Source organism: Aythya fuligula, chromosome 1, assembly GCF_009819795.1.
Source record: "Aythya fuligula isolate bAytFul2 chromosome 1, bAytFul2.pri, whole genome shotgun sequence".
Taxonomy (NCBI): domain Eukaryota; kingdom Metazoa; phylum Chordata; class Aves; order Anseriformes; family Anatidae; genus Aythya; species Aythya fuligula.
In genome coordinates this window covers 50,858,817-51,002,995 of record NC_045559.1, presented here as the reverse complement: position 1 = coordinate 51,002,995, position 144,179 = coordinate 50,858,817, and the positions used below count along the sequence as shown (strand labels likewise).

At 36.4% G+C, this 144,179-nt stretch overlaps 2 protein-coding genes across 2 annotated transcripts; one reads left to right on the top strand and one right to left on the bottom strand.

The window, feature by feature from the left end:
* Window positions 1-57,569: 57,569 nt before the first annotated feature.
* On the bottom strand, window positions 57,570-86,424 carry RASSF9 (Ras association domain family member 9). Its single transcript, XM_032207808.1, has 2 exons — window positions 86,190-86,424; window positions 57,570-60,434 (listed from the first exon to the last, which is right to left on the bottom strand). The coding sequence occupies exons 1-2, from the start codon at window positions 86,234-86,236 to the stop codon at window positions 59,159-59,161; spliced, it is 1,323 nt and encodes a 440-aa protein (XP_032063699.1). The 5' UTR covers window positions 86,237-86,424; the 3' UTR covers window positions 57,570-59,158.
* A 19,771-nt stretch (window positions 86,425-106,195) lies between these two features.
* Window positions 106,196-120,588, top strand: NTS (neurotensin). The gene is made up of 4 exons (XM_032196570.1): window positions 106,196-106,412; window positions 110,425-110,486; window positions 117,278-117,502; window positions 119,408-120,588. The coding sequence occupies exons 1-4, from the start codon at window positions 106,352-106,354 to the stop codon at window positions 119,552-119,554; spliced, it is 495 nt and encodes a 164-aa protein (XP_032052461.1). The 5' UTR covers window positions 106,196-106,351; the 3' UTR covers window positions 119,555-120,588.
* Window positions 120,589-144,179: the final 23,591 nt, after the last annotated feature.

Here is a 144,179-nt window from a genome sequence, read left to right as displayed (position 1 = left end):
AGTCCTGTGAGGAATGGTTGAGGAAACTGGGGTTGTTTAGTCTGGAGAAGATTCAGGGGAGATATTATTGCTCTGTTCAACTATCAGAAAAGAAGTTGTGGGGAGCTGGGGATCGGTCTCTTCTCACAGATAAATAGTGACAGGATGAGAGGGAATGGCCTCAAGTTGTGCCAGGGGTGGTTTATATTGGAAATTAGTAGACATTTATTCTCAGAAAGAGTAGTCAGGCATTGGAACGGGTTGCCCACAGAAGTGGTGGAGTCACTGTCCCGGAGAGGTTTAAGGAGAGGTTGGACCTGATGCTTATGGTTTAGTGTGTAACATCAGTAGTAGAGTGATGGTTAGACCAGATGATCTCAGAGGTCTTTTCCAATTTTCACATTTTCTATGATTCTATGATCAAAACAGAGAGTATAGTGGGGAGTAATATCACCTTTCCAAACACAGGGAAGAGTGAAAGAATTTAAGACTCAGCAAAACTAGAAATTTATGCTGAAATTTTTATTTGAGCATAACACTATATATTGTATTGACTTCATGTTCCTTATTTTTTTATTACTATTATTTTAATAAGGATGATATTTTTTCTCTTACGTAGTACGTTATTTTTGTAATTTATTCCAATTTTAATTTTTATTTATTGTTTCATTGTAAATAAGTAATCTCCTTTATTATTTCTTTCCTATTAACCTCAGTATAACTTTGAAAGTTCTTCAAGACCACCCCAAAAGACAGTTTTGAATAATATTTTATACAACATCTCTTTCTGAAAATATATCTCTGTATATATCACTCACAAAGTTCACCTAACCTTCTTGGATTCAAAATATATACTTCCAACTTCCACTTGAGTAACAAAATTTCTCTCTTCATGTAAATATATACTCCCATTAGCCAACATTAGCATTGTATAATTCTATTTTGTACAGTGTATTTGCACCTTATTACTGGAAAAAAATAAATATAAATAGAATAAAAGTAGGCATTTTCATAAGTTTTTTGAAGAAACTTAAGTTTACCTTAAAATTACCAGTTAGAAAATGTACTTACATTTCTGAAAATATACAAGTAGGGGTGTGTGTGCAGCTGGAGACAGGTAACTTGCTTTCAAGTCATTTTATGTATTTAAGAAGAAAACTTCAGAGTTCTACTCTAGGGCAATACTGTGAAGTTCTGAAGATTCATATTTTTTTCTTGAACATATAAAACATTTATTCTTCCAGTCTTCATTTTAAACAAATCTTGGAAGTATTTCCTACAGTTTTTTTTTTTTTTTTTAAGTGCTGTCAAAATAACTGAGAATAATGGTATGAAACTAAGAAAAAGTAAATATAGGATATAGGCTGAGCAACAGAACAAACGAATGGTGAGGAAATAACCAGAACTCCCAGCTGGGGAAGATAAAGCACTTTGATCTGAGCATCTGAGTAATTTAGAACTCAGAAAATCATTTCAGGGAAATATCTTGCACTGGGCAAAGAATGATGCAGATGAGTATTGGTTGCTTAAATTCTTCTCTGAAGCTGACTTCTTATGGTAGACTATCATTCTACTATCATTCAACTACATTATCATGATAATGTAGTTGGTATCATATAACACCACAGATTCATCTCTGCAACATTTTTACAGAGCTGCTAAGGCAGAGTTTCTAATAGGGCCACAGTCCCACCTGAAAAAAAAAAAAAAAAAAAAAAAAAAGTGACCATTGCTCAAATTGTAAAAGAAATCTATGAATTATTTATATGGGTATGTGGGTTTGGGTAAACTCTTAATATATACATCTATAATAATGAACAATTATCTTATACAATAAATAACATATCTATTGATTATATTATATATATGCTATGTGTATATTGTGGTATATATATTTAATATCACTATAATATTTAAGAATATGGCTAAAGTTAAAATTGTATTATACATCTTTCACATTTTTGTTTTTGTATAGTGATATTACATGTATTTGTTTTTTACTGAAATCATCTGTAATGAAAATGAGCATTCCACACATGTAAATGCACATCAAGCAAGCGTTCAGAAAATTTGTGTGTCATTCAGATATTCTGAAGTCATACTGAACATCAAATTTTTTGAAATTGTTCAGAGCATCTAAGGTTCTGCTTTGGCTATGTATTTTTGAGGATAACACACACACTCATAAATGCACACCACACAGACACACATACTTTGTCTGAACATTTTGTAAATGTTCTTCTATCCATCAAAAAATGGTATAAAGACCAAAACTGAAACTTAATAAAGAGATGAAATCTTTTCGAGAGCAGTTGGGATGTGACTACAGAAATCTGGTGTTCAGCAGTAAGAATTCTGGCAGTTTGCTGCATTGCAGGATTATTTGTTATCTCAGGGATTCTACTTCCTCCAGTGCTCACTACCACCATTTCAGTTTCCTTAATAAGAGCTCCATCTTTCCCTCACTACCGGTAGGCAACTCTCTAGCCAGCTGAAACTGTCAACGAGATCCATGAAACTGAGAAATAAGCCATGGTATAATACAGTTGCCTTTCCAAAATGAAAGCCAAACAAAACAAAACAAAACAAAACAAAACAACAACAACAACTAAATCACTTTCAAACAGAAGAATGTTTGATTGCTTGTGGTTTTGTTTTAATATTGAAGTATTATTTCTTTCTTCCAAGAAGCTATATCAGATTAATAACCACAGCTGTAATGCCTCATGCTAATTCATGCTAATCTTTTCCAGTATTTTTCCCTTGGATAAGTCAGTCAGGACTCCACAACATTCAATAAAATATTATCCAACTGCACAGCAGCAGTAGAAAATTTCCAGAACCTTGACGATACAAGTTTAGTCATCTGACGATCTTTACAAATTTATAATTTTGACTTGAAATATCTAGAACATTGAAGAAAGAAAATATGACAGAAACAAAGAGTAATTTGCAAATGTCATTCTCCTTCACACTCAAAGAATGAAGATGGAAAAAAAAACCATGATTGTGACTCTGAATCCTTTTGGACCCACTGACAATCAGGAATACCAAATATTCCCTCAGTTAAAATAGATCAGTAAGTCATTTCTTCAGGCATCAGTAACAGATAGGAATGGACTAAACTGTGTTCTTATTTACACACTTCTGTGAAATTTAAAATTTTGAATCAATAGATTTTTCTCATGATTCCTGTATTCTCTTGAATATGTTTTTCCACACCATTTCATGCTATGACTTCATAACAGTACTTAACACTGATGAAGAAATAGTTGCTTTAAAGAATAAATCTTGTTCACCTTAATTTTAAAGCCCTTGACTCATTTTTCTAAGAACACCTACAGAATTAGAGGATTATTAATGCAAACCTGTGGTTTAGCCACAGATTTTCATCTCATGCTGATCTCTTTCACACTACTTACTTTAATTTCACATGTATTATTCTCCAATTATTTTAGTATGACTGATTAGTCTTTATAATATGGAGATTGATATACATACAGCAATTTTCCAATATCATTTTACAATTGGATATAGTAAAGTATGACTGTGGCAAAAAAAGTATCTATATTCATCTTTACTTTAAATTCAGCTGAATAATAACAATAATTAATGTTCTTTGGTCTGACAGATTACTAGCTTTTTCACTAAACTGTTCCTGAACATAGTGCTTTCACAAAATATTAATGGGTAATGTGTACAAATGGAAATGAATTAGCAATGCCACGTGTTAGTAGAACTTCAATTCTTTTTATGAATTTTATTTCAATAACATAAAATTTCTATAAACATTAATGTTAAAAAACTAATGTTTCTAATCTCATTCATCTTTTGACTCTATTTGGAAACCAAAAAGGATGCTTTTCTGTCCCTTTGAACTATTCACCGCACAGTAATGCAATATTGAAGAGGGAGCAAACAATTGGAATCAGTGAGGTGTAACCATAGCTATATCTATTCAGTAATGTGGTTCTTGAGTACTCTTTTTTTTTTTTTTTTTTTTTTTTTTTTTTTTTTTTTTTTTACCAGAAAATCTATATAAGATACACTTCCAATGCTTTAGAGCACCATCAGGCTTTCTATACCCTGATGAAATTCTTCAGAACAGTAATATATTTTGCATGGTGGCAACCTATTTCCCTGCTGAGTCTGTTGCACTAAAAGTTAGAAACGTCAAGACAAGAATAAAGGATGCATTTCAGACTAGTCACAATCTCTAAGGCTTTTTTTTCAGAGTCATTGCAGGAGAAAAATGTCTGACTGTCCTGTAGATGTTTTCACAATAAAATTATCTAAAAAACCCTCAAATAGGCAAAGAATAATGACATTTCTCTCAGAACGCTTATGCCTCATTTCAAGGTGGATGATGCATTGACAATGCTGGAAAGAGCAGTGAGAAGGAAATTAAAACCAATCAGAAAACAACAACAAAACAAACAAACAAAACCCCACCACCATTGCCAACAACGAAATAAAAACAGAAAGACCAGTGAGAAGCAAAGAAAAAGGCAGTAGGGATCACTTCAAGTAGATTTCCATAACTTTTCATGTTTGTCCTTGAGATTGTGTGGCTTGCTCTGCACTTTCCAGAATTTTATATCTTATTTCTGAAAGCTGCAGATTATGAGAAGCTGCTCTAATGTCCTTCTTCTTAGGCTATTAGCTTAGACTCCGAGGCTTGTTTGACCTGTTGCTGTTGGATTTTGGAGATGAGTACAATAGGTCAGCATTGTACAGCATGCTGCCTATGGCAGGCACCAGCATGCCATCAGAATGTGTTAAGCTCCAAAGCTATTGTTTCAATATGAAACTCAATTTTCTTGAAGTGACCAGCCAAACAAAATCAAAGTTAACCTACTTCTCTGGCTATTTCTCTATGAAAGATACACAAACTAATTTAACTATATTTAATAAATAGGAAAAATTCAGATCTGATGAATGGAGCAACACTGAAGACTTGATTCATACACACACACCTTCACTCTCTCTCTTTCCATCTGCAGCTACTATGTCTCTGTCCTTTTTACAGTTAGACTTCTTCTAGTTATGTCTAATGTTTGTTGCAACACCTTTTTGAAGAGGCCTTTCATACTAGATGATCCTACCTTGCTATGTCTGTTTGTTTTCGCCTGCACTGCAGAATTTTTTCCTGTCAGAATATACTCGTTTCTCAGAGACAGAGTAGTTTATCCCTATCTCCATGAGTCTCTGCATTGCCCACTCACATCCAGAACACATAATCTGGCATCTGCCTGGCAGCACCATCTTAAACAAAACATTCAGGAAATAGTACATATACCCTGGACTAAGAAGAAATAGATTTAACATTTCTTCTCTCACTTAGTTCACACCCTCCTTTTATCTTACTTGCTGGACCTGGTCTTATGTTGATGACTGACAGCCCTAGGTTCTGGGATAGATTTTCAATATGAAATAACATGACATTGGAAGATTCCTTGTTTACTTGTTTTCTATCCACTTTAGTAATTTATATAACCGATTTTAAAAGTCTGGGAGATGATAGTGTGATTGAGTGGATTTCCAGAGTAAAATAGTTTGAGAGATGAAGACACTGGGCTGTGTGCATCATTGTTGAATGAAATGACATCAACTGTCATTGAAAATCAGCTGTTTAAAAAAAAAGAGTTTAAATTTTTTTTTTTCTATTGAATTTTATCACTTCACTGCAACTGAAACATAAATGAAATTATACTCAGGAATGTTTGACTTCAGGATTTTTGGAGGTTGTAAATGAAGGTGGTTGTTTATTTCAAACATCACTTTGGAATATTTTAAGATATTTATTTATTATTTTTTTAATTCAGAATATTTAAATAATATATGGGCACTTTCCCAAATATCACAGATACCTGCATGCCTCTGATTAGGACTGATTTTTGCCAACTGCTAATACACTTACTATGATATCATATTACCACACAGAAGGAAAAAAAAAAAAAAAAAAAAGAGGAAAAAAGGATTGTCTACAGGAAGTCAAATGTAATACCTAATTAAGACCATATGGAACATATTGTGGAAACAAATTTGGTAAAATACAGGATTTTGTCAAAGCAGAAATATTTTGCAGGCATGCATCTATTCCAACAAAGTTTTAATGAGAAAACTCTAGGTTTGCAACACATCCAGAAAGTGAAGAAGTGATGCTTGCTATTCCAGTATGCTTTCCCAGTATCTCTGCATGTAAACTGACTTCTACCCATGAACACATAGAATGTGACTGACACAAGTATTTGAATATTTTCATATGGATGGACTAGTTGTCTTATGCTGCACATCATAAGAAAAACAATTATTTCAGAGGAATTCAATTAGTTTTAGAAATATTTGCATTGCATCAGTATTTAGATTTCAATTATACCTAAGCATGTTCTTTTGTTTTAAGCACAAAAATATTTTTCCCACTTTAGTTTCAATATGTGTCCCCAGATAGCCTGGCACCTTCCATAATTATTCAGTTAATGACAGTTAATGACAGTTAAATGGATATATTTGTATAATCTGAAGTTGAAAGGCTTTTTTTTTTTTTTTTTTTTAATCTTCTTTTAAATTCAATTGTTATTTTCAGTTTTAATTTAAGCCACATTAGAGGGTATTTTTAAATTATGCTGGAGGAAGAAGCTTATTACAAAACTGGTGCCCTCATGGAAAGCTATGTTTTTATACCTCAAGCAGCTGAACAGTTTGGAATACTTTTACTGCTTTAACTTTCCTGGAAATACTGGAGATTCTGGGTATTAAGTTCAGTTTCTGTTACATTCCATTCCTTTCACTGTAGACAAGTAATTAATTTTCTCCTTGCAGTCTACCCCACTGAAAACATCTAAAAGTAACTTTCACTTCTTGTCTAGTTGTCTTGGAAACTACCACAGGAGAGAACTGGCTCTAATTTTCAACATCTATTTTGCTATTCAGAATTTTCTATTTTAGATAGTTTAGATATCAAGTGATTATTGAACACATAAAAGAATATAAAGTACATACTGACAGGCCAAAAAAGAGTTTATCTAAGGTTCTTTTGCAAGTTTGCTAATGAAAAGAACCTCAGCTCCAAAGGAAGAAATAAAGAATCAAAAGAAAATTTGGTTATGTTAAGTTAAAAAGTGAGTACAATAGTTATATGAATGGGTATGAATTGGAATGTCTGATTTTGATATTTTACGGAGATTTAATTAGTAATGCTAATTAGTTAAATTAAATGAGATTCTCAAGATCAAAATGAGGAAGCTTCATAATCAAATTTTCATTAAAATTTAAGCTTCTGAAAAGTTACAGTCTGGTGTTTCTGTTTAGCATATGTTTGTTCCAATTTAAAAAGCACAAATGTTTGCTTTTGTAAACAAAAATTAAAATATGGTCAAAATTCAAATCAACTAAACTGTTCATTCCCATGTTCTTTGATTACCAAGTGAGGTAGCACAAATTGTAAAATGATGCACAATTTAGCATTTTGCTATCTATTCTAGTGTCTCTGTCTCTTGCCTGTCAGCAAATTTGGCAAGTTTACTAGCACGAAGGATAAATTAGCTACAATGTGTTTTTTTTTTTTCACTTAATTATGCTACAGTTAAAAGTAATTGGTGACTGATATCACTAAAATTAATCTTTTTTTCTTTTTTTTCCTTTTTTTTTCTTTTTTTTTTCAGAAAAGATTGCAAGAAAAAAAAAAAAAAAAAACATTTTTGATCTTTTTAAAGGTTGGGTTACTGAAATGAGAAAAGAAAATGAAAGTTGGAGATGAAGCTGAATGACACCAGTAAATATGTCTGCATTCTTTGACCAGTCTGAATATTTTAAATATTCTGCAAAGCAAAATAGATAAATACAGGAAAGGGTGACAGATGTATATTATGATTACTCTATGAAAAGACAGGAATAGATCTTAAATACCATTATTTTTCCTGACAGTAGAGGTTTTCAAACTTTATCACAGTGACTTAGCTCTTTTTTAATCTTCTTTAAAGAGAGCTTCTGCTCTTTTTATAAACTACAGAATTTCACACCTCTTAAAATCCATTGTGAATTTGGGCAATGCACAGATATTCTTTTGGAGAGCATACAAAGAAATCTACAAACACCTGCAGAATCACCTTCCTGATGACTGAGGTATGGGTAATCCAGCTCATGACATGAAAGAGTAGAGCATGGAAGTGATAGCTATGAAAGTGCTTCAGACATCTTAAGGTAGAACAAAGAACAAATGAGATCAAAAGCAGCAGTCTCATATTCCAAAAGAAACCACCCAGATGCACAGAAAGTACATGCTAGTACCAAACTAGTACAGTAGAATGCAACATTTGAAATCTGTTATTTAACAAAATACATTAGGATATTCAGGATTTAAAATAATAATAATAATTATTATTATTTATTTATTATATATTATTATTTTATTATAATAATAATAATAATAAAATCCGTTTAAATTTATGTTAAATACTTGAATTTTCTTATAAAAGTAAAAGACACATAATGTCAAAAACCATTTCCCTTTGTAGTTTTTAATCAGGACAATCTAATGTTAAACTGTTTTTACATGTATTGTCCTACATATTTACACTGTGCTAACATGAGCAGATGCATAAAAAAGTGACAGTTATTGAAAAAGAGTAGGAATCAAGCACATTCCAAGTCTGGAGCATAAGTGAGTTGTGATCTGACAATACAGATATTTAGCTTTAGGAGAACATTATTTTTTTTTCTTTATAAGAGCAAGAAGTAGAAAAAATTTGAAAAATTGTAAACCCTCTGGTGAACAAGAAAGAGTTTTTTTAAGTTTCTTACATATTTTTCTATAGTTTATCTGGAAATTCACTGACCATGAAAGAAAGATACTCAGTAGCCTTACACAGTACCATTTAATACATCAACAACACATTTTGCAGTATTCCTATCTTAGTTTTAGTGCATTTTGAATCTTAAAATGTTTATTATTTCCATTTGTGTCATTACTCTTGTAAGGAAACTAATTCAAAGTTTGGCCATTTCTGGGGCACTAATAACTATGGAATAATATAGGCAATCATATTCTGCCTACTTAAACTTTCACACTGGCTTTCAGCCATTAGTTTTTTTGTAACCAGGTTACTCTCAGGCTGTGGGGTGTGCCTGCTGCTTCGTGAGACACAGTTGACAGCATAGACTTTAAGAGAGAAGACTTTAAGCTTCCAGGGGAGCTAGTTAGCTGTGTCCCCCAGAAATCTACTCTAGAGATTTTAGGGATCCGTAAGAGCTTGTTGCTTTTCAAGAACCACCTTTTAAAAGCTCAGGAGCAGGCTGAGCACACTGTGCTGCAAGTCAAGCAAGTGAGGTGGAAGACTGGCCTGCCTGAACAGGGAATTCCACCTGGAATGAAGGCAGAAAAAGAAAATATGTGACCTCTGGAAGCAAGGTCTGATTTCACAAGGAGAGTGCAGAGCTGCAGTTTGCATCTGCAGGGAGAAAATGAGAAAAGCCAAAGTCCTAGCAGAATTGACACTGTAGCATCAGACAACAGAATAAATAAAATAAATGTTTTTTCATTTACCTCAGTGGAAAGAGGAGGTCAAAGGAAAACATCAGACTGATTATTGGATTAGATGGTCACCTAAAAAGTACAGAGGAGCAAGTGGAAGTTTTTGTTTGTTTGTTTGTTTGTTTGTTTTTTCCCTCAGTGTTTAATAGTAATGACAGATCTTGGACTATCTGGACCTCAGAGTTGGAGGACCATGACTGGGGAACAGTGACTTTCCACCTGTGGTCAACAAAAGTGTAAGGGAACAGTTGCATCAGATCAAAATTAGTAAGTCCCTGGGTCCAGAACAGATACACCTCAGAGTGCTGAAGGAATTAGTGGATGCTATAGCTAGACACCTCTCAGCAATTTACCAAAACTCATGGAAATCTGTGGAGGTCCCTGCTAACTGGAAACTAGCCAACATTATATCCATGTATGAAAAGGGCATGAGAGAAGACAAGAAAACTATAGAACTACTAGTCTAACCTCTGTCCTTGGAAAAGTAACGGAGAAGATTGTCCTGAAGTTCTCCTTGTTGAGCTTCATAAGGTTACTATCCTTCATAAGTAACATATCACACACACACAGAATTCACACAGAATTTCTAGGTTGGAAGAGACCTCAAGGTCATCGAGTCCAACCTCCAACCTAACGCTAACAGCCCTCCACTAAACCATATCCCTACGCTCTACATCTAAACGTCTTTTGAAGACTTCCAGGGATGGTGACTCCACCACTTCCCTGGGCAGCCTGTTCCAGTGCCTCACAACCCTTTCAGTGAAGAAGTTCTTCCTAACATCTAGCCTAAAACTCCCCTGGCTCAACTTAAACCCATTCCCCCTCGTCCTGTCACCAGGCACGTGGGAGAACAGGCCAACCCCCACCTCGCTACAGCCTCCCTTGAGGTACCTAAAAAGAGCGATAAGGTCGCCCCTGAGCCTCCTCTTCTCCAGGCTGAACAAGCCCAGCTCCCTCAGCCGCTCCTCGTAGGTCTTGTTCTCCAGACCCTCACCAGCTTCGTCGCCCTTCTCTGCACCCGCTCAAGCACCTCGATGTCCTTCTTGTAGCGAGGGGCCCAAAACTGAACACAGTACTCGAGGTGCGGCCTCACCAGAGCTGAGTACAGGGGGACGATCACCTCCCTAGCCCTGCTGGTCACGCTGTTCCTGATACAAGCCAGGATGCCGTTGGCTTTCTTGGAAGTATCCTTCATGAGTAACCTTCATAAGGTTACTTATGAGCTTCATAAGGTTACATTAGGCCATTTCTCCAGCCTGTGCAGGTCCCTGTGGATGATATCAGATATCAGATACTGATATCAGATACTGATATCAGATACTCCTTGCAGTTTTGTACCATACGCAAACTTGCTGAGGGTGCCCTCTGTCCCATGATCTAGACCATTAATGAAGATGTTTACTTTTTAACCCCAGTGTGGACTTCTGGTGTACACTGCTAATTACAGGCTTCTAATTAGACCACAGATCACCACTCTCTGGGCCTGGCCATTCAGCCAGTTTTCAGTCCACTTCACTCTCTGCTCATCCAGCCCATACTTTATAAGCTTGTTTACAAGGTTATGTGAGACAGTGTTGAAAACCTTATCGAAGTCAAGGTAGACAATATCTACTGCTCTCTCCTTGTCTGTCAAGCCAGTCATCTAATTATAGAGGGTCACAAAGTTGGTCAAACATTATATAAGAATATCTCTTAACAAATTCACCACAATTCTCTTTGAAATTATAATGCTTATTTTAAGTCTCAGAAGCTAAAAAAAGGTAGAATAACAAAGAGAACATACCACTCAAGTTTCAAAGATAATGAAACACAACTGTAATATAGAAAACTGAATATATATATATATAATTTTTTATCATTAATTACTGAAAATGAGAGAAAATGTTTTACTGAATTCACTAAAGAAAATATGACTACAGCCTGATTCTGATGTACTTAGAGTTTTCAGATTTGTGAGTTATGTAAGTTCATCACTAACCTCAAGCCATTATATGTCAGGTATTCCAAGTATAGGATTTTCTTTTACTGTTTTCTTAATTCCCTCCCAATGATTCACCAATTGGTCTCCAATGTTCAACCACAAACATATTCTTCCTGCTTGATATAAAAGTAAAATAGTTTTTGTGCACTTTCATGTTTACACTTAAAACAATTGACTTTCTTTTCCCAGATACCATTTCAGGTTTGATCAACAGGATTCCTATCTACAGCACTATAAGTTCAAAGCAGAAATTCAGTATTGGAGAAATGAAGTACAGTTGCCCTGGTAAGATTACAGACAATGGGATGGAAATGGAGAAAAGAGGGGTGCAAAACCAAAAACCTTACAGATGTACTTAATGTTTCTGTGCTACACTGTGCTATACTTCTAAAGTATGGCAGGGTATCCATCTGGTAATTAATTGTCGGATTTAACTTGTAGTGGAGAAATATACATGAATATCAGATTTCTGTTATCAGGGAAGATTTGCATATGAAGCAGAGAAAGATAGTTCTGTTTTGTTTACAGTCTATGATTTATCTGTTTAGCTTTATCACATATCATATATATATTTTTGGAAAATGAGTCAGTCCTTGCAACTGCCCGAAATTCACTCTTTCATTCATTAATTTCAATCCTGTGTATTGTATGTTATCGTAATCAATGTTTTTTCAGCGTACTTTATGTTCCCTTCATTATAATCAAATCAGTAAAGTGACAATCCAGACAACTCCTACTTAGGAGAGTGGTTTTAATTTCTCAAAACTTAAGTAATTAGTAGATGTCTATCTGTGAGGCTGCAGGTATTAATACCTATTCTGTATGTTTAATTATTTTTGATATCGTAAGTAGTGATACTATTTTTTTTTCTGTAATTTCCAAACATGTTCTCTACTTGTTTTCATTACTGTACTTTGTAGCTGTTTTATACATAGGGAAGAAGCATGGCTGAAAACAGTTTTACTGAGAACTTGTAAGAAAGCAGGAAAGCCTGTCTCCAGGTCTTAGGCCAAGATCCCAGCAACTGGGCTACCTCCCCTCCATTCTTGTCACTTATATTTATTAAAAAAAAAAAATCTCAAGATTTAGTGTTTCCAATGAATTCATTAGGTTACCTATTTCCAAATGGTGTTATAATAAATAGTTAGTGTTACTATATGTTGGTGTTTCCTTATTTTAGATTATCAAAGCAATAATACTCAAGTAACCTTTAAAGAGATGAAGTGCGCATGGTACAGCCCCCTCCCCCCACCTCCCCAGACACACACACAGCCATTCTCTCCAGGAAAAACTAAATATTCTTTGCTTGAGACATCTAACTCTGCAAAGGTAGAACTAACTCTTTCTACTTTGGAAAGTAAAACCTTTCCAGAGTGGAACATTTCAGTCCCCGAGACAGCTATTTCCAACGTACTTCAGCTCACCTTGTAATTTAGAGTGTTCATTTCATCTCTTCTAACCACCATTGAAACCTTTCATTAAATGTCTGAAGTTTTGAGGTCAACCATATTTTCTTTAATTTGAACAGCAGCATTGCTATTAGTGGTGATCAATAAAGTCAACAACAGTAAAAATGTTTTGGACTATCACAGAATCACAGAATTTCTAGGTTGGAAGAGACCTCAAGATCATCGAGTCCAACCTCTGACCTAACGCTAACAGTCCTCACTAAACCATATCCCTAAGCTCTACATCTAAACGTCTTTTAAAGACTTCCAGGGATGGTGACTCCACCACTTCCCTGGGCAGCCTGTTCCAATGTCTAACAACCCTTTCGGTAAAGAAGTTCTTCCTAACATCCAACCTAAAACTCCCCTGGTGCAACTTAAGCCCATTCCCCCTCATCGTGTCACCAAGCACGTGGGAGAATAGACCAACCCCCACCTCGCTACAGCCTCCTTTAAGGTATCTGTAAAGAGCGGTAAGGTCACCCCTGAGCCTCCTTTTCTCCAGGCTGAACAAGCCCAGCTCCCTCAGCCGCTCCTCGTAGGACCTGTTCTCCAGGCCCCTCACCAGCTTCGTCGCCCTTCTCTGCACCCGCTCAAGCACCTCGATGTCCTTCTTGTAGCGAGGGGCCCAAAACCGAACACAGTACTTGAGGTGCGGTCTCACCAGAGCTGAGTACAGGGGGACGATCACCTCCCTAGCCCTGCTGGCCACACTGTTTCTTATGCAAGCCAGGATGCTGTTGGCCTTCTTGGCCACCTGAGCACACTGCTGGCTCATATTCAGCCGACTATCAACCATCACTCCCAGGTCCTTCTCTGCCTGGCAGTTTTCCAACCACTCCTCTCCCAGTCTGTAGCTCTGCTTGGGGTTATTGTGCCCCAGGTGCAGGACCCGGCACTTGGCCTTGTTGAACTTCATGCAGTTGGCCTCAGCCCATCGGTGCAGCCTATCCAGATCCTCCTGCAGAGCCTTCCTACCTTCAAACAGATCGACACACACGCATAGCTTGGTGTTGTCTGAAAACTTACTAAGGGTGCAGTCAATGCCCTCGTCCAGATCACTGATGAAGATATTAAAGAGGACCGGCCCCAGCACTGAGCCCTGGGGAACACCACTGGTGACTGTCCTCCAGCTGGACTTGACTCCATTTACCACGACTCTTTGGGCCCGGCTATCCAGCCAGTTTCTAACCCAACGAAGCGTGTGCCAGTACAAGTCAAGAGCAGCCAGTTTCTTGAGGAGAATAAACTTTCTCAACTACTTTCTCAACTCTCTTTATTTAATATCACTTTCCATTGGCGAAGTTTTTTAAAGAGCTTTATAAAGAGTTTTTTAAACATCTTATAGCAGACATCTGTTTCTGTTTATCTGCAAATAATGAAAACCTCCTTCAGCCACAACCAACAAAGTGTTCTAGGGATTTTGTATTTTGACCAATTAAGTCACCTCAAATGTCTTGCTTTACCTTCAGCAAGTACTTCAGGTATTCCCACCAGATATTTTGAGAGATAATTGCTATAAAGAATGTCTGCAGGAAAATTCCAAACTAGATAGGTAGCAGCTGAAGGGAGGATAAAATCAACTCTAAATGCTACTGAAAAGTTCAGCAATAAGGGCTGGAGGCAACAAAATGGAAAATTCTCTACTAACAAGCTAAGTCCTTCATATGAAGAGGGTGAAGAGGGGATATATAAAAGACACAAACCCAAGGCATAAGCAACTGTTTTGTTTGTTTGTTGTTGTTTTTTTTTTTGTTTGTTTGTTTTGTTTTGTTTTGTTTTGTTTTTCATTTCATCTCCTTCACATGGAACACATGGAAATAATAGTACACTTTCCATACCTTTTAGAACTAACATACCAGATTTTCTCTTAGGTTGAAACTGGTCAGTGCTGCAGTTCATCAGCTTTCATGGGCAGATCTGTAATTAAATTATGTCTGATTTCACTCTATCTGCAAATGTGTTCTTAAGTCATAAAATAAGTTAGTCAAAAGCCAGTCAAATTGTATTATCATATGTTTACCGCAGGCTAAAAGGATACCCACAATCAAATGTTTTGACTTGGTTTATGTGTGATAACGTGCATTATTCACACCGAGTTAATAAAAATAAAATATTAAAGCCCCATTTGATGGGTCTGGAAACTACTTTAGGTACCTCTACATATTAAGATTCTACAATATCAGCAGAGCCATTTGCTTCTGACACTCTTAACATGTGGCTGGAAAACTATGGAGAGGAAAAAGGGTCTGGGGGTGTTGCTTGACACTCACATGAACATGAGCCAGCAGTGTGCCTAAGTGGTCAAGGCCAACAGCATCCTGTCTTGTATCAAGAATAGTGTAGCTAGCGGAACCAGGGAAGGGATCTTCCCCCTGTACTCAGCTCTGGTGAGGCCGCACCTCGAGTACTGTATTCAGTTTTGAGCCCCTGACTACAAGAAAGACATCAAGGCCATAGCCATTTCCAGAGAAAGGCTATGAAGCTGGAACACAAGTCTTATAAGGAACAGCTGAGGGAACTGGGGTTGTTTAGTCTGGAGAAGAAAAGGCTCAGGGGAGACCTTATTGCTCTCTCCAACTACCTGAAAGGAAGTTGTGGGGAGCTGGGGGTCAGCCACTTCTTGCAGATAAATAGTGATAGGACAAAAGAGGATGGCCTCAAGTTGCATCAGGGAAGGTTTAGGTTGGAAATTAGGAGAAATTTCTTCTCAGAAAGAGTGGTCAGGCATCAGAATGCGTTGCCCAGGGAAGTGGTAGAGTCACTGTCTCTGGGTGTGTTTAAGGACAGGTTGGATGTGGTACTTAGAGACATGGTTTAGTGTGTAATATTGCTGGTAGGGGGACAGCTGGACTTGATAATCTCTGAGGTCTTTTCCAACCTTAATGATTCTATGATACTATGAAGATGCAAAATCTGAAAGAAAAGAATGAAATCCAGAGTCCCATATTGGAAATTTCACATTTGCATACAGTAAGTGGAAAATCAAGTGCTTTAGAATTAGAATTTCATAATTCTCAGGCCACAAAGAGTGGGCAAAGAAGGAATATAAGTTAGCTTCTTTCAACTGAGATCACCAAAAACCCTTGCATTACTTAAATCTACGTTCGTATACAGGAGTGGTAGAGATGTTTTGAGATGTCTGTTTATTCTCAGAAACATCAGGCTCAAAGTTTGTCTTTCAAAAAATAGTTCTTTATTGCTCTCTCTCAGAAATGAGACTGGCCATTCTTGCTCTTTATTTATTTATTTATTTGTTTATTTATTTATTTTTTCCCAAGGCATTTCAACCCAGTGGCTCAAGGCACAGTGTGCTTAGGCAGTGGGAGATATAGAAGCTATTTTTGGGAATGTTTCTAGCACAAGAAAATATTGTTACTTAGAATAGCCACAGCCTTCCCAGGTGAATGCTCCCAACACAAAAACATACAGCCTGGTGGTAAAGCTACTCCTGAAAAAGGAAGAGGTGTAGCCTTAAAATCCCTCAGTTGAAGGAAGTCATTGAATACTCTCTGTATACCTTATGCAGGTCCTCCAGTCCTCTACAGATACAGCAGTTTTAACAAATAAAACAATATTCTCTGGCTAATGTGGATTATCTAATTAGGCTGAGGCTTTTTACTAGTAATGTTTAAAATAATATGACTACGGCACCACAAAATCTGTGGGTAGGTAAGATACAGGCACCTCACGGTCAGCATTTGGACAGTGAGATGGTGCACCACAAAGCTTGCCACGCCTTACATAGGCATGTAAGGCTGTTCTACTTTCCACCAAAGAGTGACCTATTTAAATAATGAGAAAAGAACATTAGTGTTATTCAGTATTTAAAGTGTTAATCTTAAAAGATATCACAAAGACCTTTCATTAATTTATGAGTCACCACACAGCACTGCCCACTTTATAACTGGTTTGCAAGCATCTTGTTCAAGAAACACAAGCAGCTCCTCCTGTTTTAAATGTCAGTCAAGCAATGTTAACATATGGTCTTTCATAGATAAATCTTCCAACATTATCATGGACACTAGAAATTATTGTTATAGAGATAACTCCCCTTCAGTTTTTATACTCAATTCAAATCTCTTCCACAGCATATTCATCTATCCCAGTTTCTGGCATTAGTTTGATTACATGAATAGCAATTACATAGAACTGTACCAGTTTTTCAGCATGACTAATTTTCTCAAGCAGGCAGAGAGAGACAGCCACACCAACAACACACCCACCATCATTTTGCATAATGTGTACTTTATACTTGCCAATCTGTTCACATATAGGGATTTTTACTTTTTTTCATCTGTTGTAACCAAGAGCTTTAAAAAGAGAACGTTTAAAGAGATAACATAAAAAGTCTGACATAAAGAAAAAGCTGGACAAAATTTAATTCAGCAAACGGTAAGCCCAACTTCCATTATTTCAGAGCTATTGAAACATTAATCAGAAAGGGTGTAGACACTTTACACATTTGTGCATTTCCTGACTATATCCATTTTAAGATATACTGAACCATGTACCATGAGTAAACTAGAGATAGCCTGGAATTTTCACAGGTAATTTTATAATATATCCCACTCCATGAATGCATGAATTTGTTAAGATTTTTTTGTTGGGTGAATTAACACCTGGACTTCGTCAAAATCATCAGTACACATTGCCTGTCTTGTTCTTACAATTCAGCACCAAGCCATAGAAATTATATTCACCAGTTATACGCATCCTCCATTGGAGCAGAAGCTGTGCTGGAACCTGGAGAGATCCACAGAAGAGAAGTGTTGCTTTGTACAACATGCCAAGGAAAAGGTCAGCATCTAATGATTCCAGGTACTTATGATCCCTAAAGGACAGTGATTCCGTGGGACTGCAAAGAGCAGGCAGAGAGTCACAAATGGTTTCTGAAGATCACAGAACTTCTTTGAACTTTCCTCTTTAGCTCTGACTACTTTTATTTCCTCATTAATGGACAGGATCAGAGGGAACCTGGTCAGTATTATAATTAAGTGTATATGAAGTTTAGCTAAGTTTAATTTGGACAGCATTTACTCTACTTCTCATTGCTTGTCCTGGAGTACTAGGAAGATAAATTTACCCACTCATCTTATTTATCATATTCCTGTTGTACCCTTTGCTTCACAGTCAGTAAATTAAATTACAGAAAGAAAAAATCTTTTTGAATTTATCTCAAGCTCAGAAATTTGACATTTATTTAAAGCATTTCCTTTCTTCAGCCAGCCAGCCAGCATTGTTCATAAGAAAACAGTGAAAAAGAGTAAATTATATATTTATATGTATGTATACACTCTGCTGTCCTCTACCTCTGAAACTCTACCAGAGTTGCTGGTCTGTGATCTGATTCCTAGAGAGGAGGGAGAAAGCTGTGCCAAACATGTGAGTGTGTGTCGTTATAATTCAGACCCAAGGCAGATACACTTGCAGCAGTACACTGCTGCCACAAATCTGTGCTTCAGCCAGGTGAGGTCAGGTGTCATTTATTGCCCATTCTCCACTGATGGCAGCTGAGGTTACCTTTCTGGATGTGCAGATTGCATGCGACTTGAAAAATGTAGGAGACATATTCATATTGTTTGAAAGTCAGAACTGGAAACTTACTGAAAGAGGTGACTGAGGTCTCTCTATTTAAGTGCCTATTCCCTTCTGAGCTTTTGTGCTGAACAGAGATAACCATCTGTGCTCAATTGCTACTTATGGTTTTGTAACATCAGCATCTGCTGATAAAGAAAATATGGGAGTCTGTGCCCACAATAACTGAAGCTTCATTTACCACATCAAAACTCACTTCCTAATTGTTCAGTTTTATTTTAGTTGAAGTACAGGTGTTGTCACTCCTTCTGACATCTGAAATTATTTAGAGTAAGATTCACCCATAGAATTTGGTGTTGGCTTTTTTCTTTTTTTATATGATAAATAATAATAATAATAATAATAATAATAATAATAATAATAATAATAATAATAATAATAATAATAATAGATTTTTATACATGGATAAAAAGTAAAAATAAAATGTTCTTTATGTTTCTCAAATAAATTAAAAGAAAAATGTGCTTTCTAAGGGTTGTTTTTCTGTGTAACCAAATGCTCTCAATCTAAAATTATAGTTTTAGATTAAGGGGAAATAAAAGTGAAACCTCCTCAAAGATCATAGAACATATGTCTCTTTTGTGCCAGCTGTAAAAGATTAGCCAAGAATGTCTGCCTGTCTGCTACTGACAATTCTCAACAAATTTTCATGTTGCAGCACATGAAATATTAAATCATAAAAAATCAGTCTTACAATTAGCACAAAGCCACAGACCAGCAGCAAGCACAGTGTGTACCCATACCATTTTTATATGACATATCAATTTGGTGTGGAGTGTTGTATTTCAGATTGTAAAATCCCTGTTAGTTTTGAAGACAACAGTGTGAAAGCTGTGGATGACTTAACATAGGAAGCTGGTATATATTGTTAGTGCCTGAAGTGGGAACTTCTCTATCTCACATCAAGGGAACTTCTGTGCCACTGGAACTGCAGAGTATTTGCGTGGCTGTGGAGAGTGAGGCTGGTGGGCTTGCAAGCTGTAGCTCATATCTAGCTATGACAGACTGGAGATGGTTACATATAGAGCAATTCAGTTGTCTATTGTGCTTACAGGAGCCACAGTAATTGAAATACTACATGAAAAGATCTAAATGGGCTTCTATAAGACTTACCTTGAGCTCCACCTGGTAGGCAACCATCTGCATTTCTTCAGGGTTGAAGTAGTCATCAAACTGTTTTATCTACAGTTGTGCAACATTACCTGGCTGTCTACAAGCAGCTGTACCCCAGCAGGAAGCATACAAAAGTATCTCCAGCCTCTGCACACACAGCACAACTAATCTGAAACTGAGTAAATCTTTAACAGGTAATTGGGTTTATGTAACAAACATTCTAAAAGGAATTACAGATAGATTTTACATAAATAAGAAGCTGAATTTCAAGAAGGAGCTGGAGTTATGACCGAAGACTGTCTCTACAGCAGAGAGGCTTCATTTCTGTTTGACAAAACAAATAAAAACTAAATAAGAATTGAATTACTTTGTGCATAGACACACAGCTTGAGTAAAAAGACTAGAAACCAGTCCCTCTCTGATAAATTAAGTGCAGGCAGTGTTCTGGGATGTCTGAGTTTTCAAGGTCAGTTGCTGGAGTTGTGAGGTAGGGACCCCTTCTGAGTGCTTCAGGAAGTACCAGGTTACTTTTGCCATAGCAAGTAAGCCTTTGTGATGGTTTTGTTCACTTTGGATGTGGACCTTTCCACGAAAGCTGGGAGTCTAAACTGATTCATATTACAATGTTCAGCAGCCTAGAGGGTCTGAAACCTGCCCTTCTTCAAGACATACTGGATCTGAACCATATGCAAAAACCTTTCCTTGCAAGATGATAAGAAGTATTACGAAACCATTAGAAATTAAATGTTGGTTTTACTGTTGCTGGAAACAGGGAGATTGTTTCTTCTCTACATTAAGCAAAAAATTGTTTATGTTTGCATCCTCTGCTTAATACATATCTATATTTGCTAAGTTGTATGAAATCAACAACACCTGTATACTTTTGTTTAACCAAAATACCAAAATGTTCTGTGCTGTTAAAGTGGTAAGTTTGTATTGCAGGTATTATGCAAGTTTGTTCAAGATAAACTTATCACTGATACAATAATTGTTAAAGTTAAAAAATGACAATTTTGAAAATAATCATTGAATGTGACCTGTAATCAGTTTCAGTTTCTGTAACTTAATCCCCCAATAAATTGTTTGGCTTTGAGCATCAATTCAATGACCTAGAAAGGTTCAGAGGTGACACTTGCCAATACTGACTTATGCACAAACACAGACCTAATTCTGACCATCTGGAAATTTTACATTTTAATTTTATGTGTGTTATTACTCTGTATGTGCCTCCAAAATAATTACAGTGTTATGGTATAAACAAATATTTACACTAGACAAAATAAGAAAGAAATGCCAATCAACTCACCTGAAGAAGCAGGAATAAACCTACTTAATTATATGTAACAGTTGTTAAGCAACAAGTCAGGTCAGAGTGTAAGCTTAATTTAATTTTCTTTGATATATATATAACACTACAATGAATGAAATATGTGTATATATATTTGTTCTGTTTTTTTTTTTTGGGGGGGGTTCCTTTTCTAAAGAAGAGGGGAGGGGAGGGGAGAACCTTCAAATATCACCTAGTCCAACTGCCTGACCACTTTAAAGCTAACCAAAAGTTAAAGCGTATTATTGAGGGCATTGTCCAAATGCTGCTTGAATATTGACAGGCATCAGGCATCAACAACCTCTCTAGCCTGTTCCAGTGTTTGACCACTCTTGCACAATGATTTGCTTTCTAGTGCAGTCTGAACGTCCCCTGATGCAGCTTTGTGATGTACCCATGTGTCCTGTCATTGATTACTAGGGAGAAGAGATCAGCACCTTCCTTTCTCTTCCCCCTCCTCAGGAAGAGAAGGCCACCTCTAAGCCTTCTCTTCTCCAGAGTAGACAACCAAAGTGTTCTCAACCTCTTCTCATAGGACAGGCCTTCCATCTCTTTTCCCAGTTTTGTTGCCCTTCTCTGGATGTTTTCATGGACCTTACTATCTTTTCATATTGTGAAAGCAAGAACTGTACACAATATTCAAGGTGAGGTCACAGCAATGCTAAATATAATGGGAGAATTATCTCTTTTGACCAGCTGGTTATACTGTGATTAATGAATCCCAAAATGTAGTTTGTCCTCTTGGCTGCAAATATATAGGCACTTTGCAAAAAGAATGCAAATATGTAGGCACTTTGAGATTTCTGTCTAAGAACGAGTTCAAAGAGAAGATATGAAGTGAAAGAGCTGAAAAGATTAGGTAATTGTAGCAGACTTTTCACCTCCAGATCTTTGTTTCACATTACAAAAAAAAAAAAAAAGTTATTGCAATCTGAAGACTGAAATAAATTTGCTTTAAATTTGCTTTTCTTAGTCCACTTGTTCCAAGTGAACATTTGTCCACATCACACTTATTCTGAACACAGAGGATCAAACTGGCTTTGTTCCTGGACTACCTTTTTATTGCAAGGAAATGTTTCCTCTAGGACAGGATGTGCTTTACATCTATGAATAGAACTCTTCTTTTGAGAGTAATCATTAAATATGATCTCACCAAAAAATGGAAACAGAGGACTGAAGGATTAAAATGAAAGTTCAAAAAGAACAAGACTCCATGTAACTCAGTAACTCAAGATAAATATAAGACTTATAGACAAGGATCTACATGGTTTCAGGAGCATCTATATAAATGGTAGGATTTGGTTAGCTAACAACGAGGACAAAGAAGATCATAGAAACCTCAAGGAGTTTCTGCTATTAAAAATGCCACAGAAGATGGACCTGTCCATGCAATGATACATACAGAACTGCATAAATAATTAGAAACTCTATTACAGTGTTTTCCACCTCCTCAATACCTCCAGCTTGGTTTTCACTGGAAGCTGGCAACATTTTAACTTGATACAACACTCCCACCCCCACCCCCACCCCACACATTTAAGGTCAGTAAAAAGCTGACCAAAAAAAAATATATATATATAAATAAAATGTGTAATTGCTGATTATGTATGGACAGCCAGTCAGAAGAATGTGTTTTACTGATTTCATTCATTAAAAGAACAGGTGGAAACCATGTGCAAGACTGAACTGTTTGGTTTGGTTTAGATGTAGAGCTTAGGGATATGGTTTAGTGGGGACTGTGTTAGGTCAGAGGTTGGACTCGATGATCTTGAGGTCTCTTCCAACCTAGAAAATCTGTGATTCTGTGATTCTGTGAGTATTCTCTTTTTTAAACCTATATTTTCTAACACAAGTTTTATGTTGTAACTTCATGCATCACCTTAAGTGCCAGTGAGGTTTGGTGTTCTGAAAAGATGACTGTGTCCAGACACAAAAGTTATGTATCTAGCTGTAGCATATAGTGGTGTTAAAGGAACACTTTTAAATTACAGTAAGTGGAGGCATAAGCAATGAAATGCAGGAGTTTAAATGTTTGTGAAAGGGTCCTGTCACACAAATAGGAATTTGAATATAAATTAACCAAACAAAAAGTTGTCAGGGTCAGATGCTTCTCACTGACACCAGAAGATCATTGATGAACAGTAGTAGGTGTGTCTGCCATATACAGGACCAAAATACATAGTATATTCAAAATGTAGTACAAGAATCTTTTTATATATGCTTATTTACAAGATCACAACAATAAGGGTTTACTTCCCCCTCTCCACCCCCCCCCCCACACACACTTTGTTGCATGATGAATTATTCCTAGATCATATATATTTGACAAGCATTTTCACAATATATTTGTTTTCTAGCTTACATCAAATGATCTTATCTCTTGTGTTAAGCAAGTGTTTTCAAGTATCTTAAATTGGGCCTGTGGTGAAAGCATGCTAGTTTTAAAATTTCAGGGTATACATATTATTATACCCACACTGGACTGGCCTTTGTCAGAACTTTATTCTGAGACTGTGACCTTATAGAATCATAGAATATCCCGAGTTGGAAGGGACCCATAAGGGTCATCAAGTCCAACTCATAAATACCTTGCACACTTCTCCCCACTATGCCTTCCCTCTGAAATGCAAATGCAACTCTTGTTCCATCAATGCATAGCTGAGACTGTGATGAGTATATCTGACAGCAACCATAAACAGAACTGTATGTAAGGTCAAATATTTTGCTTTAATTTGTGAAGCAGACAACTGATCAATTTTGACTGACTTGCCAAGAGTTCACAAGATTGAACAGTTATCTAAAGGATTCCAGTGCTACAGCTGGTCAGTTCAGACATATTTGAAGTACTTGCAACTCCCCACCCCCCACCCAGCCACACTTAATCCTAGGTATGTTGAGGAAAGATGAAAAAAAGAGAAAGAAATTATTTGTCTGAAGGGAAAGGGGGAAAGGGGAAAGGGGAAAGGGGAAAGGGGAAAGGGGAAAGGGGAAGGGGGAAAGGGGAAAGGGGAAAGGGGAAAGGGGAAAGGGGAAAGGGGAAAGGGAAGGGGAAGGGGACGGGAACAGGGACGGGGAAGGGCAAGGGGAAGGGAAGGGAAGGGAAGGGAAGGGAAGGGAAGGGAAGGGAAGGGAAGGGAAGGGAAGGGAAGGGAAGGGAAGGGAAGGGAAGGGAAGGGAAGGGAAGGGAAGGGAAGGGAAGGGAAGGGAAGGGAAGGGAAGGGAAGGGAAGGGAAGGGAAGGGAAGGGAAGGGAAGGGAAGGGAATAAATCTCAAAATACCATCTGCAGTTGTTCTCAGATAAATTTTCTTTTTCACTTGGGAAAATGGAGAAAAATAAATATGCTGAATTGATGTTGAGGATTGCTAACTATTTAAATTTTGGATCTTAATTTCTAAGAATAGGAACTGTGATCACTATTTCAGCTCAATAGAAATGTTGCTTTGCTTTCAACTTACATGTTATGTTAGGACAAACAGACCCTACTAAGAACTGTTAACAATCAGACCAACTATATAGCATGTATTGTTGTCATGTGATTTTTTAAAGTAAAATTACCATGTAGTAAGTTTCCTTCATGGTAATCGCAAAAGCTCCTGTTTATTTTATTATTGTTATTATATTTTATATGAATACAGGGCTTAGTTTTGTTCCTAGAAACTCTGAGTTCTGACTAGGAAAAAAAATATGAATAATTCTTTATAAATTACTGTTATTTTAGTTACTATAAAGCAAAATACATTAAAACTATCTTTGTCCATATGGTCATTTGGTAATTTATCTTAATTTCACCTATTCACTAAATTGTAAAAAAGTATTTCTCAATTTTTATAATACTTGTCTGTTCACAAACTGATCAGCTCAAATATTTGGCACTTGATTTTGCATAACAATTATTTAATAATTTATTGATTTTGCATAATAATTCATTTACACCATTCAATACACCATTACTTGTATTATAAATTTACATTTGTAATGTTTTAAATAGGAACTTGCTGAATAAACACAATTAGCATAATCATTTATATTTGCAATACTTTAACTTGAGACTCAACTAAAACTTGCACACCAGAGTAAACCAGACTAAAATTTATGGGTTAAAAAGGATTCTTTACAACTCCTTTTATTCATTAAGAAAAAAAAAAAAAAAAAAAAAAAAAAAAAAAAAAAGCATGCTTTTGACAAACATAACCTAAATGGGAGAACTTTTGTCTTTTAACTTACTACTGCAGCTAGGGGAGGAAAGACAACCTTGGGATTGTTGGGGTTTCTTTTCTCTGGGAAATAATTAATTAATTAAATAAATAATAATAAAAAGCCAAAACCATTATTTTCTACTTCACTGTAATATTCTATTTAAGTGTTTAGTTTTTGTTCGATGAAAACACAAAACAGTACTGAAGGTGATTTGCCAAAGTGGCAGATTTTGTTCTAAAAGTTTGATTAAAATTATTTTAGCCATCAGTAGTAGTACAAATATGTCTAAGATAAAAGAATGCATGAAGTTACTGTATTGCTGTACTAATATCTTGCTACACTAGATAATAGAAGATGCATGTTTTAGATATTTTATCAGAAAGGTTTAGATTGGGGTGATCAAATAGTTTAACTCAAAGTGTAACAGCTTCAAACACATTTCAGCATAGGCAGATCTGAGAATTAAGAATGTGTTTACTACATATAATTAAGCAGGTCTTGAGCTTTTTTTATAGTACTTGGCCTAGTTTTCCCCATCTTCTTAATTTCCTCAGAAGTATGGCATGCCCACAAAATATTCTTGTTAAACATTGATACATATCGTCTACAACCACAATATACAGTATACTTTCAAATGAAAATGATGAAAGCAAAATTGTACTTCTCTCTATAATTTGCCTTGGGACACACTTACAGGATTCTGGAATTCAAACTTTATCAGAAAACATTTCAGTGAAGCAGAGAAACAAGCATTAGTATTAACGGTAGCATTTTTGTGTATTGCTATATCACCTCTGCTGATTTCACCAACAAACATAGGCCCACATAAAGAACTGTATAAAAGAAGCACACAGGTGTATCAACATTATGATACTAGGTGCCAATAAGTCTAATAGTTTGACAGACATATAAAAGAGTGAGATCATAAATATCCGGATCCTGAACCATGTTATATGCACAGGAGAAGCACACTGACATGTCCTATAAGAGAAAACTTGGGGCTCTAAGGCTGCCACAGCTCCAAAAAGATGGTTGATGCAGGGCCTTTGGGTATCAAAAGGCCAAGATCCCTTTAGGGAGCTTGCAGTTACCCTGGTTCTTCAATCAATCTGAATTTGGTGTATATATAGGAAATATGAATATAAAAGTGCTTGGATACAGGTATCTTAGAAAATGCTGAAATATTAAATTGTAACAACTAGTGCTTTCCTTTGACTATATTTGTAATAAATTTTCTTGTAATTGATATATATATATAAATATATTTTTTTTAAGTATAACTGTTCAAATATTATGGGGAAATCACCTACAAAGGAGATGGAAGTTAAAACTTTTAATGTTTTTATTCACCATAATTCAATAATGTAACCTGGTAATCTAATTATTGAATCTCACTTTCCTTTTTTTTTTTTTTTTTCCAGTCTAAAGTTCACATTTGCAATCAACAGAAAGAAAAAGCAAATGATACATAAAGAGTACAGTACTGCAGTGTTGAGTGTAAATGAATCAGAGACTCACTCATGTCTGCAGTATTCTCTTGAGTCTAAAGTAAACACCAACAACTCCAAGGTTAAACACTACTTTGACAGCAGGCCTGTTCGACTCTATTCCTCTCCTTTCAAGACACCCATTTTACATCAATTTTCCTTGTACATATAATTCACCAGTGCATTGGACAACTTCTTGCTTCTTGGCTTCCATTTAGCAAATAGATATAAAGACCAAATCAAAAATATCAGTCCCTCTAGTGATTCCCTGAGTGTGAAAAGGAAGACATGGTGACCAAGCTGGAACAGAACTGCAACTTCTTCCTCAAAATCCCACAGTAGACATTTCACAATCTTTTGACTGTGAAAAAATCACTGTGAAGACTTTGAAAATATATTTGCCTCTGCCAGGGATCTTTTTTTAAATAATTGGTCTTTATTTGTCCATTTGTTGGAGAGGAATTCTCTTTGCCTTTCTACAACCCAAGAGAAAGTTATGATCATCATGCAATAGCTATGATCATTGTGCAACAGATCAACAGATTATTTATTTTTTTGGTCTGTCTGGAACATTTAATAATTCAATATTTCTATGACAGTTATAATTAAAGGTGAGAGATAGCCACCAGAATGCTGAAGAGTTTGTATAAATTAAGTAATGTGGACTTCTGAATTGGCATTTCACTTACAGACTCATAGTAAGTATTTGTAAATGTACTAGCAAAGATGTTTAGACTGTGTCTGCTTTGTTTGCAAGGCTTAGTCCAACAGGAACCTTCTGAAACAGCTTTATAATTGGATGAGATGGAAAGGAGAACACATAATTAGTGGAATAAACATATAATTTATAGAACACATAGAATATATCAGAAAACATCATGTAGAAATAATATATCTAACAGCAAAAAGGATCATGGAGTGACAAAGTTTACAAAGTTTTGCCAGATATAACAGAAGGTAAAGTTTTAATTACTTTTAAAGAGTCAGCACACCTATAATCTGGGGAAAAAAAAAAAAAAAAAAGAGGAATCTTACACACCTGAGTTTTAAAGCTTTTATTTTAGTACTTCTCAATAACAGGCTCAACCTATGCTAATCTCATTTTGTTAGTTAAATGCCTCAGGCTTTCACTTAGTCTAAAATTCCAATTAATATAAAATACCACAAGATAGCATCAGGGTGGGAAAAGTTTGGCAAGGATCTAGTTTAACATACAAGCTGCACACAGTAATGAGTCAGTGGCAATCTTACCAGCTAGATAAAACATGTAAAACTGACAGGCAGACAAATGGAAAATGAGTTGTGGATGTCCTCTTTAGTGCAGTATTACAAATTGCTGATTTAGTTCAGAAAATGGCCAAAACACTTTGCAAATCAGAGAAAAACAGTAACTTGCATGGCAATATTTTCAAAAGTGATTGATTTTTAATGCAGATATTGGAAGGATACTTGCGGGTGTCTTCTCTTCTTTCCTTCCTGCCCCTCTTTCTCATATGCATGATCCTCCCTGAACTTCTTAGGTGGAGTCTGGAGGTTGTGGTGAGATTGAGCAGGCCTCTTCAGAAGAAAGTCAACAAGGCAGCAAATGGTTGTGGGAATCTGCAGCTAAAGAGAGGACAGGAAAGCTTCCTCCTGTGTTTCCAGTTTGATTAGAATAATCACAGTGGTTCCTGAAATTGAGTTGCTTCCATAGTCGTTACTCCTACTACTTTCATTCAACAAAGTCCTTATTGTTTGGACTCACTAGTGACCTCCCATTATGAGTCTCTTTCCCCTTTCACAATTTTATACTGCTCTTAGGTACATTCCTGTTGAAGATGCACCATCTCCTTTTATTTCTGGGCTTGCTTATGTTGGCTTCAAAACTTCTTTTGCAGTTGAAGCTACTTCAGCATTGTCAGGTAACATAACAGGATGCTTTCTGTATAAAAATTACTATTTGTTCATCATTTCGGAATCCTATTTAGTTTGCAGGGAAGATGGTAGGTTGCAAGGAAGGCCAGAAGCTCTCTACATAATTTGTGGAGTCATAGACAGAAAGCACAATATTTTCTAAAGAGCTGTAGAAGGCTACAGAATAGCATATCTATAGCCATCTTCACTCTGAAATCAACAGCCAACATTTTCCACTGTATAATAACATGCATAGGCTAGAATTACAGATGTTGTCAAAGTATGACTTCTAGTAAAACAATTTTGGAGAAAATGTCCCACAAGTAACCTGAAAATCTACCTAAACCTTTGAAGAATGATGGGATCTTGAAGTTAGCTGCAGTTACATGTTTAATTCTACAGTAATCTGCACTTGAGATTTCAGCAAAAGTTGTTTGACAAATACAGATAAGCAGGTGAAGAACAGAGACAGAGTCATCCTTTCTGGGTTTTTGTAGCCATCTCTGAGTGGTGATTAAGAATGTTACAGTGCTTAAAGTACCTTTATAAAGAAGATGAGGTTTGTGAAAGTGGCTGCACCATCCACTAATTCCCATCCTAACTGAGAAGTGATCTAGCCTAGTATGTAACTGGAAATGCTTTGATGTGAGAGAAATATCCAAGAGGATTTGGGGTGATTTCATTTATTTATTTGTTTATACCAATGTAAGGCCAGAAAAATAGCTTTTCTTCTTGCTGTAGCTGTTCTCTGTAATGGAAAGAATTTTCAGTTTGAGCATTTGCAGAACTGATTTTTTCCCCATATCATATCCATATCATATAATCTGTTCCCTGTGGAAATAGTGGCAGGGGCTGCTAGGACCAGTTTTCTTTAGCAGCTGTGGCTGCAGGAAAGGTACACCACAACTATGCCTATTGGTCCCTGCTGGAGAAAGGCAGAGCAGTTTCATTATTGTTGTTGTCCAGCAGCGTTGTCTTGCTGGAGCTGAACTATCAGGGAATAAATTTTGGAAAGCTGACAGTTAAAGGAACCTTTCCTTCTGCTGATTACAGATAGCACTAACATGGAGAAGCAAGGCAAGGCAATTGAAAGAGCAGCAGGTTGGCAAAAGGTGCTGACCAACACATAGTCTTATTCTTAAATCATAGCCTGTGTCCCTTTCCTGGAAATCTGTCCTTGTGTGGTGAAACAGGAATCATCATTATAAGAAGTGGACTTGCTTTGGGTCACAGAGCCTAGAATTTTGTGGAAGCTGTGGCCAGGGAAAATTGCTGAAGGATGGCTTACCAAGCATTTTATCAGTCTCAACCTCAGAAAATTATAGTGAAACAAGAATACTAATTTTCATCTATTTCTGCCAGGATTCACATGTTACAATGAGCCCATATTCACATGATATCAACAGATATTAACATGGTATCAGAGAATTGTCCAGATCATGGCATTCCCCAGCAAAAATATTGATTCAACTTGGCATACTGTGAACACACCTGATAAACTGGACAGCTTTTAGCTTTCATATAGGTAACTTTCATTTTAAACTCAAAAATGCCCAGGCCCCGTTTTAGCTATCAGAAGCATGCCACACATCAACCTCCTGATTGAATTGGTTGGAAATTTTTCAAACAGCAAAATACTGTTTTCTCTCTTAGTATTGGAAGTTCAAAACAATGGAGTTATCTGCTCCTGAGGTCATTCATCTGTATTGCAATTTCCTTATCCTCCTGATGGAAAGAAATGGTAAAACACACAAAAGAAAAGATCCAAAAAAACTCTGGAAGGACTACCTTACAAAATGTGAGATTGAGGCCTTTATAGTAGTTCTCGTGAAATGTAAGATTTTTTCAGGCATTGCTTCTTTAGGAGGTGTATTGGGAAATGTTAGGGTGACTTCCATGAACCAGTAGAAAGGGAATTTATTGGTTATAGTACACATCCACATCACCTCTAGGACAACTGCAAAGAATAAATTTTCAACAGTAAAATAGTGTTGATTAAACACTATTCTTTTGTCTGTAATAAACTTTATTATTTTGACTCCAAATGGTTGAATAGCATTCAGCACAAGGTTCCAAATACCAGGCAGTGCCATGCCATCGGGGACCTAGCTTATATTTTATCCTGGTTTTAGCTATCTCAGCTGACTACATAGTTCTGAATTGATTTAAGTAATTCATTTTGCAATTTTTTTTCAAAGGATGAGTTTCACTTCGCCAGCTGCGATAAAACAATCCATTATTTTTTCTTCTGTGTACAATGTCACAGGAATGCTTCCCAGCTTCACTAAACAGTTGTATTTGCATAACTGAAATTTGCAAATGAGGCCTCTTGAGATTTTAATAATAAGAACATGATCTAGAAGTAGATGCCATCACATTTTTTTTAGGTAAAGACATATTATTAGTCACAATTTCAGATAGAACAGGTTTTTTTTGTTGTTGTCGTTTTGTTTTGTTTGTGTTTTTCTGATGACTTTCATGTAGTCTAAAGTCCTTTTAAAAATATATATATAAACTTACTTTCTTATAATTCATTATGAATATCACAAAGAGCTATGAAGCTCTATCACATTTTCTATGACAAGTATACAATCTGAAATTTTCTGTTGATCTATGCTGATCCTGTGTTCTTCATAAATTAAATACAAACTTTTAATTCCCTTCCTCACATCCCAGAGAGGCAATTGAACTGCTATTAAATTGATTGTCTAAGCCTGCAAATTAGGCTTTAGACAAAAGTCTTTGGTTTATTTTCACTGATATGGAAAACAAGAATTATTTAAGAATTCAAAAATTATTTAAGACTTCTATGTCATCTTTACTTCGTGAATAATGAAAAAAATAATGAAAAAAAAAAGTTTAGATTTTAAATTATATTGGAAGTTAATGTCTCAAGAAACATAAAGTAATGAGTATAATCTTTCAAAGATTGTAAAGAAGCACTGCTGTCAGATAGATTTTGTTTGTTAGGGCTTGGTTACTTCTAAATGCTTTATTTTAACTGCATAAATAAAATTTATTTTTAGACAAGGCAAGTCCTGAAGTACTAATCTACCTGCAGTGTAAGTAATTTTTCATTTTCCATGGTATGAAGATGCATCAGACAGTATGAAAAGCTAGTTAGATTAGCTCTAAATTAAGATGAGTCATGTCAAGAGAGGACGTCTTCTGTGTTTACATTCTTGCCTCACAGTGACTTGGCTGAGGAACAAGGGCATGTCATACTGGGAAAGGGAAATATAAAATGTTACGTTGTGTTGTATGCATTTTTCAGTGGCAGCAACAACTGAGAACTTCCTTTTCTGGGGAACCTCCTAAGCAACTACATTGTACTGGTCCTGCAAACGGACCAGCTGCCAAGAAGCTGGCCAGAACATGGTGGCTCTGGACCAGTTGAAATCACACTGAAGAACTATCTGAAAAGAACCCTAGGTAGCCACTCTTTTGAGGCCTGTACAGCCTCCAAGGATGGAAGTCACAACACAGGACTATCCTTTATGCCATGAAATCCCCAAACGAGAATGCCATGTTAGGGGGCACAGTATGCCTCAATATCTGTTTGAGTTTGCTGTACAGATAGGGATGAAGTTCAGGCAATGCCCACATCAAAGAATGAGATCTGGCAGTGTACCTTTCTGGTACTCTTTCTACGACTCAGGCTGACCTTATCACCCCTGTGACTTTATAATCTCCTGATTATCCTGGATGTCAGAGAAAATAACATCTTTAAAAAAATAAAAGTAAATAAAACCTGAGAATTTTGATTAAATTTTCTGCTCCTCAGGAGTTTCTCAACTAGACTATCTCTAAATTCAAAGCTAGCTCAGACTTCTACGTCACTTTCACTTTGAGAAAGCTCTTAGTTTCTGCTGTGTTCTGGAGCAGACTAAGTTTTCACTGGAGCTAAGATTTTCAGAGAAAGCTAGACCTCCTCCCACAATAGTAAAAAGTGAAGGTTTTGTCCCAAGATCAACGATGCAAGGTTGAAACACTAGTATGGCTTGCAAACAAATGGCAAGTCCTGGGGGGTGGGGGTTCAAAATATATTTTAGAAGAAACATATGCTAATCAAGATATGCTCTATAGAGCCGAAACATCACAATTCACAGGGAACTCTATTAGACCCAGTTCTGAGTAGTGTTACAACTCCTGAGAAATCAAATAAAGTAGGTGATTTTTTTATTATTTATTTTTTAATTGCTTTTGCCAAGTTAAGGCCTATGGGCTTCCAGGAATATTTTTTAGTTCTGTTCCTTTCTATTGCTACTTTGCTGTAACAGAAGATAGATTACCATCTAAGAAAAGACCAGCAGTACTCTCCTTTCTGCTTTCAATGGACAGGCAGATCATTAATGCTATACTGCAGACTGCCTATGTCCTGTCTTCTGCAAACTAGACAGGCAACTCATCATCTGAAGGTGACTAGACAGGTATGGTCATAAAATACAACTGAGTGACAAACCCAGAGGATTTAATGGAATAAAATTAGGTGTTAGTTTGCAGATAATTTGGAGTATCATGCATCAAACTCAATAAAATAATGTCTATCATCTCTGAACAATGATGACTAAAAAAAAAAAAGTGTAAAAGTAGAATATTAGGATTCATTTTGTTCAGACTCCATTTCAAAATGATGAATGATTGATAATTTAGTAATGCAACAGCTATCCTATTCCAGTTTATCCATGATAACTTGTGACTGATATATATACATATATATATATTATTTATTAAGAGGATATTTTTAGAAAATGGAAATATAACAGAATGGAAAAACAGACCGAAAATGTTAGCATTCTGCCAAGCTCTGTACAGACTGTGAGTTTTGTCTTGAACACAGAAGCCAAGGGACAAAAGGGGCTGCTGTCAACTTGCATGCTGCATTTAAATCCTAGATCAGCCTCTGTGACAGGAACAAATTCTGAGACACCAAAGCAAATTCACTCCTGGCAAAGTTTCAGAGAACAGCCTCGGGGCACCAGCAATGATTCACGCCTGCACCTGAACTGTGGATAAGGACATGTGAAAGCTATTAAGGAACAGCCGGGAGTAGGGCAAAGTCAACATGACTTCACTGTCAGAGGTGAGACCAAAGTGACTAACTGTCCCTTCCCCATTTACCCTTCAGAGCTCTCTAAGCCTAAACTGAAGCGCATTTATTTTGTCTCCTGGTGTTCTCAGTTGCGCTGCAGCAGAGAGGGTTTGATTTGAATGTGCTTTCCGTGGCAGGAGGTAGGTCGAGCTGGGCCCTGCTGGCTTGCTGGGCCTCAGGCCAGGAGCACCCAGCTCAGGAATGCAAGTGCTGAAGCCTATGCAGCCTCTGGCAACGGGAATTTATCACGTACCCATGGACCATTAATCTCATTAATCCAATTCTCTTTAGCACAAACTGAAGAATTCCTCTGTTCTCAGACAGTAAAATAGCTTTTCTGTACTTGTATTAAGGAATTAACAAGGCCTTCCCCTTTAGAATGATTAGTATACCTTATTTTAACATACCTTATTTTAAGTTTTCACATGGCTACCTCCTCAAATCTATGTGGGCATTTTTCTATGAAAATAGTCTACAACTGGAATCCAAACCAAAATCTATTTGCTAATGCTAGGTACTTCTTTTCCCGTGGTACTCCACATGCTATATGTATTGTATTTTTCAATCTAAATCTAGTTTAGATCATAATTTGTATTTATTCTATTTATTTTTGAAAATGTGGACCATAAAGCTTCTTCTGTGTTTTTTTGTTTGTTTGTTTGTTTTTGTTTTTCCCAACCCAAATAGTGCAGAGTAAAACCTCTCTTGTTCATTTCGCTTACTGAGTGTAGAAAATGAATTTGCACCTCCCATTGCTGTTCACTTGAGAATTATGTTACAGTGTTATACAAATGCTTTATTGTTCAGTTACTCCAAACAATTTCTCACCAGCATTGATATTGACCTGTATTCTATTTCATGAGTCTTTGACATGTTTTGTTCCCACTAGTTTTCACCTGTTATCTTCTCAGTGTCACTTCTTAGTAGTCTGGATTTCAAATGGATTATTTCTCTAGTAACTATGAAAAATAAATATTATATGTTCAACCCACTATAATATGGACCCTGCAATAGTAACATGCTGTGAATATACTAAATTTTCTCTACCCTTTATACTGGTCATTTGTTTAATTTGGAGATACTTTCTATACAACATATTATTAATAAAATATCTATTTAAAATAGTTTTAATTAAATTTTCCTATTTAAAATTAATTTAGGTTATATTGCTAATGAAAGCTAATGACAAAAGCATTTAGCTTACACGCTTACTAAGATTGTAGCACCTAGAAATGATGTTTTCTAGTTCATACTGCATTGAAACTTGAAAAAGAACTTGGATGGGAAACCATAAAACTTGGTGAAATACAACAATATCACAATATGTAAGAGCTTTCTGGTTTGGAAAACTTTTCACAAGAATTGGGGGTAAGCTACAGTTTGTAAGAAGAAAATATATTTAAAAATAAATACTACACAAAATGAAATTAATAAGCACAACTAGTCCACTGGGTATAATTTCTAAACACTCATGTTTGCAGAGGTCAAAATAATTGTAAAACAGGGCAGAATTCAGCTTTTTTTTTTTTTTGGTTGAATTTTATACTGTTATAACAGTACTATTTTCCTTACGACTGCTGAGTGTTTGAAGATTTCTGTGAAGATTTTAGTTGCAATACTGTTGAAAGCAAGTTAGCACCATAAGTTGCAGATAACATAAACTGCTTCCCTGTTTTCCCTGTTTACATGGACAATGAGATAAGGGATGGAGTTTCCTGCTTTAGATTACGTAAAATCCAGTCATTGTTAATCAAAGGAAACTTCTTTCCCTTGTATCTCAGATGAAATCTGATCAAAATGTTTCAGAGAGCCATTAAGGCTGGACACAGGTTTTGTGACAGTCATTTTGGCAGATTTCCTCAGGGACTCCTGGGAATGTTAGTCTTCAAGAAGTGCCTACAAAGGCTGCAGAGCTCAGGGCTGGCTGGGCACCTCCTTGCAGCTCCCCATCCCTGGGCATTTTCCCTGAGCCTCCTCATCTCTCTCTCTCTCTCAAGTAGTAAAATAAAATAGATGCTCTATTAAGAAACTGCATGTTCTACTTCCCATTCTAATACTGGAATGTCACAGGAAGGGTAAAAAACTTCCAGAGTGGTCTGAATATAATCTGACTAACTTTCCAGGAAGTTTTCCACTTGATACAGATGAAAACACAATTCTAAAAACTGTTTTTGTTTTTTTTTGTTTTTTTTTTTTTTTCTTCCTTCCTTCCTTCCTTCCTTCCTGCCTTCCTGCCTTCCTTCCCTCCTGCCTTCTTGCCTGCCTTCTCGCCTTCTTTCCTTCTTTCCTGCAATCAGAACTTAAATTTGTGGCCTGGCCATAACAACTTAGAAAAAAAATATCACATGACACTGGTTTTAAGTAGATACTGCATACTTTATGGAACCACAAAATTTCTATAAATCTCAAATAAGAAATTTTATGTATAAGCAGTATAATTATTCACATCCAATACTACAGTCAAACAAGAAATAATGAGGGTAATTAAAGATATACATATTATGAAAAATATCTGTTAGACTGGGTTGTTTTGGCCAATGAGATAGCTATTGAACAATTTAAATGCATACTACCATTTCCAATTTTATTATAAATAACTTTGCAAGAATTCACTTCATATAGAATTCTGTTTTCATTTTGTAATAGTTTTCTTCCTAATTCAGCTTTTTCTTCATTTTACTGCTCTGTTAGCAAATATGAATTCATGACATTTCATTTAATATATTCCTCTCCCTTTCAACTTCAGAAATTGCACTGCACCAGCAAAATGTAACATGCAGGGCTGGTGAAATACTGTATATATTAACATGAAATAACTTGATTCAAACTAGCAAAATTTCATTGCTGACTTTTATTTATTTTTATTTTTTTAATTAAATGAAAGGATCAGTGGTTTTGTTTATTTATTTTATTTATTTATTTATTTTATTTTTATCTGACACCATATTGGCAGGCTTATAGAACATTAAAAAAAAAATCAATCAAACAAACAAGCAAACAAAACAACAACAACAACAAAACGATTAGAACCTGCAACAGGAAGCAGGACAAGGGATCCACAGAAAGAAAAGAACTCAATTTCTGAAGACAGAATATAAATGTAAATTCTTCACCTTTTCTTATTGAAGAATGTTAAACTTGTTTATTTTTTCCTTGCCTTGCTTTTCTGCCCATGTTATGTCTTCACCATTAAAAATATTTATGTTTTGTTATATACTTGTTCTTCAGTTTCTATTCCTTTTCCTTCCTGAGAAATAACGAAGATCAGTCAGGCTTCCAAAAAGAATTTTGAACCCCTCTCCACATGGTGCATTTTCAGAGTGATATTATTAAAGTAGCTTCCCAATTTACAAACTTAAAGTTTAAAAATATATTAAATCTCAGATAACGGATGGAAACAGGTTCTTTTGTTTGTTTGTTTGTTTGTTTGTTTGTTTGTTTGTTTTTTGGTGAGTCTTTTTCCCCCACCAGAAAGCATCTCCAACAAGGAACATGTTCAAGCACATGTTGAAATCTAAATACATATTGACTTCCCATAGAGAAAATATTGAAAATATTCAGATATATCTGTTTTCTCTAGATTAAAAATTTCAGGAGATGGGCCATAAACACTTGAAAAATTTTACCTTTCACTGATGCCTTAAAAGTCTCAGCTGCATGATTTTGCTGTGATCTGTAAAATTCCCTCGTTTCCTGTGCTCACAAGCAATAAATACTCTATATTTTTATTAGGTTTTAGTGTATGTAGTAATTTAGTGGAAAATTTATATTGTATTAATTTCTCTTTCTAAAGAAAATGCCATTTCTAATTTCTAATTTCTAATAATTTCTATTTTCTCTTTCAGCTGTCTGTATGCATGATGCTGGGCCGACTTTTGTTCATAGAGAAGTGAATTTCAGAACCCTTCTTGGCATCATCCAACTACAGCAGTCCCTCTATTAATGTTTAAGTACGGCAGGCCGAAGGGAAGATGTCTCTCCAGTATGCGTAACAGACCATGTACTCTCTGCTTAATGGCACTGCAATAAAAGTCCTCCAAATTAGGATGACTAGCAAGTGAGATACATTCCTATATGCTTGCATGTGGTTTTATTACGTGTTCTCCTTGCTATGTTGTTAGAATACGACATAATTAAGAATGTTCCACTTGCAAGAGGTATGAGAATTAATCTTCTAGCTTTATTTGTTACTTAGCAGGGCTATCCATAGAAGGTATAAGCCACATTTACATGTATGTTTTCCCTGCATGCTGTACTGCAGAGAAGAACAGCTTCTGTTTTTATTATGAATCACTGAATCAGAAGTCAACATTATCTCTGCAACATAAAAACATAAGGTAGGAGTTCTCTTACTATGAAGAATCATAGAATCATAGACTATCCCAAGTTGTAGAATCATAGACTATCCCGAGTTGGAAGGGACCGATAAGGATCATCAAGTCCAACTCCTGGCACTGCACAGGTCTGCCCAAAAGTTTAGACCATGTGACTAAGTGCACAGGCCAATTGCTTTTTAAATTCAGACAGGCTTGGTGCAGTGACTACGTCCCTGGGCAGCCTGTTCCAGTGTGCAACCACCCTCCTCTTGGTGAAGAACCTCTTCCTGATGTCCAGCCTAAACTTTCCCTGCCTCAGCTTAACACCATTCCCGCAGGTCCTATCACTGGTATTTACAGAGAATAGGTCGCCTGCATCTCCACTCCCCCTCATGAGGAAGTTGTACGCTGCGATGAGGTCCCCCCTCAGCCTCCCCTTCTCCAGGCTGAACAGGCCCAGTGCCCTCAGCTGCTCCTCATACATCTTCCCCTCTAGGCCCTTCACCATCTTCGTCGCCCTCCTCTGGACACTTTCCAACAGTTTAATGTCCTTTTTGTACTGTGGTGCCCAGAACTGCACACAGTACTCGAAGTGAGGCCGCACCAGCACAGAGTAGAGTGGGACAATCGCTTCCCTCAATCGACTAGCAATGCCGTGTTTGATGCACCCCAGGATATGGTTGGCCCTCCTGGCTGCCAGGGCACACTGCTGGCTCATGTTCAACTTGCTGTCAACCACCACCCCCGGATGCCTCTCTGCGGGACTGTTCTCCAGCATCTCGTCACTCAGTCGGTACGTGTAGCCAGGGTGGCCCCGTCCCAGGTGCAGGACCCCGCACTTGCTTTTGTTAAACTTCATGCTGTTGGTGATCACCCAACTCTTCAATCTGCCCAGATCTCTCTGCAAGGCTTTTCCACCCTGAACATAGTCCACAACTCCTCCAAGTTTGGTGTCGTCGGCAAATTTGCTCAGAACACCTTCTAATCCTACATCCAAATCATTTCTAAAAACATTGAAGAGGACTGGCCCTAAAATGGAGCCTTGAGGGACTCCACTAGTGACCATCTGCCAGCCAGATGTGGCCCCGTTTACCACAACCCTTTGAGCCCTGCCTGTCAGCTAATTGCTCACCCATCAGATGATGTTTTGTTAAGTTGTATGCTGGACATTTTGTCCAGTAGGATCCTATGGGAAATTGTGCCAAAAGCCTTGCTGATGTCCAAAAAGATCACATCAGCTGATTTCCTTTGATTGACTAGACAGGTAATCTTATCATAAAAGGAAATCAAATTTGTTGTTCAGGACCTACCCCTCATGAACCCGTGTAGGAAGAGATAGTTGCAGGATCCTGCCAGTGTGTGAAGATAGTGATATCTGGGAAAAATCTTTTAGGCAAAAGAAATGGGTGGAGAGAGAAGTGAGGGAATCACATGAGGATCAGCTTATAGAAGTGAACTGGTATGGCTCTAGGTTATTTGAACTACTCCATTTAATTCTATTGCAGATGCAAATGATGGCTGTAAAATCATCCCCAAAAAAGGCACCACTGTCTCAACAGTGGTAGCACTGTTGGGAACAATTTTGAAAGTTAGCACTTCTGAATTTAATAGGACATTTCCATAGAAGAAACTATAGTCCTGCATATTGTATAACTTTTGGACCTTATGACAAAAGCTACTACACAGCTAGGAAAATATTCTGAATAGAACAGGAGAGCAACTGTGAAAGTGCTGGCAGTGAAAAAACAGATCATGGCCTTTAAACAGAAGGCCAATGTAAAATAAAGAGTCCTTTAAATAAGCAACAAGGAAATTTGTGTATCCTAAAGAAATATGTGAAAACATCAGAAATTATCTGGGCAATTTTATAGAAGGTAAGTGGTGATTCAATTTGTATCCTGATGCCTCAGAATCCAGAATGAGAAAATCAATTCATAATTTGTCTAATGTAAGTAAGTCAATGTAACCTGGAAACAATTTTACTTGGCAGAATGAAATCAACCAACATTGTACTGGGGAGAGTTCTGGAGGGGATTGTGTTCTGATTAATGAGAAACTGAGACACTACAACAAACAGCAAATGATTTGGACCCTATTTTGGTTTTAATTGCACCAATATGAATAAGACTAACCTTACTAATGAGTTTTCAGATGTGTCATAGTTTTGTCTGGGAAAGAGTTAATTTTCTTTGTAGAGGCTCATACAATGCTGTGTTTTGGATTTTTGATGATAACTGGTGATAACACCATCGATATTTTTAGTTGTTACTCAGCAGTGCTTGCACAGAGCCAAGGACTTTTCTGCTTCTTGTGCTGCCCTGTCAGTGAGGAGGCTAGGGGTGCACCAAGAGCTGGGGATGCACCACGAGAGTGGACACAGCCACAACAGCTAGCCCAAACTGACCAAATGAATGTCTTCATGCTCAGCAAAAAAGCTGGGGTAAAGGAGGAAGGAGAGGACACTGAGAGTGATGCCGTTTGTCTTCTCAAGAAACCGATACATGTCATGAGCACTGCTTTCCTGGAGGTGGCTGAACACCTAACTTCTGATGGGAAGTAGCATATGGATTGCTTGATTTGCTTTTGCTTTACCTAGTGAACTGTTTTACTCTCAACCCATGAGTTCTCACACTTTTACCTTTCTGGTAAAAGGTAATATCTGAAATCAACTACATATTCCAAGGTGGAATATTCCCTCATTCCACCTTGGGAGAGTGGGAGAGCACTGTGAGAGAGTGTGGTGCTAAGATGTCTGCTGCATTAAACCACAACAAAATGTAACAGTCAGGTCAGAAACAAGACATTCAAACTTCAAATTCATCTTGGAAGAGATCAGGAGTGAGTAGTAAAAAAAAAGTGACTTTTTTTTACTACTTTTTTTTTTTTTAAATTATGATATTCAGAAAAATCACTGTGGAATTTGGAATGAAAAATAAAGGCAGTTTATCAAACCCAAAGGGCATTGGAGAAAGTGAGTTTCCTAACAGGAAAAAATAAATAAATAAAAAAGTAAAAAAAAAAATAAAAAATAGATAGCATATTTGCTATTTCCATGCCCACATAATTTATTTCTCACAATGACCTTGTTTATGGCATATTAACATACAAACATAAAAAAGTGAAAACTAAGGTACATGTGATTGTAAAGTATTTTTTTCTTCTTTTTATTTTTTATTTTTTTTTTTAACATTAGAAAGTACTAAAACCGCCTAAAGCAATATAGCTCACAGGATGATTTTTTTTTAGGCAAAGATAGCTCAAAATCCATAGACAGCACAGCTAGAGATTTCATCCCTGTCTTAAAAAGAGGGAAATTTTGACTGTTATTTTCTGTGGACTCTGAGTTATAGATTGGAAAATATGGTGTGTACAGAGGGTTGTAGGATTTGAGAGGCTTCACAGTACAAGCTTAAAAAGGACACTCTCCATCTACATAATCCACATGACCCACACAAATCTACCTTTATTTTTGTGAACTCTGAACAGCCTGTGTGTCACAATCGTGCAATGTGTTGCCACCACCTACTTTTTTTCCAGCTTCATCAATTATTTTTTTCATATTTGTTATTTCTGTGAGGTCTTGTATCCTGGCCATATTGCCAACAGCTACTACACTATAAGTTACTCTGTATGAGAATTTCAAAAGCATTATACTCCATAGAAAAGCATGAAAGGGTTCTTCATAGTCTTTGGATTAGAAAATCAAAACAAAAGTAAAGGATCATGTTCCTCTCTCCCATGCTACTTTGAGCATATGCTTAAAATGCTTACAAATTGAAATACCACTACCCAATACAACCACAACAAAGAACAGTGCTCTTAAAAGTGTATTAGAAAGCCATATAGAGTGTTATGTACATAAACAACCACTTTTTCAATTTTCTTTATTTTCCACAAGATTGGAAGTCCAGCACATGTGACCAAAGAGAAATTTCAAAAAGAAATTTCATATATTTCATGGTGTACATTCTTAAAATTGAAGTCAAAGTAGCAAATGCATATAGTATATTCATGTTCATTGTGACTAGAAGTATATTCTCATTTGTAATTGTCATCCAATCCACGAAGCATTTTTAGCATGTGCATGCTTGCTTATTATTACAAAGTTTTAAACATTAATGGTCCCATTGGGACTTTTACCATGGACTTCAAAGGGAACCAGATTAGGATTTATAAAGATTTGGCTAGTACCACTGCTTATTATAAATACTTTCTTTTATGTTACATAAAACTTTGCCAGACTTTAACCATTTAGGGTGGAATTCCATCTGCTTCATAGTTGCCTCAGGCTGAACTCTTCTGGAAAACTCCAAACAAAACAATTCAGCTCTTTTTGAGAGCAAGGACTGACTAGGCAAGAAGTCTAGGATAGGGAAAACAGGAAATGTGAATGGGACTGGGATCATCTGGAAGAGGAAATTTGGCCTGGCATTGGCAGTAGTAATCTAGGACAAGGAAACCTATGACAGAGAATCTAGAGATACATGTTAGAAAAGGACCAAGCTGAGAAACTGGGCATAGGTCATTATGGAGAGGATAGTATGACTAGGACAAGAAGCCATGAGTGGGAAAGATGCAGAACTGGGATATATGGACAATAAATTAGAGAAACTGGAACAGGAGGCTATAATGCTGGAACAGCTTGCACTATTGCAGCATCATCTTCTCTGGAGCTCAGAGCAGAGCCCTTAGCTCTATAACCTCATTGTTCATTCCTCCTGGGGGCAAATAGCCATAAAAGCCACCAGCAAAATTACTCATTTTCCTCTACTGTTTGTCCATGCAGAGGATAAAAATTTACTAATCTTTCCCTTGACTTCATTAGTTTACATAATCATAAATCCTCTCTTTTATTCTATTGTGTTAAATGAGGGATATAAATATTCCAAATTCAATGATCTATACAGGTGTCAATATGAAACCACATCACAGAATTTCAGTTTTCCCCATTTCTTCTTTCAAAAAAAAATCTCACATGCCTTCTGAATTCTCTGATTAAATAGGTATTAATTCACCTGGGGAGTGTCAGATTTAGGGTCAGATCTAAGCAATTGTCCCTTTCTGACTACAATATTCCTGCTGTTCATTAAACACTTCTGTAGAGGAATAGTAGTTACGTATTTAAGAGAGAGAGAGCACTGCTACCACTGTCACTGTAAACAACTGCAAATATTATTTGCAAACCAAAAAGGAGACCTCAGAAAATTAACAGAGAACTGAAATCTGGGATTATAGCCAGAAAATCCTACGTAACTGTGAAAAATATGTGTCTGATTTATATGCTTATGACTTGCATGCTATGTTCCCTCTTAGAGAGTGAAAGGGTCAGGTCAATTCTTCAAGAAGGTAAGAGATTCCTTCTCCCCTTGGGAAAGAGATTATGTACATGTAGGAAAGTCTCACAAAGACTTTTAGAGAAGGACAGAGGAAAAAAAGAAGAGGAATGAGAGCAAGAAACTGGAAACACATGTCACTATAAAGATAAAGGAATGGACAAACATACCTCTAAGACAATGGAAAGAGAAAATCCCTAGGGACAACATGGACTATGTCATTTTTTTTGGATGATTGACTGGCAGCTGGCTAGAACCGGCCTTCAGGGACATGGTGAAAAAGGAAATGTGGCCTTTTTATTTCTGTTCACTTTCTAATTCTATTTTCTTTAAAAAAAAATAAATCTAATTAATAATCAGAGCAAAAATACTTAAGAGGTGGGGTAGCATTGAGGTTTGATTTGGTTGGATGTGTAATATTTCTGTTTACTTCAAAAGCCTTGGGGAGCTCAAAGTAAGCAAAAGATCTAGGCAGAGTTGGCTGAAAGATCAAAGATCCTAATCTGGGGTTAGGACATGATAATGAAATGAACTTTTCAAGGACAACTACTGATTTTGCACTCATTGCTATCTAAACAGTCAGATTCCATAGGAAGAAAACTGGTGGGTCTACTCTCATCCTGGCAAACAGTATCATCCCACCTAGTCCCTAGAGTTTGTGCTAGGTATCACATGCTGTGTCTTCAATGGTATAGCTGCATTGCTCCAGACCAGCAGAAACTCTTCTTCATCTGAGAACTTGAGATCTAATTTAGGGGCATCCCAAGGACTCAGTGAAATGCAAACAAAATCAACAAAAGCCAGGATTTTGGACTTGTACCTGTCATTATGTCATTGAGGGCTGTACAATCATAGCATGAGTGAAGTTTTAAAGAACTCTTGTTAAACACGCAATATTAACAGGTATGTTTGACCTTAAGCTCTTTTAACTTCAGCTTCCTCCTCTTACCAGAGTGGTTGAACATAAAATTTGTGAGTCTTTGTGAATCTTTTGCGAATCTTTGATTGCATAGATGAACTCCACAGTGATTGCACAGTGAACTCCAGAGGGGAATTATTAAGTCTTTTTAATGGCTGAATACTGTGCAATGCACAAAGCAGAAAGCCATTCAGGGAACAAGAAGAGAATAATACCTGAGCCAGTGGTCCATTATGTAATAAGTATTTTTCCTGCACTGAACAAAGGAAGGTCCTGCTGAAAAATAGCATATGTAAATGTGATCGGTGCCTCCACATTATAATGCCTGAAGTCAGAGGAAGTGAATTCATTTTGTGAAAACTAACCCCTACATTTGAGTGCTTGATATTGAAGTTAAATAATATGTTTTTAAAGTAATTTTATTGGGGAAAAAAAAAAAAAAAGACAGCTTCTGTAAAATCCATGCAGAAATGTTCTTTGTATTACTAACACAAATATGAAAAAAAAAAAAAAAAGAAAGCTATTTGAATATCCCATATGTTGATGACTGTGATGACTGAAGAAATATTTCCATTATACAAGTGAAGATGTCTCGTAAAGTTACAAATTTGTTTCCATATATTGTACCTGCATATGGACAGAGGGAAAAAGGAAACACTGTAATTTATTTTTCATATAAGTGCTATATATTATCATTTAACATAAGTTTTCTGCTGAAAATGCACAATAAAATTTAATTTAAAAAACAAACAAATGAACATTTATGTCTGAAATTCTGGGTTTCTCTAGAGATTACATATTATTTTATATAATCCTGGAAATCCCCAGACAAATTTTGTTGTCCTATTTGCCATTATCTGTTTCTCTAGATTAGAAGAAAAAGGTCATATGGGAAAAAAGGCAAACCTTAAAAACCTCTAGTGCCAGCAATAACTACTACTCTGGATCTTTTTCACTCACTTGAATAGGAACTTGTCCAAAATAATGGATAGAGAATGACTTTAGGATTCAGTGATCTCATTAAAAATCCCAACTTGGCCATTAATTGACAGGCTAAGTGATGTTGGCCAACTCCATTATCTTTTTTCTGCCTTGCTTCACCTTGAAAATAGTGTTATTAATATATTTCATAAGGTGCTATAAGAACTCATGATAAAAAAAAAATATTATAAGAGCTTTGCTTTCCTAAAAGCTACTATTGAAATAATCATCTGTAATTAAAGTGCTGCTGCATGTTATATTGAAATGTGAGCATTCTGATATTTACCAATTACCTTTTTTTTCTCATCCCTCCTCCCGAACATACACCTACACATCATTTTGACACATGTAAAAATATGTTCATGAATCTATCCCCACGCTCCTGAAGGTCAAATGGCTTCCCCAGTACATAAATACAAAAGAATCAGCTGTCTTAAAAGATGCTTGAACAATGTGGCTTTTCAGTTTACATGATATATGAGAAGGAAAACTTTCAAAATACATTCCCTAGAGTCACCATTTAATAGAGCCAAGTCACAGATACAAATGGCAATGACACTAACACTGGTAGCTTTGTCTCTTGCTTTTTCTTTGAAACTATTTCAAGACATGATCCTATGGTAATAACAAAAGCCATGAGAAACTATTATACTTGGAAGTGGTGGCAGACCCTATGTCATTTGTTGCCACAGCAGGAAACTCCTGAGTATGCCCAAGATGAGGTATCATAAGACAGACAATTCAAAGTGAATCCCATGTGCTATTTGTAACTCACATACACAGCATGTCTTTTGCAGCATGAAACTAAGCCATTTCACAAATATAACAGAGGCTGTTGTATAACTTTCACATGCTTGATAAAAATCCAGCTATTATTTTTGGAAAATGACCATTGGTAAAAACTTTGTGCAATAACATCTTTGGCATGAAGAAGCAATGGTCATCATTTCACTTCATACATAATTGATATTCAGTGCACAGCTTTCCCAGGGCCTGTGGCAAGCCACAGTTCAGATACTGGACTTTCTCCAAGCTAGCATGGAGAAATGCTAGCTTGAGGCCTAGGAAAAACAAACAAACAAACAAAAAAACTGCATGGGAGCATCCCTTCTTCCTTTGAAGCAGGGACACTCTTAGCTATCATGCACAGAAGCCTCTGTTACTGTCTCCCAGCCTCTTGTGAGCAGAGGGAGCCCATTTTAAAATAAATAAATCCATGTGCAACACAATCATTCACCTTTCCTCTCCCACACCCTTTTGGTAGCAAGAGAGGATGGAAGGAACTTCATCACTGATGGACACATCTTCCCATGCCTCTCCTTCGCATTTCTTCTTTGCTGTTCAAAATCCATTCCTGACCAAAGTCAAACTGCTGTGCTGGATGCCTGGATAATAACTGGTCTAGGTTCTGCAACCTTTGCACACTACTGCAATGAGTCCCAGTGTGCTCTTGCTTCTGAAATTAACAGTTATATACTTGTAAATCCTCTGGTTTGTTATTTGGAGAGATTAGCCAAAGGATCTTTGCATATGTGATGCAGGTGAAGCAATATGAATTACAGTAGATGCTAACCAAGCAATTTAATTAATTTATTAGTTAATGATTTCATTCAGACATGGCTTTAAAAAAAAATAAAAAATAAAATTGGCTTTTAAAAAAATGACATTTTAATTCTCTACTGAGACTTACAATGCTGCTTAGTAATGTGGCATTAGGATCTGAGCAAGCAGGCAGTGGAAACTGTAGACCAGTCATCTGTATACAGATAGTGGATTGAAAATCTTGATGTACTAATCAGTATCTTGGCTAATATGAAGTATGAAAACAGCATGATTTTCTCTCTTTTGTAGCTTGACAACAACTATAAGACTGTGAGCATTCTAATAGCACAGCTTGTCATATATGAAGTATTTATTAGACATTTCCTTCTACACAATGAATATTTCTAAAGTGAATAGTAACTGAAGAGATCAGGAAAGCGGTTTAAACTATGAATAAGTATTTGTCATCATCCAAGTTACTGTTTTTACTTCTTTCGCTTCTGTAAAACCTTTTTTCTTAGAAGTCTGCATGCCATAACCACTTCTGAATATTTATTCCTGGATCTGTTTTCTCTCTAGCACTTCCTCCCATTGATGTATTTATAAAACACCTTATGTTCCTTAATTCTTTTGCCTGGCAGGAATATTTGGCTATCAATGACTTCAGTGTTAATATTCCTGCAAAGTTTTACATTTCTAAGTCAAATGCAAATATCTGACCTTTATTAGAAAAATCTATACGGATACAGGGAACTCACTATTAACAACAACAACAGAAGTAAGAAGAAAAAAGTTACCAGAATTTTTCATTTGTAGGTAACCCAAAGCATCAACCTATGAATGACACAACAATCTCACAAATTACTTGTTTTGGATTATTAGCATCCTGAGCTGGGACAGCATTGTGTTGTACACTGCAAAACACATGAAACTTCCACAAAGAATAACAAAATAATTGCTTTTTGATGCTTGTAACATATTACATTCATCATCACTGTATTTGCTGCAACAGCTCTGAAATTGCTTTAGGATGCAGCATAATATTCAGCCCTACCTATCTGAGAACTAAGTGTACTAAGTTCCTTGCCAATTATGTGAAGTCAGATTACTATTTCTGCCTTCCCAACCCTTAAACAATTCTTCCCAATTTTTAACGCCTCAAGTCTTTTGCAGGCCTCACTGTACAGCTGTACAGTTGGATTTTCAAGTACATTGAGGCTTTGAGAGACTATCAAAACAGTAATTCCAGTTCTTTTTTTTTTTTTTTTTCCCTCTACTTGTCTGTTCCCAAGAACATTGTATCATTTGCCAAGTTAGCTGAGGAAAGGTGTACTTAACTTACTAGAAAGGAAAGTCATGCAACTCCATGTGAAATAGTTATTCTTTTAAGGGATAAATAGAGTTTAAATTGCAGATGTTCTTATGCTTTCACATGTAATTTGCTACTCAGCATGGGTGTGTATATTCAGAGATCAACACAGTTTTTCAGGGAAACAGGCTGTTTTCAAATAACTTTATTTAATAAAAGACTATTTGAAAAATTACTTTCCAGAGGCTGCTATCAGAAAAGCACATTTGTACCAATAGGCTGTCAACTTTGTTGTATTGTAAATTATCCAATTCCCATTAGAACAGATGGAGTGTGGCAATTAGATGATGCCTCATACAGGACCATCTGAATTTTATTAACTGATGCCTTTGCTGAAACTAGAAGCTGGAGAACGCACTGAAGTGTTTCTGCTTAGTTTGATCACACCTTAAATGAGATCCTTCATCTTAGTTTTGTCAAGCGGGGTAAATGCAATTATACTGAATATTTGTTTTAATGAACTGCCATTATATTGAATAAATCAAGTGTTGAAACTTCTGTCATAGAATACAACATTTTTGTAAAGATTTTGAAAGAAAGATTGACCCTTCCTAGTCTGTTCTTTTTAGTGACTATTTTGCATCACCAATAGCCCCATCAGTGATCTTAAAGCATGGGGTATTAAAGCATTTTAACATGGGGTGTTACAATTTCATGGTTCTGTAAAGGGACTTAATCAGACACTCCAGATTTCTTATCCTCTACCATTTTTCCAAGTTTTCAGCCACACCCAGCCATTAGTTCAGATAACCTACCCATTAAGGTTTCTGATCGGTCATTTTGTTTATCAAGGATCCATTTTCAGAGGCTTTTCTTCTGGAATGTACCTTAGATAGCTTTTCAGCCATAACCTGCATAGCTTGTAATGCAGAGATAACTGGAAGGAAAGTAACAACAGAGGAAGAAATGGAGAACAGATGGAAGAACTCTTTTTCTACAGTTTTCTAGGGTGGGTTCATCAGAAGGGTCCATTGCATGTCAAGTTCTAGAAGCATTCTGAAAAAGATGAAACCCCCTGAGAATTTACTAAGCTATTTAACTGTTAGTGTAAGACTAACATAATTACAGTACTTCATGATATTACAGTGCTTCATGATTTATATTGAATATATAAAGGAAAAAAAATACAGAAGTCAGTTTTGAAGGTATAGTTTTACAGCAGTAAGTTAAAGAGAATTGAGTGCATCTACATGACAAAGTTTAAATAGCAAAAACCAGCTCAGATTATAACCCTAATAAAATAAGACCAGAACTGATTTGTTAGAATTTTACTTCATATTGCTGCATGAAGCAAAACTGTCACAAACCTATACAGAAAGTGGATAGAAAATTAACAATTAAATTTGAAGCAATTTGGAAATTTATAATGCATCCCTAAAAGGCATTTAGCTAAACACTAAAGACAGAAGTAATACCTTTGGGCTATGGTATTTCCATTCTTTTGCACTAATAAAGAAAAAAGTTGAAACTTCATCTTTTTTTATTTTGTTTTGTTTTGTTTAATATGGTGATTTAACTTCCCTTTGCATTCATTCATTTTCCCCATCTTCTTCTCACCTTTCCTCAGGTGTCACGCACACAGCAGTTTGACTCTTTTAGCCCTGTGGTAGTATTACAATTTCAGCAGGAGGAAGTAGAAATGATTTACTGCGTGCAGAATCACAGAATCACAGAATTTCTAAGTTGGAAGAGACCTCAAGATCATCGAGTCCAACCTCTGACCTAGCTCCTCAGAACCTTCCTGCTTCTCTTACAAAGGTAAAGTGTTCCAGAACAGGAGAATCTAGATAGGAAGGAAAGCTGTAACATTACTATCTAGATAGATTCAAACCTAATTTTGTTTATTTCCTGGCTCTGACAGAAGTTTCACAACTTTGAATGACTCAGTCATTATGAGCCTAGTTTCTCACTTGTAAGAGACTATTTCTTTGACTGTTTGTCATTGTGCTGACAGTTGAATCTCTACATGTCTTGACATCAGAGATGTACATTGTGTAGGAGTGTAGGCAATACTTCTTTTAACTGCCAGACAGGAGAGCAGTAAAGAACTCCCAGCTTGTGGGTTGTTTTTTGTTTTGTTTTGATGTAGTTTTGTTGTTGTTGTTGTTGTTTGTTTGTTTGTTTGTTTTCAGATGTGGTGGGGGTGGCTCTTTTTCAAGTTTCCTGTGTGTGTGTATAAGAAGCTTTCAGTTAGGCTGAAATATATGCAAAGTCCAGGGACATGAAAATTCCAGAACAAGTAGATTTGCCAGTTCTAGAAACAGTGGTACTTTTATTACAAGGTAAATATTTTAGGCCATTTTTTTCAGGCCTCCTCTTTCTCTTCATCATTTTTTGATTATTATTTTTTTAAATTTATATATATACATATATTATTTTTTTTTCTGAGAAGCTGTAAAATTTAAGGGCCTATTTTAAGACATAAGGATAATCCGGTTTGGTCTTTGCCTAACACAGGCCATAAAAAAACACCAATAATTCTTGTAGTGGAACATATCATTTTCCCCTCCTATGTAAGTGAATGCTGTCAAGCTCAATAATTTATACTTTTCTAAAGCATAAAAACATCCTGTCTCAATTTATGGAGTCCTAGAGATGATGAGTTTCCTTCTCTTTGGAAATGGATGATTACTATCATTGCATAACAGGTGTTTCTAATTTTTATTTTCAACCAGAAACAAATCTGGGGTTGTCATATGATGTGGATGAGGATGGCTAAAGAGTTTGTCACACCCACAACAAGGGACAAAATATTCTACTTTATATCTGTGTGTACATCTTTGCTCTGCTGGCTTTTATAAATATTTTTTTGCTTTGTTTTGTTTTGTTTTTGTTTTTGTTTTGTTGGCTCCACTTCAACTCTTACTTTACTTTTATCCAATTTCATGGTAAACCACACTTAAATTTATTCCTTTCTCAGACCTCTCAAAAGCTGTCCCAGGACACAGAAAAAATAAGGCAGAAATTATCCAGTATGTCTATCTGTGAGGTAACAGTCAATTGTATGTTAATGTTGTTTCCTAATGTTGTTCTCTACTGTTAGAAGAAAAGTGTTAGGAGAAAAATTATGGCAGCACAGTTCAGTTCTGAGATTCATGATTATCTGCCTTGTGAGCTAAGTATCTGCCAAGCATAAACTACCCACTTCTGCAAAACTCACACTGGGACCTCAACTACCAGATGCAACTGGTCATATCTAAGTCTGCCTTGACAGCATTAGGCACATGGGATCATGGAGTAGGAGAGTCCCAGCACATTAAATGCGAGAAATATTAGTGCTGTAGCAAGGAAACTTGAAATGGGAGAAAGACATATACAAATGCATGAGTCATAACAAGCCCATTTTCAGTACATTTCAATACTTTGGTGTGTTAAAAAATAAAACAGCAACCTCTCCCATACAAAAATAAATAAATAAATAAAATCCTACAGATGAAGTTTCCCTATACTCTTTATTAGTTGGTGGTTTTCCATTCTCAGTGACAATCTTTTCTGTAATTCATAAAATCATGCATTTTTCATACATCCGTTTCTAAAAGCATTGATAAAAAATCTGTCTCAGTACTGTAGTAGCTGCACTAATAAACTGAATCTGTGTCTATAGCTGTTTGCACTGATCGTGAATCACAATGCTACTTGGGGAGTGTCATAGCCTAAAAACAAAATGAAACAAAATGAAACAAACAACAACAACAAAAAGTAATAAGGAATTCCTGATAAGGAATATAAGGATATTAATCGACTTACTTGATGGCCACATTTCTTGCATACTACTCTGCAGTTCTATTGTCATTCTGTAAATTCAGATGTGAAGAGTTTTTCTGAGGCCAATTCATGATTTAAAACTACAGCATTACCAACCCAATAACTAAAAGACTTTAACAAGACCTCTTCACCATGACTTTAGTTTAATGATCATAAAAAGTTATTGGTTCTGAACTAGCTTCTCGTATTTAAAGAAAAAAAAAGGGGGGGGGAGGTGAGGGTCTTGTTTTCAGGCAGTTCTGCAAAATCAATAAATTTATTCCCTTCCTCACTCCTGAAAGTAGAGAGTCCCGTGTAATCACAAAACTCAAGAAGTTAGATTATCAGAAGAACACAGTTCATAACACGTTCTCTTGCCATCCTTACAAAGGGATTGTTGAGGAACACTCATCTTACAGCAGAAGCTGTGAAATGGCTTTGCTTCCCCTACATAGTCATATATAAGCAATATATCTTATATCATTATATATATATATCTCATTATATCATATATATCTTTCCTGAAACTCATGGAATTTTACAGCAATTAAACAGTTACACAAGCACAGGACTTAGTCTTTCCCTAAATGCCTATGTTGCATAGCTCAAATATTGACTTAACTACAAACAGTCTTGGCCTGTAATTTTAGACGTCGAAACCAAATACACAAAATATGTCTTGGAAAAGAATGCTGAAAACAGCAATGATATGAAAGTGGTTAGTCTTTACAGAAAAGAATTGTACAATTTTTCTTCAAAACACCTGATCTAAAATTTATTTATATCACTGGACCTTTGTTAAGAAATGAAAAACAACTGAATACCTGCTTGTTAATACAAAGTTCTCCCACAGAAAGGGAGTGTTCAAATTTACAGAACAAAACTGTTTGCATAGTAAAATAATAATCAAAAAATTGTAGCCCTCAAAGGCAAATATATGCAGCCCTCAAAATGGTGAATGTTACAAGGAAAGTTCTGCTTCTTGGGGTCACAATCAATAACACCATTCATGACCTGAGTGAACATTATCAAATCCATGTATTGCTAATCTGCTGTTCTGGAAATGTGTGACTGTGCAGTACAGCCCTGGGTTTATGATTGACCTGGCTCTTTTTGACATGACAAGACCAGAAAATAAATAGTACCAGTTCATAATTTTGTTAGCAGAATCCAGTGCAACTATAAATAATTTAAGAAATACTTCAATTAAGACTTATGTTACATAAAAGAACCTTCTGATCCATTTAAACTTTTTCATATATAAAACAGAATGAAGGTAAGGGCAATTTACTGTATGCAAACTATTATACTAAAATACTTGGTGAACCTCCTCTCAAAGGAAGTCTATATACCTATTTTATGAATGTTTGAGCAAAATAAAATATAAAGTAACTGCAGTGTAGCTACTTAATCTGCAGTTTAAAACAAATACATGCACTCAGAAGTCAGAAATAAAGCAGATCTGATGTGATAGAAGTCAGAAATAAAGCAGATAAGAATGAATATAAAATAAAAGCAAGATATTTTATGTTGGAAAAATTATAAAAAAAAAAAAAAAAAAATCTGATCTAACCAGCTGAATAACTCAAAAAAAAAAAAAAAAAAGTACAAATATGAACATAATGGAAATTGCACAGAGCTGCAAAAAAGGTAAGACTGATATTTAGGTAAAGTGTGAAGATGAGTTGAATCAGAAATGGGGAAAATGGCAAAACAAGTTCACATAGTCTGTGACAACCTGCAAAAGAATTTAAATTACAGTGAACACTGCATATACATATACATATATATAAAATTTCTTATCACTAGAGTTTAATACAGAAGATGTACTACTTGTAGGTCATGAGTGACAAAAGCTCTCTAAATCAAAAGATCCCTGTCTAATATTATGCCTAACTACTTTCTCATGTAAATAACTCCCTTTTCCTTGTAACTGACTTACTGACGTATTATTCGCAAGACTGCATTGGTGAAGTGCTCAGAAGCCCTTGTGTACTTTTCTACTTCTATGCATTGCAGAATGAAAAAAAAAATACCACAGAAAATAATTGAACTAACTGTTTGACTTTCTTCAGTTAATACTATAAGCTCCCTCCAGCCTTCATAGGATCAAATGGAGCTTCTGGCTGCCAGCAAACTTTTTGTAGGAACTGGGCTTTTTGCTTTTATTCTTTCTTAACTGGATCCTAACAAGAGTTATTCTTAAAGTAATCTTCCTCTCCCCTCAAAAATATTATTTCCTGAAAATGCTTTACCAATGAATGGACTGAAGATCACAAATTAAGTTTTCAAATATTTACATGAATTAAAATCTCAACCAACAGGCTAGTCAAGCAAAATACGCATACAGTTATTGCATAAGCCAAAACCTGCATTTACATGCAGAAAGACTACATTTCTCACCTTTACTGGGGATTCAGCTGACAAAACTAGCACAGTCAAGAGTTTCTGTCATTCTTACAGTACATGTTTTTGAAAATGGAATGATCAGTTGGTTTTTGAATGAATCATTGATATGAAAAACTTCAAATTCCAGTTGAATAAGATAGAAATCTACTATGTATCATAAAATGTACCTAATGCACCTAATTCATAATTCAGAAAAAGCAAAATACTGCCCAAACCTAACTACATGTTCTTATTTGGAAATGTTTCCTGGGTGAAACCTGAAGGCTAGTCAAACATTACAAAGAGCTCTTACGGGAAAAAAAAAAAAAAAAAAGTGACTGGATTCTAGCTGGACCTGATCTATTGGACATGAAAGGCAGCCGTAAATTTGATTCCAGAAATTCAGTCTGCAAGCATCTCTCTGAAAATCTCTGCTTGATGTAGGACATAAAAATGAAATATCTGTTAAGTATTAGAAAGAAACTATTTCTGTGTGTATTTTCCATCCCAGCAAACCACTCTTTGTGGTCAATCATTTCAGTCATGGAAAGTTCTGTTTGAGAACAGACTATAAGACTTTGTTATAGTGTAACATACTCTGGGTTGCTTGTTAAAATAAATTTTAAAAAAGTGACAATAAAATAACTTTGGAATGATACTATTACATTTTATGAAATGTTGTGTCACAAACAAAATAGAATCCTAAAAAATAAACTACATTCATTTGAACACATTTCAGATTTTATAAAATGTCAAATAATTTAGATGCTTTTCAAATACTGTAGTAAAATACCCAGAAGGATAAACACCACAGCTCTAGGAAAAGAAAATATTATGCATATAATCATGCTGAGCATGCAACTGCAAGCTTACTTAACTTGCAAGACCAGAAAAGATGGTCTAAGGTAGGTTTAGAAAAAAGTCCTTTGGATTAGACTTCTGTTCTTATGTGCATGTACCACTTGCACTATTAATGAACATATTCATCATTAGCAAAGATATTTTATTAAAAAAAAAGTTTCATGAGATGAAAATGGAAAAAAAAATATGTATATTTAAACAGAATGAACAGTTGAGTATATTAAAAAGTTAGCAAGGAATGCTCACATATTACTAAAGAAAATACAACATGCATCACACACAAAGTAATTCAAATTACTATTTGCTTAAAGTTAAATACATCAGTACATTGCTGAATTAGGTTCATAAATCTAGATTTTTGTCTCTCCAAAGCAATGAACACAATTAAGCAATCAGAAGTAGAAATGATATGATTTTGTAATAATGATTTGTTACATTACATCTGTTTATGTCTTTGCACAGTTGGAAATATGCAAAAACTAACAAATGATGATTCTGGGCATGTAGAGAAATGAAGAGCCTATTAATCTTAGCAGCCTAAAGCTGCAAGTTGAAATTCACAGACATGAGAGTTTCAATCTGTCAGTATCATATAATAGAATATCCTTTGTCAGCAATCTGTATGTATATATGGAACATAAGGCAGCCAGTAGAAAAATCCCTGAATGTACAATCTGAAGATAAAGATGTTATCTATTAGTCTGAAGTAATAGAAGTTTTTGGGGATTGCTCAGTTTTCCAGGGGAGAAAAAAAAAAAAAAAATATATATATATATATGTAATAACACTGTAATTTTTAAGCATATAAGTGGATATTAAATACTGTAAATTTATGTATAATAAAATGATAATTGTATTTTATATTTGCCTTGTAAATGAAAGAGTCATCATTAAGGAACTTAAGTAGGTAATTAAATTGACTCATTTGCTTTCATCAAATTTGTAAAAGTATATAGTAAGTTGTGAAGAAACATGAGATTGAGGACTTTGTTCCATGGAAATTTTCATAGTTATATTGGTTACAAATATAATATTATGTTATGTGTTACTATTTAGGTATGTAGGAGCCAGTACACTTTGTATTAGCCAAGTGTCAGTACTGTTTCATTTCAGTATTATTAGCCCAGGTGACGGTCACTGAAGATCTCTGCCTAGATTCATATCAGAAACATCCCGAAACAATCAGGCTGACTCTGACCCACTTTGTTATTCCTTTCACTCTGTGTTTTTTTTTTTTTTTCTTTCTAAAATTTATTTTTCTTTCAAAACCCCATTGTACAGATGAGTGTAAAGTACTGAATTTCCTTTCACTACTCCTTGACGTTTCCTGTTTTCTCTCCCTGGGTAGAGTTTTTCTCTCCTCTTATGTAAGACTTTTTTTGAACTTTATCCATAAGTATAACATACTCTGTGGAATTTTTTATAAAATAAACCTCAAATGTTAAGATGGAAAGAGAACTGACTTAAAAGAATGTCAGAAAATGAGACAAAATATTTGGGTTTGCATTTCCTTCTGGGAATAATTAAAAAAAAAATGTAGACAGTTAAGGCAAAGTAAAAATGATTAAGTAAGGAGCATAAGGGATGATAAATTCTACTTTTAGCAACCTGAAAATACGTTAAATGAGTGCACAAAAAGTGTATAAGCAGATAAACAGCAAAGAGTTCATGCAGTATTTAATTATCTTGTACATTCATTTAAATTCAGAAAGAATTTTTTTTATGAAATATCAAATTATAAGCTTCAAAATATTGTGAATTGTGTTATATTATTTTATTAAGAAATACTCTCTCAACCTATTTTTCCTATTTTCTTTTAAAACACAATAATACTCTAAAGATCTACGTGTTGCAGGGGATGTAGTGTCAAAACATATATTGTGGATAAAGATCATGGCCAAAAACCAGTACAAGTTCCTATACGTAAACTAACTCTGGTAGAGTGTGAGTGGAAATTATTTCCCACACAGGTCTTGTACTGGCCTGCATAGGTATGAATATTATTCTGCTTGAATTTTTATCCCCTAAGTATTAAAAAAAAAAAAAAAAAAAAAAAAAAAAAAAAAAAAAGACTCAGTAGAAATAGCTATTACCTACATTCACAAGAACTCAGAGAATACATGAGCCTACTCTCAACATTCAGAGTTCTGCACTTGTCAGAGCGATACCACTGATTTCAAAAGATGCTGACTTGCATTAATAAATTATTACAGAGATATTTGATATATTTCCATCAGGAGCTGATGAGTCTACATATGACATTATTACTGAAGTATTCAAATAACATTGTATGATAAAAACACAACACAAAATATATTAAGGTAACTAGCACATATTCCTGGAATAAAAACTCTATAATATCCAGGATCCAAATTTTTTTTTCTTTTCTTTTTTTTTTTTTTTTTTTAAAAAAAAGCAACATGAAAACTGATTTTTTAGACTTTTTTTTTCTTTTTTTTTTTTTTTCTTCTGTGTCAAATATATGTTAACCAGCAGTCCTAGCACGTCCGTCATTTTAGAATACAGATGGTTGACAGACATTTAAGAGAAGAAAAATATAGGAAAGGAAAGCAGTGCTCCTGAAAGTATATTTATTCCATCCAGGTATTGTCCTTTCATTTACTTTGAAGGCTTTTAATTCCAGGATCTGTTGGAACTTTGTTGGAGCTAAACTTTAGAAATGTTGTAACTCTTTCTCCATTCAATTCATTTAATCAGATTTACATTATGTTTTCAAAAGCCTTAAACAGATCGATCTGCAAAATAGAAACATGGCAATCCTCGGTGTGCAACCCAGAAATTATTCATGTTCTCTCTGTTAGCAAGGTTCTAGCTCAGAGTTAGAAATCTTGTTTGGTAACTGAGAAGACATACACTTCAATTCTGAATTTACAAGTGATCTTAATGACTACTTCCCAAGTGAAATAATTTGACACTCTCCTCTCCCTCACTCATGGCCCAATGTTTAAATTGGATCAGTTTTAGTTGTATTCTAAAGTTCTTACCAAGGAGATAACAAAAGGGCCATATTGCTGCTCCAAATCAGTACTGGACAGGATTGGACAACCTATCTGCTATTTGAGAAGAATAACTACCTGGCACTTGGGAACCAGTAGCCAGAGCCAAAAATGTCTGGCCCCTGCCTGTCTCTTGTTTTATGTATGATATGGTAGTCATGATCTGAGGAGGCCAAAGACTTTGGATCCTACTGGTGAGATAAGCAGGAGAAAGCCTTCCCGAAAATGCCCCTGGGGCTAGGTGTGAGCTTGGGATTTGATCACCTCACAGAAACAGGAGGTAGGCAGTTCTGACATGCCCGCTGGCAAAACTGTGTGTCCATATACCGTCACCATGGCAACTGCAGGGTAACAGCAGAGGAGCAAGAGTTTTAAAGATCTTAGTAGCAGTTAGACCCTGCTGAAAGACAATGGAAATTAACTACCTATGTGTGTAAGGTCATTTTTAAATTGGGACATAGGTGGTTTTGAACCTACCATCCTGTTAACTCAGCACTAAGTTTAAATATATAGCATAAATGCAATTGCATTTTTTTGTCTTGCAGCATCATAAAAACTAATTTTTAACAGACTACATGCTTGATTATATTATATTCCAGGGAAACTCCAGTTGAATAAAGCTTATGTAACAGAGCAGAAAATCAATCTCTCCATTTAGTTGGGTCTAATATATAATTCACATTCCTTAAAAGTTAGAGAGATGTAGATGTGAAATAAAAGGTTGTGGGATATCAAAGCTCCAGGCTTTTGGTTCAAGCTAGTCAGAATGCTGCTGTTTCACTGAATATTACAAGGTCTAAACAGTACGTCCCAATTTAGCAAAAGCCAACAACTTTGCACCTATTAGCAGTGAACCCATGAGACTGCCTGTGCATTTAATCACAAGTATACTTTTAAGCACATAGACACTGTTTACTTTGCTAGAGTGGTGCCACAGTTGCAACATCTTAAGGGGCTGGACTCTCAAGACAATAAAGTTTACCTATTCTTCTATGTATCCCTCAAAATGTGACTTTTCAAAAATGCATGACTGTTTTCAACTATGTTGATAACAGTACCATGTCCCCGGAAGTAATTTCAGAGTCCTGACTGTGTGTAGAGCTGATTCCAGTGTCAGAGTCTGTATCATTTATGTCCAGATTAGTCACTCTGTGAACAAAGTCAGGAACTGCAATGCTGTTACTGGAATTGCCACTGCCCTTGGGTGGCTCTTCATTCAATGGAAGCCTAGTTTCGATGTTGTCTTTAATATGTAGTAAATTAAATTCTTCTGTAAGAAGTTCATACTCTTTTTCCTTCTTTTGAAGCAATGAGTCCCTGTAGGTAAGCTCTTTCTGAATGCAGCTCAGGTATGAATTGATTCTCAGACCATCTTTCATACTTTTTTCCAGCTCATACTTTACACTTTCCAAATTTGAGTTTTCCAGTTGAGCATTAGAAGCTCCTTCTGTGTGAATATCATCTCCTTTTTTTTCTGAACATATACCATATACTTCTTTCTCAATTTCAGCACACAGCTTCTCTATTAATTGTTTGTGATGTTTCAGTCTCTCTTCAACCTGTAAAATTCCCTCACTTTTGCTGAAATATTCGTGCATCTCTTTTTGATCATCTGGCCTACTCCCTTGCTGCTCAGCCTCACTTGGATTGATTGTTAAATATGAGTTCTGCACATAATTTTCTCCATCATTGGCAACACGGTCTAAATGGAATTGTGCTTCACATTTTTCAATTTCCATATCTAGTTCCTTCATCCTAAGGACTTGCTGATGAATGGTATGATCTTGAGATATAATCAGATGAATCAGTGTCTCCATATTATCTCTGTCTTGCTGAACACTGTCCTGTTTAAGTTTGGCCAGTTTCCGGAAAGTCTTCCTGACGATTTTCTTTTGCTTGTCTATTGGCAACATCTTCATGTAATTGGCTGGGCTGAGTTCCCACTGCTTTTCTACATTTTGTACTACCTTAGCTTCAGCTGTTTTCCACAATGGAAATGAGAGGAAAGCATCAGACTTTACTAACACGAAGTGCAAATTGGGCTGCTCTTCCCCCCAGGCCTTCCAAAGTCTCAGAATCTTTGTCAACGGAGGAAGGACTCGCTCAGAGCCTCTCCATTTTTCTACAATACAGTAATCACTGGGTTTTCCAAAGAGGACCTTTTTCTCTCCGAATGTTGCTTGATGTTCCTCAAGTAGTGCTTGAATCACTTCTGCACAAGTTGTGCGTTTTGTCAGGCCACATACAATCTTCTCTTCCTGGCAAACCCACACCACAATCTCTCTTTCATTTGAAGCCATCTCCTTGCTGGGAGATCTAAAAAAAAAAAAAAAAAAAAAAAAAAAAAAAAAAAAAACCAAATTTAAATAGAATTTAATTTTGTTACAGTTTAACTCAGCTAAGCACCACACCACACTGCCATTCACTCCCTCCACTTCCTCCATGGAAAATATCTAAAAATATAGAGTAAAATTCATGGGCTGAGATAAAAACAGTTTGATAGGACAGCAAATGAAGAGAAAATAATAATAATTAATAATAATAATAATATATATAAACAAATTAAGCACAATGAAATTGCTCTTAGAATCACAGAATTGTAGAGGTTGGAAGCGACCTCCAGAGATCATCATGTCCAACGCCCCTGCCAAAGCAAGTTCCTTAGAGCAGGCTGCCCAGGTAGGCATCCAGACGGGCCTTGAATATCTCCAGAGGAGGAGACTCTACAACCTCCCTGGGCAGCCTGTCACATGTGCTCCGTCACATGAAGAAGTTTTTCCACATGTTGGTGTGGAATTTTCTGTGCTCCATTTTTTGACCATTGCCCCTTGTCCTAACCCCACAAACCACTGAAAAGAGGTTGGCCAAATCCCACTGTCTCCCACACTTAAGATATTTGTAAACATTGATAAGATCCCCTCTCTTCTCAAGGCTGAACAGACCCAGGTCTCTCAGTCTTTCCTCATAGGGAAGATGCTCCAGGCCCTGTATCATTTTTGTGGCCCTCCGTTGGACTCTTTCCGGAAGATCCCTGTCTTTTTTTGTACTGGGGAGCCCAGAACTGGACACAGCACTCCAGGTGAGGCCTGACCAGGGCAGAGTAGAGGCTTGAACTGCTGGCCACGCTCCTTTTTATGCTCATAACCTGCTGACCAATCCCCAGCCCCTCTCTGAGCAGCTGTCCCATACCTGTCCAACCATCCCAGTTTTATAGATCAGCAGTACACCATATGGTATGAGACATCTCTCTTTGGCCGGTTTGAGTCAGGTGTCCTGGCTGTGTTCTCTCCCAGCTCCTTGTGCAACCGCAGCCTCCTCACTGGCAGGCCAGCACAAGAAACTGAAAAGAACTTGACTTATTGTAAGCACTGCTTGGCAACAACTAAAACATCAGTGTGTTATCAACATTATTCTCATCCTAAACCCCAAACTCAGCACACACCCCTATGAAAAAAACAAACAAACAAAAACAAAACAAAACCAAAAACCTCTATCCCAACCCAAACCAGGTCAAAATGGCAGAGACTACATGAATAACAGCTATAATCCTGATATGCCTACAACATTGAAAAATTCCTATTTTCCTGTACAAAACAATATTGTTTAAATTACATGAAGAAATACTTTTGGAATCAGAAAAATATGCCTATTTCAGGTTCTTCTCTAATATTAATGCCAGCCCAGGTAAATGTGCATCTCCCAAAAATGTATTTCATCATATTTATTTTTTGTACACTTAACAAGTGTTAACTATCAATAAGTGTCAAAGTGTGGCAATCTGCATTAAATTTCCAGACTGTCCTAGAGTAACATAGAGATCTACAGCAGAGTAACTTTCAGTTCTGCGTATCTGTTCTCATCACACAAACACTGCACAATTTAGGAGCTCTTAATATCACCCAGGGATATTCTGTAGGGAAGAATCATGCTTCCAAATAGATACTGAGGATAAGTGGACTTTGAAATACTGCTGAAAATGAGAAAAGATAACAGAACTTGATGGTAAGATAGATCTGTAGTTCTGCCACATCTGCATTTTCAAGCAATACAGATTCTTTTTCAAAATATAACTTATATGAATGCAAGAAAAATTTAAAAGCTTTAAGATACATTCTATTTATGAATTTCAATGAATGTGGTATTAACCTGACCTTACCAACTGGTACCACTTTACAGATACAAACATCTAAATTCAAATATCTAAGATCCCATTATAATTGTTGTTGTATCAATATAATCAGCAGAGCCTGGAGTGTGATTCAGATGACAAAAATGCAGAAATTTTACTTTAGAGATAACTTTTTTGTTTGGACTGCCATAGACTGTTCAATGACACAAGGCCACTGCCAATGTAAGAGATGTAGCTGAAAGGAGAGGAGGGTGTGATGTCCAGGATATTCCTATCTTCTAGCCTCTACATGAATAATTTCCGCTTACCCAGATCTGGTGATTTGGCTTCTTGCCTAGAATGATAAAACAATAAATTCTCTGAGCAAAAATGCATATCTTTAGATTTTCTGGTATCACTTCCAGTTCATTTTAATGAATGAGATTTAACCCAGTCTGATGGGGAAAGCCTGAAAATGATAATGGAAATATTGACAGTATTCTAAGGGCTCAATACCACATTTTTTTTTCTACCTATGACTAAATATTCACAAGACATTTCTATTTTTTTGAGACTTAGTAGGAATGGAGTTTTACTTGGGTTAGTTAGGGTTATACCTTGTGATTATTAAAGCAATTCAACTTGTTTCTTTTTTCTTGTTTATTACATGGCATGGGAGAAAAACTGTAATCCAAAAAACTGAACCATGAATTGACTCAGTTCTAGGTGCCACTGACCACAAGGCAAGAATCCTCAAAATGCAGGAGACTGCAAATAAATACAAATAAGACGTACAAAAGTGACTTTTTTATTGCTACCACACAGCAGAGCTCTGTCCAATTGCTCCAGGCCTTGGAACATCCTTCCATAAAATTTGTGTTTTGTTAGATTACTCTGAGTGATGACATCATTTTCCCACTTCAATAGCTCCTTCTTACAGGCCAGCATTTTACCACAATTAGTTTTTAAAACTGGTGTTCAGAAGATTAATATATTTTTCCTAGATTATGAAAATAAGAATATGTCACAGACATAGAAAATGGCAAAATGCATAAAGAAAAAACTATTTGAGTTACAATATCAGATTAAATAACATTACTGTTAAGTATGTCACATGCTAAAAAGTCAATACCTGTAAATTCTTTTAGGTTCACAGTATACAGGATGCTATAGAAATATTTTTGTCTGTTGAGAGATTAATAGTTATACGAAACATATAAATAGACAATTGCAATGTAAGTCAGCAGTGACTGTCAAATAGCTCAGTATATTAAGAATAAAATAATGGAAAGCAAATTATCAAAAGTAAGTGTCTCAAACTATGCTCACCACTTATACATAAACAATACACATAGAAATAAAAGTATACTAGCAGTCATTGAATTTCAACTTATAAAAGTACTGTCAGAAAAAAATAAAAATGAAATAGAAGTAAAAATGTAAGAAATACTAGGCTAGGACTTTAAGGCAGTAAGTTCAGAACAGGTATTTCCCATCCCATTGTTTTTCATAATCAATACATACATTTAAGAGTCAGTCTTCAAGCACTCTTCTGAGAGACTTATGTAATTTGTTTGCACATGGAAATTCCTCCTATTTTTCTCATTCTTGTTTTTGGCTGACTGAAGTATCATCTCCTGCTCAGTATTTTCAGTGTGCAATAGATCATTTGAGTTATGCAGAAGCTTACTTTCTCTTTTAGATATTATTAAGCCTTCAGAAATAAATAAATAAATAAATAAAATAATAACAACAATAAAAAAAAAACTTAGATACTCCATTGCATTTGTGTACTGATAAGTACTTGTATTATACATGTTTTTACATGCATGTCCCACTGACTATTTTTTTTCAGTTACATTACACTTGTCTACTCAGACTTTACATTGAGTTTTCTTGGGAAGAATTTTTCTCTGCTGGTCTGTTTAACATGCTGAAGTACACAACTCATAGTAGTGCTGAAGGAATGGAAAATGCATACACATGAAGGTACACAAAGAACTCAAGTAGCTTGTACATACATATGTACTTTTACATATATATGTGTGTGTGAATGTATAAGTATATATAATATACATCTAATTATATTGTCACCTTTTGGAGAAAAGAAGCAAAAACATTCTGTAATTCTTGAATCAAAACAGCCCTGTAAAGTGCAAATTTTTTTTCCATGTGTTTGTCACAACATATATTATCCACTTTTTTTTTTTTTTTCAGTAGCCTTACTATGTTTTTTTGCTTTTGCTTTTTAATTCAAAGAGAATTAGTGAATCTTATAATCTTATTCATACAGTACCATGGAATTCTAATATCTTAGTGTTAGAATAGTGTTAGAAAGTGTTCTAAGAGTTCTTTATTATCTTCCACTATAAAGAGGTAAACCATTGTTGCCTACCATGGACCTTTCAAGTAAAATTTATTCTCTAATTCTTTAATGATAGTTAATCCAAGTTATGCCAAACAAAAATGAGGCTTTAGCTTGCCAGGGACACCATAACAATTATTAAAGACCTGCTTTCAGGATGCAAGGAGATGCTAATACTAGGACCCATCCTTCATTAAAAAGTGCTTTCTTTATTGAAATAGGAGACCAGATTCTGTATGTAAGTGGAATTCTTCACACTTAGACATCTGGAAGTTAAGATTTCAATATATGTGTGTGTATATATATATATATATATATCATCAAAGCTCCTCCTTGACGTGAGAGGAGAGTAGATTTCCAATAAGTCTCCATATTCTAAATCGTTGCTTCAAATGAAGCTATTCCTCTCTTTCACTAACTACAAGAAATTTGTCACCTTCAACTAAACATTTAATTTTCAGATAGCTAAATACAGGTGAGAGTAATCCAATCACATTCTGGTTTATTGTCCAAGAGAAGGGTAACAGGAATGGTTCGGATAGTATTAGACTTATTACAGGTAACTTAAACATGGGACCTAAAAAAATGCTGTTTAGTATGTTAATGTCATTTATAAGGAAATCCAGGAAGTAATTTCAATAGTAAGGAAGAGGTAATCCAGTTTGTCACTCCTTGAATAAATGTTGATCATGGAAAGCGATTTTTTTTTTTTCTTCTGATATGTAATAATAGAAATGACAATATTCAACAACAAGATCTAGTTTTAGATGGTCATTTAAACAAAAGGGCAAACTTCTCACATTTACTGATTCCTTGGTCTTTGCATTCTGCATTTGTTTAACAAAAGCAAAAGAACGATTATTTTTGAACGACACATCAATTAATGAGTCTGTAGCAGCTAAGATGTTTTTCCAGTTTAAATATTTGGCTTTCTTGAAAAACAGTTTCAGAAACATCTTCTAGTAGCTTCAAAACTAGCTGGGCAACTTCTCTTTTTGAAAATGTTTGTTTACATCAACACCAATAATCTTTAAAGATTTCAGTTCTGATTTGAATTCTATTTCTTTGAATTGATCACTGAAATGTTCTGTCTATCTAACCATGATTTTAAAGCCTTGATGATAACAGCATGTCTTTTTTTTTTTTTTTTTTTTTTTCCCTCCAAAGTCCTTTCTGGAAAAGATGAGCATTTAAACTTCAGAATGGTCAAAAGTCCTTCCTTTTCTAAGAATTGTCAAAACTACAGTCCTTTTTGTTTGTTTTGATTTCTAGTTTCATACCTTCTATATTTTGCTTCTCTTCATTATCATCCCCCCAAAAAACCATATTAATCATATCATAGACCTCACACAAAGCCTTGATTGTGTCAGCACAAGCTGATTGTTGCATATCAGATATACATGTACGCTTCATTAATTTATTATTCAGGCCTAAGGGAAGAAAGGTAATACATTCCAGCAATGTACAGACAAAACAAAAACACACATTTATGTTGCACAAAGTCAACATATGAGACAGCTTAAAGTAACTCTTCTAATATTGACTAATGCAAGTGATGACTGGCACAAAAACATACATATCAAAAACATAATTCTTTGCCTTCATGAAAGTTTTAACACTCTTACTACATATGAAATATATAGCTTTACAAGCAATCAAACCAATCAAATAAAGGAATTCCTCCTACTTTTACTAATTTCAGTAAATATTATGCTGGGGCTAGATCATTTATGTATGATATTGATAGCAGCTTAATATGATGTTCCTAAAATATCATTGACAGTAAAAGATTTTTTTTTCTTTGTTGGGATAAAAAAAAAAAAAAAACAGAGATAAAATAGTTCTCTCCCTTCACCACATTAAATTCTTTGTATACTTTCACTTGAAAATAAAATGGAATTTTATTGACATTCCTTTTTTTTTTTTTTTTTTTTTTTAACATACTCATCCCACGGAGCTAGTCAAACTGAGTAACTCAAAAATAAAACAGCTAGTCAACAGCTAGAAATTTCGCAGCCAAGACATATTTGTGAACCCATTGCTAGCACTACTGTTTAATGCTTTACTACTTTTAACTCAGTATGACCAATTTCCTAGACAAAAGTTTTTGTGTTAGTAAAATCCAAATTGATAATCCAAACTTCTATTAACTGTCTCCTCCCAGTCACTGAAATAATTTATATTGAATAAAAAATCTGCAGGTGAACATAAGTAACTCACAAGGAAACACATTAATCCTTTGCTGGAAAATATATAAAACTGTTAATATTTTATAAATTTACTACCAAAGAGTTCATGCTGGAAAGCCATCTGCATGAAATAGCTTAGTTTTGTTGGTATTGAAGTTACATCTATCTTTTTGGGTTGGAATATTGTTATACTTCTCATATAATATAATAATAATATTACCTTTATTTCTTTCATCATGGCATCTGCAAGTGGCATATAAACTGTAATTCTTGATGTCAGAAGGATAGTTTCTAGGATGCTAGCAGATGATATATATAACTAATGTAGCCTGTTTCACTGTAGAAAATGAATTCAATTCTGTATTTAGCATCTCTTCTTCTATTGTTTTTTCTTTTTGATGCTGTACTTTTACAAATACATTTCAATATACCTAAGACCCAGAAAGCCAAATAACATAGCATAGATAACATTTGCAATGAAAACAAGCAAACAAATCAGACAATAATTTGTCATTGACTGGTTGCTTTGATGGGGTTCTAAGGTGGCATGAGCTCTCTGGTAGGTATACTGTTATCATGAGCTCCCCAGAATAAGATTTATAAACTTCTACAAAAAATAAACAAACAAAAACAAACAAACAAACAAAACCACCTATATTTTGTCAAGATACCACCTAGAGTAATTCTCTCTCTTTTTTTTTTTTTTTTTCCCAATGAAACCAAAAGCAACTACATGTATGTGGCGGAATTGAAATAAAAAGATTTTAGAAACAACCCTCTTGCTTCTTACTGAGTACCTGCAGTTGAGTTCTTGCTTATAGTTTTTATGTCTCCCATCTCAGTGCCCTTCTGGAGTCCAGAATGATCTGCAGTCCTCTAAGAAGGAGGTTAGCAGCGTCAGACAGGCCCAGGCAAGGCTATGCTGCCCACACCTCTCAGCAGGCTCTCCCTTTCCTCTCCAGCTGCACACTCCCAGCTCCTTGCCAAGGTATTCTGTGCCTCGTTTGCTGCCTGTCACATTGGGCAGTGGGGAAAGACCTTGTGGCCAAGTGAGAGTAGTCACTGAGACACTTGCTGTCTTTTGGAAAGGGCACAACAGAGGCATAAAACATCCTGAGAAAACACGAAACAACTACCACAAAAGTCTTTAATAATCTGATGTGTTCAAGGGTCTTTGAGTATGTTGCTGGTGTGTGCAAATCTGCCCATCTGTATTTGGGCAAATGTGCATTTGTGCTATGGTCTTCTGCACCCTTGTCATGCTTCCTCCATGTGCAAGATGACATGCCTTCTTTAAGCATTCGATAATAAACCTTGTTACCTCTGTGCCTCAGTTCCAAGCCATAACTAAAAACAATCTGATAGCTTTTAATTATATTTACTTTTTTGAAAGTATGGAGAGGCCGATATTACAGGGACACATCTTCGATACAAACAACTGCAAATACCTCATGTCTTCATAGCATAGGGCATGCTGTACTTGTCATTTGAGAACTTCTCTTAAAGGTTAGATAAGAGCTAAGTAGTTTATCAGTTTATATTTAGAAATTATAATATAATACTGCTTTTATTATTCATTTTTCAAAATATCAGCATATTACCATATATGTAGAAAGCATACATGAAGCAATGGATAATCACTGGGAAGAAAAAAAAAAAGATAATATATTTTGTCTCTGTGAGATTTGCAACAAGTAAAAGCAGTTTGATCAAACAGTTTTGATCAACAGTTTGATCAAAATGGATGTTTGACCGGGTAAGTTTAAACACTAAAGCTATAGAGAATACACAGCCCATATGAAAAATGAGTTCAAGAGTCTTTCAACCTTTTGGGGAACAAATGGATCGTATTAAAAGTTCACACTAAGTTTAATCAGACCATCCATATTTAATCCACTTTTTTACTCACCTTTCTATCACCTTCTCAAGAGTTATTCAGAAACTAATGAAGGTCAAATCCTATACTCAGTATGCCTCCTGTCTAAGTAGATTACATGCTTCTGAATTTCCTAAGGGCAGCAATGAGGAAGTATCTACTCTCTCACCACCCATTAAAGCTGGAAATATTCCAAATCCTTAGGGATTCAAGACAGTCTGTTAACTAACTACATTCCCATTCCCCTTCACCTATCCATAAAAAAAAAAAAAAAGGCAAAAAAAAATAAATTAAAAATGCATTTATTTCAGAAATATTAATTTAATGTTATACAGTTGATGTTCATAGCATGTAGGGGATATAAATTCCACATATGAGGTGCCAGATTCTTGCTCTTTCTTTTGTATCACACAAAAGTAAGGGCAATGTCTAGCTAAAAAGTTTCTTGGCAAGACAGTAATAAAAATATGACAATAATAAAAATATATATATAATCAGATTATTCCTGATACTGCAGGAACATTTGGAAAGAACACCATGCAACTTTTAAAAGCAAAATAATTCTTTCAAAATACATAACTTAAATTTCTCTTTACCATCTGTTTCCGTATCTATTTTTGTTCTATGATATAGCTTCCTCCTCTACAGAAATGCAAATAGGCATTTATTAGAAATAAAAGAGAAGATTAGGCATCTAGATATTCATGTGACATTTTTCAAACACGTGCATATTCAAGATAATTTTGATGTTCTAACTGAAATATTTCAGATATTTAAAATAAGAAAATTATTTAAACAAAAGTTATTTAAAACATCTAGCTTTGTACAACACATTTCTCTTATTATCAGTTTATGTATATTTTGCAATTCCCTTTTAAATGTATAAAATTTTGATTCAGAAAGATTTCCATACTATCAGGAAGTCTTTATGAAACATTTTAATTAGCAACAACTGTTGAGAATTATGGCTTATATCAATTATCATTTTTGCACTTAAAAGTATAACTAGTTCCTTTGCCCCTCCTCCAGAGGAATGCCTTCACCTCAGTTTGCTACTGAATGCTACAAAATTGCATTCATTATAACGATCTATGGTTAGAGCAATGATTCTGCCAATGATCTATGGTAGAAATTTGTTTGCTCAGTCATTTTACACTATATGAGTGCTTTATGACAATTTTATTAAATACTTTTGAATTGGTATGAGATAGTACTTTTCTGTCATAGATAAATAACATGACATTTATGCCTATTTAAAAAAAATCTGTAAGATAATTTTTTTATTGTGAATAAGTCATTCAAAACATAATTCTTGTTGACTTTAAATGTCAAACTTCAGTGAAAATCCCATGGGAAACTGTGTTTTTTCTAATAGCTGTACCACTTGGACACGGGTACCTAAACAAGGACCAGTATTTAAGAAACATAAAAAGAGAGAAACCCAATCCAACCAAAATAGATAAATAAATAAATAATCCATAATACTTAAATCAAAGGAATAAAAGCAACTCACAAGAAGGACCAACAAGAACTGAAATTAATAATTATATCATCTGATAAGTGGAAGTAATAATGCAGAATTTATATGACATAACAATATAAGCCAAGAAAAATGCACTAAATCATAAAGTTGTAGTAATAATAAAGAAATAAAAAGGAATTAATTGTGAGAGGAATTATCCACCTTACTCACTTGATAAAAGCAATAGTTATAGCAGATTATCCTGAAAACAAAACAAAACAATAAAAATGACATTCTCTGTCATTGTGCCAGTGGCAGATCATGTTTTGCAAAATCTCCTTTGCAAATTCCAAGTACAGATTTTCATCAGAGTTGACCAAAAGCTACTGTGTTTGCTTATAAGCTCTGCCCTATACCATGCTTACACTTGCAATAACTTAACCTATAGTCAGGTGAAACAGCTGCAGTCTCCATTCAGATGAAGACTGCATCTGCCCCTGCCTTTTTGTACTGTCTTACCTCTGAAATTATTTCCCTCCCCTGGAGGCATACATTCCCTATAAACTACATCCACACATTAAATCTGCCTTCCTGTCAGATCATCCTTTCTCCATTGTATATTCAAAGTCATAAGGTTGCTAGTGGATATTATGCAAAAAAAGTTTTAGAATTTCAGTGAGTAACATTAACAAATTTGTAGTATATACAAAATGCCGTGATACGCACATCATATCAGGTCTGTATTTGTGATGGCCTGACACAGTGAGGGTTTGAGAACAAAAGAGAGCTAGGTGTCTGCCAAAATATTTTCCAAGATGAGCAACAATAACATTAACAATTTGCTTTACTGGGAAAATATGCTTTGATGTGTATATTGCAACTGCTACTGAGGAAGCAGCTGTGACACAGGAATGGCAGATCCATGAAGAATTGCACAGCCAAAACAAACACTGACATATCCAGTGGTAGGTATTCTTTAGACCACAATATGGGAAATAGGAAGATAGGCATTTTCAAATTCCTCAATGTTAGTAAGCCACATGCAAAGTTTAGGAATATCAATATAGTAAATGCTACATCTGGATTTTGAGCAGTGGCTAGTTCTCACTATATGAGAAGTGAAGATGCCACTGCTTTTTTTAGCCAGCACAAAAATTTTGCTACATTGCAAAAATATAATTACCTGTAGAGCTCCTATATGTATTTAAGTGTTTGTGCTTATTTAAGCATTGGTTATACTATATGAAATCTACGGGGCTCAGAATGTATCTAAATGTATCTAAATGGACAGACTGTATCTAAAATTCCAACACTTGCAATAATACAGAAGAATCAGAATTATGTATAGCTCATTTAAAATGTAGGCTTCAAAATGGCAAAATTAGATGTGCTATTACAGCTAATATAAATTTAGTTTATCTAATTTCTTCCATTAGAATTTTTTGTAACTGTCTTTTAGAAGCTTCATTTATGAGCTTTTTTTTTTTTTTATTTATGAGCAGTTATTTATGAGCTTTCAACATTAAAAGAAGCGAGGGGAATTCCACGGGTTTTAGGTACTATTTTTGTTGTTGTTCTATGAAATTCTGTTCAGCTCTTGTTGAAAGGCCAATGTATACTATTTCTCTCTCCTCGGGTTTGTTGATATCCTGCTAAGTGAAGAAATAAACACAAAGCATTGTGAGGCTGGGTCTGGGCTGCCAGAACAAGAACAAAGTGCACTATACTTAGACCAGTGATAATAAGGTAAATTGAATAAAGGGAACAAGATGCAGACAAGTAAATGATAAGATTAGCAGTGTGAGCTTGCAGCCCAGAAGGCCAACTGCATCCTGGGCTGCATCAAAACAGGTGTAACCAGCAGGTTGAGGAAGGGGATTGTCCCCCTCTAGTTTGCCTTTTTGAGAACCCACCTGAAGTACTACATCCAGATTTGGTATTCCCAGCAAAAGAATGTTAGAGAGAGTCCAGAGAGAGTCCAGAGGAGGGCCACAAAGACGATCAGAGAACACCTCTTCTATTAAGAAAGGCTGAGAGAGCTAAGGATGTTCAGCCTGGAGAAGAGAAGGCTCCAGGGAAACCTTAATGTGACCTTTCAATATTTAAAGGGGTCTTATAAAAACAACAGAGAATCTTTACGCAGGTAGATAATAAGACAAGGAGAAGTGGTCTTAAACTAAAAGAGGATAGATTTATACTAGACATTAGGAAGAAATTCTTCACTGTAAGGGTGGTGACACACTGGAAAAGATTGCCAAGAGAACTTAAGGATGCTCCATCTCTGGAGGCATTCAAGTCCAAGCTGGATGGGGCTTTGACCAATGTGATCTAGTGGATGGCATCCCTGCCTGTGGCAGAGGTTTTTAAGTCAGATAATCTTTAAGGTCCCTTCCAACCTGAGCCATTCTATGATTCTATGATTTCATGCTACCTTTCTGATACTCCCTGGGCTAAAGAAGACTGTTATGATTACCTCCTTGTGGACTTTTAAACACAGAGCAGGGCTAAACCAATTCTACATTTGATGACATGAGACATATGCAAACTTCATTCACACTGAAAGAAAAAAAGTCCAAATGGACTTGATTTCTTTTTATTCTTTCATTCTTTTCATTTCTTTTCATTCCCCAAGTTGAACTGAGGCTCAGCAAAGAACCTCTTCTGTTTCTTACAGTCTTTTCTTTATGACTACCTATTTTCATCACTGCTCTAGCTTCTCTAACAGCAGCCTGTGGTGTATTTCAGATCATAGACACAGTACTCTATGATTATGAAAAGGAACATTGAAGGAATCACTATTTTTATCTACTGTTTTTATAACACCCCCACACCTCCAAGCTCATTCCCCAAATACACAAAATTGCTTACATCTACCTTAGACAAATTATGATCCTGAATACTACTTTTACAGCTAAATCCAGCTTTATAGGTTAGCAGCTACGAGACTTAGGAATTCATGAAGTGAAATATTTATGTATATTGCTCCCTGAGATAGGTCATGTGGTGTCAGGTGAGAATGAATGCCAATGCAAAGATGACTGGAAGTGGCAAGGAGCCAGGAAAGTAGGCTTAGAAATGCCCTTTCTGCAATGCAAGCCTTTGGATCTGCCCAGTCATCCCATTAAACACTATCCTTAAAGCTCCCCTTAATTATTTCAAATCTGTCCTATTGTGTATTGTAAAATTAAAGAAACCACATATCATTTTTTTCAAAAGATCCAAAGCCTAATCAAATCAGTATCCCCAAATCCAGCATTTGCTATCTTTGCTTTCTTAGTTTTTGTCAGTTAATAATCTTTCAAAACAGTTTATACATGTATGTACGTACATAAATATACATTTCTTATATAATTACACATACAAATATCACATATATGTTATATGATACATATATATATGATAAGATAATTATCATATCATATATATATAATTATATCATATATATATATGTGTGTGTATGTATAATAAAAACTAGTTTGAGTATCTCTACAGTTTCTCAGGAGTTAGAACGGCAAGATGAGCTTCAATTTCTTCTGTATTTATTTCAATAAATTTTGCAGACTATGGAACTGCTGTTAAATTATTCTGTGTGATCTTCCCTATTTAGTTTGCTTTCATTAAAGTATATTGAAGGTGTCTCCTCAAAAGGGGTTCTATCAAGACCTCATTTACAATAATTTTTTCTTTTTTTTTTTTTTTTTTTTTTTTTTACAGATTTCTCTCTTGAACTTTCTGAAACTTAATTCAATGACAAATGTGTTCCATTACTTACAATATTTGAAAAGCTGAAAGGAAAAAAAGGATGAGATGATGAAGTGGACTTACAGAAATCTCTAAAGAGCTAAATTGAGTAGTAGATACATAATTATGCTAACAAGAAAAGTGGCCAACGCTTTTTCAAAAAGAACCTTGAAGCATTTTACTATCCATTAACAATCCGGGAGACATGTTCAGCTTATGCTTTCAAGTAATTTTCTAAAATTGCCTATCAATGAATGCTTCAATATGTACTTAGTCAGGGACAGGTTGATGGGGTCTCTGAAATATCACTGCATCCTCTCTGAAGAAGCTGCTGAAAAAAATTACATAAATTGTTAACCTTACCAGTTGGGCTCTGACCTAGCCAATGATAGGCTAAAGATGTCACAGAAGTTTGAAAAACTAGTTCTAGACAGCTGAACGATAGAGATGGGGAAGGCAAAGAGGGAAGAACTGTTGTCAGGAAGCAAGGTTAATGCTGGATCATAAAGATCAAGAGGAATGGGAAATTCTCTGGATTAATATAAAGAAGAAACTGTAGATGTGAGAGACAGAGAGAATGGTGTCTAATAGCACATACACCATTTTTAGCTGTGAGAAGAAGAAGGAAGCTTATTGCAGAGGGAAAATATTCCATGATTCATATAAAAACGTATGTGAACAAATTATTCAAACTTAATCATGACCTAAGCCCAAAGTCTCTTCCAGAACCACAAGGAAACAGAGATAAAGAGTAACGAAAAAAAAAAAAATCATAATCTGTTTTTCAACTTTTTTTCATGTGTTCAGTTTTTATTTTCCTTAGCTAAAATGTGTTGCATTCTGTTAGAAATATGTCTTCTGTATCCAGCTGCGGCCATCTCACTCTAAATGAATCAAAATGAATTATGTCATAAAGATAAAGGCCTTGGAAAACTGTGTGAGATAACACCCCTTAATTTGACTGAACACTTTAAGAAAAAAACATTCAAAAATTTCATGCACCTGAAAAGATATCACACAGATACGTGTCTGTGGCCTAAGGCAGGTCAAAGAAATCATGAGGCTAGTTTTAGAAGACGCATCTCCAGCAGGATACTGATTATCCCAAGAGGGCTGTGACTCCAGAAAGACACACAAACTATGTGTTGTCTTCAGTTCACAAAAAGGCAGACATGAGTCAACATTCAAATTAATCTGCTGTTTCTTTACTTCATGTATCCAAATGCCTTTGCAGCTAGGGATCCTTTCAACATATGAGCAATGTGGATGACTTTATAGTTTAGGGAGGATAAAAAGACAGTTTAATTCTAATAAGACACTTCATAAGCTGAAGGGATACAGCAGTGACAGCTAAATGAAGGCATTCTTCCTTCTGCCATGAGAACAGTTCTGTCATGTTTGGAGGAACATATATACTTAGAAGCTTTCCATGTCACGTTCACATTCCATTTAGCACTTCTGCCTTTAAAAGGACTCCTGTAGCTACTCAGTTTAGCAATATGTAGACGTATTTGAATGCAATACAGAAATGTCTATTTCTGTGCATATTATTTATATGTATATGATGAGTTGGGATTTGTAATACATTTTATTTAACATTAGATATAGATGATACAGGTTAAATCATATGACAGTATATTTTATTAGCTAAACATATGCATTACAAGATCATATATAACACAAATTGTTGTATGTGCATTTGTATACTAAACATGGGCCTACCATGCACCTTAATAAAAAGAAATATGCTCGAGCACTCAGGCAGTCAAGGACTCAGAAACTTTAAGCATCACAATTAAAGTTTTCCAGGCTAAAGTTTCCAGGTTAAAGTTTTCCAGGGTTTCAACCAACACAAATTAAATTCAGCATATCCTTAGTTAGGTGCCTTCTCTGCCTTACATCAGAGCCCATCTCCTGAATGCATACAACAAATACTCAGTTTTGTGAAAGTCACAGAACGTACTGAGGCCTTACTGGCACTGAGTGTTACAACTTTCAGGTGCTTTCCCCGTTGCTGACATTCATAATCCCCTCTTGGGCACCTAAACTTCCACAAAAAGTTACACAAAACAGTTCAACACCTAACAGAATTTGACAGCAGCAAGTTCAGGAGGAACTGACCTAAAATAGGCAGAAACAGAAATTGAAGGATAGAACTTAAATATTTACTGTTAGTCTACATTCAGATGTTCACTGCATAACACATTACAAAGTTGATTAGAACAACAACCAAGAGTCTGATCACCTTCTCCCAGTAAAGCCTTCAACACAAAGCTTTGTCTTCCTCTGAGCTACTGTATGGAAATTGTACAAGCCAAGACAAAGTGGAACAGCTTCAACAAGAAATACTGGGAGAATTTCATTTTAGAAAACTTGACAGGACTTCCCTGACAAATACATGTGGAAGATGCCAGTATGGGTTTTTTACAAGGGTGTTCTGGACACTGGGTCACCTGGCTGCAGTTTGTGTGCAATCACACATGCTCTGAACAGGGCTCTTAGGTGGTAACTCATATTTGAAAAAGGTGAAAGACTAGTCTTTTCTTAATTTTTAAGGGTGTGAAGGAGGTACATAACTACTGTTTTCAGGATGGATGTGAAACCTGATGGTAGTACAGGTAGCTGGAGAATGCTGACAGTTAAAATGTTACTACTGAGGGTTTTAATCATAATTTAATGGGCATAAAAAGTTTTTAAAGCTAGTCTTAAGAGACTACAATGAGATATAGGTATCAAAGCCCCTTTCATAAATTTAACCTTAATAACTTACTTTTGTTCAGTATGTGTCCACTTTACATCTTCTCTTTTATGTATGGTACTATGCTTTACAGAAGAAAAAAAAAAAAAAAAAAAAAAAAAAACAATTTTTTATTACTTTTTTTTTTTTTTTTTACTATGCCTTTTATCACTAGATATTCAACTGCTTCATAAACTAACAAATCACTTAATGTATCTTCACATTCTCTTCTATTGATAGAAGAACCCAAAGCTCAGAAAGAATTAAGCCAAACCATTCACTTGTTTAAGCTCCCAGTATGGTTAAACTGAACTGATATCTATAGAAGTGTCCAAAAGAGGACATCCCTAAATTTCTTCTGCTCAGCCCTTGTGCAAAACAGATGACAGGACATAGAATTATAAAATGAGTAACATGCAATGAGTAACCACTTCTGTAAACTGTATTTTTTGTGACTTGACTAGCATCACGTAGGAATTTTGTGGCAAGGCAGGGAATAGCATCCCTTCTATTAGGATGGTTCTCTCTTAATCATACATTACCCATCTATAATTCACCTCTCCATTCACTATTCCCTTTTTAATTACTAAAATGAATGGTGCAAAAGATGGTTAAATAGGTGTGCTACAAGGTCTGAGCATGCTCTATGAAGGTCTTCCCTTTGAAAATGATTGGGGTGGAGCTCAGCTCATCTACCTTTAGCTATTTAAAATGTAGATGCATAGTTAAAGATAATTTTCTGACCTTCCTCTGTAATCAGTGGCATAAGATAGGTACCTCCAAAGGGTTGACTAATCCCATACTAAAATGGATGTCTAAGTCTGAATGAATTACCCTCTGGAAATGGTTAGATGTATCCATTAACTGCAAAGAGCACTTAGACGAATAGATACCTAAATGTTCAATGGCTAAATTTGACTAAGATGAAATTCACCTTTTGTGCTTTACTGTATAGTGTATGTCTTATGGACAGTCTGAGAGTCAGTAAAACTAAGTACTGTGACCATCCACAACTGCAGTTCCAAAAATAACTCAGGTCTTTGTCTGACACCTGTAATGGCCTTCAAGAGTAAATAAACATGATTAGTTGTCTACCTAGACCTTAAAGTATGAGAACCAGAAGTATGGTAAGGTGCAGGAAAGTCAATATCAATCCTAAATATTTGTTAGGAGACTGGATTTGTTAAAACAGTATACTGTCAGCAAAGTGGCTCTGAGAGATACAGGCAATAATCAAGTTAAACATGCAGTTAGTACTTTAGCAATCAGTACAGAGGAAGTCTGTCAACAGATAATGTCCAAGTGAAACAACAGGTCAGCACACCAATTTGCCAATTCTTAAGCCAACTGAAACAAGAATAGCTGAAAATCAGTGTATGATCCTGCATTTATAAATATCATTAATCAACACTTTGATCAGTAAGCAGAATCCAAATCTGATAACTTCCAAATGAAGCATAAAATGTCATCAAAACAGTGCCTTGACATTTGTTCTAATTTGTGTTGCTGTTGTTGCTGTTTAAAGAGTTTTAACAGTGGAAGCTACTCTCAAAATAATTAACCTTATTTTGAATTTGGAGGGGGCTGGGGAAAACAAACTAAGATGTTCCCTATGGATGAAGGAATCTATTAACACAGAGTAAATTGCAGGTTCAAGACCCAAGGGCAAACTGTCTTAAAAATGAGTAGTCTTCACTCAAGTACATTATTCCACTGAAGTCATTTATCCTTACAAGTTAAATTAAGGTAAACATACTTATACTTTAACAAACCAAAACTTGTTGTAATAGATTATTACATTTTTAAAAACCTGACTTTGCCCCTGAACAAGAGAATGTTATGCTTTTTCATATTTAATTTAATCCTTACCAGTTTTGTATTATTAAAATAAGGGTAAAATCAATATCTTGTGCTTGTCTAGAGAGCTGATTGTATTTTCCATTATGATGGGAAATTCATAACTCATAATTCTTTACAGTAATGAATGAGAACAGATTGGGTGGGGAATAAAGAAAACAAATTAATCACATTGACAGGTTTTACCCTCTTTCATAGCAAATACCTACCTCTATATAAATATATCTTCCTTTTGCTACTCAGTAGCTGAATAACAAGTGTGAAAAAAAAAAAAAAAAAAAAGAATCTGAGGAAAACAGAAGTTTACATCATCCACAGGTTTACAACATAGGTTGATAGCCTATTTGATATAGGCTATATAGGGTATCTCACTTCTAATACTAATGTTCAAAAATGTATGTCTAGCAACTACACAAGCACCTAAAACTACAAATGAGATGGCTCAAACTATCAGATGCAAATGTACTCAGAAAGACAAGTATAAGAATGAAGGTCTGCGAAAGAGAAACACATTTTTAAATAGTGCATGTTTGAGAGGTCTGCCAAACTTGCAGTGGAAAATTTTCTTTCAGGTGTAGTGTCTTCTATTCCTCTCCATGTGATAACAGAACTTAAGTTTCATAGAATTAAAAATATAATCTCTGGACAATTTTATTATCTTTACCTGTGAAGACCTTCCATTCTGATTTGAGGTTTTAAAAGTTGCCTTTCTTTCCCCTTGTTAAACCTCACAAAACCACATCACTCCCCACAAGGCATATTTAAAATTATGAAAAACTTTAGACCGTTGAAAATTCCTCAGTGAATTATGTGAAATCAAACCTAAACAATCCACTATGTATTCTCATTTCTTTGTGTGGCAGCCAGCTCTAGTGAACTGTACAAGGATTAGAAACAAGGAACTCCCAGATTTTATTCATACCTCTCCTGCTAACTTGCTTTCACACTCTGCACTTCTATAGAATTTTTCACTGTCTAGTCATGCCATACTTGTTCTCCTGAGGCATGTAAATATTATCACCTAAATTAAAGCTAAGGAAAGCTAAGTGTGCTTATCAGTTTTCTGAAGTCACAAACAAGTCAGTATCATTATCACTATTACAACATGTGCTCCTTAAGCTCCTTACATTTCTGGATAGGCCAAGACAGGAAAAGGAGACCACTTGGTGATCCAGGCACTCTTTGAGGTTCCAGAAAGGTTATCAACACTTTCAAAAAATTGTTTTCTTTTGGATAAGGGTCTCCAAAATGTGTAAATTCAAAAATCATTGCTTGGCTCCTGGGTTTTATATTTATGCATAACGTATGTGCATGAAAAAAAAATAATAATCTTTTTTATTGTAAGAATTTTGCAGTTCCATGGAAAATTTACAGTCCTTGGGAGGGAAAATGGCATCACCAGAATTTGCATGACAACTATACTGCATGCAATTCTAACTAATTTTTGTTAGTGGGAGACATAGGCATGGAATAAATGATAAAAATAAGATGACACAAACTAATGACAGAAACTTTCAGAGAATTCTGTGTGATGCTTGTCTGTAACATGTGTTTTAGCTACCTGAGAATTACACTGAACTGTATTTGATTAGTACCTACATTCTGTATAGGATGGTTCTGGCCTTGGTTCAACAAATTAATTTAGTCATCCATTTTTTCCTTCTAATTCCATTTAGTTGCTCACTCTTTATGTTCATCATCCTGAGCCCATTTTACTCTGTTTTGTTCTATGTGATGATGGTGAAATTGCTAGCATAATAACATTGCAGAAGGCAGCAGAAAGTTACCATCTTTAGAGTATAACACGTAAAAGAAGCAATAGAAGCAACAATGATAACTCAGTTACATATGCATACAACTGGGCACCAACATGTCCAACATTCAGTTCCAGGCTTCATTACAAGCGAGTGTGATTTTAAGCAAAAAAATCTATCTTGTATCACCCTTTTTGTCACCATTAATTTTTATCTACATATTAAATACAGAAGTTGGAGGAACTAATTCATGTTTGTACAGCATTTGTGCTGAAAATGCTTGCAAACAATAACGTTCAAGATCATAATTTTGTTATTATTCATCATATGAAAACAAGAAACATTCAGATATTCTGAGCTTTAGCATCTACCTTTGTAGGTTAATCAAGAGGTTCTAGTATGTGACTAATTTTTCTTAAAGTTATTAGAATTTTAAACAAGTAATTCCCCATCTCTGAAAACCTACATTTTCTATTGAAATCATTACACTTAGCAACACATTTGAGTTTTTCTCCCTGCACAGAAAATATTCACTTTTCATTAGTAAAACAGAAAATCTGCCCAGCAAAATTTTTCTTCTGTATTACTAAAAACATTTTTTTTTTCTGAGGTGTGCTTTCTCAGCCTGACTGTACATTGTTTCAGTGTTTCAGATTAGCTTCAACTTAACCTAAATAATGTTCCTTCCTTAGATAGTGTAGTATTACATACATCTATTAGTCATTTTATTTACTCCACTGGAATGAAATTGCTGTCTGCCCTCCCAGAATAGCAGATAATTAACTCTTTAGAAATAAGGTTAGTTAGCTAGACAAAAATCTCTTCCTGAAAGTGAAGTGAACAAACATGTACAAAGATTACAAGAAAATGTATGCAATCAGTTTGACCCTTGAGACAAAGCTGACAAGTCCGACCAGAAAATAAATTATAATGTATGAACTGCAGCTCAAAGAACTTCTTTGATAGCTCACTAACATATCTCACATTCAGGGAAAAGTAAAAATAAGTGTATGTTCCACCATTACCAAACATACACCATATTTTCAAGTTAAAAATTGAACACAGATAACACCACTGATACAAAATAAGCTTTTATCTCCCCGCCCCGTCACCTCCCTCCTACATGTCCCCCCTCCCCCCCCGCCCCCTTCCCCAACATACATACCAATGCCTAGTAGTTTTGGATCAAAAAGCACCCTTACAGCTTCACATAGACTTTTCTTCAGGCATGCTCATCCAAGAAGAGTAGTATTAGACGTCTCACATGATCCCTTACACTTACAGAGTGGGTCACACACCGTTCATTCAGATAATCACCTGATCTCCAGTATAGTTTCCAGTCCAAACCTTAATGCTGAGCAATCTCAGTTTCACTTCACCAAGGCTTAAAAAGTACAGCAGCATACTCAACCGTAGAGCAATAGAAGTGTTCTGAGTAATACTCAAATCACTCTGCTACCTAGGTACAATGCAAAACTACTAAAGGGAGGGAGGAAGGGAGGGAACATGGCAATGTTAGCTCACTATCACATGGATGAAGTCTCTAATCTAATTCATTATCCTACACTGTAATAGAGATTCTGAGACAATAATTGAATGTTACTCTCACTGAGGAGGGGCATCTGACTTTCAGGACAGGAAGAACTCCAGCTGTATCTATATGAATGATATATATGGTCTTTCTAGACCAGAGATGAGATTAACGAGATCAAACAAAAAGAGTAGGCAAAGTAAATGATTGTCTCGTATACACTCTATGCTAACTGCTGTGGCACTGAGAAATTGATTGTAAAAGGTGGAAAAAAATCCATAATGAAGTGAAGAGCAATAAATACATTTAAATAACAAATTTATAATACAACTGCTTCATTGTAAAATAGCACTGTGGGTTCAGATGTGTAGTATTGTCAACAGAGCATACATATAATTGTGATAAACTTGGGATCAGCATGAATTACACTGGCAAAAATATTTCTTAATCTATATTTCTTTAATATTTCTTAATCTATATTTCTTAATCTATGCCTAATAGGATAGCCCTGCAGAATCAAGAACAACTATGTGAAGAGAAATTCTCTGTATGTTCTCCCTTTTGGATGGCTACTTTCCCGGCCAACAGCCTGCATGGATCTACAGGGCTCTGACAAATTTGGGTAAGGTTTTTGTGAAAAACCCAAGTGGCCACAATGAAAGAGAAGCAGCAATGGATTCAGCTATTGTGAGATCACTGGGCAGGTTAGACAATGATAGATCCAGATATCCCTGATATGATGGATAAAGTTTAAAGTATTTAAATGACTGATAAACCTAAAGACCTATTCTCAGAAGCGACCAAATCTAGCACCCAAGTGTAGAGAAGTCCTAATCTGACAGAAAACTAATGAGGCATAGATTCCTCTTCTACTTAACAAACAGGAAATTGTATACAATGTGAAATACTGGTATACAAACACAGTAAGCATTTATGTTTTGTATATGTTGCTCATATTTGGATAGAGGGTTGTTTTGTCTCTGTGTAGTGTAATGTGCTAGATCAATACTAGACCTTATCTGCAAAGAACTCAGACTATGTACCTCAGCCTTTGGCTGAACATTTCCTCAAATCACACACTTCCAATGAGCAGTGTTCTTAAGAGCTCTGTATAAAAAATTATCCTCTTGGGTTTATTCGTGTTACTGAGGCTTAGTCCTGCAGGAAACTGTCCCTTTTCCTTAATTGCCTTAGAGGATACAGCTGTCCCTACTGAGCAGAGTTGGATTTGTAGGTGGGTGGGGCATGGCCTTGCTACCTTTTGGGCACTTTGTTCTCCAAGGGACAATGCCGACAAGTGCACACATGCTCTGGAGACTATAATTGTTGTTTGATGTCATAGGAGGTTGAAGAATAGCATAAAAACTTACAACTCTTGGAAAAAAATATCAAGATATCACCCTCTGGCCAAGAAAAAACATGCTGGGGCCACTTTCCTAGTGGCCCTCTCCTACTCCTCTGAAATCTAATCAGGGCTGACTTAAAACAAGGACTTGTGTTGTCTCTCTACTGAGCTAGAATTCAGCAGCCCAAAAAGAGTAACACCAACAGATGATCCAAATACTGGAAGCAGTTCAACATGGGTTTTGTCTTCCTTTGAGGTTTAATCTCAGTTTCTTTCTCTAAAGGCTCATGACATCACAGCCAATATCACCCCTGTTTCCTGCTCAAATACTTCACACATGCAGGTAAAATTAGAGTAAACCCTTTCTTAAACTCTGAGTTCTTTGAGACAGAGACTGACATTTTATGACCTGGATGTGAAGAGTCTACTACAAAACAGGGCCCTGATCCTGTACTGGGACCTCCAGGCAATGCTGCAAGAGAAGCACTAATTATAGAGGTGTCATCTTGTTATCTGAGCAAATGAGTCTAACTCCTTCATTTTCCTTCTGGCTCTTGTTCGAGCTGCCTTCACTAAGCCATTTAACTTAGTTTTATGTCCTCCTACTGTAAACAGAGAATTACTCCTCATTTGTTTATCTCCAGCAATTATATTTGCATGTAGTTAATGGTCATTACATACTTTCAGAGAAAAAGCAAAATGGGAAGAAGGGCAGGAGAAGAGCACTTGCTCCTCCTGTACTCCTTCTTTATGCAACATTTTTTTTTTTTCTGTTACAACTGATTTTCTCAAAGCTATGGACAAGCACTAGACCTAATAAACAAGGCAGCAGATTAAATATATACATATATATGTGTGTCTTTTTTTGGTTCCTCATTACAGGTATGCAAACTAAGGCAAGAAAATGAGCCACAGGTTCTAACTCCCCAACTACTGCTTTTGATTTTAAGCTCACTTGACTTCCTTTTCAAGGTTTCAAATGAGTTGGCAAAGAAAATATTACAATGAAGATTATTTCACAGTTCTTTGGTCATATTACAGATCCAATTAATAATTGGATAATCAAAGTTTCGCTCTCAATATTCAGTATCATGTTAGCTTTACATACACCAAAAAATAAATATTTGAATAGAAAATAGTTTCAAGAATTATGTATTTTGCTTTTTTTCTTGATTTAATCCCCCTCAGCTCTTACCTTTTCTGTAGTCACAAGACTTTCAGACCCGTCTTATTCATACTGCCACAATACCTTCTTGCCAGTAAAGACATTCATTCTCCCTCCTTCCCCACTCCACCCTCCTTTTTTTTGGGGGTGGGGGGCAGGAAATGAGAAGAAAGGAGAAGAAAGTGCTAGATGTTCACAGTAATGGTTCCTTTGGTATTTTAATTTTTATTGCCTCTTAAAAGCTCTGGATTATGACTTTCTTTTCCTGAGGAACAGAATGTCACATTAGCAAACACAGTGAGATTAAGGCAATTAGTCTCAAGATATATTTGTTTCCAAAAGAGAAACAAATTCACTTGAAAAGCATGGAAGTATGCTTTGCGATTTAACACAGTTATTCAGGTAACTGATGGCAGTAGTAAATTTTCTATTTTAATGGGAACAAATTTTCAGGTTCATGTAAAAGCAATTTCATGTCAAAGTTCACATCCACTTTTCCAAATCTTCAAACATAGAGTGGATCCCAATTTGAGGTGCTTCAAAATATTTCTGTTTCTATACCTATTAAAATATGTTTGTTTAAGTAACCTATGATATCAATAATTCTAAAATGGTATCTTACTTTTTGAACCTCAACTGCTACAATCTTTCTGATTTATGTTCTGTATAACATATTAATATTTTCATGAAATCCCATCCCAAGAATAAGCTTCAATATATCAAATGGGAAATTCAAAAGTTAAAACTTGCCCTTAGAAGTAAAGCAAGATATTTTTATGTGACTTTTTAGGGCCCAGTTATGTTCGCATGGGAAAAGATTTACCCCCATGTACTCTTAAATATGACCTAAATTTCAGTCCAAGCATCAGTCGAAGAATGAAGAGATTATAAATGAGTTTTGAGTTACTCAGCAAATCAAAATTTCAGTGCTGTTTCCGTTTTTCTGTTCAATTTTATCTAAAACGGGTTTAGCCACTATTTCCATGGTGTCCAAAGTAGTATATTCACTCCAAGCAAACTTTAAAACTTTAGTGGCATCCTACCACTTAAAACGATTACATAACTCTGCTCTACACTATTTTTTTTATTACGATTATTTTTACAGTTCATGACTGTGGCATGTAGAAGTATGCAAAATGTGAGGGTCAAAGTCCCTCTAAAGAAACTTCGCAGGAGCCAACCCAGAGACCATAGCTGTCACCCAGGACATTTTTCTAGAGAGAGAGAGAGGAAAAAAAAAAAAAAAGGCACTCGAGTTCAGCTGAGTCTAAAGGCTAACAAAAAAAGCCTTCACGCTGCCCATTTTGGATCTGCTGCCGAACGAGGGGACGGAGTTGATGCTTAGGGGCTGCAGCTTTCACCCCAGTGAGGGAAGGGAAAACCAAAAGTGGAGGAGCCCAGACGCCAGCGCCCCGCGGCTCGGCCCGCCGCAGCCCTCCCGTGAGAAACTCGGGGAGTTTCTTCCCAGCGGGGGCTAGGGGCCCCAGGTCGCCCCGACCCTCAATGCCTGCAGGATCCGCACAGTAGGGCCGCCAGTCTCGCCTCCCAGCCCCGGCCGAACCTCACCTTGTTAACACGGGGGGCTTCAAATCTTTGCGTTCGTTAACACGAGAGAGGTTCAAAGTCAGGAAAATCTATGTTCCCCTCAATGGAAATATTTCCCAGAACTCAAATGTGCCAGAGCCAAGAGGGGGAAGAGTCGGAGAGGAGGGGGGAGATTGGGAACAAGGGCCCCTTCCCCCACACACGCCGACTTGGTGCCTCCGGCCCAACTCCCGCTCGCAGGTGAACCCCGAAGTTACAGCTCCCAGCAGCTGCGTGGGACCGGAGCGACACATCCTTCCCCCAGAACCAAAAAAAAAAAAAAAAAAAAAAAAAAAAGTGTAAAATCCATCATCCCTGAGCCCCATCCCTTTCCCTCCGCGTATGCACGCACTTTACCTGTTTTTATGCCGGGTTTTTAATAAATTCCTTCCAAAGGGAGCCATGATTCCAGCGGCAGAAGCATAACATCAGCGATCCCCAAACAATTCGAGGGTGTTCCCTTCTCCCCTATTTTTTTCCCTGAGCTCCTTCCAGCTTGTTAATAGTCACTGAGCGTAGCGATGAGCTGGAAGTTGTGCAATTTACTGCTAACTTTGAACTCCGGCTTGTTGCTGCTGCTGCTGCACCTTTGGAGTCCTGCCCAGCTGCAATCTTGAAGGAGGCGTTTAGGAGCAGGAAAAAGAAAGGGGGGGGGGGGGAGGGGGGGGGGAGGGGAACACACACTTGCTTTTGTGATATGAAGTTATGCTCAGAACTTGCTAAACTTTCAGCTTCGTCACCCTAAGGGCACCAGCCAGCAAATGGGAGAGAAGGGGAACTCTATAAAAACACACAACAAAAGGATTGAAAACTTTCCCCAGGAGGCTCCAGCCACTTCAGGTCAAGTCGTTCAGCTAAACACCGTCGTTAATGAAGGGCAAGCAACAGTTGCCACACCAGTTCTCAGTACATAATAACCTTCCTTTCAGATCAAGGAGCAGTACCTCTTTAAAAGGTGTTGGACAAGTAATGGGAAGATGAAGGGAAAAACCTAGACCTCTGTGGCCCCTCTGTCCTCCCTGGATTTTGAAGTAAATTATCTGTTTGCATGACAGCCTTTGCAGACCTTTGTGTGGCTAAAAGCACCTTCGACAACTTTGTAAGCATAGCCTAGCAGAGAGCAAAAGAGGCAGCGACACGAAAAATTCAGATTTACTGGGATGTTGCAGGTCCTTTTGTGTTATTCTTTTGAGCTGGTTTGGCAGGAGGGAAATGAACACACACTACAGTTCCTGTCTGCTGGAACCCCATGGGAACAAGGGATTTGTAGTGAAGTTTCAGACGGGAAAACTTTTAAAAGTTTCAGAAGAAAAATACTACCCCTTCCTCCCTACCTCTCCCCCCAACAATTTGGAATGGAGCATGGGAAAGAGGCATTGCACCCCAAAGGTGGTTTGAGGGTCCTGGGACAGGAAGCCTCCAGCACAGCCTACCCTAGCCTTCTACTTTTTGCAGGTAATTTAACAGGTATATATTAGATGTAAATCTCCTCTCCCTCTCCTTCCCCCACTTATTACAGGGCAAATTCTTTATGTGGTTTACAGAATGTCAACATAATAGGGAATTGTTTTGTTAACTTGGAGGGGTGGGGTATGACTGGATAGTGGTCTACCAGACTGAGTACTTATCTGAAAAAGAAAGACTTTTCTTTTTCTAAATTCCCTTTTCCTCCCTTAGTCCAGATAGTCACAGCAGCCTGAAGAAAACAAAACAAAGGCCCATTCCATGGGTTACCTATTACTGGCAGTGCTGGGAATGCTCCACATATTTTCAGTTCAGTCCCACGCTTCTAAATTCTCTGAGCTGTGACTAGAAAGAGAGTGACCAGAGACTCTTAAAAGCCTTGTTTGTGTAATCATCCAAATAATACAAGAATAGGAAAGCAGAAATGAAACAACTTTCAGATTTCTTATCCTGCTGCCAGGGGGGGATTTTAAGCAGTCTGCTTTTGGCATTATGAACGTAAGCCCAAACCCATTAAGTCTGTAGAAGTCTTTCCTTTTGCTTTCTCAGGTTATATGTGCCACGAAGAGGGGATTTTCTCATATTTAAAGGATAGGGAAAATTTTTCAGTCCCTAAGAGAAGTTCAAGGCATAGTTGGCATAAAAATCAAATCAGTAAGACTTCCTGTAGAACAATTAATATTCAAATAGCTATTTTTATCAGCAGAGGCAAAATAAAATACCTTTATCTCCAGAATAATATTCACTTTTCTCATAATTACAAAAATAAATGGGAATCTAGCAATATATGTAGCTGGTTTTATTATTCATAAATAGTCACCTCACAGTTTTAATTTATTGAAATATGAAAATATGATGTAAATTGTTCTTCTTTTACTAGAATATGCAAAATACTTTTAAACCAAACCTATGTAATGTGGGAACCGGATCCCTCTATGCAAGTAAATCACAGTGTTATGTTCATGTAGCTAAGCAAAGAATTGTAGGAAAGACTCCAGCACTAATAAGCAGACATTTTCCCCTCAGCTGAGGGAAGGTTCTCAGTCTATTCAATTTCACAATTACTCTAATCAAAAGCAGAAAAACATCGAGTGAGTATATGATAAAGTTTTAGAAAACAATAAAGGAGAGAATCCTAAGAAAAAGAAGAACATTGCTGTTTGGAAGAAAAAAAAAAAACAAATAAATGACCGAAGACATTTAGTAAACCATAAAGAAGAGAATATATGCTGTCTCACTTGGTGTACAATTAATCTATAGAAGCCAAAATAAAAGTATTAGATAGCAAAAGGACTTAGAGAGTTTATACAAACACATATACAGAAACATAAGAAAATGCAATAGAAGGGACATGAACTTCCATTCTTCAGCACATAAACCAGATTCTCAACAGAGTGGAAATAGTAGAAAAACATGTTGGAGGGACAGGTTAATTTTGTAGGCAGTGTTGACACAACAGTTTAGTGAGCTTGCCCTTAAACTCCCAAAATGCCTCAAACTACCCGCATTTGTATGTACATGTCCTTAGTTTTTTTAAACTCCAGCTCTGATCTTCCAAGAATATCAGGCCAACATTCCAGACCTGGGCCCTTCCCAGCAAGCCATAGGGGCACCAAAACCAACCACAGTTCAACTTTTGAGCACAATCACCTTCTAGTGATTCTCTAAAATGGCTGGTAATGTCCCATTTTTCACCCATGAGGTGCTAAGCATAGCCAAATCATTCTTCTATACAATATCTTCCCCCAACAAGAAATAGTGAATGCAAGAGAGTTTCTAGGACTTGTTTTTGTTTGTTGGTTTGTTTGTTTTTGAAAACACTCCATAAATTGTGTATGTACTGGACTTAAAATCATCAGACAGACTAGTCAACAATTCACTCTGGTATTTAAGGCAGAAAGAAAAGGAATTATAAATTTTAGAGTATCACTTCCCACCTGGATAAGCTTGATGAATAATAAATCTGGATGCAAATCTTTGGTGCTTGATCAGAAACCTTAACGTTAAGAAATTTAAATGTTTCTTTTGCCATCTTTCAAAGCAACTCACATGGAATATTTTGCTCATCCCTTTGACAAAAATACTGCAGCGTAGAGATGTGCAATCCAGCTTTAACCACAGCAGTCTATGGGTATAATTTCACAGAATGCAAAGAGCTAAATTAATTTTTTGCATGCAACAAGGAGCAGATGTGCTACTGTTCTTCCCTTCCCTTTCTTCCCTCATACCTACTGCTTGATTCTAGCACTTACCTTACACAGTGTTTGGGTTCTCATCCAATCTCCTGGTAAGCAGGTAACTCACTCAAATTCCAACCCAGCAACAAAAGTTTGATCCATCTGTTTTGGACTGATTGGTGAGGTGAGTTGGCTTACCTCGGGATCAGAAAAGAGCATTCAGATGGTGTGATTTCCAAAGCTGGTGCAAGGGAGGAGTTGAACCAGAAACAGGACTAGGAGAGTGAAAGAGAGGAAACACAGTGAAAAAAAAGAATCAGAAACAGGGGGAAGGCACAAGACTTCCCCCTTTGGCTGTGTGGTAGGACAGCTTGGCAGCTCAGTGAAACCCCATGTTAAGAGTGGATTAACGTTAAATGGCTTCATCTAATCTAATGATTTGCTGTCTTCTTTCCTCTCTCACTAGGCAGACTCATGACCATTTCCTTGTGCCAGGTCTGGTTGTCAACATGCTTTGTGTTTATACCATTCGATTTCTTAAATGGATGGAAAGTTGATGTGACACAGAAAAGTGAATAAACTTTTTTTTTTTTTTTTTTTTTTTTTTCCTGGGCTAGCTAGTTAAATTGGCTTATTGGGGTGTCAAACAATTGGCAGGATTGGCAGGAGAGAAAAAGGACCATGTGGGAGGAGGACAGTCTGAGCAACCCTGAAAAGCTGGATTGACTCAGCCACATTGCGTAATTTCATTCTGACTGCAGCAGTGAGCAACTCAATGGAGGCAGAAAAGGCTCCCTTTGAAACAAGATAAATTACTCATTCCTCGCTCTACATCACCATATGTAGTCTGATCCTAGTACACTAGCAACATAGTTTTACAACATCATAACTACTTCTGTCTGCTTTAAGTGCAGCCAAGTTTATGAATATAAGACTTAAAAAATAGTCCAATAGGGTAAGAAGTAAAGCTCAGTGCTGTGATTTAACTGGTTAAAACATAGGAAACTGAGAACTCAGTGATGTGTCTTCAGAGAAGCTGTGGATTTGAGTTGTTCAGCTTCCTTGAGAGGATTTTCAAGAGGGATGCAGAAGACTGGTGGGTGATGATAAACTGGCAGGTAAAGGTCATGTTGATGACCTCAGCTATTTTTTTTTTTTTTTTTTTAAGAAGAAAGAAAAGGAGAGAGACAGTTAACAGTTATTCAGAAAGGAATCCAGAATGAAGCTGAAAAGCTACTATAACCATTCATTCTGAGCCTACAGTATCCCTGGTATCCCATATCAAAAATTATATAGCACCATGAGGGAACAGCAAATGGCAGAGAGAACTTTTAAATAAAGAATAGCTTAATATACAATGAGAAAATAATTAGAGTTAAAACTTTTAAATCTGAAAAATGGCAAATGTTTGGTTACAATGAGAGAAGTCTAATGTCATGAGAAAAAAAATAGAAAAAATGATTTCTTGCAGTGTAAGTACAAGGGCCTGCTGAAAAAAAAATCAGCAAGATTAAAATGTATTTTTTAATAATTTTCATTTTTAATTAACTTACAGAACTACCCTCTGACTTAAAAATGCCATGGAGAACAAAAATATGAATAAATTCAAAGAGGTTATGCAAAACCATGGACTATATGGCCACTATAAGTCACAAAAATCATTAGGGTACATAGCCCTTTGTACAGGAAACCTTTAGGTTACTATTGAGTTGCAGATTAGATCCAGTTGAAACTTCACCTCAGCCACTGTGACCTTTGTAGAGGACTTCCATGTAAGAATTTTCCTGCATTATAATACAGCAGTAAGCAAAACAGGCAGTTTGTCCCTCTGTAAGCAGGTTATTTCAGATACAAAACTATTTTTTATATTCTACCAGCCCCAAGTGCTCCTAATCACACATCTCATTCAGTCTCCCCAGATGTGGAGACAAATTCTTTGTCTCTGCATGACTTCCAGTCAGTACATTCCTAATCCAGCCCCAAATCTTTCTGTCCTTGCTTTCATTAGGTACTGAGACAATGCCCTGAGATTGGATTTACCATTTTTCCATTTACAACATTCTCCTCCCTTATGTGTTTCCACTCTTACTGTAATGGTGTAAATGTTTGTCATCAGCATCAGGGTATATGAAAGAAAATCTTTCTGTCCATTGTAGGGACTATTAAATATAATGGTCTAAACAAGCTTTCAGCTCAAAAAATACTTAAACTGCTGATTACCTGATGTGGGTAGTAAAAAACCTACCTTGTATTTGCCTTGGTTTTGCACTCTTCCCTAAACATCTGCCAGTATCAATGAGACAGGATGCGATGCTAGCAAAGCATTTGGTGTGATGCAGTAAAGCAGCTCTTCTATTAATGATTGGATGTAACAAAACAATTACTCTTTTCTTGTGTCTTTTCTCCACCAGTCTTGTAGATCCTTTTTCTCTACTTTGTAATTTTGATTAAAATGTGCTAAGAGACATGAATTAAATTCTCAACTCATCCAGAACTGCATGAAAAAATCATGGAAACATCAGGCACGGCTAAATGATCTAATATTGTTTTATTATTTTTATTTTTTTATTTTTAAATTTATGTTATGAAATATATTTAATTACTTTTCACAGCACTTCAAATGGCATGCTACAGTAATGTTTTGTGCTTATAGTCTTTGGTTCAAGCATATAAGTGTATGACTTAGTAGTTGCTCTATTGTATCATCTACATCAAATAGAGCAGTTTGGGTGAACTACTGTATCCCAAACTGCCATATCTGGGTTGATAATTGATGTAGAGGCCTTATCAGAAAACTGAAAATGGATCTGAGCACAGACCCATAGTTAAGATTGCATCCATCACAAAAGGTATGTTGGAAACACACCAGATACAATAAATAAATAAATAAATAAATAATATAAAAAACATATTCCTGGAAAAGTTTACATTTTGAAGAGAAAAGGCACATATACACACACATTTTTTCTTATTTAAATATATGCTAAAAATACTTTTTTTTTTTTTTTTTTTTGATGGGGGGATACAGATATAGAGTTATAAATTAATTTAAATAAACTTTTTCTATATAGCATTTTTTTTCTTTCAATAGATATATGTTAAATTTTCATAACATACTACAACATACCCTCATGTTCTAAAAAAAAAGGCTCATTATTATGCTGCCCACATCCAATGATGGGCAATGACAGTCTTTGCAGCACTAAATGAGAAAAGATGAGCATAGGATTTTTAGATAAGCAATAGGCAGTACTACGTTCAGTGCTTGGAGGATTTTAAACAATAATGCAAAGGAATATGGAAAGAATCTATGAGAATGGTTCTCAGGACAGTCATAGTCATAGAATGGCTCAGGTTGGAAGGGACCTTAAAGATCGTCAAATTCCAATCCCCCTGCCATGGGCAGGGATGCCACGCACTAGACCAGGTTTCTCAGAACCTCATCCAACCTGATCTTGAACACCTCCAGGGATGGGGCATCCACAACCTCTCTGGGCAACCTGTTCTAGTGCCTCACCACCCTCTGAGAGAAGTCCTCCTTACTTTAAATCTCCATTAATGATGATATACTTTGCACTCCTCTATGAGATTAATAAAGGTATTAATTATAAAACTATATGCCTTTTGCTCTGCAACATTTATGTCCTATTTATTTTATATTTAATGGTTTTCTGAGGTTTAAGAACAGTAAGAATTCTCCCAAGATCTGTCTTTACACAATAGAATAAAAGTTTTCAAACCAAAGTCTGTCAAACTTTACTGTTTCTCTTCCTCCCGCTCCAATTTTTAACTATGTATGCTTTAAGAAGGACAAGGACCATGTATCCACCTGATCTCAAAGGTAAGGAATCCTCATGCCTTAAGGAATCCTCATGTCTTGACTACCTATAGTTTACCTTGTATGAATGTTATATTTAATTTACTTTTATTATTATTTTTCTAACAGTGTCATATTCTCAGTGGAATTGAAGATAAACTGTTGACATGATCATGGCCAGGTTTGATTCCTCAGATAAACACATTGTAGGGATACATATATATATATATATATATATATTTTTTTTTTTCTTCTGATATTTCAAAAACATATTACTCAATTGAGCTGTAGCAGTTATTTCATTATTCAACTCAGGAGCATTATTTTATATTAGAAAGAGAAACTCATTTTTAGGTAATTTAAGTAAATTTTACAGTCTATAGAACTGATCTTTGCAATTGAAAATGTTTTTCAGAAAGAAACAAGCCTCTGAATGTTCACTTGTATGCTGAATGAGAACATATTTTAGAGACAAACATCCGAAAAAAATGCCCCCTGGAGGTGTACACTACTTCAGTCATTACAGATGGAGTTATATTCTTTAATGACAGTTCCTGAAATCCTGTCAGTACCTGCACCCATTAAGCGTATCACTTTTCAACTTTACACCAAAATCCTTGATATTGTTTTCCTGATGTACATTTCCAGCATGCCTGTTCTTGTCTCTCTGCATAGGGAGAAAGATCTTCTCCAGATGTCAGCTCACATGTGGGTCAGACACAAGCTTTCTCCCTTGCTAGATACCAGACATACATGGAAAATACACAGATCTTACTTAAATAGTAAAATACATCCATCCCTGTGGTCTATTCTCATGCAGGACAGAAACATTTATACCTTCCAATCCTGTATGATCTAGGGGAGAATTGAAAATATCATTGATAATTTCATAGTGGCAAAAAGCTGCTGTTTCACAATCCTATACTGGCACACTGTCAGTTCATGAATTACTTTTAAAGGAAATTAGTATACCATGAAGAATAAGAGAGCTTCTAATAGACAACATATGAAAATTCTAGGCTAAAACAGCTTCTAAATCTTCCTCTCACTCCATTTCTTAGGAAAAATAAAAAATAAAAAAGGAAAGAAAAAGAAAAGAATAAAAGATTTTTCAGTACATTTGGAGTCTGCATATGATGTAATACTTGGAGACAACTAAATTGATACTTGTCTTTTTTTTTTTTTTTAAGCTTCAGCATTGAATCCAATGAGAGTTTTGTCTGATCAAGGCCTTTTTACACAAATGAACAACTGCAAATATGTTAGTAGAGACTGGTCTCTGGGACAGTGGATAAAGCAAGTTTTTCTCCTTTAAGAGATAAAAAAAAAATAAATTTATGAGTCTGGTCAGAAATCCACATCTAAAAGAATTTCTTACTTTCATCCTAGCTAGCAAGCAAATGTATTAGATGGAACATCAAATTAAGAATCAACCCGGTGTTAAGTTTAGAATAAAGCAACACAAACAGGACCAGCTGGGAAAGAGGGAAAGGAAGGGAAGGGAAGGGAAGGGAAGGGAAGGGAAGGGAAGGGAAGGGAAGGGAAGGGAAGGGAAGGGAAGGGAAGGGAAGGGAAGGGAAGGGAAGGGAAGGGAAGGGAAGGGAAGGGAAGGGAAGGGAAGGGAAGGGAAGGGAAGGGAAGGGAAGGGAAGACTCTATTGAGACTACTCCCTGGAATGAGCAGAATATCTCATATTGTATTTTCTAGGGTTTGGTCAATTTCAAATTTAATAACACATAGAAAACTATCTAAGTCCTTCAGAAATCTAAGCCGTATTTGCTCTTTAACAGATTTAGCATTAGATCCAATAAGGAAAATACACCTCTAAGGACAAGTTTAGGAAGATTTGACATGTCTGAATGTTTGTGACCTAATTCAAACTAAGAGATGGCATTGCAAACCAGCTAATACCAAGATTTTCAAATGGCACAAAGCCATGTGGGATGCATGTTTGCATCTGACATACCAAAAGAAGCCCCAGGCAGAAAGACTTTATGTAGCAGAGATATGTATGTCAAGATATACATTTTCTGAAGATGTTACCATGGATTGAAACAGGGTGTATTTCCTCATAATGGAGCAGACTTGTCTCCTTGTAAATGGGCATTTCTGTGGAAATCTTCTGTGCTTCTTGGTCAATCATAAAGTCACAGAATCACGGGATCACATAATCACAGAATCACAGAATGGTTGAGGTTGGAAGGGACCTTGGGAGATCTTCTAGTCCAACCTCCTTGCTCAAGCAAAGTTCCATACAGCATATCACCCAGGATTGTGTGCAGATGGCTTTTGAATATCTCCAGGAAATGAGACTCCACAACCTCTCTGGTCAACCTGTTCCAGTGCTCTGCCACCCTCACAGTAAATAAGTTTTTCCCTATGTTCAGACAGAATATCCCATGTTTCAGTTTGTGCCCGTTACCTCTTGTCCTATGACCACCACTGAGAAGAATTTAGCTGCATCTTCTTGACACCCTCCCTTCAGATACTCAAACACATTGATCAGATCCCTATGAGCCTTCTCTTCTTCAGACTGAACAGGCCCATCTCCCTCAGTCTTTCCTTATATGAGAGATGTTCCAGGTCTTTAATCATTTTAGTAGCCCTTTTCTGGACTTGCTTCAGGAGCTCCATGTCTCTCCTGTACTGGGGAGCCCAGAACTGGACAAGACACTCCAGGTGAGGCCTCACAGTAGAGAGGAAGAGAGGAGATAGAGAGGAAAGATCACCTCCCTCAACCTGCTGGCAATGCTCTTCCTAATACAACCCATAATAACATTGACCATCTTGGACACAAGAGCACATTGCTGTCTTGTGGTCAACTTTTTGTCCCCGAGGTCTTCCTCCACAGAGCTACTTCCTGACAGGTCAGCCCCCAGCCTGTACTGGTGCATGGGGTTATTCCTCCCCAGGTGCAGGACCCTGTACTTGCCTTTGTTGAAATTCAATAGGGTCCTCTCTGCCCAGCTCTCCAGCCTGTGGAGATCCTTCTGAATGGCAGCATAGCATTCTGGGGTTTCAGCAACTACTCACAGTTTTGTGTCATCAGTGAACTTGCTGAGGAGGCACTCTGTCCCTTCATCCAGGTCACTGATGAATAACCATACCAGACTTAAACCATACCAGACCCAGTATTGACCCCTGGGAGACACCAAGAGCTACAGGTCTCCAACTAGACTGTGTGCCACTGATGACAAAACTCTAAGATCCACCATTCACCCAGTTCTCAGTCCATCTAACTGTCCACTCATCCAGCCTGCATTTCCTGATCTTGCCTTTGAGGATGTCATGGGAGACAATGTCAAAAGCCTTGCTGAAGTCCAAGTTGACATAATCCAATGCTCTCCCCTTATCTATTTAGCTTGTTTTTCCATCATAGAAAGCAATCTGGTTGGTTGAGCACAATTTCCCGTTGGTGAATCCATGCTGACTACTATTGATTACCTTCTTGTCTTCCATGTGCTTAGAGATGGCCTTCAGAATGAGCTATTCTATCAGCTTTCCAGAGACTGATGTGAGGCCAACTGTTCCATAGTTCTTTGGGTCCTCCTTCTTGCCCTTTTTGAAGACTGGTGTGGCACTTTCTTTCAGTACCCAAGCTCCTCTCCTGATCACCATGATCTTTCAAAGATGATCAAGAGTGGCCTAGAAATTATACCTGCCAGCTCTCTCAGCACTCATGAATGTATCCCATCAGGGCCCATGAATCTGTGGATGTCAAGTTTCCCTAAATGATTTCTAACTGATACTCTTCAACAAAATGAAAGTCTTCCTTTCTCTACATTTTCTCCCTGGTATCCTGGGTCAGGGATTCCTGAGGGCTGGCCTTGGCTGTGAAGACTGAAGCAAAGAAAGCATTCACTAACTCTGCCTTCTCTGTGTCCTCTGTCAGCAGGGTCCCTGCCCCATTCAGTAACAGGCACAGATTTTCCCTAAATTTCCTTTTATTATTAATGAATTTGAAGAAGCATTTCTTGATGTCTTTGATGTCCCTAGACAGATTTAATTCCAAATGGGACTTGGCTGTTCTCCTCGCATTTCTGCTTGCTCTGACTACATCCCTATGTTCATCCCGAGTAGCCTGTCCCTGCTTTCACCTCCTGTACAACTGCTGCTTATGTCTGAGTTTTTTCAGGAGTTCCCTCTTTATTCATGCAGATATCCTGCTCCCTCTGCTTGATTTCTTGATCATAGGGATGCACCGTTCTTGAGTCCAGAAAAAGTGATCCCTGAATATTAACCAGCTTTCTTCTATGGTCAGTTCTCACAGGATTCTTCCAAGAAGGTGCCTGAAGAGACCAGTTAGCCCTCCCAAAGCCCAGAGCTGTGATCTTACTTATTGCCCTGCTTCCTCCTGACAGAATCCTGAACTCAATGAATTTGTGATCACTTTTGTGTGTATTTTCCCCAGCTAATTTATTAACTATTATTTCAGCAAGAAAACTGCCCAAGGCCCAGGCACCTCACCTCTAAAGAATAAAAGGAATTAGCTCCATTGACTTCTTCCCCAGCCTGCTGGCAGCTAGCATCCTAAGTCCTGACAAGCATTATAAAAGGAATATATTTATCTAACAAAGAGGTATTGATGCTTTTGTCTTAGCATTCCCTCAGGTCCAAATCCACAAAGTTGCTAATATAACTCTTACTACCATTGAAGCTTATATGCAAAGTTACTAGTTCAGTGCTGCAAACATGAATGACATCTAGCACCATTGTACTGTTACTCATGCAGAGAAGTGTCCTCTCCTCTTATCTCCTGCATAGTGAAAATTACAGTCAGAACCATGTATTGAATCTATCTCTAGTACAAGGCCTCTATGCTGTGATGATGCTATTGTCTGCACACTTCAAGCATTTCCAAACACAACTGCAAGCCCTATTCCACCTAAAAGAAAATATACAGAATAACGCAGCACTGACTACCTGATGAAGTCAGCTTTATATCTGAAGTACTCACTATAAATATATATGTAAATAATGGCCAAATCATTATCCCTAATGTTTCTATTTCTGAGAAACTTTGGAAGTGATTTTTAGAGTGGTAAACTTGGTCAGTGCTATCCTGTGTTCACTACTAAGGTCAGTAATAGCATTTAGTCAGTAATAACATTTGAAAACCTATAGAAGGGGTTAATAAAATGCATCTGGCATTTTGACTGAGGCCTCTGTCCATGATACACATTCTCCTGTTGCAGCTTTGGACTGCAGACAGTAGGAACTACCTATAGTTGCTCTACCTGTATAAACTTGCCACAGATAAAATGCCACAGATGTTCAGTTTTTGAACTCCTTCACACTTTCTACATCCCCCTAAGCTCTATAGTGATGCTATCTAACATTATGCTTTCTGCATTAAGACTCAGATGTTCCCACAGCAGAGGGACCTTTTCTGTATAAACAAATATTTTTCCTTTGATGATATTCATGAAAACAGGGGCAGAGAGCTTTACTTCTAACACCTTACATTGCTCGTAAAGGTATGGCCCTATGGAGTGAGACTGTTGCAGGTAGATCCCTGCAAAGCTGTGATTGTTGGTCCTAACAGAAGATATCAGTCTGTCTCACCAGTTACCGGTGACTACAAGTGCAGCACTTGTTCATCCAGGGGAGGCTGGGAACAATGGAAACAAAAGGAAAAGAAACTGAAATTTTCTGTTTTGCTCTAAAATTTTATTCATAAGTTTCAAAAATTTTAGTTTTCCATAAACCAACATTGTGAAATATTACAATGGACCACCAAGTAAATATGATGCTTTTTAAACCTACTTTCAATGTTGTACTGTTAATACATGTTCAGTTAATGTTTGAAGTATTTCAGAAGTATCTCACTAAAATCAAGAGGTGCAATCCAGGCCTCACTGTTTAAATCAACAGTTTGTGTTCCTCACTGTGGATACATGAAATTTACAAATACAGACAAGCTTGTGTTTTAGCATTTGAGTCATGCTGCTCATCTTAAAATTAGACATGTATGAAGGTGTCTGCTGGATTGGGGCTACATCATCTAGTGATTAGAAAACAGTCCCCTCTGGGTCTCAATTAAACATGGCTCCAGCAGCACTAATCAATGCACCAGGGGGTGGTTTGAAGCTGAGATCATGTCTGCAGCACAAGGTATGGCTGACATCACTGTGTTAATCTGGGGTGTGAGCACTCTGTGATAGCTGAATTCCCTAGTTTACCTGCAGTGAAACAGCACAACTGTTCTTTTGCCAGTAACATGTTTCTATTGAGAAGAGGGGAGAGAGTGAAAGAGGAATAACTAAACCAAGGCTTGATGCATTTATGATATGGATCATGACTGCAGATGTGGAACTACTAACATGGCACCTGGCCAGAAGGATGCTCTTCTCTGGATGATTTTGATAAGGAATTGGGGTAAAGGTTGCATGTCTTCAGAAATCCCTGTGATAAGCCTTACCAGTACACACATGGCTGGTATACCCTGCTTCAGACAACAAACACTTTTTTTTTTTTTCTTTATTCTTTTCCAGAGCAGTACTTATACTTAAGATGTATTCTAGTTTAGACATGGCTTTAGTTAATTAATGTTTGTAAAACACTGAGATTGAAAGGTGTTGTGCAAATGCCAAATATTCTTCAGATGCAAAGCCTGATTTTATTTTTCAGAAAGACTGCTTTCTTTCTTTGTCTGTTATGTTTTTGCGTATGTTGTAAATGATTGGTTGTCTGTGTTTACTGTTGTAACATGTCTTCTTATTACTACCTTGTCTTTCTTTATTAGGATGTCTGCTTTTCAATCTTCAAGAAATTTCTTAAATGTTTTATATGCAAATTTCAGTCCACAGATGTGCAAATTAGATGTTTTCCATCTCTCATAGGTTAAAGGGCTGGAAGTTGCAGAAGGGGTGTAGATTTGGAATGCGCATGCTTGCTTGCACAGTACTGAAACCACAGGTCATTGAATTCATATTTTGGTTCTGAAGATAAGTCCTAAATCAAAGGCAATCAAATTTAGCAACAGCTTTTAAATTCTGTACTCATAAATAGGGAAACCAAACAGCTTGTATATGAATAATAAATTTAAGTTAAAAAATAGTTCTTTTGTGTTGCTTAGTGAAATTTTCTGAAGAGAGAAGATAAGGAAAAGCAACAAACAAATAAGGGAAACACTTCTACGAAATTATGCAGTGATTCTCACTCTTTTCTCCTTCTAGTAGAAGAACTGTGGAAGACTGTCCATGACTCCTGAGATTTCCTTTTATAAAAACAGAAAGGTTATTTGTAGTTAGGGAACCTCTTCCTATGAAGAACCTGTACCTGGCCAGTTGAAGATCTCAGCATAATCTCACTGATTTACAGTAATAATAACACGCTGCCTCTCTACTGTGCACAGAGGAAATATTCCTCAGTATTTTCAACTCAAAATCTTTTTATGACCATGTGATTTCTAAATAACTAGTTAAAGTGAAACTGACTCTCGGGTAAAGGAAATAGCACAATTATTTAAGAAATTTGTGAAGCTGGCAGGAAAGACAAAATAGAATGATTTCACAAGTTTCACAGCACAGAGTCCAATTTCTACTGACGTGATATAATTGAAGCAGTGCAATATAGCGGTATATACTGAATGGCTTTGGTTACCATGTTCCAGGGAAAACTGAAGAACAATTGCTGAGAAAATCTGAACATCATTCACCCTTTGAATTCTGATCAATTTTATTTTGCTCTTTCAGGAATTGTAGATAATTAAAGTAATAATTTTGCACTTTGTAACTTTGTATCAGTTTACAACAGAATTTTAAAGCATGATTACTCTGATGAACAGTGGATTTCATGAATATGCAATCCTCAACAAAGGATTTTATTAGGCTTTTCAGCCATATCCATTCTATATATTACATCCTGAAACTTAAATTAAAATATTCATAGCTCACTGGAGACAAATGAAAAATTGATTAACTTAGGTATTTGGAGAAAATGTGTAATCAGAGAAATGAGGAAGATGCAGTCTGTCCTGGGAATGCACTGCTGAGAGGTGAAAGTAAGCAGGAGGTGTCCAAAGCATAACTCCCATGACACACTGTGGTGGCACTTCTAAACTGCACTGTTTGCTAGGATTCTAGTAGGATTCTAGGATTGTTTACTAGGATACTAGTTAAATAAATAAATAAATAAATAAACAATTAATTAAATAAATAAATAAAAGAAGAAGATAAAAAGAAAGAAGGAGTACAAGGGAAGATGGGAAGATAGTTTTCTTCTGGCTTATTTTATCCAAAACGAATTTTACTAAAACAATTATACATCTACACATATATATGAGAAAGGTTTACAATTTTGTTTTAACTGAACTCTGTTTTAATTGTATATGTGTATGTGTATATGCTGTATTTGCTTTACAATAATAGAAACAGGTTCTATTTTGTCAGGAGAAGGGTTATGGAATCTTGTTATCCCCAAAATATAATGGCTTTAAAGAAAAAAAAAATATTCAAAAGAAAAAATGGTACTTCAGATCATTCTATTGAGAAGAAACTTAAAATATTCTGTGATTTGAGAATCTTGATCCCCTGGGGTATATGCTTTGAAAAGTGAAAGCATCAAGAAAAAATTAGTACATTTAGTTCTCATCTGTAGAGGCTATATAGAATGCCACTTTCACATTTACAGGGTCCAGATCTTTAAATCATAAATACCTTCCTAGCCTTTAGAAGTCCAGGAAGTTTCTGCTGATTTGCAGCTCCTTGAAAATGTGGTGTAGATTTGCTGCACACTATATATATGTATATATATATATATATATAAACATTGGATTCAGCTAATAATGTGGCTACTTATGGTTTTGTTTAGTTTTATACAACAGTAAATTCTTGAATATCATTCAGTTAGATTTTCAAGTTTTCCTTAAAGTGTACAACCTCACAATTTTCTAAAAACATATCACAGGATGGCTAAAGGAGATTGGGTTTAAAGTAGGCAAGTAGGCAAGTAGGCAAAGTAGGCAAAGTAGGCAAAATGCTTAATCTTTTACTTACTTAGGAATGATTCACCATGTTATTCGGTATTTTTCCCTTACTTTGTTGTTGTTGTTGTTGTTTTCCTGTTATCATCAGCAACACAGCTGGTCTCCAGGATTTTAGAATTTTTACCAGATGAACACAGCACTTGAGCATCACTTTCCTGACGAACAAACCAAACCAAACAAAACCAAAACACCCTAGATATATTTTGAGACAGAGAAAGAGGCACTGAGGACTCACAATACCTGAGAAATTCATCTGCGGTGTCAGCTTTATACTTTAAATGTGTTTTCAATATGCTTCTGTCCTGCTGTTTTGCTTGAGCTTATTGTCTTTTGAGCTGACATAACAGAAATTAATGTCATCAGTTTTCTATCAAGCATTAATAACCTGAAATGCTGATAAACAAACTGTCATAGGGGCAAAGCAGCTGAAATTGCTACAACTAAATTCAAAGTTGAGATACTGAGTTAGCATCTTGAACCAGTTTGTTGTTTGAAATATTGTCTTGCTGACTTCCTTCAGAATCCTCCTCCTTCTAAAACACATACTTTTATGGTTTGGGTAAAAAAAAAAAAAAAAAAAAAATGCCCCCCCCCCCCCCCAAAAAAAAAAAAAAATCAAACAAATTAATATATTTAATGACAAAATTTGAACATCTTGAATTGCATTTCTCTTGATTTGCACTTGAATTGCATATTCATTCTCACTTTTATTTCTGTTCCCAAGGCATAAGAATTCTAACCAGACTGTTCCTTATTGTGTTCCAGTACCTTCTATTGCAGGATCATCAGCAGAATGCTTTTCTCCTTCAGTTTGGTGATTATAGCTTTTGTGATATCCATATGTTGAGATGGTAGTGTCGAGGTAAACATAGATTTATGTATCTGTGCTTTCATGAACCTGCCATTTGACTGACTGTTTCATTACCTTCCGATGCCTCACGGTTGTGAATGGAAATGATTTATGGGCCTGGACAGGCTGTTTAAATCACATGTTGAGGGCAAGTAAAGATAAACTGAGATTCCCAAGTTGACTGACACTAATGAAGAGTTATAAATGTTTTCTCTAGCAGAGAAATATTTAAAAAGAAAGGTGGAGAGAAAGAGATTTGAGATTTTTTTTTTTTTCCTTATAGAAGTTTTTTTGATGCACATTCACAAGAGAAATCATTCTCATCTTGGAAAATGTGGTATAATGATGACTTGGTGAAGTCAAGATGATTTAAGGAATTAATTTTTTAAATAGTTAAAAATCCTAATATGCAAGTCTAAACAGGGAATTAGAAGAAACTACAGATGTAGGAAACGTAGAAAGAGTAAGTAAGGGAATATCTGGGAAACAGAGGACAGTTCAGTTCTACTGAGAGAAAAAAAATAATTAAAAAAAAAAGTCTGAACTCAGTTGTGCTTAATTCAGAGGATTTGAAGATAATATGTGAGAACATTCAATGTTTGAGAAAGATTTTTAACAGTGAAATTTCTGCTTTTACATTTCATAGGAAAAAAAAAAAAAAAAAACAAAAAAAAACCAACCAACCAACCAACCAACCAACCAACCAAAAAAAAAAAAACAAAAAAAAAAAAAACCACCACCAACAACAACCAAGCAGGTGAAAACAGCAATGATGAAAAAAGGTTGTGGCCCAAAACATATTATACATGCATCCTCTTGAAATTACTAATATTAGAATACCAAGATTAAAATAAATAAATAAATAACAATAATAATAAAAGCAATTAGGTGGTCATCATTTTTTAATGGCAGGGAAACTGGCAATTACTCTCTTCCTGAGGAAAAAAATAAAACGTCATTCTTATAAATTCCAGTTACATAAGAATATGGGCAATTACACTATTGAAGAAATCTGTGACAGAGAGTAGGCACTAGAAAATATCTATGAAATATGATTCTCATTCACAGAGGCTTCTGAACTGCAGAACACCCACAGAGTAAAATCAGCTGCAGATTGGTCTTTCTACATCATGGAAATAACAGAAAATGGGACTGGAGGGGAGCATGAGTGGCCATCTAATCTAACCTCTGTGCTAACACAGATGAGTTATAGCTGAAATTCTGGCAGACTAACATAGCCCATACACCATGATAAATGCATTCCTTCCTTCCTTCCTTCCTTCCTTCCTTCCTTCCTTCCTTCCTTCCTTCCTTCCTTCCTTCCTTCCTTCCTTCCTTCCTTCCTTCCTTCCTTCCTTCCTTCCTTCCTTCCTCCCTTTCCTTCCCTCCTTTCCTTCCTTCCTCCCTCCCTTCCTTCCTTCTCTTTTCCTTTTCTCATTTCCTCTCTTTCCCATCTTAGTAGGGAAGAAAGATGTGTTCGGAGCAGTATGCAAGTCTGGGCTCTTAAAACAGCTAATACTACTAGAATGCACTCGGCTGTATTTTTTGTATGTATTTATGTGACCATAAAGCAAAACAACCTCCAAATATAAGTTTAGTTCTGCTGCAAAAGTTTATTCAGGAAAGAAGGAATTCAGTTAATTGAACTTTTCTCACCAGGTGTTCCATGTAAAAGGGATTTGAAATTTCTGCAGGTTTTCTATTTCTGCAGCATCTTTTCAGTGGCAGAGGCAGGCACAAAGGGTAGAGTAAGACAGCAGCAACCATCACTGTTCTTTGTATTTTAAAGGAAGCTTTCTGCAGTGCGGAGAACATTCACTCTAGCAGAAATCTACCAGAGCGTGTTTCTGCTATGTGTGGTATGTGTATCACATTGTACTATCTGCATTCAACAGATGGAGCATTTGTCTGTATTCGAGAAAAGTCACACTAAAAGCAGTAGCACTATGGAGGCTGACGCGAATCTTCAGCTTTACAGTTACACACTCACACCTTAAAGATTAGCCTGCCCTACCCCCTACTTCAGGAGATTTCCGTGGGAATTTGCTTGTTTAGCTGCCGGGCCGCTGAGGTGCAGGGGGACAGCCCGCGACAGATGCCCGGCGCCAGCCGCCGGGCGCCCCACGGCGCTGCCCGCTGCCATGGCGCCCCCTCCCGGGGCAGCGCCGCCAGCGCTCCGCGGCCGCACCGCCTGCCGCGGAGCCCTTTGTGTCCCCTACGTGCTTTAGGGGTCCGTCAGCTCCTTAGATGTCTTGCCAGTATTTTACAATACTGGTATTTTACAATACTGTTAAGTATTTTACAATACTTCCTTCCACTATTTTACAATACTGGCATGACATTCTCAGATGTCTTACCAGTATTATAAAATTCAAGAAGAAAAAACGAACCAAAATTCAAGCACAAAAATAAACCGTAGAAGAAACTTCTTGTAGGAGCGCTTACTCTCTTGAAATAATAGCTCTCGGTTTACTCTTCAGAACGGATAGCGAGCCTCGCCGTGTCGGGCGAGACGCGCATTTCCTGCGTATCTATGAAAAAGCTGTAGCAAGTGACTTTCCCGTTGTCTTTCTCTCTTTTTCACACGTGGAATTCATGTTTCCTGCCGCCGTGCCCGCTGCCCTGCCGGGCGTGCGGGTCCCGCCCTCGCTTCGGGGAAAGCTAAAAGGGCTAAAACGCCGGCCGCACGAGGCTCAGCACCCAGCGCGGGCAGGTGTCTGAGCTACCGCGGAAACTTTCTTTTCATTAACGATGAATATACATAATGCATGTGTCTGGGGGCTTTCCGAGCTCAGGGGACAGCTCGCAGCCGGGACAAGCGCGCTCGGGCGGCGCTGGGGGTGTGGGGGTGCTTGGCGGGGCTGCTGCGCGCCCCGCTGCGCGCCCCGCGGGGCTCCGCGTGCGTCAGGCGGGCACTGGCGTCAGAGCCGCCGGGCGCGGAGCGGCGGGGAGGGGGCAGCAGGAGCGGGGGGGAAGAGGGGAAAGGAGGGGGAGGAGGAGGAGGAGGAAGAGGAGGAGGGAGGCGATGGCGGCACCGCCGTGACATCACCCCGCGGCTTATATAGTTGGGGAAGGGTCCGGGTTCCCTGTCTAGTGCCTGCGGCCGCCCGCCAGCACGCTACCGAGGGCGCGGAGTGGCTCTCTCTCTGTGTCTGTCTGTCTCTCTCTCCGTCTCTCCCCAGGATTTATGGACTTTACTTTCTAGAGAGTGGCGCGGCAAGGATGAGAACCCAGCTGGTGTGCGTGGTGCTTCTGGCCTTGGCCTCCTGCAGCCTCTGCTTAGGTAAGTCGCCGCCGCGCCCGAACACGGAGCCTCCCTGGCCCCTGGCAGCAGCCGGCCCCTAGGCGCGCCTGCCCCCTCCAGCGGGATCGGACGCGACGAGGTGGATGAACTTCAGGCGCCCATGAGCTGCCCCGGTAACAGGGTCTGGCCAGCTTCGTATTTTCTGTCACTCTCCTAACTTTCTCCCTTCCTGTAAGACGTTGCGCCCCACAGCATCACTGCCGTGGTTGTTAGTGTAGAGTAGTCATTGAGAAACACACGCCGGTGTAGACTGTCCACTTAATTATGCTGCCTCATTTGATTTTTGCTGAATACAATGTATTACCAAACTATCATATATACTGTATTTTCTGCAACATGTATTAATATCTCCCATAGTCCAAATCAACATGACTACATATCCATTGTAGTCACTTTTTAGTAGCTGAAGTACAATTTTAAGATTCTGGAGGAAAAAAAAAAAAAGCTAGTAACTGTACCAAAATGATGACAAAAACTGCTGGTCACAAAGATGTTGATCACACAATAGGAAGTTAAATGTAAGTGCATTTCTTTTCCATGATCAGTTACTTTAGAAACACAAAAAAAAGGGCCGTATATGAAAATGCACTGCCTTCTCATTTGGAAAATGACATAGCTGTGCCATTTAGGTCCCCTGCTTTTGTGAAAAAAACAAAACAACAAAAAAACAGGTGTACAGCCACAGATATGGGGCAGAATAGGTTTTTTCACTCTAACTTGCAAATGACCATCATCTGTAAGTCCACAGAATGTAAAGAGTAAATTTACAAATGGCTTTATTTTTGAGCTTCAGTGTTCAGGAAGACTCAGAATTCCCTTCTTTGGATGCAAGTTACCAATTTGCATTTCCCCAGAGAAGAAAAATGTAACATACTTAATATCTGTATTTTGACACAACTTAATCATTATTGTTTTGTGTATTTTAGAGAGTTGATGATCTTAGTGACAGGACTTAATATTTATTACTTTCTTCCCATATATCTAAAGCTTTTTAAGCAAAGGCATTAATAGTATTTTCAGTGAGGCAGTATAGAATTCATAAGCCCAGTAAAGCTAAAGATTTCAGTGGAAATTATAAGAGGTGCATACAAAAATAAATGAAGTCGTATATGTAACTAACATATTTCATTTGCTGGAAAAACTGAAATTAAATTTAAAAGAAATGTCATAGAGAAGCTTGCATGGAAGGCCAAATCAATTTTTACTGATACGGACAACTATGTCACAAAGAAAATGATCTTTAGTTTTAATTTCGCTTTGAAAATATCTGCCATCAGGGGAACGTATCTTCCTATAGAATGTAACTATTTCTATAGAACGTAGATACATGAATAGAAGCTATATTTCCTATCAATAATAAATGAATAATTAAAAAGACAACAAATAGTGTGGATCTTCCTTAGATTTGGACAACAACATGTAATAAGATTTTTTATTCTTTGCTCTCAGAGCATCTGCTCTTTTTATGCTTTTACTCCTCATCTGTCTCTTTCACTCCTGAATTATCTGGGTGCACCCCCTTTTCCTCCTCCAACCTTTGTTTCATTCTTCACTCTAGCAACAGTCTCTTAAATAATGTCCTCTAAAGTTCTTTTCTCTATCAAAATGTTTGATACCTATCTATTCAGTGCAGCTTTCCACTTCTGCATCTGTCTTCTACCCTTGACAGTGTGGAAACACCCTTTTATTCTATATGGCCTTTAAAAGCCAGAGTGCTGACCAGATGCAAGTTATTTTATTGCTCTCAGCTGATATAACTCAGCACACAACAAATCACAATGCTGTCACACCTGTACTGTTCACCCACTTGCAGGAGCTGCTGCTATCATTAGTAGAAATTCAGCTGTGGTGATCTTTTGCTTCCAGCAGAAAGACCTTCAGCTACAGGTGAAGCTGTTAAAAGATTAGGTAACAATGACAATAAGTTGTTCTGTAAGGTATTAGGCTAGAGAGAAATTGCTAGTGAGTTGCTGCAGTACTACTAACCAGTTTTACTCAATAGTTTTGATAACTTCAATGCAAAAAGAGGAATGAATGAATGCATTGAGCTAGTAACACAAAGGTGAATGTGAGCACGACTACAGAGGAAAACTGTTATAATGCATAGGAATTTTTGATGACCTGGATAATAAAAATGGGAAGAAGTACTACTGTGCAAAGTGTAATAGATTAGGAAATAATAAGTTTCCATTGCAATCTCCTTTTGACAGAACCATGGCTGTTGGAAATGTGTGAGGAGACATAGGACTTGATCATGCTATCTGACCTTACTCTTATTACAAGATAATAAGGTTTTTCAGCCATGAAAGACAAGAAAAATCCAAAAATGTGTCTGAAACATTCTTTAGCAACTGGAAAACATTAAGGTAGTGAAGTAGTAGGATCCCTGATCTAGTTTGTGCTGTGCTGTGTTGAGATCATATCAGGCACAGAGGAGGGTCACTGATGACTTAGGGAACAGGTGGCTATTACGTAGATCAGAGACAGTGTAATGGCTATGAGCATAGCCTTTCAGTGAAGTGTCTATGGTGTTTCCAGGGGAATGAATGGCTTATGTCTGAAAGACTAAAGTAGGGGCATTGTAGAGGCACAGTGACCCTGCATTTGTTTGATGGTCACCATACAAAAATACCTTGAAGATCTAAGTAGGGAAGGGTTATGAACATTCTTAAAACCCACACGGGATGGATAAAAATTAGAGAGGCAGCATGTATAGTGAAGGAGCATATATGTGAGCTGTGAATAAAATTTTAATTAGAAATAAATTAGGCTTGAAATTAGAAGAATGTGAATAGTTTGATAGTTTGGAAGAACTTCCCAAAGAAGAAATGTGGTCAGGGGTGGGTCATCTTGTTACTAAGACTGATCAAGATCAATTTTTAAGAGCATTGTGATAGTTGACTTCCTGTGCTAGCAGAAGTCTATCACAGACAAGCACACACACGCATAAAATGTTTCTTATGATCCTATGTTTTGTAGACAGTAGTAAGATAATGGTGATGATGCCTGAAATTCAGGCTTAAGTAGAATCTATCCACAGATTCTGTGGTAGGGTATTACATGCTGATAACATGTATCGTTTTAATAAAACTGAGGCATGGTTTATGCCTCAGTTTTATATGGAATAAATATCTGTGTAGTTTGGTTTTAAATCTATGTAATTGTATTGTTTGGCTTGCGACTGCTGGTATTCTGTGGAACCTAAAAGGCATGTGGAAATCTGTTTCACTTGATTTCTGTATATATCTCATAATTGAGCTGTGATTGCTGCTTCATTTTCAAGGCAACAGTTCTTCCTTGTGGTTCTGTAGAGCATAAAGCAGAAAAGTTTTTGACTGTTTTCTCTTTCTACAGCAGTGTTTACTCTCTTGACCAAATCAAGTCTTGCAAGACCACTGAGCTATTAAAAGTCAATTATATTAGTAAAGAAAATTCTAAGAATTTTGGTTAGAATACTTTCATTTGGAGTATGCATTATCAAAAGAGCTTGTATCACAAATGCTGGTCTTGCTCAGTTCCCTTATATCAATAAAAATACTCTTGATTTAACCAAGAATAATTGAGGCTAAATTTTGTCAAGTAGCTCAGTTGTCATTGATCTAAATTCTTACTTGCTACTTAGGGAAGTATTATTTGAAAATAAATATCCAGTATCTTCCAAGGTTAGAAGAGGTGACAAATAGTGATTATGAAAATCATACAGATTTTGAATGAGGATATGGCAGCAGTTCTGTTTAATGGAATGGTTGTTGACCAGTGAACTGAGATTAATGAATCCTTTCATTAATAATCCCTTCATTTGCATTTCAATAAGCTTGACCCTGCTTTAAAATGTCGTGAGTATCCATTTCAAAATAATGTTACTATTACCTAAAGGCTCATCACAGTCCCTTTAGACCACTTTGCTGTACTTCTATTACAGTTTTTATTTTCTTCCAGATGTCCTGATTTATAATGAAATAATAAACATATGTTACTGATTTATTCCCAGATTCAGAAGAGGAAATGAAAGCATTAGAAGCAGATTTATTGACCAATATGTATACATCAAAGGTAATTATTTTTTCTCTTTTAGTTGATGGCTATGGAGCAAATGAATTCTCATTACAAACCTAGAAGTCTTTACACAAAGTAATAACCTGTGGTCTGGACCTAAAAGTTTAGTGCTAGACATCACTTTGGTGCAAGATTTTCTCAGTTCAAAGGAAATTTAAAGGTGTTGATGTGACACAAAAAATGTTCCTCAGTTTTAGCACTGTTACTTTCATTAAACTGTCAGAAGTGTGTTATGTGTAGAGACATAAATTTATAAGAGGAAATGTGTTTCCAACAAGATTATGTATGCTGAAAGCTAAATTAACCTTTAGTCAAATCTGTAAGTGAGATTTTTTTATGCAGAACTTTTTTCTATATGCATATAAAATTAAGACAGTCATGAAGCAAAAGCTGTTAATGCATATGCTGATCTTAGTTTAGGAATTTCATCGTAGTGTTAGTACAAGAACACGGGGAGATGACTATGAAACTATTAATCTGGTAAATGACATTTCCTTGACAAGCGGCCAGACTGAGTGATGTACATGTTATTTAATACAAATAGAAAAAAGTTATGTTCCAAGCTCATACTGACATAGGTAAAGCAGCAAGTGTTGCACATATGTATTGAACGGGCTGATAGACAAGCACTTTTGCAACACTCTTATGATTTAAAAAATACAGATGTCTAATATTTCTTCAGCAACATACTGAAGAACAAACTCTGAAATGAGTGTTACAGGCTTAAGGTTGAGTGATTTAACTCTTGTTTCTCATGAAGTTAAGTGCAGCTTGATTTCAGTGGAAAATAAAATGAGACTTTCATGAAAATTTTAAAATAAGGATTCATAAGCTAATGACTAGTCAAATGTTAAGGAGAAAGCCTGCCTGCAATACAGTATTTACTGCATTTGGTTGTGTGAGATTTTTCACAGTAGTCCTTGCTAGAATGAGAAATGAGGCTAGAAAGTACATTGTTTGGATCTGGTCTAGCAATTCTTAAATTCCCACGTTCTTTACTGGCATGGTAGATTCCAAATAAACCTGTTTGCCACTTGCTTCTCTAAGGTAAAGAAAGAATTAATGCAGATTATTTTTCAGAGACAATTTTAAATGTAGGAGGCTGACAAAAATAGTTCTTTCTCTGTGTGCCAAACCATAATGTGTCCTGGGAGAAAACCCTGCAGTTGTTGGTATTTTGGTTACTGGTTATAGTGGAATTGTGATCCTAACTTTCACTGCCATCTTCTCTCTCAGCATGCTCAAGTAACACAATCTCAAGTAACTAAAAATGCCCAAATATAGTACACCAGTTTTATAATATGAAGATGTATATTATACACTATTACATGTTTTTTTAAATCATGTATTTGATCTCCTCGTGGTATATACATGTATAACATATAAGACAAGTGACACCTGAAGTAGACAGAAACAGTAGACATATGGCAGAGACACCGTTTTAATTCTAGATTATACCATTTAAATAATCCTTTAATTCATTTAACATGATGTCCTTTGACATCAAAGTAAGGAATCGTAGAACCGCTAAAATGTCTATAAAACTTCTTCTACAAGAGATAGACTACTATTCCGTTCAATAGTAAAATGACTTTTTTTTTTTCCCTATCTGTTTCTGCTAGTTTTCAGTCTACAACAGAGGTATGGTTCTAATAGGAAAGCCAAATTTTATGATGGTATATATGATAACTGACTTGGTTTTTGCTTGAGATCAAGTTCCAGTTGAGGGCAATTACTATTGAATTGTATTAATCATCTTTGACACTGACTTGGTTAGCAACAACAAGGGAAATTCAGACAACTTAAATAGATTTAGTGGTTCTCCCCACTAACATGGAGGGGAAAATAACGATAAATAAAAAGACAGTGTTTATGAAAACTCAGATCTAAAAATGCAGTAAAGTGGATTAGTACTTATAGTTCTAGTATGTCACAGAAAAGTTCTTCCTAAATAGGTACTTGTATTGGTATTAATGGTATTAAGACTAATAGTCTATCCAAAAATATGGAAAAAAGCTTTTTACCACATGGTTTGGTTCTGCAGACTGTTGTCCAGTGCCTGCTGGCCTTTTTTGCCATTCATCCATATGCTAAATACTTCTACAATATTTTTTTTTAAAGGAAATACATACATGCTTATTTTGAACTGTCTTCAAAATTTAATACAGTTTGTCTTTCTCTGCTGTTACACCTCAAAGAAGATAAAGGGATCAAACAAGTCCCTAAAATGCTTTATACATGTATATCTCTTTTCTAAGATAAAATCCAAAGAGCCCTTTGCAAGATTTAGTAACACTACACAACCTGCGGTGTTACAAGTATGAAATTACCTGCTGACTGCGTATTGTATCAAAAAGATAGCTCCATTCCTCCTCCTTAAATGTTCTGATGAAACCAGCATTTACATGAAGAATGTCCTTAACTCAAACAAGATTGAGATGATATCAGTTCAATAAAAAGAAAGGAAGAAAAGTGTTTCTTTGAATAACTTATCACTAGAATATAATGTTGTGATCCCCACTTACGTTAATTTTTTGAAATCTTGGACCCTCTGAGCTTCTTACATTTCTTGGATGCCTATTCTGACAGTATATGCCAGAAAGTTTAACCTTTGTCAGAGGCAGATGAGGCTACAGCTGCCTAGGAGTTGTTGACTTCCTGACTCTGCTTACAAATCATTACATTTAAAGGCATCGGTGTATATCATGGAAGAACTTTGGCTGTAACGGAACTCAATAAATTATCTACTTAAAGAAAGAACATTTTTATTATAATTTCTATTGATACATACTGAACAAAATTCAACTACTGTTCTGAAGAGGAACCCTTGAAGCACCTATGTAGACAGTGCAGACCTGTTGAGCCAATACAGTTTGTACTACTGATACTTTTGCATGACTTCAGCAGCATGCTGAGAGATACCTGCACACTCCTGTTAACATTGATGAAAACAAGGAAAATCCCTGCTTTACTCTATGTAGAGGATTTAATGAAACAAAACTAACAACAAGGAAGTATACCAGGAAAAAAAAGGCTGCTATGAGGTCTCCCTGGAGAAGAGTTTTCTTTTTTATAGCAGCCTTTCAGTACCCAAAGGGAAAAGTGGGAAAGCGGGAGAGGGACTCTGTCATGGAGTGTAGTGATAGGACAATCTTTTTAAACTAAAAGAAGGTAGGCTTAGATTAGATAAGGAAGAAATTCTTTACTCAGAGTGTGGTGAGGCATTGGAGCAGGTTACCTGAAAAAGCTGTGAATGCCTTGTCCCTGGAAATGTTCAAGGCCAGATTGGGCAACCTGGTCTAATGGAAGCCAGGGGGTTCCAACCCCCCAACGGGGGTTGGAATTAGATGCTGTTTAAGGTTCCTTCCAATCCAAACTAGTGTATGATCTTATGATTCTATGAAAAAGCACCACAAAAAGCCTTCTGTTCTCAGCCTTATAATACTTCAGGAATTCTGTAAGTGAAGTCCAAGTTTTTACCTATATTTTTGATGTCTTGAGGTTTATTTGGTTATGAATCTGTTTTTCACCTCCTTTCACTAGATAAAGAATATTAAAACAAACAAACAACAAACAGAAATGAACTTTTTAATTATTATTTAACACTTAGGAGGTATTAATTACAAAACAGCAACAGTAAGTTATATTAAATAAATTGTATTGGGTCGTCATTCAACCAGAAACAGAAAGAAAAATATATCAGATGTATTATAACTTGGGATTCTCTGTAGTTTTTCATAGGAAAAGACCGTTGTCAAGAAGAAAATATTCTCAAGCTCATTTCAGTTTCATAGTCAATTTTAACTTCACTTTCAACTTCTCAAGATGTAAAAAGGTGTGGGAGATATGACTCTCATATATCAGAGTCATATTTCAGATGCGTGTTCAACAATGGAAATGTGTATATAATATTCACTTCATGAATTCTTCAGCATTAATAATTTTTAAATACTGATTCATTCAGCAGCCTCTCAGATCCCTCCCAGATTATTTTTTTCAAGTTAATCTTCCAAAAAATGTGTTCCTTCTTGACAGATATGAGTTCTTTGATCTCTCGTGGAGGTGTTATAGCAAAACATATCTTGAGCAACTATAGTTGCTATTGCTTAGAGCTGTGTGGAAAATACATCACACACTGGAAGTGTACCTGAACATCTGTGTTACAGTCATCTAAAACTATTTTTGCCTTTTTTTTTCTTTTCCTCCAGAATACCCACCTCAGAGATTTTCCATAACCTATAAAACAAAGCTGTGTGGTTGTTAATGCTTGCTGTAATAGTGGAGTGTATTAGAAAAGTAACATGGCTGCTTTGTTCAGTGAGTGGACATGACCTAGAGAGCTCCAAGTTCAGTTAAAAAAAATAAAAATGTTCTTAATGCTTTATTGTGTGGGTCTGCAGGAGTGTAAGTCAGAAGCATGTGTACTCAAGTAAAAAAATACTTTGAAGAGATATATGCATGGTATTATTGAGAATTAGACTCTTTTGACCAACAAAGTATGGTTACAGACAGAACTGCAAGACTATTTTCCCCTAACCTCATAAGTAGCAGCTAAGACCAATTGCATCTAATGGAGGCTGCAATTTAAGTATTTTACTAATAGAGAGAAGCATTCTTTTAAACAAAGACATGCATCAAGGTAACATAAAATAGAATCTTGTAATCAAAAGTTATTAAAAATTATTCAAGAAGGCATAATGTATTTCCCCATTTCTTTTCTTTTTCAATCCCATCCATTGAACTTGGTTTCAACTTAAAATTCTCACTTGCTCACATAGCACTGTCCCTAGATTTAATTCTTCATTGCAATTTAAATAGTTCATATTTCTTTCATATACCCAAGAGAAAGAATTGTATTGGAAAAGTCACCTCGTTTAGTATGAAAAGCTCCATGGTTTTGCATTTCACAAATATTTTAAAACAGACCAAAGATTTTGAAATTGCAGTGCACACTTGCTCTTTTTGCTAATTTAACTATTGTTAATTAAATTAGGCATTCTGTAAAGAGGTTAAGTTTGTTTTGAACCTGCCACATCTTTTCAAATAATTAAACAGACAAATTTCTGGAATGGAGCACCTGAATGGGACAGCAGATGAGCTGAAACAATGCAGAACCTTCTGAATAAAATTTGGGATTTGTTTTCTTCTTATCCTCAGAACAAAATACTGCTTGTTTTCTGAGACATGTCAGGAAGCTAAGAACACAGCAGTTGTATCAAAGGACTAAATTACTGTTATTCTGAAATGCATGTGTATATCAGATATATACTGAAGTAATGATTAAAGACAAAAGGGTATTTTTCAACTAATGATACTGGTGATGAGAGCCTTTCTTGTTTCTTGCTCACTTCTCTGTATTTTTCTTTTCTCTCAAAAAATAGTAGCAAATGTGCACAAATATTACATATAATACCTCTTCGTTAGGAAATTGATTTGAAGAAACAACAGGTTGTGTGATTACCAAATGTTCAACTAGGTAAGAACTGCATTCACACTCTCAGTTAATGCTGTTGGTTAGTAAAAAGCAATGTCTGTATTAATGCAATAACCGTATTTAATTTGGTACATCCAGGAAAAGAAACTACATTTTAGTTCATTAGTACAGTGTAATTTTAATGTACTCAGCAAGGAAACCCTTGCCAGTAATAAACAGAAATTTACTCTTTGGCTTTTGATTGGAGATTGCTATGTCACCAGTTCCAGTTGAAGGAAACTAGTCTCAGTAAGTAGTAAACTAATACCCATCAACACGAGAAATACAATTTGGAAGAAATAATTAATAGTGTGAGAAAGAAAGTGGCAAAGAAAACAGCAGTGAGTGAGGTAGGCATTATTTTTTTCACTCTATTTTTTTTTCCATTGATAATCAAAGCTAAAGAAAACTACTACCACAGTTGCTTGAAAAAAATATTAATAGAAAGTAAAAATGTTTTTTCTTATATGTTTTTAAAGGTTTTAAAAGATAAATAGCTCCTAAATAATGTAAAGTATTGGATTAAGCAAAAATTGTCACAAACCATGGTGAAATTTCTGTTTATTTTTGTCTTTCTGTAACAACTCTGAAATGGTTCATTAAGAACCACCCAAAAACAGTTGGTCTCAGTTTTTCAGTCCAGCCACAAAATCAGGAATACTTTGTTTGCACAACTCTATTTCATCTTTGCTCCACCTTTAACAAAGTTCCTAGACCTTCTATACACATCTCTCATGTTCATCATAACTCTCGAGTATCCAAAAATCCTGGGGCTTACAAATTCCATAACATCAGATCCAGCCTCATTAGACAGCTTGCCTTGAAGCAGGGGCTCTGTCCTTTTCTTGGGGAATTTTGAAATGACTGGTATTTGTTCTGAACTGGGGAGGAGTTTCTAGTTAACCACAAGCATTCGGCTTGGAATCTGGCACTGGGAATTTATCCAGCAGTCCTGACTCATTGTCCTGACTTACACCTATGAATTTATATTATATTAATTTCTATTCCTGTTTTTGTTTGCACCTGTGTATAATGACTATGAAATGCTACCATTCTGGTTTGGTAGCAGTTTACTTTAACATCGCATATATCTACCTTGAGGGTAAGGCAGTGGGGAAATAGACTTTGTGTTTTTAATAAAGGAGTTGTCCTAACTTCTGCACTCTCTAATTATTGTATTAAAGTTGGGCAGATGAAAAGGACTTCAAACAAACAAACTTGTTCCTACCAAAATGCTTGAATGTCACACATTACTCAAAACAAACCAAAAATTGTATATTTGGTTACATTAAGTAGAGGGCATTTGTATTTTCAGATTAACAGAGCAAAACTTCCTTACTGGAAAATGACCCTGTTAAATGTCTGCAATCTTGTCAACAACATGAACAACCAAGTGGGGGAAACAGTAGAGGCAGATGAAGAAGATCTCATTTCAGGAAGACAGTTCCCTGCTGGTCTGGATGGCTTCAGCTTGGAAGCAATGCTGACAGTATATCAACTCCAGAAAGTTTGCCACAGCAGAGCCTTTCAGCATTGGGAGGTAAAATGTCACAAATGCAAGTTTCAATGCCTATTACACTTTTGTGGTCCCTTTGTCTTCACAGTGATCTTTTAAAATCCATACCCTATGCGTTTCAAGCCTTGTGTGTTCTTGGCTTAAATCACTCTTGTTACATTGTCTAAACTTTCCCTACCTTTATGATATTCTGTAATACCTAATACCTCTAATATGCCTGTTACTGAAAGGGTTGTGAATTAATACAGTTTTTCAAGAGCTGGATGCCTGTTTTGGATAAAGATGCATGCACATATGTGAAGTATTCTTAACTACATAATTTCTCCAGTCTTCATAGCCATTCCAGGGAACCAACCAAACAAGTGGCAGTGAACCAGAGCAAAAAATTAAAATCTGCTTAACACACATGAAATAACTGTATATTTATTCAGGCATAACTAAATGTAGGCAGAGTTTCTGTAAAACCTTTCAAGGCCCTGAGACAAACTGGATTCAAACTACATGGACACATTCCCATGTATACGTGTAATTTTACTAGGTACTCTGGACTTACCATTGCTAGGAAACCAGAATCAAGGGAATCCTGCTTTCCTGTTCTCCCACACCTAAAGATTGCTAATCCTAAGTAGTGATTGTTTTTAGTCCACCTGTCATATGTACCTTAGTGCAATGATCACGTGAAGAACACTTAACAACACTGATACATATTGCATTAAAAGTTATTTTTTGTAGTATCACTACCCACTTTCCGGCAAAACCAAGTTTCTTCAGCTGTTACAGATACATGGGCAGTGTGATTGAGTCCTAATACCCTTTTGCTTGCTGAATCACAGCTCGATATTTGCTTATTCTCAATGTTTCATACCAGCTAGGATGGCCCATACAAAAGTCTGCAGTCTCTGAGAACCAGTTTTCTGAGGACTCCATTGTTTGCTGAAAAAGAGCTACCGTAGCATTGACCACATGCAATAGCCTGTAACTTAATCACAGCTCCTGCAATAACAATTGCATCACTTTTTGTGGTGGTTGGGAAGCACCACTCCTAATCACTAATGTGAAATTAAAAAAGGGTATTTCTCTTTCAGCTTTGGAACACTGTTAAGCGGCATAAGTTTTTTTAAAGTATAATAGAAAAAGAAGGGATAGAGACAGAGGGAGCAGGCTTGAAATAAACAGTTTATGCAATGAAACAAGTTCTTATGATCTTACTCATCCAGGATTGATTCCAAAGTCTGTTGAAACCAGCTTTTCCACTGATATCAACAGAATTTAGATGATCTCTTACTTATTAAGTAGTTAAGTAACAGAGTTTGATTGCTTAGGAAAATATTGAGGTGGGTCTAAACATGTTTTTAGTTTAATTCCTTTCAGCCACAATCAGCTATAATCAGTAGGATTGTACTTGACCATGGAAGAATGTTAGAAGAAAATGAATGAAATCCTAATAGATAAAGCAAGAATTAATCTGAAGAAAACACCTAAAAAACTCCAAGTAAAACTCAAACACAGTTATATAACATATTTGATTGATAAAATTTTAGCTTTATTTCATTTCATACTTACTTACTCATCATAAATTTTGATTTTTTAACTGTAGGAATTTGGAGATAAAAATATTCCTCAAAAGGTGAAACCAGCAAGGAGTGTTTCAGGAGGTTTTTAGGAGGTCTTCCAGTTAAATTATAAAGTGGCAATCATTAGGAAGCTGTAAGTCAAATTTAGTCGAAGAAGGATCAGCTTTTCTCTAGTCAAAACCAATGATCTCATTAGTTTCAGCAGAATTTAAATATCACTTCCATAGGATTCACCAAATCAGTAGCCTGATACTAGGTTAGATCTGAGTTTGGGGCTTATAATGCTCTCAAGGAATTGATAATTTTCATTACCAAAAACCACTGATACCATTCTGTGTTTTCTGACATCCTACAGTTACTTCAACAAGATGCTTATGATCTAGAGAACTCAAGCCAAGAAAAGGAAATAATGAAAAGAAAAAATCCCTATATTCTGAAGAGGCAACTACATGTGAACAAAGCTAGAAGACCATACATACTCAAGAGAAGTTCATATTACTGATACAGCAGAGGAAAACAATGTGTATTTAGTTTATAGGTAACTGTGTGTTATGGTTATCTGATTTAGATCTAAAATTATACTTGTGTGAAAATATACTATGGAAAATCATCAAGATGACAACATAACTGTGTCTTTTTTTTTTTGTTGTTGTTGGTTCCAATGGCTATTTCTTGATTGTGATTTTTTCCTACTTGAAATTAATTGGATCAGTACATTTGCAAATAAATCTAGTTTCTAAGCATGATGTATTGCACACTACTGAGATTTCAACATATTTCCAACAATACAGTATTTTTCCTAATTTTGCACACTGACATACACCAAGGAAATTGATATTGTCCATACACCTGACTGAGAATCTCAACAATTTTGTGTTATGGAAACTTGTTCTTGGAACATCTCAAACATATATATGCTTTCAAGTTTTTATATAATACAATATTCAGAACTGCTGCAATATTTTACAGATTGGCCAATTTAAATTATTAGAGATTAGGTCTAAGTAAGGTAATATGGTCAAATATTAAATGGCAATTTCAAAATTCATATTTAAAACAGCCTGCTTGTAAGCGAATTTAAGTTCTTGATTCCTGATTTGCCACTTGCCATAATTTAAGAAAATGCATTAATGAGACTTTAACAAAAGTATGCTACTGAGAACAAAGCCAGGTATGCTTCAGAATCTCATGTAATGTTGATTAAATAAGGAAAAAAGTTTATTAAATCAGTAAAATAATTTATGGTGTTTACCTAATTTATGAGTGCTTAGGAAAAAAATAAAAACAAAAAAGTAAAAGATGATTCATGCTCCTGTGGTATTACTGGAAAAGTCACTATACTAATCCAGTTATATGAGAAATTTGGGAAAAAATATTTAAAAGAGGAATTAAAATTAGAACATCTTACATTTACTATTGAAAGCTATTTCCCTCTACAAAGCTCCCTCCCTCTACAACTCTGCAATAACAACAGGTAGTTTGGGGAGCTGAAGATAGTCTTGGAATGCCAATGGGAAGCTCCCATCATGGAAAAAAAAAAAAAAAAAAAAAAAAGTATTTTCAAGTGGTAAATTCTCAAGTACCACCTGAAACTCACACACTACCGAGCTCCATGTGTCTAATCCCTACATCAGATGTAGGGATTAGTGCTCCTGGATTCCAGTCTGGAAGAAAACCATTTGAACTGGGGGAAACAACAACAGTTAAAATAGAGAAAGAGTTTGTGACCTATGAAGGCTTGATGCTCGGACAAGGAGACAAAAAGTGGGAACAGACATTGCTTTTGAAGCCTACCTGTTTTCTGTTTGAGGTATTTCTTCAAAATGTTCCAAAAAATGTCAAAAATCCCACAGAGAATTACCAAATCATGTCACAGGTCATATTTTCTGACAATTACTATTAAACATATAGAGGGATGAATAGCATGAAAAAATACACTGCTACCAACGGTTATACCAACTTTGTTACATGGGCAAGAATTTTATTTATTTTTAATCTTTTTACTGTAAAATGTATTTTCACTACACTAAAGCTACTTCTATTTCTTTTTCCCACTGCAAATGTTACCAGTTTATAAAATAGCCATTAAATGCATGCATTCACAAGATACAACTGAGCATGCACTAATTACTATAATCATTATAATTCGAACAGAGCAAAGTAATTAAGCACATTTGGCCTCAATGGTTTAAATGCTTAATGTGTTTAAGAGCTTCACTTAAATATGGTTATAGTAGATTAATTTCTTTTTTTTTGTTTGTTTTTGTTAAACAATTGTAGAATTCAACTGGAGACACAGTGTGCTCTTAAGTGAGAAACACTGCTCTTTCCAAAAACCTACAGGCTCTGTTCTATTATAGATAACTTACATTCTAAATTAGCTGTTGATCTGAAATAACAGAGCAGAATGGAGTTTGATGGAGTTTGTTCAAAAATTCACTGCAAGTAATATATGGGGGAAAAGAAAAAAGGAAAGGAAAGGAAAGGAAAGGAAAGGAAAGGAAAGGAAAGGAAAGGAAAGGAAAGGAAAGGAAAGGAAAGGAAAGGAAAGGAAAGGAAAGGAAAGGAAAGGAAAGGAAAGGAAAGGAAAGGAAAGGAAAGGAAAGGAAAGGAAAGGAAAGGAAAGGAAAGGAAAGGAAAGGAAAGGAAAGGAAAGGAAAGGAAAGGAAAGGAAAGGAAAGGAAAGGAAAGGAAAGGAAAGGAAAGGAAAGGAAAGGAAAGGAAAGGAAAGGAAAGGAACACACACCTGAATTCATTTGAGGATCTCAATGTTCGTTAAAGGATTCTACCCTTAACTAGTACCCTACCTTCAAGTGGAAATTACACTCTGACTCTGTGCTCGCTCTTTGCAAGGCACAGATTATCTAGATTGACTGTCAGAAAATGGCTTAAAATAACCCATTTACTTCCAGCACAGTGTCAATCCACACATGGTCAGCTATTGTGTGTCACTGGAGGAGGTAGATCTTATAGTGCGACAGAAGGTAGCTCGTTAAAATGTTCCCTAGCATTTGATGGAGGTGTTCGGGGATCTGTCAGAGTAATGTCATCCAGAGTGAAAGGAAGTCCTAACTAAATGAGGAAACAATATTCATAACTGGTCAGTAAAGTCAATGCTGGTATTTCAGGTTGTTGTTCACTGGTGAAAAGCAAATATAGCAGCATTAAAATGTTAGAAAACACACTGAAAACACATTATTAAGCCAGATAAACAGAGCTGTAAAAGGATGTTTTAATGTCTGGGGGCCCCTTATTTTCTTGAAATCTCATTTGACTTCTAACTGTTCCTGTTTCCTGCTAATCTCACTCCTATGGAATTTCAGTCTTCCTTTAACCCTCCTTTTCAGATGATGCATGCATTAAAAAAATATATATATAATAATAATAAATAGGCAGGCACGTTTGTCTCTATTTAGCCCACTCTTTAAGTGGGATCCTTGGCCCTAGTTGTGCACTGCCTGTGAAGAACATGCTGTATTTGCAGCAACAATGAGCACTGAAAGAACTTCAAGGCAGAAGAGACCCTCACAATATGCAAAGATTTGTAAATTCAGACAGCTTTTTTCCCACTGTACCTCAAAATTGATTTAAGTTTAAAAATGTTGGTGTGAAGACATTAACTCAGATTGTTACCTTGGCTTAAATAAATTCCTCTTGATGTGGACAGGTGTGTATTACAGAGAGATGTGCTCTCTGTCTCCACAGAGAACATTTTTTCCTACATTGTCCATCAATCATGTTTATATGAAGTTTATAGATGAATAATTACACCAGTTATTTAGAAACTTTATTATTTCTTGTATTCCTCAGATATTGGATATTGTCATGTGTACCAACTGCATAAACCTCTTAGCTATTTCTAATGTAGAATTTAAATTAACTAAAATTTAACTTGATATGACATACGTTTGAATAGCTATAATCTGTAGTCTCAAAAATGTCCTAAATAAGAAAAGTTAAGCATAGAGAAGCACATAATTTATCATCTCTAAATCATATATTTCTTAGCTCTTCTTTAGAAGAAACAACATTTAAAAGTAATTGTTACTCTTCTCAAGGTTAAATTTGTGGTGATAAAATAGCTTTCCTGAGTCATATTTGTGGTATATTATAAAATCTGTTGTTTTCTGTCTGTCGTCAGTCTAAGCTTAGTTTTAGGTTTCAGGTAAAAGTTCAATGGCTGTGTTGTAAACAGAGTGAATGAAGTTTGGAGTTTCCTTATGAAAATAGACAATTGATTTAATTTTATGATGTGTGATTGTAGCTGTGTATCATACTCTACTCTTAAGTAACAAACATCACAGTCATGATAATTTGGCCTTGTTCTTTATTTTTTTCCCCAAGATTAGTTATCAGTTTGTGCTGTACAGTATCAAACTGAAGATGCAAGCTACTACTGTACTTGAAAGTAGAAGTGCACAACCAGGAGCAGGTTCTCCTGAAATTCTCTAGGGTTCCAGACCGATCATTGATGTTCTCCACATCCCAAATATTAGGCTGACTATAGGCAGTCATAAAACAACAGTTGCAGAAAACCTGCAGAACTCATACCTTGCTATCCAGATAGCAAAGGAAGTGGAGGGAGACACTGATGTCCAGTAAGAACCTGGGAAATAAGATTTTAATAACTGCAAAACTCAACAAATCAATAAATAAAATAAAAAGCCATGAATGAGGCTGCAAAATCTGCAAAGTTGAATAAAGGATCCCAACATATATAAATAAAGTAATAATAGATTTCCAAATATTTTCATTGCCCTCCCTTTACTGCACTACCAGGTTGCATCTGAATCGTATGTTTAAGCTTTGAGAACAATAAGAGCTAAAACATATTTGATTGCCTTTTCTCATTGCTACTGAAATTTGATTTTTTTCATCCAATCTCTTGAATCTAGCAGGTGGCACTTTAAGACATGCACACAAAATAAAATGTCTATCATCAGTTTTGATGTGCCAGGTTCAGGATACCTGGATGGGTAACAAATGGGCTGGAAAAAGCTTTGTAGTACCTCATTGGCAGGCAACCTCCAGCTGGCTAAAATTAATGACTCCTTTGAAGTAGCAATATGGGGAAACAGCATGGGAAGCATTCAGGAGGTTTTGGAGAGAGGTCAGATATTAAGAAACATAAAGCCTTCAGAAGCTGCTAATTGCCCAACTAAGACTTGCTGTTTCCAAGTAGATGAGAGTGCACATGTACAGCTGTTGTCTCAGGAGACTCCTCAGATCCCATCTTACAGAGGGAAGAGGTAGGACTACAGATAATTGCACTTGAATTATGAAGGAATAGCAGTTGTTCATTTGACCTCCTAGCATACCAGGCATACCAGGCTGTTTTGAGTCAAAAGATACAATGCAGTATTAAACTAGCATTGTTTTCAAGCCACTAAGATCAACTGAGAGAAATAAAAGTTAATAAGAATCCTCTTAACCGTTTTACTCTTGAAATTCAGCTGTAGGAGTGCTGTGCAGGATACGATTCTCTTACATCTACATAAGGTGCTCCTTGGATAGTCTACACGTTTCTTCTATGAATGCCTGGCAACAGCCTGATGTAGTATCTAAGCTGCTTAGCAAAGTGTTAATAGTATGTGAATGAAAAACTGCTGTCACGTTTATGCTAGCAAATTTGATCTTGAGGATAGATTGGAGATTAAAAAACAAATAACAACAACAAAACTATTGGAGGTTTTACTGATTCATCATTAAAAAAAAATCCAAGCACATAACAGATAATATAATCTTAGATTTTATAATGTATTATATTTATTATTTCTTTCCATGAAGTATTTAACTCAAGGCCTAAAATAAATGTGCACACACACACACACACACAAACAAAGCACTGTATTGTGAATTATTTTCTTAATGGAAGCTGTCCATAGAGCAATATGACTTGGGAATCATTTTGTCTGAACTGAATGGTGTGGTTCCTCCATTATTTTTTTTCCAAAACAGTAATGTTTTTAAAAATGTAAAGACAAGTGTTATAGAACATAATATTGTAAAGCCTTTTATTGGAAAGTAAAAATAATTTAGTTAACTAAATGAGTAATCCTTATGGCTAAAAAACAATTATCTTTCTCCAAAAAATGGAGATTAAATATATCCGATTTTACTTCAGTTACAGAGAAGATATTAGAAACAATTTACTTAATGATTCTTGCATGAATTAAATAAGTTGGTTATTTTTTGAGTGCTACCAAACCCTTGGGGAAGTTGTATAACCCGTATACTGCAGTTGTTGTTGTGTTTTAGTATCTTATTTACTGATCTTTTAAATAAAGAGCTGTTTGGAACAGGCAACATGCCTTTTATTCTGTGAAAAAAAAAAAAAAGTAGGAATCAAAAGAATATTAACAAGAGGAGCAAAGGTATATGTGTATGTAGTCATGAAGAAAGGATGATTAAAATTATTCTGAAATTTGCAGCAAAGAGTATGGGGATATGTAACTGTATAATAATAAGGTACTTTGATAGGCTTCCAGTTTACCACAAAAATAGGTAATGATGACACACATTTCTGAATGATTATCTTTAATATGCAGAAGACACCAAAGTACTAAGATTGCAACTGGCTTTGAAGCTGAAATCCTTGGTGAATACTTAACTGCTGTTTTCCTCAAACTTTCCCACTTACCGAAGGCAACTTTTCAGTGTAGTGAAGTTGAGAGTTAATATTCCAAGATCCTGCCTGTGGAGACTGTGGGAATTATGAACATTATAGATAGATAGATAGATAGATAGGTAGATAGGTAGATAGATAGGTAGATAGATAGATACCTGTGTGATTTTTTAGATTTCTCTGTTAGACACTTCTACTGAAACGATCTGTAAGAAAACAAGCAAGTGGGAAATAAAATGCAGACAAAGAAGGGTCTTAATGGGAAAATGTGGGAAGATGTTACCTGGGTAATCCTTCTGTCTGTTGTGGTTGAAGACCAGTAGGCAGCCAAACACCACCCAGTCACTCTCTAACTCATCATCGCTCTCTAACTCCCCCTCATCAACAGAACAGGGGGGAAAATACAATGGAAATCCACATGGGGTGAGATAAGGACAGGGAGAATACTCACCTTCACAGGCAAAACAGACTTAACTTGGGGAACATTAATTTATTGCCAACTAGTAAGATTAGAGAGTAGTGAGAACCAAAAGTAAACTAAAAACACTTTCCCCTCCATCATTTTACCTCCTCCTCCTGAGTGACACAGGGGTATGGAGAATGGGGGTTGTGGTCACTTCATAACACTTAATCTATACTGCTCCTCCTCCTCCCTCTCTTCCACTGCTCCAGCGTCCCTCCCATGTGATACCGTCCTTCCTGAACTGATCCTCTGTGGGTTTCCCACAGACAAATGTTTTCCAAAAACTGTTCCAACATGGCTCCGTACCGTGTGGTCCATACATCAGGAGCAAACTGCTCCAGCACAGGTCCCTCACAGGTGGCAGCTTCCCCCAGATCCCTTGCTCCTGTGTGGGCTCCTCTCCAGGGGCTGCAGCTCCAGCCTGGGGCCCGTTCCTGCGGGGGCTCTCCACAGGCCACAGCCTCCTCCAGGCCACAACCACCTGCTCCACCAGGGGCTCCTCCATGGGCTGCACGGGAACTTTCTGCTAATAATCCATGGGATTCATGGGCTGCAGAGGGACAGCCTGCTCCACCAGGGGCCTCTCCACAGGCTGCAGGGGAGCTTTCTGCTCTGTGCTTGGAGTACCTTTTGCCCTCCTCCTGCACTGACGGTGTCTGCAGAGTCTCTATGTTTTTTTTGTTTGTTTGTTTGTTTGTTTTGTTTTGTTTTTCTTCTTTCTCCCAGGTGTTGTTATGCAGCAGTTTTCTCCCCTTTTCTAAATATGTTTTCCAGAGGCCCGACCAGCATTGTCCACTGATTCAGCTTTGACTAGTGGCAGGTCTATTTTGAAAACCATCTGGAACTCACTCTTACCTGACATGAGGCAGCTTCTTGGCTCTTCCTCCAGATCCAACCCCTGCAGCCCCTGAACTACCAAAACATTACCATGTAAATCCAATACAGGCTCCAACCAAAACAGTAAGCATTTTTCTTCTGGGATATGCTCAAACCCAGACTCAAACCAATCTAACAATATCTAATGATAGCATAGAGAAGATTATGCTTCAAAGAGAATTCACCTTTGTTTAGAGGGTCAAAACATGATCTGTGTTCCATTTTCTTCTTTGCATTTAATAAATATTGTTGAAGAAAAATAAGGAAATTACTCTCTGAACAGGCTAAAAAATGTCTTTGTTAAATACTTATATAGTACTCAGGGCAATTAAGAAACGAAGAGGCTGTTCTAATACAAAGAAGGTCGATAATAAAAGTTAGACTGAATTGTTCATGTATCCAGACTAAGTTAACTTAAATTTTATAAATTTCATTTTTCATGATTTTATTTCTTTGGTATTTTTTATCATTTTCTCTGCATTTCCATTCTCAGACCTTACTATTTTGTTCATTCTAACAGGGCTCCTGTTTGTTGCTCTGTTTCAAATAGGATGCTGTTATAATTTGAAGAACTAGAGATGGCCAAATGAGGCTGTGTAGTTGTGAAAAGCCCTTCATCTTCACATCAGTAAAATGTTCAAGTCTTTGGGGTTCCAACCAGGGTGACTTCTGCATGGCCAGCACCCTAAAAGATGTTTTCTTTGACTGTTACTGATATAGCAAATGACTAGTAAAATATTTATTGAGAACCCACTCACCGTCCATAAACTAAAACAATACAGGATTACTGATTCTTGAATTAATTAATAAAAATTGTGATGCTTCACTGCTTAACTGTTTTCTCAAATCATTTGTGACACAAAAATATCTGTGAGAAACAGCTATTTCTATGAAAGTTTTCCTTCAGTGTATGAACATGGAGTGGCATTGAGAACTGTAGCTTCTATAAGCCAGGCTTCAGTGATAGAGTTTAGAGATATAGCCCAGAAATTTATATTCTCTTAAAAAAAAAAAAGTCATCTGAAACTGGTCTTTAAACAAAGGAGATCTTGTAGATCTTCTTCAAGTATCCAGCCCAATCATGGTACATCAGATAGCCTACTTCGAAGATGGTTCTGTGACCTGGTTCCCAAATTCATCTTTCTTTGACCTGGATAATATAGATTATAAACAAGATCTCTTCTGAGCATTCAACAAGGCAGAAGGCAAAAGAAGATATGCTGTGCTAAAACATTTTTGATGCCTTATTAGCAGCTTTCAGTAGCGTGTGAAGAGACAAAATGTACTATTTGCACCACTTCCCAAGGCATACCTTAATGTGAAAGAAGGATCTGACATTTACTGTGAAAAGTAAAGTCTTTATTTAGATAGAGTGAGTGTTAAAATGTCTGAAGCATGGTGCTTGTAAACCTGATTTCTCTTCACTCAAGCACTTCAGTGCTTTTCTGTTAGAAATGCATGTGCCCCTTTGAGGATAAAGAAAAGCTCTCTGACTCATCTTCCTCAGCTAAACTTTTACCAAGAAAATGTGTTTGGCAACAGGTGTGAATAACTGATATCTCAAATTCACCAGTACAGTCATTCACTGAGACTGATAGTGTAGAAAGCTGAAACTTACTGAAACAGCAGAGTTTTGTACAACCAGCTGAAAAGATTTGGGAAAACAGAAAAAGGTCAAATAAACAGACAATATTATACCAACAATATGAAGTTTAACAAAGGCAAGTGCGGGGTCCTGCACTTGGGATGGGGCAACCTTGGCTATACGTACAGACTAGGCAATGAGACTCTGGAGAGCAGCCCCGGAGAGAGGGATCTGGGGGTTGTGGTTGACAGCAAGTTGAACATGAGCCAGCAGTGTGCCCTGGCAGCCAGGAGGGCCAACCATATCCTGGCGTGCATCAAGCTCGGCATCGCTAGTCGATTGAGGGAGGTGATTGTCTCGCTCTACTCTGCGCTGGTCTGGCCTCACCTCAATTACTGCGTGCAGTTCTGGGCACCACAGTACAAAAAGAACATTAAACTGTTGGAGAGTGTCCAGAGGAGGGCGACGAAGATGGTGAAGGGCCTAGAGGGGAAGATGTATGAGGAGCAGCTGAGGGCACTGGGCCTGTTCAGCCTGGAGAAGGGGAGGCTGAGGGGGGACCTCATCGCAGCGTACAACTTCCTCATGAGGGGGAGTGGAGAGGCAGGCGACCTATTCTCTGTAAATACCAGTGATACGACCCACGGGAATGGTGTTAAGCTGGGGCAGGGGAAGTTTAGGCTGCACATCAAGAAGAGGTTCTTCACCGAGAGGAGGGTGGTTGCACACTGGAACAGGCTGCCCAGGGACGTAGTCACTGCACCAAGCCTGTCTGAATTTAAAAAGCAATTGGCCTGTGCACTTAGTCACATGGTCTAAGCTTTTGGGCAGACCTGGGCGGTGCCAGGAGTTGGATCCTTATCGGTCCCTTCCAACTTGGGATATTCTATGATTCTATGATTCTGTGACTTATGTGTTACAATGGAAGATCATAGGCTCTTCAGAAAGGATAGGCAGAACAGGCAAGGCGAGGAGTTGGTGTTGTATATAATAGATGGGTTGGACTGTATGGACCTTGCAATTGGTGGTAACACAGTTGAGAGCCTCTGGGTAAGGATTAAGGGACAAGCTAATAAAGTGGATACTTTTGTGGGAATCTACTACAGACCACCCAGCCAGGAAGATGACATCAATGATTTATCTTTAATGAACTAAGAGATACATATAGATTAGCTCTTGTCCTTATAGGTGACTTCAACTAGTCAGACGTGAACTGGGAATACCACACAGCTGATACAGACAGGTCCAGGAGATTCCTAAAACACCTTGATAACTTCTGTGTACTAAGATATTAAGGGAGCCGATTAGGAAAGGTGCCCTCCTAGATTTGTTGCTTGTAAACAGAGAGGGTCTTGTGGGTGAAGTGGCGATTGGTGGCTGTCTTGGCCATGGTAACCATGAAGTAGCTGAGTCTAGAATCTTTGGTGATAGGAGGAAAATTGCCACCAACACTTCAACCCTGGATTTGGGAAAAGCAGACTTCAGACTGCTCAGGAAACTGGTTGTTAAGGTCCCCTGGGAAACCACTTTTGATGACATTGGTATCCATCAGTGTATCACCACCTCTTAAGAGCACAGGAACAGGCAATTCCAAAATGTCAGAATTCAAGCAGGCAGGGTGGAAGATCAGCTTGGCTGAGCAGGGATCTTCTTTTAGATCTTCTAGATATCAGATGTGTACTGTTTCTTTAATTCTGTAACAAAAAAGGGAGATCATAGTGGGCTGGTGAATATTCTATTCAGAAGGAGAAGATAAGGAAAGAAAATAAAAAATACAAATAAAAAATGAGAGAGACTCTAAGGATAATGCTCTTTTCCATGTTTTACAGCAAATGAGGAAGCAACACGGTTTCTTAGACCTTGTCATTGCAACCAAACACTACTTGACCTATTGTAAAGTAAGGAATCATTTTTTTATAATCAAGACTGCCTTTTAGAAAAAGGTATTTTCTGCATACAGCCTTTTTTCAAACTATTTCAAGATGGCCACCAGAAAACTGAGCTAGCATGTAAACCATAAATTGTCATTTGAAAATAATTGGTATATTTGAAAATGATTGCTTAATTTCCCCAATCTAACACTGTTTTTAGCCCACTTTAAATGTAAACAAAACCACGATTGAAATATAGAAGTTTCCATGGCTTTTATACTCCACCAATTTCCAAACTGCTGGTGAGCACTTTTGACTTTAACAAAGTTACACATTTTACTTTTATGCTTCTTTCTGGGCAAGGTGGATTACTTCCTACTACAGATTTGAGGAGGCTATCACCAATACAAGGTACTATTATAGAGCAAGCCACTCCTTGAGCATGTACACTGACTAGCTTATAAAGTTAGATCATTTCCAACCTTATGTATCATATCAGCCAATTTGCAGCCCAGGGTAAGATTGGAGCTGCTGTTCATAATCAGTGGTCTTATGATCCATGTAATTAGCATGCAGGTGGCTGAAGAATCAGCAGTCAACCTGGCAGAAAATAAGAGCAGAGTATGGATGACATAGCTGGGAGCCTGGTCTGCTTCATGTTTGGGACCAAAAAGTAGAATATCTGCCTTAACTATGTTTAGCATCTGAGGCTTGATTTTCACATAAGCACAGGATAATTAGAACACAATGCTGCTCCAGGCTTGAAGCCTACTTTTCACAGCCATACAGGTTAGGGTGGAGTGTCAGGGCTTGTGCTGAGCATTATATTCCCAGGGGCCCTGAGCTCAGCCTCTGGAATTTGAGGATTAGCAAACTGTACCCTTTTATTTGTGAATGCATATCGAGGCATTACCAGGAGAGACAAGTTGAACAAAACATAGACAACAGTATTATTTCAACTTTTAAGCTTTTCCCTTGTTAAAAAACAGTAATATACAGCTTTAATTTTGTTTGGATTATGAGATTGTTTCCCAATAGAAGACATTCACTGGCTTCTTAGATGAGAATACAAAGTTTGCATTTTTTTTTCTTGTAAGCACTGAAATGACTGAATATATAGATTCTAATTCAATATTACCATAGCTGAACATTAAGAGTATTAAAAAGCTAAAGTTCAAAACATTCCAAGTCACACCACCCCCTGCTGGCTCTAACAATATAAGCCCTGTACAAGCTTCAAAATTTACTGTTTCTGCTGAGTTACTCATTTCCAGAAGGTGCTGTGGATGCTGTGCACACAATTCTACATTTTATCCAACGTAATTATATCAGAATTAGCAGGAATCTTCCTGTGTTAAAGCCAAGGTCCATCTTTAAGCCAAAGCTAAGCCTTTTCTTGGGCTCATGTCAAAGCATTCGTAACATTTTGAAGTTGTATATCAATATCTAAATATAGTTTAAATACTTATTTGGATTATCCATCAGAAATATGCACCAGTGTTACAGGGAGACACAGAACAAAATACAGCTAGTAGACTGCTAAAATGAGATAGGTGAAAGCAGTGCAGTCAGGAATCATTGCAGAAAAGGGAAAAATATATATTAAAATATTTTATTAAAAAAAAATCCTTCTACTACTTCCCTTTTCAATCCATTCAAAACAAAGCTAAGTGACGTCTAAAACTATAATAAACAGATTTGAAGGAAAGTGATTTTACTAATGAAGTATTTCTCTGGCTTTTGGGGGAGTCAACAGACCTCACAAGTATGTGTTTTTTTTTTTGCAATATACCACCATCTGGTGGAAGGAAACAAAAAGACAAAGATTTTCAGCAGTTATCTGTCTTGATAACTGAGAAATTTTACAGCTAAAAATTACTTAGTGTTAATAGACTTCAGTGGGTCCTTAAGGCTTTGGTGTACCAAATAACTTAAAAATGTGAATTTTCTACACTGTTCTTAGAGAAACCTTATTCAGTTTATTTTTTTTTTCAAACAGATATATAATTTTAAGTATTTTAAATTTTAAAGGGTGTAAGGATGCTCTTAAAGGTAAACAAATATGTCAGTATTAAGAATAACTGGTCGGTAAGACAAGACAGAATTTTGCACATGATGATACTTAAAAATATTTTGCTAATAAATCAAGCAATATTTATCATACAGACTACAGGATATTACTATATATTCTCAGTACTGTTGGAATTTGATTACTTTCTTTTTCAAAAACTCACTGTCAAGATGAGTTTATTTTTGCTATTTTTTTTTTATCCTCACATTTTGGTTAAAATCTTAGAGGAAAAAGTCTGGTCACACTGCCCATTGGAGCCCTTTAGGAGCACCGCTTTCTTTTGCATTGCACTGAATATGCATGATTTATTACAGTTTATGATATACATTGTGCTCTCTCTTTGGTTGGCATGTACTCTCTGTGTATCCATCAGCAAATTAAGTTAAATGTGAGAGAAACAGTACTAGAAATAATATATATGTATCCATAAAAATACACCTTCTAGAAAAAAAAATAGTTAAAATTTCAAATAATTGAGGAGTTAAAATCATAGAATCATAAAATGATTTGGCTTGGAACGGTCCTTAATTCCACCCTCCTATACCAGGTTGCTCAAAGACCCATCCAAACTGGCCTTAAACACTTCCAAGAAATGGGCATCCACAGCTTCTCTGGGAAACCTGTTCCAGTGCCTCACCATCCTCAGAGTAAATAATTTCTTTATACCTAATCTAAATCTACCCTCCTTTAGTTTAAAGCCATTCAGAGTTAGTTTTGTCTTGTTTGTTTGTTTTCCTTAATCATTATTGTAGAACGAAAATAGTTTTCATTACTTTTTTTTTTTTTTTTCTTTTTTTTTTTTTTTTTTTTTGTCCCATATATCCACTAACCATTTCTTTTGGATATTGAGGTATGATGCCAAAAAACATAAAGACATTGGAGAACTGTCTGCTAAGTGATCTAAGCAGTCTCAGAGCCAGGAAACTTAATCTTGGAAATCAGCAAGACAGTAAAAGCTTTCCAAGGTATCTAGGGCTCCTGCTGAGCTAGGTCACATGATCACAGCCAAGCAGTCATCTCATCTGCCGGTTTCTGCTGGAGCTCTGGCAAGATCAGCCAGTTCACAGGAGTGTGCTGAAGCCAGTCAATTGTCATTTTGTGATGGGGAAATGTTTTCTTACAATAGTTGAGCCTCCTTTTCTCCATGCTGAACAATCCCAGCTCCCCCAGCCGCTCTTCATAAGACTTGTTCTCCAGACCCCTCACCAGCTTTGTTGTCCTTCTCTGGACTCTCTCAAGCAGTATCTCCAGCCAGTTTTTAACCCAACGAACCAGTCCAAGCTGTGAGCAGCTAGTTTCTTGAGGAGAATGTTGTGGGGAACGGTGCCAAAGGCCTTACAGAAGTCAAGGTAGACCACATCCACAGACCTTCCCTCACCCACTAAGCGCGTCGCTTTGTCACAGAAGGAGATCAGGTTCGTCAAGCAGGATCTGCCTTTCATAAACCCATGCTGACTGGGTCTGATTGCCTGGTTGCCTTGCAAGTGCTGCGTGATGACACTCAAGATAATCTGCTCCATGAGCTTCCCTGGCACTGAGGTCAAACTGACAGGCCTATAGTTCCCCGGGTCTACCCTCTGGCCCTTCTTGTAGATGGGCGTCACATTTGCTAGCCACCAGTCAACTGGGACCTCCCCTGATAGCCAGGACTGCTGATAAATGATAGAAAGCAGCTTGGCCAGCTCCTCTGCCAGTTCTCTCAGTACCCTTGGGTCCTTTGGGTTTTGTCCTATCTGCAAGTGTGGCAGCCTAAATTGAACCAGATGTTTAGAAAAACAGGGACTACATTAAATATTTAAATGTTTAAATATTAAATAACGGCATTGTACAAGTATTGATACTATTTTCCTTCTTTCATTATACATCCTCTTCTATCCTCTATACATTCCTTCCCCCATTATACATTTCCTTTTCTGTTTAGACTTGTAGAAGGCAAAGGTCTGGGGTTTGCAGTTCAGCTGTCTAAATTGTTGCTCAGGTAATTTTCATTATTGGATAGAGTTTAGAGAATCATAATTAATAAGTGAAGAATGAAAGATTGCATCATTGAGTTTGCCTTCTTCTATAAGGGAGATGAGAGAATTTAATCAAGGCTAAAGCTAATTTTCCAGTTCCCATTTGCAGACTTCAAAAGACAAATAATCCACTCCCACCTTTGATAATCTTTTCCAAAAATTAATCATACTAATTGCTGAAAATAAGTTAGAATTTGTCAAATGTTATTTTGTAGCCGTTTTGTTGCTATGCTTTTTTTCTTCCAGATTAAATATCAACCTTCATATTGGGTAATTTTTATCTTTGAAATACCATGCAAATGTATTTAAAATTTAAAATATCTCTTGATTTTCTTTTTGTTCAATTAAATGTTTTCATTATTCACTGTATGGAATGTTTCTGTTTCAAACCAGGGCCAATTCCAGATTTTCCACCTAGGCAAATTCAGTTTGGTAAGAACTGGCTGATGAGGTCTGAGGACAATAAAGGGCATGAGGCAGGAAAAATGATCTGTGATGTTGAGGTGAACACTGGGATGTGTTCAGGAGAAAGATGTTAGTAGGCTGGTAGCAAGGTAGCAAGGCTGGGCATTTAGGTATGAAGGCAAAGGCTGTTGAGTCTATGAGGCTTGCTTTTAGTGGGTGGTTGAGACCAACGTAGGTAAATGGGAACTTGCAGAAATTTGGCCTTAGAAGTAAGGTTACAAAAGATCAGCCTTTCACAGAGCTGACAGTTCAAGGGTGAATATTCTTGAGCAGGCTGGGTGAGGAATGAGAACAACTGCTGAGGTTCTTCTGGCCCCAACCTAGATCACTCACCTCCTAGTTCTTACAGTTCTTTTTCTTCTTGCTGTGGAAAATACTCAATACTTTTAAAAGAAGCTCTGTCTCTTCCTCTCCTCTTTTGTGCTTTATGAAGGCTAAAGACAAAGAGTTTAGGCATGCCTTGCTGCTGCTGCAGAGGCAAAAAACATGCAGAATAGAGTTATGAGGTGTGAGATAAAAGTCATGATCAGGAAGACTTTGTTGTTCCCTATGGATGTCTTCAAAGGAAGGAGAGGAAAGAGCAATCTTCCACATTTCCTTGTAGGGAAACATATTATTATGGAGACCATTCTTGTCTATCCTCTCTATGGAGAAATCAAGCTGCCTGTTCATATCTGAATTCATACCTGCATTAATAAAACTTTGCTAAAGTAGAAGTTCTGCATAATATTTTTATCAATCCTTTGCCCCTTAATAATAAATGTTTTTAAAACAAAAAGAGCACCGTCCAAATTTGCATGCCTATAATGTTATGAAATATGAAATTAGGTTGTTTTAATCAATAAGGAAGCTATTAGTGACACTGAATGTAAAAACTTACGGCCAGTAGGTGGTACCCTTATTCCAAACTACAAAGGAGTCGGAAAGCCACAGTAGATAAAAACCGTGAACACTTTCCCTCCCTGTTAGCCACTGCAGACTCCAGCATGCACTCTGGAACTCTGGGGACGGCTAATGAGGGCTTGGACATAGCAATAGCATGTGAACTGTGAAATGGCAAAGGGTCAGATCCAGTTACTTACAAACCCTTATAGCTAGAATTAGACACTTCGTTGTTTTCAGTGTTAGGAAGCTTTGACCTTTTTGGAATCAGTTTTTTATCTATTCGGCACCCTAAACACATACATCATGGACTGACAGATTGTATGACTGGTGAATATGATTATCTCAGTAAAGCTCAAAGATATTTAAGAAATTCATACTTAACTTGTAAGAACATATTTTTTGAGACAATTCTGTTTATTATTTTAGACAATTCCTAGAACACTGAAGGAATTTATGAAGAAAGGTGAGTTTAGTAATGTACAGCATTAATTAATGTACTGTTCCTTGCAGATATACACATTGAAATTATTGCAAAATGTCAGTACCTGTGAAATAAAGGCTATAATGAATATGTTACAATACTTTTCAAATGGATCCTCAAGATTTTGTTTAATGAATTGAGATTAGCAAAACAACAAACTGTGGCAGTAAATATTGATTTCATTTTTGAGACAGTATAGACTAGGAACTTCAGTTTAAAGCATCAGGCTGAGTATTCTTCAGGGTGTGAGTGTGTGGGGGAAACTGAGCTAAGAGGCAAAACAATTAGATACATGTTATTCAGTCAGTCTACTGGAAAGTACTCTACTAGAAGTCTTGTCTAATCCAAGTCTCATTTCAGCCTCTTACAAGAGAAATACCCTGTGAGGTTGCCGTCTCTCTTCAGCTTTTAACTCAACCTAGCACATGATGTATAGTTGTCTAGAGAATGGTTATCTCTGTAGGAGGTTTTACACTGCCTATTGTAAATCAGATGCCGCAGTTTTAGGTTGCTTTAATATTGAGGTTTAGTGCCATCTTTTATCCTAATGGATAACAATAATGCTTGGCCTACAGCTGATGCTTCTGGTGGCTGATTATTTCCCATGGATCCCATGTCCTATTAATAAACCCCAGATCCCAGATGTCTGTGATATCCAATAATATCTAAAATGGCACTGAACATCAGTACTAATGAAGCTGAATCCTGTCCAAAACCAATTAATATCTTTTCCCATTTACTGACCCCAAGCAAATGAAATTAATTTGAAAATGTCGAGATGTTACATTATATTTTCTTTTGTTTAATTAAAAACAAAAACAAACAAAAACCAACCAAACAAAAAAACAAACAATCTCAAGTGTAAAAAACTGTGAGTACAGCACTTCTGGTATTTTTACACTTAACTAAAACAGAAGCACACAAAACATTCTTAGTTAAAAATAAATAAATAAATAAACCTCTGTAATCAAATACACTGAGTAGCCTGATAATACTTATATAGACTGGGTTCATTTGGAAATATCTTCTGAACTGAACTCAGTTTCAGACATTTCAAGATGTGCATAACTCAGAACCTGGCCTTCACAATGACAGTCGGCATGGTTTCATTAGTACAAATGTAGTGTTGCCAAACCTAACTTCATAGGTCCCTTTAGACTATTTCTTCTTTAGCACTACCAAAAAATGTATTATTAAAAAAGAATGTAAATTTCAGAAATTGAAAATAACTTTTTGACTGAAGTGTTGTCTTCTTTAAGTGATAGAAAAGAATTCATGTGGGTGCAAATTCTACTGTCTCTTTGTCTTTATTTTCTCTATTTTCTCCTGCCTTATGAATCCACCTAATATTGATCTGTGCTATAGCTCTCTGACATCTCTCAGTCTCTATTTGCCTCCCAGTGGGATTGGCTGTCGTAGATTTTTTTTTCCCATCCTTGTCATTTTTTAAAATTACTTTACTAAAGGTCATAACTTCTGTGACCTGTCTGCTATGAAATGAAAAGGATTGATGTAATTTTATCCTTTTTAGTCTCACTATCTCTCTTTCTCTCTTCCATCCTATTATGTAGCTCCCTTCCTTCCTTCCTTCCTTCCTTCCTTCCTTCCTTCCTTCCTTTCTTTCTTTCTTTCTTTCTTTCTTTCTTTCTTTCTTTCTTTCTTTCTTTCTTTCTTTCTTTCTTTCTTTCTTTCTTTCTTTCTTTCTGTCTCTCTCTCTCTCTTTCTCTCTCTCTTTGTCTCTCTCTCTCTTTCTCTCTTTCTCTCTTTCTTTCTCTCTTTCTCTCTTTCTCTCTTTTCCTTCCTTCCTTCCTTCCTTCCTTCCTTCCTTCCTTCCTTCCTTCCTTCCTTCCTTCCTCCTTTCTTTTTAACCTGAAGCCTCCTGCTCATCCTTCAAACAGTAAACTGGAGTTTTACAAAATTGTGTAATTGCAAATGTCATTTTCAATCTTAAAAAAAATTTAAAGGATTGTGAAAATTACATTAGAAGTTTCTACAAGACTAAGTTCAATTTGTTTTCTATTTTCTATCCCTGGGTTTACAAGTATGCAGAAAAACACACTCCTCTTTGTTGCCCCCACAGCATTCTTTCCATACTGCCATGACTTTGCATCCTCTCACTAAGAAACTTGTTTACTGTCAGTGAAGTCTTTTATTATCTTCTGCTCACACTCTTAGTTATGTTAGAGTAGGAACCTTCAGCCACTGGTGGGAAGTATGGGATACACTGAAGGTAGACATGCAGACACAGAAACTGGGAGAACTGCCAAGGTCCTACAGCAGTCCCTATGTCTTCACTCTGAAGCCTCATGCACTCGCTGAACAATAATCCACCAACATGCTATACATGGTTATTTACCTTTATGCTTTTAATGTGCATTTAAAATATGCATATTTATTACTTTGGGAAAAAAATATTTAATATTTCAAGAAACTGTAATTGTATTTTTCTTTTTAGTTCACTTAATAAAACCAAAAGATGTTTCTTCAGTTTTCTGTTTTTAATTTTCTTAATTCATTCATAAAGCTCCTGGTTTATTCTCAGCTATCTTTATCAGTCTGCTAGCAAAAGCATAGACTCTTTGGCTATGGAGATGGAAAATTCAGAACTAGTATTCAAGTAAGTCCTAATTTATGCATGTCAAACTGACATTCCCAAATCAGTATCATTTTAAAGAGTGGAAAATGCTTGTCTATAGTTAGCAAAAACATAGCAGGAGACATGAATGAAACTAAAGAGAATTTTTTCACAGGACCTGCTTTTTAAGATGCATGAATTAGTAAGCGATTTTTTTCTTTTTCTTATGGACACAACATTACAGTTTATATAAATGATAATAGGCCAGTGATGAAGCAAAACCAAACAAAAATATTTGCAGCTGAACAATGTGAAGGCACTAAGACCTGGGCCCTATTCATATCTGTGCTGTAGTTTTATTACTAGGTCTTGTTAAATCTTAGAATTCCCGTGCTTTACTTCACGTGTTCAGACTAAACTTTTTCTCTTTCTCTCTCCTGATTTATCACTTTTATCTTTTTAGATCTAATACAATAAGAATATTATTGTATATATCAGTACAGACAATATAAAGGAAAGGGTTTATAAATATCAGTATAGATAACTGCTTAGTCAATATATATACAATGTCTTTTTTTCTGTGTAACTGAAGCCCTTGAGCTCCATTCCCTCGGTTATGCCAGCATAAGCAAATGCACAACCAAATGGTAACTGATCTGATCCATATTTTATTCCTCTGATTCATTGTCTGACTGCACTGGATACTTGTATGACAAAGTGCAAGGAGGCAGTGAAAAGACCAGAACAAAAGTAGAAGACTGTAAAACCCAATTTTCAGTTTCAGGAAAATCATGGTAATGGATTTTAATGAATTTTTGGATAACTGAATTTCATTTCTTAAAAAACATCAATACCAACAATGTCCAGTTTTTATGGTTACTCTGTCAAAGTGTCGTCACTAGCATCAGTTAAATGATTAAAGATAATTGCCATATTAAGGTGTGATCAAAGGTATGTTGAAATGAAGTCATACACCCCTTTCAACTTCACTGATCTTTGAAGAAACCTTGAAATATTTTAAATTGTAGAATGTTTTAGGAGCACTGGAGATATATTTGTCATCTTTCACTTTGTTAGTGACTGTCGTCTTCTCACAGCTTATTCCTCTTCAGTGGCTGTGGAATTGCTGCCTCCAGGCTCAAGGAATAATTTAAGATACAGTAATTTCTCTACTTTGCCTATTCAGATGTAATCCAGTGTATCATTCTGCATGCTCACTACCAAAACATTTTTCCTTTGGAATGCCCTTCAGAGCTATGGCAATTCAACCCCACTATTTTTTCACTTTTGCATCAGTGAAAAAGAAAGTACAAGCTCATTTTGGTAGGGAAATATTTCTTACAAATAATTCCCATTCTGATAAGAAAAACAAAACAAAACAAAACAATACAAAACTAAGTAACCTCTAAAGAGAAGCAGTTAGAATGTCCTCATTTGGCTTTCAACATAGCCAAAAATCCCAAACCAAACCACCACCAACAAAACACACACACAAACAACCCCCCCAAAACAAACAAACATCACCACAGGTTCATAATGCACAGTGATTGCTTAGACACATCAGAAAACTAAAAAAGGCAGTTGAGGAAAAAAAAATAAAATAAAAAAGGTGTATTAGCACTCAGGAATGTGTTCCAAATAGCCTGAGTGCCAAAACTCTGTTGTGGGGTGCCATATGGGAGAAAGGATCTGTTTTCCAACAAAAAGGGTAAAAAATGAACAATTCTCCTGAAGGCTATAAACATTTTTCCTAATTGTTTCTTTGTGTCTCTCACATTTTTGTCTGAAAACTTCAGTGAACCGAAGCAGACAATATATACAAGGAGAATAGAAATAGCTACTGATTGTGTATGTCCTTAATGACCCAAACTTGTAATCCTGATCTTGTAGCAGAAGTGCAGCGAAGTCAGTTAAGCTACTGAGTACAGACCAAGTTGATGTACACCTCATTTATGAATCTTTGAATTTTACCCTTTGGAATAAAGACTGTTTCAGAAGAAAGATAGTTTTCCATAACTTATATGATGAGGAAGGAGGAAGAAGGTTCTGTTCCAAGTTACTGAAGAATGATTTTCAAATCCTTGGGGAATCTGTTTTAGCATTTGGTTTCATGAGAGAGAAGGATATTAAAGTCTCTGGTTTCTTACTGAGTTAAGCTATAGATCTTCTTCCCCTTAACAGGTTTTGGGGATATTTTAATCATCACATTCTATTTAGGTATAATATAAAGTTGAAGAAAATAAGATAGAGAAAGAAAAAAAAAAATAGCTATAGCTTTTGTTTTCCAACCAGTACTATAAGTAGTTATTTGTACCAGTGTAACTTCACATAAGTGTCAGGCCAAAAAACTATGCTGGCACCAAGATTTTATTTTTTTTCAGTAAGAGCTAGGAATTTTTCCAAGACAGTCTGACTACTGGGAGCACAGAGTCTGACCGAAGTATGCTCACCAGATGGTAGATGTTTCCTTCTGGGTAAATAATGAAATCTATGCAAACTGGGAAGTAAGGGTGGGAAAGGTTTGCTCTTGTTGTTTTCGGTTTCTGGGTGCCTCTGTAACCAATAAATGTGAGGAGGAAAAAATAAAATCAAGCTAGTTTAAATTGAAGAAAAGAAATGCCTCACTATTTTTTTATTGAATCTGATCTATTGTTAAATTAGTTTGGGAAATTTTACAGTTAGAATTATTTTTTTTTTTCCCTTACCCTAATAACTTTATTACCTTGTTATTCCAACACTTGCTGCACTAAAATAAAAGGTCCCCAGATAATAATGATTGTTTTCTGTAGGGAAGGACGTGACAAAAAAAAAAAAAAGAAAAAGAAAAAAAAAAAAGCCTGCTCTACAGGCCAGCTGGAGACATAGTGCAGTGAGCTGTCTGCCAGCCACTGTTGCCTGGTGCAGCAGGAGCAGAAGGCAGCACCTCTGGTGCCTTGGGGCCCAGATACAGTTTACTTGAAACACCAACAAAAATTAACCTGCACAAGGGCCCTGCACCAAGCAGTGGTTTTGCTGAGTTCTCCTCTTCCATTGGCTCCAAGGCTGGTGCTGTGACTTCAAGCAAAGTGAGGAGAGGTGACTATAACAAAAGCAGGTGAGTGGTCAGGATTTAAGCCTCAATAGCTGTTAGCTTGCTGGACCCACTCTAATGCATGCCCAGGGAGTCTTCTTGGTGGAGTAGAATGGCACACTTGGCTCTAGTACCCTGTCTCCGCAGGAGAAGACACTGCTCTAACTTCATCATTTGCACAATGCTGGGTTAGAGACTTATCCCAGTTAGGCAGTGTATAGTAGCTCTACTAGAAAGCAAGCTGGCTGACATGCCAGATGATTTATAGCAGAAGTGGCATAGCAAAATACTGCAAAATTAATGGAAAAAAATTCACCAAGTGCAGTGATCTCTATATTATGTAACCACAGAGGGACATGAAATGGAAGAAATGTCACCGTGAAAAGGCAGGGCAGTGGGAGAAAATGGTTTTTAGCTTTCTTTGTACTGAACTTGAAATACCTAGGACAGGTTCTAATGCTATTTCTCATACTCTCTTCTCTTCCAGAAACCTGTCCAGTGCCTTTTTTTGTTTATTTGTTTTATTTGTTTTCACCTTCTGAATATGTGCCAGCAGTGAGTGAGAGGAGTGGTAAAATCTGGATCTGAAGAAGGTAGTGACAAAAATAGATGATGGAGAAATACAAGTAACATCCCACCTTTGCTGTCAGGAGATCTCTCTATGAAAATAAATAAATAAAAACAACTTCCAGCCACTAATTATTAAAATAATGAGACAGATTAACAATATAGGTTCAATAAACATTAAATATTTTCATCTTAAGGACTCCAAAAGATAACTGTTCTATATTTAGGAAGTATAAAAATATAAAAATTTATTGAAGGAAATGCATCCAGACCTGATTTTGTAGAGGTAAGGGAAACACATAGAATCATAGGATCATTCAGGTTGGAAAAGATGTCTGAGATCATCTAGTCCAACCTTTAACCCAGTATTAAAGTCCACCACTAAACCATGCTACTAAGTTCTACATCTACATGTTTCTAGAAGGCCACCAGGGAGGATGACTTAAATACATTATACAAATAAACTCAGTTTTATGAAACAGAACTGGAGAATTGTGATGCTTTGCTGCTGGCAGAAGAGATGAAAGCTTGGGAAAGGGAACTTTTTCAGTAATTTGTTTTTAATTTTTTTTTTCCCTCATAAAATCCTAAAACAGAGATGCTTATACATATATATATATACTTTTTTTTTTTTTTTTTAATGTACGGTTAAGGCATAAACACCTTTTCTTAAATATTGGTGCAGTGACTACATATAATCAAGTTTGATGTTAAATAACATGTGCTTCCTCATTTATTGTACTAAAGAGTTTATTGTAAAGCTATTGTAAAGAACAACTGTTTTTCATCAGTTTAAAAGAGAAACAAATATTAAGCTTTCAAATATAAGAAGACAAAAAATAGTTTAATAATAGGTTATGGTCAAGGTATATATATTAATTATAATCAATACTCAAGAAAAGTAACATCTGTTTACAAAATATGTGCAACAGCTTGGCAAGAGATATTGCCTAAGAGATTAAATTCTATGGAATTGGCTTAGAAGAGTGATTCACTGTAGAAAAGTCAATTTCCAAATTGCTTTTGACACACTGCTTTGATCAAAAAAATAGTTTCTCACCTTAGCTAGAGAGCTTAAAGTCTTTGATGCATAAAGTAGCTGTAGATGTAGGTTTCTTGCAGTTTTTTAATTAACACATATACACACACACACACAGACTCAGACACAGACACACACACACATTAACCTAAAAAGCTTTACCTGTCCTTTATTTTATTTATTTTTGTGTGTGTGAGTGTGTGTGTGTGTTTAACAGTTAAACAGTCTCAAGCATTATCATTTTATCTCATTTGGAGGAATATATTGCTTGTCTCATTTTGAATGCTAAAAAAAATATATATATATTTAAAAAAATATCTGGCCATGTTGACTATTCCCCAAAATTAAGAATTTCTGGTTAAAGTAAAACTACATATTTACAAAAGAAAATAAAAGTGTGCAGATGGGAATGAGTTGAGGTATCAGGAAGAAAGAGACCACATTTTAATATGCAGTTTTTAGGGGGAGAAGGGAGAGAACATACGGAAGAAATTGTATCTTTGAAATGTAAGAGACAACCACTAGAGAGATGTGTTTTT

Coding starts and splice junctions, on each gene's coding strand:
- RASSF9 (XM_032207808.1), bottom strand. CDS start 86,236: ATGGCTCCCTTTGGAAGGAATTTATTAAAAACCCGGCATAAAAACAG. Junction 60,435..86,189: donor AAAACCCGGCATAAAAACAG/GTAAAGTGCGTG, acceptor TTTTTTTTTTAG/ATCTCCCAGCAAGGAGATGG.
- NTS (XM_032196570.1), top strand. CDS start 106,352: ATGAGAACCCAGCTGGTGTGCGTGGTGCTTCTGGCCTTGGCCTCCTGC. Junction 106,413..110,424: donor CTCCTGCAGCCTCTGCTTAG/GTAAGTCGCCGC, acceptor ATTTATTCCCAG/ATTCAGAAGAGGAAATGAAA. Junction 110,487..117,277: donor CCAATATGTATACATCAAAG/GTAATTATTTTT, acceptor TTGTATTTTCAG/ATTAACAGAGCAAAACTTCC.